Source organism: Emys orbicularis, chromosome 18 (assembly GCF_028017835.1).
Source record: "Emys orbicularis isolate rEmyOrb1 chromosome 18, rEmyOrb1.hap1, whole genome shotgun sequence".
NCBI classification, from domain to species: Eukaryota; Metazoa; Chordata; order Testudines; family Emydidae; genus Emys; species Emys orbicularis.
Window position 1 is genome coordinate 1,702,749 of NC_088700.1, and position 144,179 is coordinate 1,846,927.

The window sequence follows — 144,179 nt, forward strand, 5'->3', positions numbered from 1 at the left end:
GAGAGAGAGAGTGTGTGTGTGTGTGTGTGTGTGTAGGGGGTTTGCAGGGTTATGGTAGGGAGATCGCAGTATTGCCACCCTTACTTCTGTGCTGCTGCCTTCAGAGCTGGGCCCTCAGCCAGCAGCCACCACTCTCCGGTCGCCCAGCTCTGAAGGCAGGAGCACAGAAGGGTGGCAATACTGCGATCTCCCTACAATAACCTTTGCAACCCCCCTGCAGCACCTTTTGAGTCAGGACCCCGAGTTTGAGAAACGCTGATCTCCCCCGTGAAATCTGTATAGTATAGGGTAAAAGCACACAAAAGACCAGATTTCATGGTCTGTGACGTGTTTTTCATGGCCATGAATTTGGTAGGGCCCTATTGATAATGTGCCATGTTGATTTGGTATAGTTCTGGTTTACCAAAATGTTGTGTGGTGTCAATGCCTTACAGAAGTATTTTACATCAACACTACTGCCTTTATCAACCCAACTTGTAATCTCATCCAGAAACGATAAAGGCAACTCCATGGAGCAGTGCCAAGGAATTTACACAGTGGTTCAGTTCAGAAGAAGTGTAAATTCACCTCACTGCTCTCCTTGGTTTCTCTCAACTATTTTCAGAGCATTCAGATCTGGACTCTGATGTGAAGAGCGATGAGACCGATGGGGTGGAGGCGGAGAAGTGGTTTGGCACAACCTGTCCACCTTGATAGTTAGAAGAGGCCAACTGCCAGCCGCTGCAACACTAGGAGCCTCTCACTTTTAGGGCACTGGCCCAAATGCACACAAATCATTTGTGACCTAAAGTCTTTATTATCCGACAGCTTTTTGGAGTTGGAAAGAGGAGCTAAGTTCAGTTCAGATGGCCTAAGATATCCTCATCACCAAAACCAGCACCACCACAGATGGTTCTGTGTCCTACCTCCGCAGCAGGCTGACGACCACTGGATCTTCATGGAGCTTGATGACGCCTTCTCACTCATCCGGCTGGTTCTTCCAGGCCAGAGTCGTGCCACGCACACCTCTGTTCCTAAGGGTGTGTTAAGTTTCTTAAACTTCATATTTTAGAAAAAAAAAATCAGGGAGAGTGAACCAGTTAAAACAAACTTTTATTTAGCAAATTATATTAAGAATACAGACGACGTTATCACACAATGAAACTTCCCTTTGTAAAATACAGGAGGGTGATCTAAAATAAATATAAAAAGTCAGAACATTCATTAGGTTAATACACAGTAAATTCACTTCCAATAGCCCAACAAAAATGCAGCATCTTAAAAACATTTCACAACTGCATAAAAGGTTTTTCTTTTCCATTTCTATGACACAACAGTTAAAACTGTTGCTGTCAGGAATTCGTTTCACAACAAACAACCCAGAAAGATTCAACCAGTTTGGTTTCCCTGTACCAAATGAACAGACGAAATCGAGCAGCACCGCACTACCCCTATTGACAACCGTGTCCAACTTTTATGGCTCAGAATTACCAGTGTTGAAGTGTGTCCTGTTATCCTCTCTCCTCATTGCCACAGAGAGAGCTTTACCTTAAAGTGGTTCTTCAAGGCTCAAAGGCTGAGGTAATAGTTAATGCTATGATATGAACACACCCTCTGCAATGGGAGGAATTCAGCCCTCTGCAGAGGATCCAGAGAAGACTTAGGCACCACTTATGTCCCACTTAAGCTATTTGGAGGACATGTAGGCCTACTGCTGACCCTCGGCACAGGGTCGATTCTTCCCTATATGCATGATGTGAAACTCACAATGGGGACCATAAATCCTGGAGGAGTCAGTGTCAGGGACAAGGCCTGTCTCCTCCCGTGGAAAGCTGGAGTTATTCTGCTCAGCTCCATGGGGTGAGAATCCACCAGCAAAGCTCCTCTCACTCCAAGGCAGTTGCACATTTTTTTTAAAGGGGTAAAGCCTAGTGCAGGAGGCAGCCATCTTATGGAGCTGTTTGCGCTCAGCTCTTGGGAGCTCAGCGAAAGGGGCCACAAATCCAGTTCTATTAGATTCAACAATGGCTTTGAAGTTATAAAAAAACCATTTTAAATACCAAACCTCACTGTTGTTCTTCAGGTGGTTTAACCCCACAATAGAGCAGCTTGGAGCTCAGCTCTAAGCCATCTCTGTCTCCAGCTCCCATCCATTATGTCTCTTTCCAGCAAGATGGTTACCCCGGCCCAAGCTGAGCCCGCCAGTCAGGACCTTGCCGCCAAATGCTGGTGAGAAGCATGCCCCAGCACCGAGGCGAGCAGAGATCTGGGATGGACAAACCAGGCCACAGCATGGGATCAGCAGACCATCCAGTTCCTTAAGCAATTTGTACAGAAATTTAATTCACAAAAAGTGGAGAGTGAAGGTGCAGCCAGGTGAGGCCTGGGAAGAAAGGAAAGGTGAGGGGAGCGTGGGGCAGAGGGGAGGAAGGGCAGAGGAAGACAAAGGTTGCTTGGGGGAGAGTGGCTGAGAAATGGCTTTTGCCAGCCACACCCAATCCTACCTCTCTCAGGCTACACACCCCTTTGGAGATACAGGGGTGGGGGCGGGTCATGGGATCTCCGAGGCTCCGCCAACAAGCCTACAAACTGTGAAGTGCTGTGCCCGAGTCCACTGAGACCAGCTCAGCCTCTTCTGTCTTTGACAGTTTTGGTTTTGAGAAATTAGAAGACTGGTGAAAAACCCAAATAAACTCAGCACCACAGAATACTGATCTCTAACTAGCACAGCGGGGTCACAATGGACTGTCCCTACAAAGCACCTGCTCAGAGCGAACTCCTGGCAAGGGACGCAGCAATGGAAGGAGGGTTAGGAGCAGTCTCATCCCACATGAATATGGCTATGTGATGAGGGAATGTATCAGCTAATTAACCACACTGGCATTTATCACAATGTTCACAGGCTACATCACTCTGGGAATAAATCCTTCCCTCTCTATTACTACTACATGGGATTTCACAATCTAGTTACCTGGCTGGCCCAGGAGCTAGCCGCATACATTACTGCAGTTCTGCCCTTTGCTAGGGGAACATCACCCTGGGAAATCCCAGGGCAGTGCATCACTGTTAATAATTTATCTGACTGCAAGCAAACTCCCACTTTCCCAGCACTGTCTCCTCAGCAGTGTCAGGAGATTTCATGATTACTTGGCAAAGTAATTTCTTCTTCTTCCAAGTGGAAGCTGCACACTCCTTAGCTTGCTCTGGGGATAGACGTGGGCTGACCAAGACACACTCATTACAGGTAGGAGGAACCAGCCCTTCTGTTTTACATCCACTCACCCCCACACCTTCTGTCCAGGAGGCCTGGTCATGACCCCCCTGCAGCCACTCCTATCTCAATCTCAGGGCTCAGTGCAGAGCAGCGGACACAGTCCCTCCTCTGGGACTGCACGGGCCAACGCTGGAGAACTCAAACCTTGTGTGGGGAGTAAGACACGTAATCGGAAATCCACTTGCCAGTGGAGAGCAGTAATCATTAGGAACCAGGGCCAGCCCTGCATGGAGTTATTTTGAATAAGAAAATTACTGTTCAGTAATTAAAACCTGCCTATTGAAATACTGATGTGATGCCTGCAGAGACAGAAGGGGGAAGCGCCCCATAGCTAATGAGTTCCAAAGGAAATCACTTGCACTATTGTCAATCTGCTTATACTGCTTCCTGCATTGCACTCCGAGCCCTCTTGTCTAAGGAAATACTCACAGCCATTCGAGCAGGTCTGAGAGTGCACGAGAGGTTCTGACCAACCATCCAAGGACCTGACCCAACAAACTCCATTTGCCCTACACTCTTGTGCAGGTCTGCAGCTGTGCCGGCCAAGCCTGTGGCACGGAAAATCTCTGACGTGTCACTGGCAAACTGCACAAGCACAAATGTGAAGGTCAAATGTTCATTTTCAGCCTTTCTTTGCAGAGAAACAGCTTTGAAACAGCTCTGCGAGGGCTGGGAGAGGGAGGGGAGGAGGCAGCCTCCATTGAACAAATCCTTGTCCCAGTTAGACACCCTGTCAACACCTGGAGCGATCCAGAGTTTGGCATGTGTCGTGTGTGTATCGTCTCTCAGAAGGCGCTGAGGAAAAATGCACTGTCACTGTTGCTAAGCAGCTTATAGCATCGACTCTAGTTTCTGAGAGCTACTGATGCACTTTAAGCTACTCCCACAAATAGGATGGCAAAGCTCCAGATCGGCTTTAAAAAGCAGTCCCAACATTTCAGTCACCAAAGCTGGTGGTTTCCACAGCTCAGTCTGCTGAACCGAATGCTGCAGCCTCTGACAGAAATTCCTAAGGGTGCCAAGAAAATGCTCTGTGGCCCCAAGTATCGATTGGTGTTTGATAACCACAGATATTGGCTTAGCTCTGATTTAGAGCAGGAGTACCCAAGCTTTGTCCAACCAACGGGGCCATTGGCCTGTTCTCAGCAGCCTATGCTGCCCACTGAAATGTGTCTACAATGGAGCAGCTGGGTCTGGCCTCCCCTGGAATGAGGAGCTGTCCATTGGGTCGACAGCTCCCACAGGAGACACTCCACCTTCATCTGGCAGAACTCTGGACCATGCACTAGCTATTCTGCTGTTAAATCGGAAGCTCCCAATTCTCCAGCTTCAGTGTGTGGGGAGGGGCAGCTCTGTGACACTAACTATCATCCTTACGCTAGGACCGACGTTGCAGAAAACCTTGACCTGCCTGTTACTACATCCACAAAAACAGTGAGGAGTCCGGTGGCACCTTAAAGACTAATAGATTTATTTGAGCATAAGCTTTTGTGGGTAAAAAACCCACTGCATTGCATCTGAAGAAGTGAAGTTTTTTACCCACAAAAGCTTATGCTCAAATAAATCTGTTAGTCTTTAAGGTGCCACCGGACTCCTTGTTTTTGTGGATACAGATTAACACACCTACCCCGATACGTCCACAAAGCTGCCCTCAGCCAAGGAGGGAGCGACAAATTGATCTACAATGAACTACAGGACAAGTTACAGACAGCTGAAAGGTAGGAAACACAAGAGATGGATGGGATGGACAAACGACTGCAGTGTGGAGTGAATTTGAACTTCAAGTGAACCTGAGCAGAATGACCAGGCTGACTGCGCTAGCTTCCGTGATATGTTCATTGGTTGATGTCAGCACCATCAATCTAGCCTCTGTAAAGCTTGGCAGTAAAGGCTGGCTTTGCTTTCCTGCAGCAGAAAATAAGAACTAAAAGCCACTTTGGAACCCTAAAGGAAAGGAGCACCTTCTGGGAGTCACCCAGGCCTACACCAGCTGATGGCAAATATTACAGGCCTTAAATCTTGTGCTCAGACCTGACCCTTTTATAACCATATACGCCCATTCTTCCAACAACAGAGCTGGTCTCTAAGAGGCAGTTAGTAAAAGAGAGACTGGTCTGGAGAGTCAAAGCAGAGAACTGGAATCAGGTTCTACCCAGAATGCTATGGTGTTTTGCACTTATTTCCCCCCAGAAACATGGTACAGTGCTTTGAAACCAGAAATGGATCATTGGACAAGAAATATTTTACATATGTACAAATACGAAATACACAAACCAACAGTACAAAACCTACTATTAGTCAACATTCTGTTAGACTAGAGAATTCAGGAAAGTCAAAAGCAGTGCAAAGCGGGTCCGAATAACCCAAACCCAGAGCTACAATACCAGTATTTGTTACTATGGCAATTGCATTTTAATAAGGTTAGACAACCTGTCTTTTACAATACAAAAAGTTGCACACTTTAACACTTACTTTTAAAAAATGCCATTTCGCTGCTGTAACGTAGTTTTGTTCCACAGCAGACTTGAAAAGCAGCACAGAGCTCAGATGAATGCGTCTAAAGAACTTATTACAGCAACAGACTTCACCAAGACATGCATTTGACTCAGGAGTGAGCCAGGGACACCACTTGTAAGCATGCTGAGGTCAGGGTTTAATGGATCAAACACTTGCCCAGTGGAACTATCTCAGCCTTGTCCGACATGGTCAGGCTTTAGCATTTCCCTCCCCGAGTGCAGCAGTGTGCAGGGACGGGGCGGACAAATCTCTTTCCTTTTAGCAGCCAGCAGGGGCAAATGTTTGAAAACTGCCAAAGTAACTGGCAGGTTCCAAAGCCCACTTTATGGGCAGGTGCCATGGCAAAGCTTTCGGGTGGCTGGGAGAAGTCAGGATGGCATTGCAGAGGTCTGGCTGGCTTGCTCTCCATAGGCCAGAGAGAGCTACGCAACATTTGCCACGATCCTCTACTTCCAGGCAATGGACACGCAGCCTCTTTGTGCCAGGGAGAGGTGCCACTGAGATCCCTGTGCTCTTCGAGCTACTCCACTTTGCCAGCGTCTTGGGAGAGAGCCCTAAGTGGATCTGAGCGAGCGACCGACCCTGGCTATGTGAGCTGAAAGTAACAAAAACCATTAAGGTCTCAGGTGTATCCTGGCCACAAGTGAGCTGTTGGGCAGTCTGGACTTGGAGAAGCAGAGGAAGGGTTTACCATTACTCAGGGTTAGCTTAAATCAAAGGACTTGAAAGGCCCGGACCGCTGACCCTGCACAAACCAGAGAACCCTGCTGTACTGAGTGGGGCAGCTGGGGCAGTTTATCCTGCTGCACCTCAGTTCCCAGTTTAAGCTGGTGCATTTTGTCAGTTGTGGACTAACTGGCTATATCTTTAGCCTCATTTCCCCAAACGCTCTATCCTAGCAGGGCTCATTGCTGGGAATCTCTCCAGAGTCCCGCGAGCTGGGGCTCCTGGCTTGCAGCATTTCACTCCAGATCTGTATTGCAGTGAGCACGCTGCAGCAGGTGCTATAAAGCAGGGAGAACTGAGGAAGCCATCTGTCAAGCTTTAACTAAGGGACTCCTGACCAGGAACTGCCCCAGCAGGGCTAAGGGGTGAGGGCGCCTGGCAGAAAGGGTTAACAAAGTCCAAATCTCAGAAACAACATGTACAAAATGATCGGGGAAAGCGCAGGAAGGAAGGCAAGTCGTTAGAAAAGTGTCCTGTCTGCCGAGAAGGGTTCCAGTAACACTGCTCATCAGGGCTCGCCTCCCATCAGTAGTATCTGTGCGCATGCGCCGCGTCTCCAGGGAGCCGGCCTTCCCTCGCTCCTCAGGACTGTGGCATCTGCTGACATCTAGTGGGGCTGGGGGGCAGTCGGGCAGCAGCACTTTGCTCTGTCCTGAAGCTGTAGTCATACTAGAGAGCAAAACAAAGAGAGAGAGAGACCAACACAGGAGTGACAACGCTGCGAGGGAGCGGGCTAAAGCTGCATCACTAGCACTAGACGTGAAGAGCAGCACGTGAGCTCTCGTCTCAGACCCACCCTTTTCGCCACCCGGTGCAGGGTAAAATGGGACATGCCCTGCTCCCTGGTGTGGCACCCAGAGCCGTTTACACAGAGCGACGCATTGTACCTGGGTGAGCCATGTGCCTCTCGGCTCCAGGCACACCCCCAAGCCCCTCTGCGTTCTTGCACAGAGCTCTCCCCAGCCTGCCCGCAGCCCTGCTCCCACCAGTGCTGCCCAGTGCGCTGGCCAGAGGAGGCCGCTACAGGACGCTGCAAAGCAGCAGGCTAGTCCAGGGTCACACTGGCTGCCTCTTCCACTACAAACCGGCCCTTTCAGTCTGTAGCATTGCTGTCTGCTGCCAGCTCAATACTCTGCACAACATTCATTGAGAGAAAGCAGGGGTGTATCCCAAGCCCTGCTGATTCTTTCGCTTTTCCTCCAACAACTCATTTTTGTTCAAAGTGTAAAATTATAATCCAGACCTGTGCTAAGGAATAAATGGAAAAGCAATTCTCAGTTAGTGGGAACAAATGCTCTTTAGCATTTCCAAGCACTGGTCCATAGCCAAGCTCCCAGAGTGATGCTGGTGTGGCCAGTGGAACCAGCAGGAACACTGGCAGTGGGAATGCAGGGAATTCCTTCCTCCAGATTAAGCAGCTCCTTGTGCTGAGATAAATCGGAACATATTATCTATCACGTAAAGCAGCTGGAGGAATATTTCTCCTCTCAGGGCGTGGGTACACAACCTTGCACCAGTTTAATTGAACTGGTTTAGTTAGATGGTGCAACCCGGTGAATAGACCCTCTTATTTCACCCTGAGTGGGGCTTATTTCAGTTTAGCTTAAACTGGTTCCTAATCGATTTAAAATAAACAAAAATAAACCGGGTTTAAGCTGGAACAAAAGAGTGTCCATGTGGAAAATCAAACCTCAAATGAAGCCAGAGCACCTCTGTGCAGGGGGGCCCTGGAGAGCTTTGCCTTTGGATTTCCTTGAGAACAGGACCGACCCTGGCTGGGCGCGGCAGAACTCAGGCTACCCCGCAAAAAGCCGCTTTCTAACGTCAGCTCCCGAGGCCTTTTCTGGGCAGTGATTCGCTCTGACACCCAGCGTGACTTTCAGCAGGATTCGGCCTGGCCGGCTGGCTCATAACCAGGGCATTTGTCTCCAGAGATGCCCTGCCTGCACAGACCAAAGGACACAGCGCTTCCCTGCCAGAAATCCATCTTCCAACAGCAATAACAGCCACAGCCCAGGGCTTTTCCTGAGGATTTATGGCTGGCTGGGATCCCCCAATGAACCTCTGGCCATCAGCTCCTCCCAGGCAGCATTAATCCCCAGGAAATGCCCTGTGCCTGACCATTAGTGCTTAGAGGTTTTCACTGAGAAGAGCTGTAAGTGCATGGTAACACTGCCATCGTGTGGCAAATCGTGGCTCATACACTTCCAAGACCAATCAACTGAGCACATGCTCTCTCATCGATACTGAAATATTTTGCTCTTCTGTGGCATCTTTCAGCCCAGGATCTCCAGGTAATTACAATTAGTTAAGTGGCATAAGAATGATCACGCCAGTTGGACACATGGGAAAAATGCAGCACACAGCAATTAAGTGACTTATCCTAGTGGCAGTAAGGACTAGAACCTAGGAATCCTGACTCCCCTTCCCCTGGCCCTAGCTCTGGTCACTAGGGTCGTTCATACCCTCTTCTCCAAAGTAACCAAACAAGCAGATGCTGAAGAAGCCATTCCAGACCTCCTAGTCCAGAGCAAACGCCCCCTTTGCCCCAGACACCTAGTTACACAGCTTAAGCAGTCCCTCTACTGCGGTCAAGAAACATATTGAAGGAGGAAATACTGAATCATTTAAACTGACCCGGCACTATCACTGCTCAGTAAAATAACCTCGGCCCTGACTAGTAAGTGTGACTGTCACACGCGAAGCACACAGCTAGTTCTCCAGCATAGCAGCGAAAGCCATTCGCCATGGCTAGTAACAGCCTTGGAGCAGAGCGGAGGGTACTGACACGGGCGAATGGGGTCTGGCAATTAAAGCAGGTTTTCCCCACTCATTAAAGCCTTCTCCCTGCTGTGACACTGGTGGAAAGCACCACAGCCCCCACCCTGCCCCAGGAAGCGCAGGGATAATGGTCACTGAAACCACCAAACTGCAGCTGGGTTCCTCACGCCTGGTTCTGGGCTATGTTTCCGGCTGGATCGTGCCTTTCATGCCCCCAGCTCACAACAACAGCAGGGAGCCTGCATGAACGGCGGCTCCCTGTTCCCTGAGACAGCCCCTCTGAGTGACTCTGGGAGGGCTGCCCCGGCGGCACCCCTCCCGCCCCCCCGGGAAGAGAATGACCTGGTCTATGGGCTGCTGACCTCGCCGGCCCTCCCTCTGGCAAACGCAGACGTGGAACCAATGTGGGACATGCTGCCGTGGTGATGGGGTCTGGAAAACGTGATGGGCACAGCCCTTCAGGTGAATGAACCAGCCCTGTGCACGTGCCTCATGACAGGCAGGATGCGTATCTGAGGGCAAGAGACTCACAGCATGGTCCAACAGAGGGGCTAAATTTGGGAAAGGCCCTAAACCTTCATACCCACAAACACCACTTCTCCCAGGCGTCCGGCTGCCAGCAGCACTCAGCCAGCAACCCACAGCACGTGGGGCGAGCCGAATGATTTAGGCCCTCTTTGTCACACACAGTCAGCCAGTTTATGCTCACATGGGAATTTCCCCTCAGCCCAGGCATTTGCCAGGCACTGTCTGCAGCTAGTTCTTAGTCTGTATCTCACGTGTGCGTGGCTCCTCCCCATGACAGGACAGAGCTCACACTGGGCTACTGTCCCCCAATGGGATTAGCATCCATCTAAAAGCCAGCTTTCCAGTCTGAACCCCCCACAGGGACCGTCTCTTACTATGCGTCTGTACAGCGCCGAGCACAGCTAGGTCCTGGGCATGCAGGTCCTATCATGAGAAAACCCAACCAGTCAGTGTAGGGCTGTTTCCACAGGCACTTGAGCCAATCGACTCCTTCACTGGGACATCCGGAGGAAGCCAGCACCAAAGGGCCAAACTCATATGAAGCAAATTGAAATTTGCGTGGAAGCAGCTCTGCTTGGAAGTTGTGTGGCGATAGCTGCCCAGTTCTAACTACAGCCCTACATCGCTGTGGTGTCTGTGCACTGGAGCCACTCGCATTTACACACCCAAGGAGTCGTTTGTGAACGTGGAGGCGGCAGGACGGCTCCATTCGGAAAAGCACCTAAGCACAGGTTTTGCTCTCGACCGTGCTCGCTGATTCTTCCTGACTGGGATCTGTGTGAAGGAGGGCTCGGTTTGTCTATTCCACGGTCTCAGAGCTCAGCCGTGCTGCTTATCGCTGTGTTGGTGGGGGGTTCCCGGGTTCGTACAGCTGGGCATGCACAGCGCTGGGGGACTGGCCCAGCTCTACTGACCCCTCTGCATCAATCCCCCGGGATGACTCCACGCCCCTTCCTCTTGACCCTCACTCACGGGTCATAAAGGCAGATATGCAGCCTGCTCCTCTCGGCAGAGACCCCATTGACGAGGAGTGCTCAGAACTGGGGCAACAGGCTATAAGTACTCCCCTCTCCAAGCCGCTGGGTGGGGGACCCCTCCGGGAGACCCTGGGGGGCTGCTAAGGGGGCGAAGGGGCAGGGAGGATCCATAGGTACCCAGACTCATTTCTAGCTGTACTTGTTGGAGAGGCAGGTGTTCCTAGCCTGGGGCAAGGGATGGAGCAGGTGGGGCTATGGCTCCTTCCATCCAGAGCTACCAGCAAATTCATAGGGCCTGGTGCTAAAAGGACACTGGTCATGGCCCAAAAGGCAAGGGATACTCAAATCTCCTCCCCTGCTTGTCCGTGGCCTGCCCAATCTAGAGAGGTCTCCTGTGCACCAGTATGGGCCTCGTTAACATCCCCTTGGCAACGATGCCATCACCGGCCCTGCCAATGAGCTAGCAGCTGGGCCAGCTCCTCCAGGCACAGGGAGCCGGGCCAGCCGAGGACCGACATGGCAGGAGAATGCCTGTGCACAGGAGCGCTGAAGCTCCTCGCTGGGCTCTAGGGTTAGGCCAAGCCCAGGGGCCCAGCGGGCTGGAGCCTGGGATGTATGGGCCCACACACTGGGCAGGGACCCCCCCAATCAGTGATTTCTGTTAAAACCTGAGAGCATGCAGCAGAGCTCGGGAGCACCCCGCGGCTCCACTGGCCTAGGACCGGTGCTGGAGGGGTCTGAGCGCAAACAGCCATCCCCATGCTAAACCCACCTCTGAAGGCAGAACAGAATCATAGGACTGGGAGGGACCTTGAGAGGTCGTCTAGTTCAGTCCCCTGCACTCATGGCAGGACTAAGTGTTATCTAGACCATCCCTGACAGGTGTTTGTCCAACCTGTGCTTAAAAATCTCCAATGCTGGAGATTCCACAACCTCCCTAGGGAATTTATTCCAGTGCTTAACCACCCTGACAGGTAGGAAGTTTTTCCTAATGTCCAACCTAAACCTCCCTTGCTGCAATTTAAGCCCATTGCTTCTTGTCCTATCCTCAGAGGTTAAGAACAACAATTTTTCTCTCTCCTCCTTGTAACAACCTTTTGTGTACTTAAAAACTGTTATGTCCCCTCTCAGTCTTCTCTTCTCCAGACTAAACAAACCCAATTTTTTCAATCCTCCCTCATATGACATGTTTTCTAGACCTTTAATAATTTTTGTTGCTCTTCTCTGGACTTTCTCCAATTTGTCCACGTCCTTCCTGAAATGTGATGCCCAGAACTGGACAACTACTCCAGTTGAGGCCTAATCAGCGCGGAGTAGAGCAGAAGAATTACTTCTTGTGTCTTGCTTACGACACTCCTGCTGATAGATCCCAGAATGATGTTTGCTTTTTTTGCAACAGCGTTACACTGTTGACTCATATTTAGCTTGTGATCCACTTTGACCCCCAGATCCCTTTCCGCAGTACTCCTTCCTAGGCAGTCATTTCCCATTTTGTATGTGTGCAACTGATTGATCCTTCCTAAATGGAGTACTTTGCATTTGTCCTTATTGAATTTCATCCTATTTACTTCAAACCATTTCTCCAGTTTGTCCAGATCATTTTGAATTTTAATCCTATCCTTCAAAGCACTTGCAACCCCTCTCAGCTTGGTATCATCCACAAATTTTATAAGTGTACTCTCTATGCCATTATCTAAATCACTGACGACGATATTGAACAGAACTGGACCCAGAACTGATCCCTGTGGGACACCACTCGTTATGCCCTTCCAGTATGACTGTGAACCACTGATAACTACTCTCTGGGAATGGTTTTCCAACCAGTTATACACCCACCTAATTGTGGCTCCAGCTAGGTTGCATTTCCCTAGTTTATTTATGAGAAGGTCATACGGGACAGTATCAGAAGCCTTACTAAAGTCAAGATATATCACATCTACCGCTTCCCCCCACCCACAAGGCTTGTTACCCTGTCAAAGAAAGCTATCAGGTTGGTTTGACACGATTTGTTCTTGACAAATCCATGCTGACTCTTACTTATCACCTTATTATCTTCTACGTGTTTGCAAATTGATTACTTAATTATTTGCTCCATTATCTTTCCAGGTACTGAAGCTGACTGGTCTGTAATTCCCCGCATTGTCCTTATTCCCCTTTTTACAGATGGGCACTATATTAGCCCTTTTCCAGTCCTCTGGAAGCTCTCCCATGACTTTTCATGGAAGGCAGATCCGGCCCCACATTTCCTGGGTCTCCCCAAATAGGGCCGGGACAGATTTACTAATCTGTGTGCTTGCCAGGGGAGAGGCTGGATTCGCCCTGGGACATTGTGGACAGGCCAGTGTTATTCTATACGCTAGAAACCCAATGTCCGGGCCCTGGCCGCTTCTCCTGACACGTCACACGCCCTGGCTGAGTGTCCGAGAGGCCAGTTAAGGGAGAACTCTGCTGATAACATCACGCTGCTTACCTCTGACAAAGGCGCTTCCATCAAGGGATCTCGTAGCACTGAACATATGAGGGCAGTGTCATTATCCCCATTTTACAGACAGAAAACCGGGCACAGAAAGGGGACGTGACTGACCCAAGGCCATTCAGCAGGCCAGGAACAAAGCCAGGACTAGAACCCAGGTCCCTGGACTCCCAGTCCAGTGCTCTGCCCACTAGATCACCCTAAGGCCACACAAATGAAAACACATTTTTGCCACCATCACATCTAGAGGCTGATTCTGTACAGTGAGCTATTTTCATCTGGACTGTAAGCTCTTCTAGGCAGGGGCTCTTCTTCTGGGTAGCAGATAAAGAAATAACAATCATGTAGGTAGGGATGGTCTCTTTTCTACGCTTATATAGGATCCAGCACAAGGGAGCTCCAGTTCCAACAGGAATTTTTGGGTGCCATCATATTATAAATATTTACTACTGATCAGAGAAGTGGCAAGCCAAGTTATTTTCTAGACGCAATAAAATGTTACATCACTAGATGGTGCTACAAGACCACAAATTACTTTGTGACAAAACCTGCTATTCTTTAAAGTTAACCTTTACAAAAGGCAGTTGAAAAAAAGAAAAGTGAGTACATGCGATACAGGGCTAAGGAAATTTGCTGTCTAGGCAACTGAGAAATGGGTATTTAGATGTCAAAAACATAAGGAACTCCTGCCTTATTCACCTTATAAAGAAAGTGATCTATGGCACACAGCTCCCACGTTCAAATGGAATCTGTGCAAGGGAGGATGTGTCAAGAAGTCGTCTTCTCCACGAAAGCTTTTTAATTGGCAAACATGTCTTCATTAATTTTACCTCAATGTCGTGATGTCACAGCCAGCACTATCAGCCCCAAGCTAAATAAGCAATAAGCCTCATTTTTCAACACACAAACACATAAAGATGTCAGCTCAAACTGTTTACTAATTAACACTTAAAAAGACACAAATTAGATATGCGTGGCTAAGAGCAATTATAATCAAGACGAATTTCTCTAGTCATTTGGGAACAGAAAAAAATGCCTAATTGCTGGAACCAATGTTTTAAAAACTGAAATCATGCCAGTTAGCAAATATGTTCATTTAAAGAACATTTCATGTGACTACACTCTGGAGAATTGACTACAAACAGGAGAACAAGGAAAAATATTTCTGTATAAAATTAAGATTTTAAACTCTTGTAGATTTACAACTTCTTCATTAAAATGTTTGCAAAGAGCAGCCTATGAAAACCTGTAGCAATTAAGTGGTTAAATGAACTGCCTTCCTTGTCAATTTGAAGAGAATGATTAATATTAGATGTTCACTTTGCTAATTAGACTCTCACTAGACTTTTAGCTAAACGCCAAGTTAAAACTGAGTGGTGCATTCTGTCGAATGCTTGCGCTGAAAAGAGCTGGGAGGCCAATGGTCATGCTTTATTGTTAACTATGTTACAGCATGGAGGTTTAAGGCAATATTGAGCTGTCTGATAAATTACTCTCGACAGTCTGTGGAGTTCTGGGCATGAATGGGGCTGAGAGCCCTCTTCACTGGCCATATGTGTCACTCTCACCTGTACAGAAGATAGTTTAACTTGTTCTGGGGATTCGTTACCAATGCATTATGACACAGGTCTCGCTATGCAGGGGCACATGCAGTGCATGACAAACAAGCACAAAATCCCTTCCTGGAGCTGAAGGCAGGAACAGCAGAGTCTTTTCTGGATGTATAAATGCCCCCCCGCTCCCCCCAAGAAGTGAACTGTGCTCTAGTGCCTAGGACACTCTCCTGGGTGTCAGGAGATTTGGATCCACTCCTGGCTTTGCCGCTGACCTTGGACAAGTTGCTTCTCCTCTCTTTGCCAGGCGACCCTCCCACCCTTTGGTTTGTCTTCTCTATTTAGAGTGTAAACTCCTTGTGGCAGGGACTGTCTCCACAATGCCCAGCACGGGAGTCTCTAGGTGCTCCCGCAACTACAACATTTCCCCCAAAGAGCGGAAAGCTTGATTTGTTCATGTAAAGGAGAAGGCTGTTCTCACAGCCTGGGGAATGGCTGGTACAGTTGGCATATTCCACTATATAAAATGAATAATCATTCCTGGAATTCTTTGGGAATATTTCTGTGTGGCATGCAGCTCCAGGGAAAATGCTCTTACTGCGGTTGGAAATCCAGCAGGTTTGCTGTAATGGAGCTATTGCTTGCAAGGGAAATAAAGCTACACAGAAATTCACAATATTTATATGCACATCTCTTTGTATGCAGACAAGATGCTTCATCAAGGAATATGGGCTGCATAATTAAACTTTTCATTACTCTGAAACACATGCGGCCTGTGATGGGAGAAGGGGGTGTTGGGATGGATGGCTCCCTTTCATTGCAGCACAAAATGAGTGTGACACTCACGCTCCCTCACATAACCTGGTGGGGGGGGGGGGGGGGGGAGGCACGCTAAAAAGGCTTTTTAATCCATGACTCTTTGGAACAGTGCTTCCATGTCTGGAGGGCTCTCCCCCATCCAAGAACTTGCACATGGTGCTGGGCTTCAAACCTTGACGTTGAAATCTAACATCTTCTTAATCTGCCACTCTAGCAAGATGGACAAAACCTACCAACTAAAACATTGTTGCTGCTGATCTTAGCAACAGATGCTAACAGTTCAGGCCCACATTGGGTGGAGCAGCAGCACCTGGCACTAGTCAGGCTTTGCATGGACCAAGCTGTCCTTCCTTAAGTGGTCTTTGTGATACACAATTAGATGCTGTTCTGCTTTTCACCCAGAGTAAAGTTCATCTCTGTGCACCAGGCCCTGTGCACCAGTAATATCCCATGTATGCCCTCAAACAGGGAAACTACTCTATACCCTCACTCTGCCATTTCTCAGTAAGAAAGGGAAAATAAACGTATTAACCTATTATCTTATATGCTATCTGCATGCAAGTGCCCCAGAGGAGCAGGTGACTGAGATGGTACAGAACAGCAAGGCTCTAGGATTTGAGCTGGCTTGTCACTGATACACATTTCCATAGGGGAGATGACGCATGGGATACTCTGAGATATTCCACAACCAGATCGCCTGGCTCTAAACCCTGCTATGTGTCAGGGCAAGGAATTATTCACAATCTGGATACAATGTTCACACCTTAAACCTGAATAAATTGTTCCTGAAGATTTGTTAGCTTATAAATAGAGTCTTCCTTATTATGGAAATAAACATGAGAATTCCTAACTTCCCATAAAAATACTTGAGTAATAAACCACTGTGTTTTGTTGTAAAGTCACCTATAATCTGCATGTGACACTCCTTCCATTTTTATGACATACTGCAAATCAAAGACAAAAGGAGTAGTCAGCTGTGTTTCTGCGTTGGCTATGACAGGTTCAGAAATTTTGCTGTGCCACATTGATTCACTTTGCCTTCAGTACAGGAACCTGTTAGCTGATAACACAAAAAGGGAATCCCAAAGGAACATGGTTCCACCAGCTCCATCTTTAAGACAAATATTCCTCTCAAAGGGAAGCTGCCTCTGAATATCTGACTGCTTACCATCCTGCGGTACAGCACATGCACATACTAAAACACTGCCTTAGGAAAACAGCAATTACACAAAGCTGGAAGTGGACAATACTCTGGTTTGATCCCCTCTCTCTTTTGGAGGTTTCACATTCTCTAAAATCTCAGCCTATTTGTTCCTGGTGACAAGTTATGTTCACCATCAAACTGAAAAATTATGAAGCAGTTTACCTGGCCCTGCTTAATTGAGTTCAATTGCTTCCTGAAATGGAAGAGGCAACCTCACACAAACAGTGCCCTGTTTGGGGAAACACGTAGTTTGTTAATAAGCGAGAAAGAAAGGTTAAACAAAAGAGACATCTGGAATTAAATGGAGGGTGCAGATTTTGCTGTTAGATTCAACGCTTAAAGCTTTTTCTGGCGCAAATCAAAAAAGGCATTTGTAATTTTGAGCTTACTGTTTGGCTTAACTTAATGTTGACTTTATCCACCAGCAGTGACCTAGCAAAGCAAGCTAAACTCTTTCCATAAGGGAGGGAACCTTACAGCTATGTGAGCACAGATTTGGCTGTGCCTGTGCTCAGAGTCCCACAGGGCCACTTACCTCCTTTTCGATTTCTGCCAGGGATTTGATTGTGATGCCCAAGAGATCAACTTGCTGTATCTAAAAAATAACCCCAAAGACCCCAGAAACATGCTATTTAGTTTTTAGAATAATTCAAAAGATACATTCTCTTTCACTGGAGAGTCAGAGGCACCAGCTATAAAAATGCGTGTAACCCTTTCCCCCAGTACACCACACCGACACAGAGGCAGGCGGACCATGGGCAGTGATTGCAATGCTTGCTTATAACTAACCAGGATTATTTGCCATTCTTGACAGGGTCATTTTAAACTGGTAAATCCTTCGCTGTCTTCCTGACACAGAACAACTGCTATTGTACCACAGTGTGTATCACACCCTGGATTTTAGATGGCAATGGGGCCATAAGCAGGACAGGCATTAGCTGTGAAAAAGCCTGACCACACTGACCATCTGGTGGCAATGGTGTCACAGGAATCTTAAGGAAGGATTAGCATGGCCTAATGGCTCTCTGCATTTCTCCTAGCAGCAGGGGGATTCCAATTCTCTGGGAACGTGAGTGGAAGGGATGAACAACGCACAAACGGTCCTTTTCAGACAGCAATGGCTGCAAAACCATCACATTTTATCTGGAGTTTCTATGATCACAAAACAAAACAAAAAAGATGTAATACCAGACACAGGACGTGAAGAACAAGACACAGAAGACAGTTCCGTGTTTTCAGTAATAGTTTCTTGTACATTGATTTTTAAAGAGACACTGTTTGAGGTAGTGGCTGGATTAGAGGAATGGTAATGGGATATGGAGCTTTTCAGCTCTAGATTACAGTCTTAAATTAGTACCAGGCAAGCAGTACTCCAAAGTCTTTAAATGGCACTTATTTGGGACTCTCTATGAAATCCATTCCTATGGACAGGTGTTCACAAAACACATCACCACATTAGGAACTAACCAGCATCCCCTGCTGACCATCACAGCAGATACACCCTGAGCTGAACAGGACACGAGTCCTCTCCCTTCAGAAACAGACACAGATCTGAGTTTAGAAACCTCCGTGCAGGGTAGCGTGAGAAGCTTACACTGTCACTGCCTGTGCCGAATCAGCAGGGCTGTCAATGCAGACCCTAAATTCATCACCAGCATTGCATTCACTTCAGAATTCAGTTGACAGTATTCTGTACATGGAAACACAATCTCGCTTTGCTGCTGCACTTGATACACTTTGGCATATATAATCTCTCAAACCAGAGGGAAACATGAATACTAAAAACATTTTTCTAGCCACGTTTCTATTGCCTGGACCCCAGTGGAGGTCCAGCTGTTGTATCATTAGGACATGACAACCTCTCTAAACTTTCTAGACTGGAATTGGTAAACAGGACAGCACAGTCTCTCTCCCCAGAAACTGGAATCCTGCCAGCGTCGCCATGGCAACCAAGCTACCTTGGGTCAACTAAAGTTACTTGCACTCCACGTGCAAAATCACGAGCATTTTTCAAGATTAAGCAGCTTCCAGAAAGATGTAAGTGATGCATATTGTGTTTCATTAGAATGGAGGCACCGCCCAGGACTCTCAGCTGTAAGTGCAGTCCCAGAGCACTATTTCGATGGCACGTCAGGTACTGGGAAAGCCGAGCTGCCAGTTCTAACGAAGATGTGGGTGCAGACTGGGAACGATTTTACTTTGGCTCAGCAGCAAGAGGCCAGACCCACAATGGAATGTCCAGGGCTCCCACCAAAAAACTGAAAAACCCTCATTTTTAAACACAAATTACAGTAATGTGCTGGTTCGATCAAGGGCCATGGCAGCCCTGCCATCTTTGCTACTGGGGAGGGCTTGAAGGTGCCTTACCAGCCGTATACTACACTTGGGCAAGGTCTCACCGCAGCTTGGCACCGCTCTCTGCGGAGTTGTGAAGAGCAGGGATGAAAAGAACCCTGCAATATCTCTAACTCTCAGTAAGCGTCTGCAGTAGTCACAGTGTCATTAGCATTGTACTCAACTTCTGGGATCTGAAAGAACAGGGCCACCTCTATGCAGGGAAGGGACAAAAGATTTAACTTAGATTTGGAAAACCAGGTATTTGCTTTTTTTTTTTAAACATATACAGATGCAGCCAGGAATTTACTCATGATCACCTCTATCTTGGCAGTGATCGAGGGTTCAGCTAATAGAGGAATTTACTTTTAGAAATGATCTGGTGAAACAATCTAAACAGCCACCCACACGTCAAACGAAAGTGTTCTCAGGTGCATCTACAGTCACTATGGTGAAATTCACCCTCGTGCAGGTGGCCAGCACCAGGACTATGCATCAATTATGTTCCACAAGCTTAACTGGTGCTTATGCCTTGTGAGTGCCCTCCACATGAGGGTGAGCTTTACCCTAGAGAACGATGACAGTAACTTACCCTTTCAGGAGCGCAGGCAAACTTATCTGAGATCATAAAAGGCACTCCATCCATGGCTGAAAAATACAGATGAAGAGAGTTGAAATCTTACATCGATATTCTGATGTCCAATAACTTACTGCATTTCCAGAAACATACCATGTATGAATCGCATCAACATTTGGCAATAACATACCAATCAGGGCAGAGCAGTCTGTTGACTCTCCCAATTGTACTGCCAGTTCAAAGCACGGGGGGCAGTCAGGTATATCCATGATAACATCCAATCTCATTCTGGCCATTGGCACAATTTCATACACCGTGTTCTATGAATTTGCCCCCAACTTGGTTGGACTGTATACAGAACCAGCCTCTCGAGCGGGGCAGCGTCTGGAGTCCAAAACAAATGCAGATGGCTTAAAAGGACAGACTTCCACTTGCCAATTACTGTGTAATAATCGTTTGCATATAAACTGCTACATAAAAGAAAGAGCCCTCGTGACGTAGCACTTTTTCTTAGTGAGAGAAAAATCAAATGTTTGGTTCAGAGGACAAGATGGTTTTTGCCCCCTAGAACACAAGGCGCTAAGCATCCCACTGGCAGACTTACAGGGGGAGGTTTGGAAAAGAGACTTAGAAACTTGTCTGCAATCCTTTAAAAAAAAATCCTGACACTAGAGATGAAATGGAGTCTCCCAGACCATCAGGAGAAATGACCTTCCCTTGCCAGTCTACTCCAGAAATAACCACATGCAAATACAATACACTAAACACACAGTACACTGGAAGCGGATGCCAATGAAATCAGAGTATCCGAGACCCCTGGAGTGTGGCAGCCTTGAGTCACACTGCCCTGGCTCTCTTGGTTTGCAGTACAACCTTAGGAACAGGGAGTGGTTTTTGCATATGCTTTGGGTCGTCTTCTCTTTTAAACCAGGATAAGGATCTTTGTTGTATTGTCACTGCCTTTGCAGCCCTCAAAGCAAGCTCTGAAAGGCCCCGTAGCCCAGGGGAGCTAGTTCATCTCTCAGCAATTCCCATAAGATTCTGGAAAAGGCACGTTTCCAAGCCAGCACACTGAGTCTCCAACAGGCTTCACAATTTATCCGTGCCGGTTACTTGCTTCAGTCCTTTCAGCCTCTTTCCATTTCAGCTCTGAGAAAAAGACGACGTGACCATGTCCCCAAAACAAGTTCAATGCTCGCAGTGGCCTCTACCTTAACCCCAAACAGGTTTTCTTCCGAAAAGCATCAGAGCCAAGGCAGTGTCTCTTGAGCTCTGATTTGAAATGGCCAGAATTCTTGCAACTCTTTGGTTTGTGTGCCTAACGTCAGCCAACATGGACGAGTTCAGGTGTTGGCTGTAGGAAGATTTTCATACATTTAACATTTGACATGCACTTTATATCATTTTTTTTGACAAACCAACTCAGATGGAGGCAGGGTGCTGCGTGGCAGCAACACACAACCACCGTGTTACAACAAACAAAATATACAGATGAGAAACGGTGCCACAGAGCCAAGCAAGTTCTCAAACCTGGGAGACTAGCAGCACTTCTTACGCTGGCAGAGAGATGCTTTGGTCAGCCAGACAATGGATTTTGTTAAAGAAATTAAAGAAATAACCCAACACTCGTCTGTTTGTTCCTCTAACACAGCAAAACAGCCACAGAAATGCATCACTAGGCTCCCTCAGTCTTTGAGACTGTAGTTAAAAAAACGCTGATACACAGTACAGAGAAACCCAGCAGATGAAAGTAAGGATGTGCCAAAGGCTCAGTAGCGCAATTAGCATTCTCCTAAACAAACGAGCTTCAACAGAGCTGTAATTAAGCAGGCCTGTAATTAAGTATATGCCCTTTATCATAACGATCATGCTTAAAAATGGCATGATGCATGGAAGTATGTTATTAATGCTGTAATCCCCAAGTGAAAGCAGCACACATAGGAATCAGCGTGTCAGGCCCGTCACTAGGCTGTTTGTAAAATACATTAAAGGGAAAAATCAGAAAACAATGAGCTCATTCAGCTGTTCTTTTTATAGGCAAGCACTAGAAGTCGAGGATTTGAAATACTTACTGATTCAGGAGAGTTTAAACAAACAACACACTAAGCTGTCATTGTCTGTCCCTCCACCAGACCTGTACTGGGGGCAGGGAAGGGGGAGAAAGTAAAGTGTTTTTTTCCTACCAGCCCCCTACCTGTGTTTGACACAAGGATCAGCTGTTTGGAGAGTGTGGGGCCAGTCCGCAGAATGCACATTGTTTGGAACAGAACTGGAGCCCAGCTGGAAGCAGGCTGCTCTCCAACCAATCTCTGTGTGGGGATCTCTCCTAACAAAACAAAGGGGTTTCAGCTGGTATCTTTACCCTGACTTCACACCTGAACTATTCTGTTCCCTGACAAAGTAAATGTGCCGATGGACATCACCACTGATCTGAAGAGTCCTGCACCTCTCCTGCACCTGTTGATTTCTGGAGGTTGAACATCAATATACAAAGCACAGGTGGGACCACAACTATTCCAACATGAGACACCATGCGAGAGAGATTTAAAATGCTGGGTTTTTTATAAGTACTTTTTCCAAGTCCAGTTTTGTGAGCGTTTCTAGCAATTTTGGGGGCAAAAGCCCAAATTTCCTTGCAGGGATCTGAATCCAGATGGCTAAAAGCATGTTTGATATTGGGATATTTGATCCCATCACAATATTGAGTCATGTTCAATTAATGCTCATATTTACATTTTGCGGGCAAGCATTTCCCCCAGCACACTCTGGACAATACTGCAGCCTAAATAATCATTAACAACAAAGCAGAAGGGACTGCAGGGAGATGAGGAGGTTGCCGGGATGTGGGCCAGAATGGAGTCACTGAATGCAAGAGTCACCCCCACTTACCGAAGCCTCCTTCCCTTTTCCCCAGATAGTAACCCTCAGCTAGCCCAGCACACCAGCCAGTCTCCTAGAACTTGGCAGCTGGAGTTAGTGGTTTCAGTCTTGTTTCCATCGAACAGGCAATCGAAACGTGGCACACTATCACCCTGAGACCCATTGCCATGTAGGGCCAGACTCTACCCCCATCACGCCTGCTGAATAAGGCCACACTCCGCGAGTAGCTACACGGACGTTCGTGGCACTGCTTTGCACAATTAGATATTAGTGCAAGTGTGGGTGGCAGAATCCAGCCCTCAAGTGTTTTTTTTTCAAATCACCATTAGCACTAAAGTGAAGTTTCTGGTAACTCACAAGGGAGGATGAGGGTTAGAATATCAGGGTTGGAAGAGACCTCAGGAGGTCATCTACTTTAATCAATGCGGATGTTAATTCCATATGAGGATGTCTTTGCTACACGACGAGTGAGCAGAACAAAGACAAAGAAACACAATGACCAGAGCTGCAGCTACTATCTGCTTGGGAGGTGCTGCGTGTCGGTACCTGGCCATGGGTGCGATTCACTCAAAGTGCAGCAGGAGACGATGCTGAACTGCGATTTACTAGCAGCCAGTTCATTTCATAATGAAGTTAAATGAAATCGGAAGGCAGCTTTTAATTCTATGTCCCCTGCTCCAACACTGCGCTGAAAATAATCATAATCCACAACCTTTGATTCTCTTTTCCTGGTGCTTTTCTAGAGCGCTTGGCAGTCTGTGATGGGAACAGTGCCGAGCTAAGAGTCTGTATTCCGATGGCCACTTTCAAAAGTTGTTAGCAACTCCCAGGCCAAGCCCTGCAATGTTTGCTTTCGTTCTGCCAGAGGTTGCTCAAATGTTCCTTATAGACAAACTGTGCTACAATCGACCGTACCCAGCAACACCGTGAACGGAGAAAACATAGTGATGCTGGAGGATGGGCAAGGAAATTCTTTTTCCAAAGCTAAAAGCTAGTGATTCACCATAAAAAGGGGACCCCAGGCTGGATGGTGTAAGCATTACTCACAATGGGAGGGTTCATGATCTAACTCCCAAGTATTTATAGCCTTTATAAGAGTTACAGTTTAAAAACAAAGGAAACACCATGACCCTGCACATTGGCTAACGGCATTTAAATCACTCTAACAGGCAAAGCTTTTCAGAGACCTTGTTGCTCCTACATATTTTTCAGGGCTGCGTTAAGCTGGGAATGGAACAGCTAAAAAGTCAAGTAATTAGAAAAATGAAGGTTCCCACAGCAACAAAATCCCAGCCCCATTGCACGCAGGATGTACAGCAGTTTTGCATATTGCTTCTTCCGTTAAAAGTTTGCTTAATATACAGTACATGCACACGAGTGAAATTCTCCTCTAGGGCAAAAGACAGAGCTTCTGTGAGGCAAAGGCTTTGGGTGAGTCTGAATCTCCCTCAAGGTATCCAAGTTAACAGTTGTCATGGGAACTTGACCTTTGGAATTTCAGTCCTGTTTTGTGTCGCACTGGTGCAGGTTTTAAAAATGTGCACAGGCAGCATTGCTGCAGATGATCCTTCTTATTAGTAAAGTTCTTCAAAATTCTTGTTAAAAATTAATATTTTCCTTTGCTATATTTGTAGTCTTAGAGGGCACTGTCCATTCTGACAGGATTGACCCACGTCTTACATTCCTCCTTGGCTGGCTGTTGTCAATGTTCCCCTAAAAGAATGTCAGATATCAGCTCCGGAGAGTCAGTTACCAGCCAGTCATCTACTGAAGGGTTCATTTTAACTCAAACAATAGAAGGGAAGATCTAAGAAATTATAAGTGGCAGCAAAACCTTAAGAATGAATTAACATCTAGGACTCTTGGATAATTAGAATATTTCCCATACAAGACAGACCTAAAATAGAGCTTATCCTTGTCCATTTCTACTTCTGCTTTCTTCACCCCCAAGACTACCAAGGAAAATCACCACCACCTTGGAGATGGCATTGTACAAAGAAAGTATGGCTCCCTACAGCAGCCATTCTGGGGACAAATAAATAGCAAGTAGACATAGAATCATAGAAGATCAGGGTTGGAAGAGACCTCAGGAGGTCATCTAGTCCAACTCCCTGCTCAAAGCTGGACCAAGCCCCAACTAAATCATCCCAGCCAGGGCTTTGTCAAGCCTGACCTTAAAAACCTCTAAGGATGGAGATTCCACCACCATCCCTAGGTAACCCATTCCAGTGCTTCACCACCCTCCTAGTGAAATAGTTTTTCCTAATATCCAACCTAAACCTCCCCCACTGCAACTTGAGACCATTGCTCCTTGTTCTGTCTTCTGCCACCACTGAGAACAGCCTAGCACCATCCTCTTTGGAATCCCCCTTCAGATAGTTGAAGGCTGCTATCAAATCCCCCCCTCACGCTTCTCTTCTGCAGACTAAATAACACCAGCTCCCTCAGCCTCTCCTCATAAGTCATGTGCTCCAGCCCCCTAATCATTTTTGTTGCCCTCTGCTGGACTTTCTCCAATTTGTCCACATCCTTTCTGTAGTGGGGGGGCCCAAAACTGGATGCAATACTCCAGATGTGGCCTCACCAGTGTTGAATAGAGGGGAATAATCACTTCCCTCGATCTGCTGGCAATGCTCTTACTAATACAGCCCAATATGCCTTTAGCCTTTTTGGCAACAAGGGTACACTGTTGACTCATATCCAGCTTCTCGTCCACTGTAACCCCTAGGTCCTTTTCTGCAGAACGGCCACTTAGCCAGTTGGTCCCCAGCCTGTAGCAGTGCATGGGATTCTTCCGTCCTAAGTGCAGGACTCTGCACTTGTCCTTGTTGAACCTCATCAGATTTCTTTAGCCCAATCCTCCAATTTGTCTAGGTCACTCTGGACCCTATCCCTACCCTCCAGTGTACTTACCTCTTCCCCCAGCTTAGTGTCATTGTGGCAGGGGTGATGACTCACCGGCGCGGTGCCTCCTGCTAGTTGTCTCAGGAATTAGCTCTCCAGCCTCCGGAGCACCCTCTGCAGGCCAGTGTCGCGCCTGCCGCTGGCCCCGTGTCCCTCCCAGACCCCGATGCCCCTCTACGTCAGGGTTCTGCCCCGGCAGTAACCCACAATCTGGGTCTCCCCACCTTGGGGAACCCCCAACCCTCTATCCCCACCTTGCCTCAGTGGCTACTGCCAGTCACCATCTAGCCCTTGCTCCCTGGGGCAGACGGCAGTCTATAAACCACTCATCGTCGGCAAGGGGGCTTTGGACCAGCCGCTTCTGCCTATATCTGGGCTGCCCCTCTGCAGCCCTAGTACCCTTTTGTGGGCCCTTAGCTTGGCCTGCAGCCTGGGGCTTTGCTAGGCTGGAGCTCCCCAGCTCCCTCTGCCCTTCCCCAGCACTGCTCCACCCTAGGTATCCTCCTCGGCTTCCCAGGCAGCCAGGTCCTTCTCTCTCTAAGAGGCTAGAGAGAGAGAGTCTCTTTTGTCTCTGGCCCTCAGCCCTCTTATAGGGCCACCTGTGGCTGCTTGCTCCAATCAGCCTATCATTTCTCCGCCATAGCCCTCTCCAGGGCTGCTTTAACTCCCTCAGGGCAGGAGTGGGGTGACCACCCCCTACAGTCATCCACAACTGATGACAAAGGGGAGTGTGAGACCATCCTATTATCTATGGTAAGTAGAAATAATAAATAAAATAATAATGAAAAAGACTCCTCATCAATAAAGTCTCCGCACTAAAACATACCAAAATATCAATTAAAGTTATTAGCTGAGAGATTAAACATTAAGACCCAGATTCTGTATCTGGGTGGCTGGGAATAGTCCTCAAGGGAAAGAACTAGAGAAAACAGGGTCTCCCTTGGCAGAATAAAACATTTCCCCACTTTTTTCAGGAGGTGCCAGCAGCTCTTTAACAACTGTGGTTCCAGGGCCTGTGCAGCCTGTTAATTCCATACCATTTTCTTTCCCTCGGGCTGGTTGCAGGAGAAACACAGTGGCCTGAACTGTTCCCTCGGGGCATGGAACACATCTGGTGTTTGACACGGCCAAGGAGAAAGATGCTCCCATAGCCTAGGGGACATCTTTGAGAAACCAAGACAAACACTCACCCAGCGTACTCTGTCTTGAAAGACTAAATAATCAGTGACCGATCTATGGGCAGACCGAATAGGAGAAACTACTAAGCCAAAGTTCCCAGAAACCAAAACCAGAAACTTTTATTTCTACAGATGACGCCTGATGGTGTCACCCTTTCACCCTCACACTCCTCTCTTCCTCCTCCCATCACTGGGTGCTAAGTGCCTGTGGAAAGCTCCCAAGGGAAGCTCCCACAGTCGTCCAAGGATCTAGTAAACTCATACTAAGGCAGTGACTGACTTTGCAAACCTTTCAGGTTCAAGCGATTCTCAGCCAACACTTGTTGAGGAATCATGGCTTAGTTATATACCTGTCTCTTTTGGGAGAGTACTACAAAATTTAAATAGGCAAGAAATCAATAGGGATCTGCTGAAAATCAGTTCTAAAGACCTGCAAGATTTAACAGAGAATGGTGTTCTTTCTATTGGTTTTTAAAACTATCCTATAGAAAGCTACACCCATTAAATTCCTCAGGGTGAGGCAGAAGTCCTACAGAAAGATTATCATTCTCTATTAAATTCTGTAGGGCTTTTCCATAAAGGTGTGAAGTTCATAGTAATCACATACATTTGAAATGTATTTTGAGATTGTATCAATTTCAGTATCTAAACAATAACCCTGCACAAACCCACATGTAAAGTAACTGGAATAGTCTCTTTTCATCCTCAAAAGAGCCCAGCATCAGATCCCAGCAGTTAGTATAACACCCCACCTCTGAGTGTGCCAGCACCAAGTTCACTCAGTGTCCCTGGACAATTCTTGCCTTCCTATTTAAGCTGAAATCGTCACCATGCTGGGATGGCTATTTCGCTGATGGCCTGTGGCTCTCCTGCACTGGAGACAGACCAACGCTTTTCATATATGGCAGCCTCCAAACAGTTGTGTAAGAGCAATGGCTTTTGGTTATTACTGACCAGACGTGGATTGGAACCAGTGACCCTGTCACTAGAGGTTTTTAAGAACAGGCTGGACAAATGCCTGTCAGGGGTGGTCTAGGTTTACTTGGTGTTGCCTCAGTGCAGGGGGCTGGACTCGATGACTTCTCAAGGTCTCTTCCAGGCCTACATTCCTATGATTCTATGACCTAGAAGTGACACGTATTCTGTATCCAGACACCATTTCCCTGGGTTGCCTAGTCTTTGCCTAGGTAGATCTGAAAGGCATCAGTACAATATCTCTTCCTATGAGAAATGGACAGGAATAATCTAAGTCTAAGGGTTTTCCTTCTGAAACAAAAGTCACTAGGAACTCTAAAGCCAAGAAACGCAATTCTCTCCTCATAACAGTGCAAATCAGGAGCCACTCCATGTGTGAAACCAGCTTGAGAAAAGAAACAGTCTCATGGTATTGGAAAACAGAGAATTTGAAATGCAGGGAAGGAAAAAAAGGATAGTTGTTTCCTTCCCTCTGTGTAACTATGTCTAAGGCATCTGTATCAGATTAGTGAGGTGCCTGCACCCTTCTCAGATTTACACTGAAAAAGCAAAAAGGAATTTCAGAAAATAAACAACAGTTGACAACATTTTTCTATCTCCCAGATGCAGCTCCTCCCCAAGGGTCACATTCAATTAGCTCATTCACTGGAATTGGATACAGGAGGAACAGGAAGCCGGAAGTGAGAATCCCACTCATACAAAACACAAAATGTGATGGACTGAATTTCCCAGAGAATTCCCCCAAAAGGAAGCAGCAGATGACGGAAGCTAGGGCCAAAATGACAATCTCATTTGATGTAGAACTGCAGAATAGTGAATTCATTTTTAACTGATCTGATATGTCTCCAAGTGCAATTTGTTGTAAATTACTAAGATTTAATATTAACCTTTAAAGGGCATGTCACAAAACTATGTCCTATAAATACAACTTGTTAGTTCACTTAGAAATTCTCTCTTTAATATGAAAAAAAACCCGTCACCCTTCTTTGATTGCTATACGATAGATGCTGCCTTCTTCCTAATGCTGTAGATTCCAACTAAATCTCAGTTGTCAAATTAGTAATTCATCTTCCTAGAATAACTATATTTTTAGCAAAGCTACCAGATTTAAATAATCAGATCTGCCAATGCTACCCTAATTTAACCACGCTGACGAACTTTCATAGCCAGCATCAGCTAACATAATGAGTTTCTAGATGACAAAGAATTTAAACTGTAGTTCACTACACTACTCACTATAATAAGCACTTGTTCTTTTCTACAATGTGCACATACAAGAGGAATCTAAATAATAATTGCTGTGATTATCTTGAAAAATATGTGGCGATTAATAGTGATTATAGAAATCTATATAATTGTTCACTGAAACTTCCAATGATCAGATGCTTTCTTAAAATGGCCATTAAAAAAGAACTTTATAACAAAGAGCATCAAAACTCAAGCCAAGCTTTTGCCCATTTAAAAAATGATGAAAATATGATTTCAAAAATGTTAAGTTTTAATTCTTTTTATGAACCCTCTGTGAAAGGTTCTGAAAAACCCTCAGTATGATACATATGTCATTGTGGTTCACAGCACCAAGTTCAACCTGTTATTTATGCAAATAATTAATTACTCTTGTATCCATCTAGCAGTTTGTCATGACACATTAATGACTTGATAGACTTCTATGAACTAGTGAACACAGAACAGCAGAGCGCTTTTATCGTCATTTAATTTAAAAACGATCCTGTGTGAAATTATCTAGTCGTGAGTGATGGAAGCATAAAGAACAGACTCAGCAAAGCTTCTTTTGGATCATTGCTTTATTAATGGTAACGTCAGGGAAATGAAAAATGCTAACATTGTCATATTTAGCTCCTGGGTATAGATGAATAGCTGCTTTAGTGCTTGGAGGGTTCCTTGTGCACACTGCAGTGAGCACTAATCCTTCACACCACTGTGGAGGGAGACGCAGCCACTGAAGAGTTTACCTACCTAGAGTCCCAAGGAAATAACAGCCACTTCTGCACTGAAATTCTCACCCTAGGATTTGAGAGCTTTGAATTTCTTTTATTGCTTTCTTTTTGCATAAACTTTTATACAGGAAATATCAATGCTGATATTAAAACCCTGCAAAAACATCCCTCCTGATTGCATGAAAATGAACCATTAATTCAATTAAAAAAACACTGAATATATTGCTGCCACTTTTAACATTTAAGTTACCTTAGATTCTAAAACCAGCTTGCTGCAATAGTACAAAATTCTGTAAGCCTCTCTCCAGATCTGAAAGCACAATGCAGTGTTTGTGTTTTACAAAGATGAGCATCTCAGAAAATAGCTTCAGTCTCATGAAAATGGCAAAGCTCACCTGGTTAAAGAAAACGTCATTTTCAGCTGAACAACTACCAGAGGGAAATAATGTCTTCATTGTTTCCCCCGAGAACTTGGGACTATGTGGGAACAAGTTAATGATCGGCACAGGATGCGGGCAACTCTAGAGTTCAAATCTGGTAGCTCCCCACACAAAGGATCACTATCCATTGTGAAATTAAATTAATATCCTAAAAACGACATGATGCTTCATTTGCGGACACCAAGGACAAATGCTAAAAGAGACCGTATCACTAATATGAGATAGTAAATTCAATGTATTGCCCAAGTACTTTGGGGCAAGGACGTAATATGTTTGTGCAGTGCCCAGCACAATGTGGTCCAGATTTTGGCTGGCGCCTCTTGGTGCTACTGTCATATAAATAATCAATCCTATTAATATGGAGACCTGGCCATGAGTTGTCTGAGGCTTGGATTTTCAATAGAAGCTAAGGGCACCATGTACTCAAATCCCACTGCAATTCAAATGTAAGTCAGACACCTAACTCCTTGAGGCTCCTTTGCAAATCTCAACCTTGGTGTCTATTCTATGGGCAACCAACAGCAACAGCGTACGTGGGGTTTGCCCAGGATTTAGGGACAAGTGCCACCTCCTGATAAATCTGCTGTGAGGGTGCAGATGGTTTTCCCTTTAGAAGATATATATGCTCTGTAATTATGATTATTAATTATGGGGTAATGACAATGTGCCCAGTGCTTTACAAGGAGCTCACAGTCTACAGGACAGACCTGCTGGGGACTCAGAGGAGGAGGAGAAGTGTTGTTTCCAGTGTAGAACAGGTCGGCTGCCTATAGACACACGTTAGGATAGAATTGCGTGTGTGAAACCGCAGAAGAGTCTGACAAGCAAGGATATGCCAAAGCCATGCCCGGAGTAACCCCTCCAGCCGATGCCAGTCATGCACTCTCTGCTAGTTTTCATGCACACCCTTCCAGCAGTGGCAATTATTGGCCAAATAATAACCTGTGTTACTAGCTGGAGTTGAAAGTGAAGTTAGCAGTGTGAATGCCAAAGGGGAGTTGGAGAAGGCAGGAGCTCTAAAGGGCCAAGTTCTGCTCTCAGGTGACTGGCACAGACCCACTGTCTGGAAGTGATGTGCCTGGGGTGCTAGTGACCCTTATGAGCAGGCTCGGGGTCACAGGGTGTCACAACACCGCCCATGCTCATGTTGCTAAGGAAGCTGCACTGTATTCAGTGGGTCTTTCATCCTCTGCATTTCTGCTGCTTGATAATTATCCTTGGACACCATTATGTTTCTATAAGGTCTATATGTTTCTGTCCTTCCTCTCCAATGCCCTCTGAATCTTGCAGGGCTATGAGTCCTCTCAACTGCAACTGGACTCCATGGTGCTGGGGTCATTCAGTACCAGGTAGGATTGGGCCAAAGCAATGTTTTAGCAGCCGTAAGAACAACAAGCTGTGCAGGGCAGAAGAAGGGGAGCAGGGGTCACTTACTCCGGCTCTGCCACCCCATAGATTTGGCTGTCACACACAATATTAGAAAATGTTTTGTTTTTTTCTATTAGCACATGAGGTTTTCCAGTTGGTGGGAGGAAGCCCCTCACAGCGTGGATGGGGACACACGTGTACTTTATGCTTTGGCTCGTTCTTACCCACTGCCCTGTAGCTTTTCACCATTTAAAAGGCTGCAGGACTCAGAAATATCGCTCCACTTTGCCAGGTGAGTATTGTCTGTTGAGAAAGGCATGTGACAAGACTGACGGGAACGCTTTCCTTCTGCAGCATTCCTGGAGAATGCAGTAGGGACAAAGCCAATGGGGTTCTACAGAAATTACTTTGGAGAACTATTAGAATTTAATGGAAAAGAATCTTCTCTGGATAATAAGTCCCTTGGGGCAGGGACCATCTCTCTGTTCTGTGTCTGTACAGCACCTATGACCTGCCTCCTATGCACTATGGTAACACAAATACTAAGAGCTTTCTTTTCAAACCATCCTAGAGGAGTCAATAGCAGAAACATGATAATCTATTAAATCCCACAGAATCACTCAAGAACCTAGAAAGAAGTTAGAATTTCCATTGATTTCTATAAGACTTCTCTAGAATCCTTGTCTTTTGGAACAAAGTGTTTTATTGCTGAGTAAGACACTTTATTTAACTTCCAACAGACCCAAAGCTTTGGGTCTCATCCGTACATTTCTACCTCCTGCTCAGAATCCCATTTTTAGCAAAATTTTTCCTTTTTACTAACAGTGCTTTACTAAACACATGGGAGATTCCGCAGCACACCAAGGTAAAAAATGGGCGAAATGCCATGTGATCTCTGTACAGAGGAAAATTATTCATAAATATGGAAAAACACTTTACACTACCCTGCAATGGATCGTGAAGATGACAGGAGTTTTTTGGAATGAGCCACATTCTCCATCCTGTACAGAGAAGCCCTCTACCTTTGAATTTCTGTCCATAGTCGTCTGAACATCAAGCCTGAAAAGTAACACGTGTGTGTTTTTCTGTGCTACAGTGTGCTTCGTCCCAGATGGAATAACACCAACACGCATGTGCGCATCACTAACGAGAGCAAAAGAGTAGCAACCTCCACCAAAAACCTGGCCCAACCCTCTGCCATTAAATTCGCCTGTCATTGCCAGAGGCTGCATTCGCTGATTGATGGGCTGACACCCCCCCCACCCTCCCCGGGCCTTCAGCTTTTTTTTTTTAAACAAAGAAAATCCCCAGATGTTAAGAAACTGACCTGTTTATTGTGGCCTGTCTCCAGCTTCTCTCCCAGCCAACAGAGCAGACATACTGTAAATAATTTCTCAGACCAGGAGACGGGGGAAAGACAAAGTTACTCCCTAACCCAATAGGCTTCCATGACATGACAAATAAGCTGCAGCCTGACAGTGTCTCCAAGACATATTGTAGTTTACTTTGCCGTTCGGGCCAGCCATCTGTGCCATTCCAACAGAGGCTGCCTTTGCAGGCTGCTAGAAGAGGACTAGCGAGAGTCCATCAGTCCCAGAACAGCTCAGTAGACTCCTCCAGTCATTAGTCAAATTGCCTAATGAGAGCAAGTGAAAGCAGCCCCCTACCACAAGAAGCATTTTGGGAGGGGAGGAGCCAGTGACCTGTACTAGGAGAACAAGGACAGCCCTGTGCTTCGCACGGTGAAGAGAGCAGGGGGTTCTGTGTACTGGCGAGCTGTGAAAGAGGGATTGTGGGGTTTTCTCCCAGGACACCTGGGTTCATTTTTGGTCTGGAGGTATGTAAGGCAAGGCTGAGTTACTTATGTCCTGGCCCCAGAGCTGGGCTGCAGAGAGCTGGTTGTTGGTCCTCTGGCCCCAGAGAAGGTAAGAGCAGCAGGGGCAATATCCTGGCACAAGGTTCATAATGGACAGGAAGGATCGGGGGAGTGAAGTGAGCTCCACCAAACCCTCTCCCATCCTGCTTATGTCCCACCTCTGGAGCTCCCCTGACCTGGCCTCCCTCCCTTTACACTGGGGTGGCACAGCCTTCCACGGGCAGAGAGCTTGCCCATGCAATGGGAATTCCCCATGGGCTCTTCCAAGTAGTTGTGCATGGCACAAAGTGGCCTCAGTAGACCAGACAGCCGGGCCCCAGAACGTGAGTGATAGAAAGAAGAGGGTCAAACCCAGACCTTCTGTTCTAACACACAGAGACAAGACGAACATTCAGAAAGGGTTGGATCACTGAAGGTTAAGAACCTCTGCATCAGAGCACCAGCCTGCTCAGCTGAGGGCAAGTTGGCAATCTGAGATGGAGGAGAAGGCATGAAATGAAGCAGGTTGCAGGCCCTCGGGAAGAAGAGGAGTGTTCTCAGAGAGTGTGTGTTGCATGCTCGGATCCACCCTCACTAAAGAAGGTGGCCAGGCCTCTCTTGTTAGAACAACCTGGGCTGTGTACAATGATGGGAAAGACTCCAGTCACCCCAGCCATAGGATAAACACATGCACTTGCTTGTTATTCTCTCCTTTAATCTTACTACTGAATACACTCATAGGCCGCCTGCCCCAGGGCACTGCCGGGTAGGCTGCCCTTGTGCACCAGGCAGAGAGGTCTGAAAGTTTAGCGCCGCGCTACTGAGCTCAGCCTGTTCATTCCCTTACTCCCACTCTCAGCTATTTGATGTCCCTGGCATCACTTTTGCCTACACCATTCCAGATCCTGCTTAATGCACATACAAATTAAAGCTCTGAACCTTTATGCAAACCCCAGGCATGCCATTTCCTCTTTCCAGTTCACCGGATAATTGCCTGCTATGCCACTGTGGCAGAGTGTGGGTCTTGAGTCAGGAGCGCTGCAAACCTGCAGTGGGTTTTCTGGTTTGTAACAGCTCCCCAAATTAAAATGAGCCCCCATCTGACTTTTCCCTCTCTGAGACAATTCTAACAGGGCACTTGCTGCGCCCCAGAAGAGGAACAAGCTTGGACCAAGATTAGTGGCACTTTTAAAGGAATTTCCTTGGACTAACACCTCAGGAGGAGGAAGGGTGACCAGACAGCAAATATGAAAAATCGGGACAGAATGTGGGGGGTAATAGGTGCCCATATAAGAAAAAGCCTCGAATATCGGGACTGTCCCTATAAAATCGAGACATCTGGTCACCCTAGGAGGAGGAAAGAGAATCCTTAGCTGCACATGAGATAAAAAGTGTAATTTCTAATTCCGGAAGCCAGAAACCCATCGGTGTGTGTGTCCTTCACATTAGGAACAACAGAGAATACGAGCAGACAACTCACGCCATGACTATCAAGGGACAGCCACACAAGGGCTGAGGCCTACTTGGCAAGCTTTTGTCCAGTCAGAAGCAGTAAACTGGAGATGCTTCAGATACTAGTGGATGTTGCTAGCTCACCCCACGCCCACACTAGTAACTGTGATGAATGGATGCCTTCACAATTTTGGAAAGAAGGCTCAGTATGGAGATAGCATTGGAAAGTCTCTGTTTTACTTGGAACAACATTAATTAAAAGCAGAAGATGGGTGTTTTGTCCCTAGCTGACTTTAAATTCCTTTTGTTAATTTGAACTCAATCCTTAGAATTTCTCTACATCTCTGCTGGGTTTTGTCACTAACTTGCTGCAACATAGGAAGTTCTGTGCTGAGACATCCAGCAAACAAAACATTTTTTAAAAATACTCCTGGTTTTGATTTTGTTAGAAAATAAAAATGTCAAGTGCAGAATGGGGACAGCTAAGCAGCCCCTCAGAACCGTGGCTGCACCAGCATCCGCAGTAAGCAGAGAGCTTCAAATGTGCCCTTCAAATTGCAAGTGTTTATAAAGATATTGATTTTTTAATAAAACCTTCTTTAGAAGTCTTCCTCACATACTGAACTTCAATGATCTCACCCAGGGAAATGCCACTTCCTGGCAACAACCCTTAATTAATAACACCAGAACAGGTACAAAAGAGGCTAGTGGTACTGGACTCTTGCAGAGTCTGAGGCTAGGTCTACACTACAGCGGGGGGTCGACCTAAGATACGCAACTTCAGCTACGTGAATAGCGTAGCTGAAGTGGCGTATTTTAGGTCGACTTACCTGGCTGTGAGGACGGCGGCAAGTCGACCACTGCCGCGCCGCCGTCGACTCCGCTACCGCCTCTTGCCGCGGTGGATTTCCGGAGTCGACGGCAGAGCCATCGGGGATCGATTTTATCACGTCTTCACTAGACGCGATAAGTCGATCCCCGATAGACCGATTGCTACCCGCCGATCTGGCGGGTAGTGAAGACGTGCCCTGAGAGAGAAACGGTCTCCCAAAGTGGTATGAAGCTGTGCATTTCCCCCCACCTCTGATACATCAGGCTTTGAGCTGAAGAAGAGCATAGGCATTTTTCAATTACCATCAGCTCTAAATTTAATGAGATAGAGACTCCTTGGAACTCATTAAACATGTAAATATCTGTCTGTATCATAGGTACATAGAGCTGCAGGCATGTACAACTTGGTCTGACATCTGAAAAACAATATCAAGCAGTGCCCAGCATAGCAGTAGTGTTTCATGATTTGAGGCGACAAACACCTCTCTTCTGATGAGCCTTTACCTTGATCAGTAACGGCTGCTTCCTTACAGAGCTCCTGGCTTTTGCATTTGAATTGTTTTCAGCCCCTAGGTTAGAACGTGGGCACATTTACGGAACATGCTGCATTGTGTTACAGTATCGTGCCACATGGGCTTGGCTTTTCCTTTGCTCCGACAGATATCATGTAGGGCCTTGCTCAATGTACTTCTTCCAGGGAGATGCTGTATGATCCAAAGCTCATATTGAAGTGCTTGGGACTTGCCTTTGAAGCGTCTCATTAAATAAGGGGATGACTTTGTATGATGAGATGAAACAAGACAAAGTATGTACAATGGCCACTGTTCTGTTCTATAAAGGGTCTTATACCATGCTCATCACCACAGTAGGAGAACCCCTTCTAGCCATGCATTAAGTGAAGTGACTTACGGCCATTACACGTGGTTCATTCTCAGATCCTCTCCCCAGGGGAGAGCTGTGCGTGCAGTGTAGTGTTTTGTTTTGGTAGGGCTTTATTTTGGAGGATTTCATCTTCTAAAGTGTACATGCTGTTTGGTGTTTATGGTATAGCAGGCTGGTGGGAGAAAACTGAGTGGCTGCCGCCTGGAAGTGTCATGCCACAGCGAGCCAGTCAAAATAGAGGTAGGCCTTCCACAGACGTGAACGGGAGGAAAAGCCAAACCTGTTTCTCCCAGAGCAGCACTGCGGATTAAATGATCCCTTGGTGGGAAGCATCCTGCTAACCAGCGAGCTGGTCTGTGACCTGTCCAGAAACATTCCTGGGCTAGCACAACCCTGGAGCGCCATGCAGCCGGGAGACCCAGACCCCCTTCCCAGGAGAACAGGAGTTTTATTTATTTACATGTTGCCATCTGCCCCATCTTCAGCACTAAAGCCGCCTCTGCATGGAGACAGGCAGAAAAGTTAAGGCGAATCAATTAAAAAGCGTGAAGCCAAAACTCAAAGCACGTCAACCCCCTTCCTGTGGATACTCTCATTCAGGAGTAGAGAGCCCTCAGATTGCTTTAACTTTATCCTCCCAAGAAGGATTAAATTACAGCAAACTAAGGACACTTCACTCGTGAACAAGAGCATCCACCCCGGGGCTAATGAGTTTTCACTTACGCACACTGACTTTTCACCATCAGCTGATTTGCCTTCGCTCTCCCGGCTGTATTGCTATGGCGTTCCTCACCTCCCCCTGCCTCACTCATAGCATCCTATCCAAAAATCCCATGGGAAGCCATTCATGGCAGGGCCTTAGTCTTTCTAATTGCTCTGTAAGTGCCCAACACACTTACGGGTGCAGTAAAAATAACAACAAACAGTCACAACAAGAATTGGCACACTCCATCCATTAAACACACAGACTTTACCAGGGCGCAAGAGACATCCAATGAGGCTGACAAAGTGAGATGCCAGAGCAAAAGTCTGTTGGGGTGGCCAGAATGGCGCCATTCCAACCCCTCCCTTATGCCAGGAAAGGAAAAGCCTGGGAGAAGAGAGCACTTATCCTGCAGGTTCTGGGTTCCTGCAAGCCAAGGCAGGAAGCACCAATCAAGGTGCTGGGCCTGGCCCATATGATGGGGTTAGAGCCTGTATAATCTGAATGCAAAGAAATGTCATAAAAGGCCTAGAGGCTAAAAGTGAGACAGGTCAGACTCAGACAACCATGCTCACCTCAGACAGTTTTTTCCAGAACCTGGAAATCCCATGCCCATGAAGCAGCTATGAACTGGCAAAGCACTCCGGATAATAGACTTCAGAAGACCAACCCCACCCACCAAGCAGCTTCATTTATATTCAAATTTCTATAACCATTAAAAACAGTTTACAGCTACGAAGTGTCTCTGTGAATGTCTCCACTCTCAGCATTTGGAAAGAACGACTATAAAAATATTCCCCACAAAAGTCTGCGTGTAAGTCCTGTCCCACCAGAGCCAAAGTTACAGCTGTGTGAATAAACAGCACTGCAAAGGAAATGCAACCAGCATCTTTCACATTGACAGAGCAGGCACGGCCATGAGCACTGGACACCTGCGTCCAGGAGCATGTGCATCAGTCCTGAGGGTAGAATGTACCCACTGGAGGAAAAACTTTGACAAGTGCCCAAAAGAACACAGCCTGCAGCTCAGGAGAGAGAGGAAGTCAGCAGGGTCCTGCCACATCTATAATGTACAAGGGGCTGCTGAGGCTTGCAGAGGCAGAGCGGCGGAGGAGGGGGCTGCGGGGACACATTACTTTGGAGGTAGGTGGTGGATTTTCAAAGATCAGAGAAAATCAATGCTGGGAGCTACCCAGAGTTGGGATGTGAACACAATGGCTTCCTGGGGGTGATGTCATCCTTCTCCGTCATGGGCCCTCTGGCCCCACACACGCACCCATGCCATCCAGTACTAACATTTCCTCGCAGAGGGAGAGTCACCTAAAGTACCAGCAAACTGCAAACCAAAGTTGGAGTTCTGAAAGTATTTTAATTTTTAAGTGTTCTGAGTCATTAGAAGGGCCACATATTTCTATCAGGTAAATTTCATTTGCATATGCAAATTATATCTAAATACTCCGCACTATTAATATGATTACTAATTACATAATAATAGTCACCAGTCTTCACACAGATCAAACTTACAGTTTTGTAGCTATTAGGGAAATTGTGCTTTGTAATTAAGATAATCCTCATTTCCAGATGCTAATTATCTATATAATAATTAGCCCTTTTGCTAATGCAAATTAAGGATTTGCATCCTTATTGGTAAAGGAGTAGCTTATCACTTAAAGGAAAGACACCCAGAAATCCTCCCCGCCTCACTAAAGGTGAAAAGGTAACTTCATTTTTAACAGTCTCATTTGTGAATGCAAATCAACCTTGATTAATCAAGTCAGAGATAAACGCGCCCGTATCATAGCATGGATGGCTGCCTATTGCCTCTTTCCTACCCTCAAAGGAAAAAGAACATTTACAGTCCACAGCCCGCAAAAATATTTCACACAGATGCAGCAATTCATCTCTCTGTTGCAAAAGCAATGCTGATACCTAGTGGTGCTTTGCTAGAACACCTTCCAGAACCCCCTGGCATCAATGGGGAGTCTGAATAGAATTCTGCCTATTTCACTGTCGAAGAATTAAAGAACGAGCTACTGGCTAGATAGGAAGAACAGATTTTGAGAAAATGCTTAAAGAAAACAGGGACACCGCAGTTGCTTGTATTATTAAGTTTTCGGTGCAATAAGCTGGCACCCTCACACGGTGACTAATGAGGTCTACCTGCGTAAGAACAGAAGGGCTGACAGCCAGCAAAGCCTACTTGGCAGGATCCAACCTGGGCTGCGATACATTCATCATCCGCTAAACCAATCCACCAATTCCACACCACCATTTGTCATTAATTATGCTAATCAGCAAACCATTACTCTCTGATGACACCAGAGCACTTATTAGCTAGTTATAGCTTTTCAAATGCACAGCTTATTGTGTATGCAAGGGCTGTGCATACATCAGCCCACAGGGAAGAAATGTCCAATTATGAAAAGAAGAAATTTGCTATTATCTTCTTCTAACAAACCAATTTAGTAATTATAAAAGTCTCTGAACTCCGAAGGGTTTTTTTTAAATAGGAGAGTTTAGCAACTGAAACAAGAGAATTTTGTTTGCAATAACTCTCTGAGAGTTGGAAATAAAGTGACATTACTGAAATGAACAGATTTTGTTCTTTATGCATAATCATAATTTTTGCATCCAAACTTTAAATGACCAAAGGCTTAGAATTTTTTAGAAAATGGTCAGTGTTGGTCTATTTTTTAAAATATCTGATTTAGTTCTATAAATATACTCTTGTTGCTATGAGCTGAGCAAATGTGTGTAATGTTTTACAGTTCGTTTACAGCAAATCTAAGATATTCACAGAGGGAGGTGTGAAAGTGTGGTCCCCTATGTCACATATGATTATATGAGAAACAATCATCTCCGCTAACATGTCTGGGAAATACAACATATGATAAAAGAGGATCTGAATGACCTTGCCGAGGCCCTGTGTAACGTATATTATAGGAATACATGGAAATGTACAGAAGCACCTTTAAAAAAAGTGAGACCACTGCCAGACCCTGAAAGAGTTAAACAGATTCAAGAGAGTATTTGAGGAACCGATTACAAATAACCAACAAAAGCAACATTCTTGGATTGTCCAATCCATTTGCAGATTCTAAGTTGTTTTGTTCACTGTGAGAGTCATACCTCTAGTTTTAGAAGCTTAATATGTGTTAAGAGATCATTAATATCATCAGAGTAAATGGGCCTATTAAAACATCTTTAAGCAATATCTGCACATAAATCTCCCTAAACTATATTTAATGACTGTACTTAAGATACATTATATGCAAGTCTTAATGAGACATTAGATAGCATTTTAAAGATTAAAATTAGAGAATCCACATAAAGTCTGTCCACTCAATGTAGCCTTAAGCTATGCTGATGAAAAGCATTACTATCAAATTATTACTTCATTAGAACAAATATTTTCTAATCATTTCTGATTTATACCATTAATCCGATATATAATAGCTATATACAAAACAATTTTCCAGTTGCAGGAGAGACAAGTGAAATTTTAAGCCTTTTAATAGCTGAGTTAATTACTTGTCTTTTTTTAGTGAGTTAAAAATAAGCACTCTTTTAAAGTCCATTTCCTGTATCCCTGATTCTCTAATTTAATTGGGAAATTAAATTCTATAAACTACATTTTTTAAACATTTGCTGTTTTACTTTTCAAAGATTAGTAAGATTCATTAAATCCAACCATGAATATACCTTCAGCCTTTTTATAAATGTCTAAAAGGTGACAGTTAAGGATTTTATGCCCAAATTTGGCCTGTGTAATAAAAAGCAATGTTATTTTCAGGCCACACAAAAAACCAATGCTGTTTGCTCCCACTGCTGGCCCATACCAGAAGTGAATGAGCAGAGTGACTCAGAGCTGAGAGAACATTGCTTGATGTGGCTGTTTGTTTTGGTAGAAGGCACGATAATTAAAACAACACAAAAACAAAGAAACAACCACCCTAAAATTTGTCAAATGGAGAGAAAAAAACAGCTACCGCCCACCCACGTCAATGCGATTCATATAAAACATGGTGATCAGAGCCACCACAAGAAAAGGTTCATGTCCCGCCTGTGAGAGCGTAGGACAAATAATGAAAAGTAACAAGAAAGTTAAACAGACTCTGGCATTGTTCTCTGACAAACCTACTACAGCAGACGAGTGAGTATGAATGAGAACCGCGTGCTTTGGAACAACTGCTGCGCTACTTGATACTTTAGACAGATGACAGGGTTGTAAAGGTAAACGGCACCTCCCTAGGTGCTGTCCAACTTCCACAGGGAGGGGACAGCCACCTGCATTACCAGCCGGCTGCGTGGGGGAAGCCTGCTGCCCTGCTTCCATCCCCCCTGCTCCTGGAAGAGCCGGCCAAAGGGAAAGGCAGACCTGGGTGCCGAGGCAGCAATCCTGCTGCGTATGCCGGTATCACAGATTCTGAAGGGAAAGCCGTGCCGTGCTCTTCGTGATAATCTGACAGTTTAGTCAACATTCAAAATGAATCACAATAACCTTATTAGCAAGGGGGGTTTGTGTGTGTGGTTTATTCTGTATAAACAGCTTTCAATTAGATAAATGAAACCCAACAACCTTTATAAATGCTTTTCAATTATGAAATTATGCCATTGAGTGATCCGGATTACGTTAATCAGGGAAAACACCACCATTGACACCTCTCAGTAGGGCTCAGAGCATGCCACTCGGATGACTGCTTCTCCTAACAAAACCCCCACACAATTTAACTGCACCAGTCATTAAAAAAAAATCCTTCTTTATTAGGTGAAATCTGTAGCAACAAGGCTATTTTCATTTGTTCTGCCCAGATCTTCTACCCAAAAGAGAGAGAACATCTCCCTGTAATAATTTTGCATTTTTAACTGTGTGAATTATGCATTCTTCATAAACAACAGCCTGGTTCTCTACACTGGAACTCCTTTTTATTAGCAGCACAGTAACGAACAATGAGCAATGTGCTCTATTATTCTTTGTCAAATCACAAAATGCTCCATTAGAGTAACTGTGCTGGTCAATGTAATAGAGTAGATTAAATTCAACTTCTGTGCAAAAACCACTGTAAAACAGCATGATAAGAAGGCTATAAAAAATTTAATTTTACTCCAAACTCTATCACAAAAAAAAAATGGTGTGAAAAGTAATTTTGCATAATCAGTACACGCCATCTGGAACAATTAACTGATTTCTATAGAACTATGAGGATCAGTCATATCTGCTTATTAAAGATCAGAAATTATACAAGTAATAAATCCTTGAAAAAACTAAGCGTACTCCCGCCTGTCAACGCTATTTTAACTTCAAATACTGAAGAACGCCTGATAAGGCTGAAAAGAAGAGATTAATATATGCAAATTACATCCAGCATTTAAAATCCCCAACAACTGTCTCCGGTTTTCTGTCCCTTATTGCTGCCTTTATGTTTTATTCATACACCAACTCACCTGTCACTTCATAAGCTATAATATTATGGGGGTATTATTAAACAGCATAAAGCCGTGCTTTAATTGGAAAGCTTCATTGCATTTTCCAATTATTTGGAGTAAATTAAAAGCAGATGCACATAGTTTAATAAGGAGTCTAATATCAGTTCCGGGAAATCAAAATTCATTGTCATTACTATGCCGTGATAGTTTTGCAAACTGTACTCAATTTCAGAGGTTTTCAAAAGAAAATCTGTCTATGCAATCTGTTAATTGTCATTCGGTTAATAACTGTTTAAATATCCAAACTACACAGCAGCTTCCGATTAAAAAAAATTAAACTATGGTACTCATACAAGTAAAACAAATACACTGCAGCTCCTCTCGAAGGCTTCACTCCTTCAGCAACTCGTACAAGATGCAGCAGCCTGTCTGCATAGCAACATGAGTTGCAGTGAGCACATCACGCTGGTGCGCTGCCTCCCCACTGACTGCAGAGTCCAGGTCAAGGTCTCTGTCCTAACAACCAGAGCCCTCCACGGGCTGGGTCCAAGTTGCCTCCATGGTCATCACCTGTGTCTCATTGTAACTATGATGCACTGGAAAAACTGCCCTGTTGGTCAACGGAGGTAGGCTTATGCGAGTGCAGGAACTGGTGTTCGACTCCAGATACAAGAATGACCAAGGACCTCATCACCTTCGGAACTTAATGCAAAATCCCACCTTTCCAAGTTAGCTTTCCCTCCAACCAAACCTTATAAACCCACAACCTTGGGAGGAACAGGGAGCTTATTATTATTTCCGTGTGTCAGTGCTTATGAGGTGATCAGACACTGCCTAGGATGGTATCGAGATAAATCCCTGGACAAAGAGAGAGAAGCAGGCAATCCCTTGAAGACATTATAAATACTGGAAGAATGGATATGGACATTAGGAGTGTAGTTGTGCACTCACACCAAAGCTGCGGCTTCGTGCATTAGCTGAGACATAGCTCCGGAGAGAAACATACAGGGAGCAGGGCTGTAGCGAAGGCTTTTACAGTTTTGCATAACTAAGCAAAAATGAGCCTCCAAAGTGTAGCTGTTTGACATAAAAAACCCTTCCTTTTTCACTGAATTAACCAGAAAATCTACATGTTTGAAAAATAATATTGTTAATAGCACACCTTGGAGCTCCACCATTCACCAGCTGGTCACTGACCTGATTAGAGTGTTGCTTACTTGTTGTAAAAGGAGGACACAGAACATTACTGCACATCAGCAAGCAGATAGAAAACCATATGCAATAGGAGAACTGATTTTAGAAGGACACACTCTCTCTCTCTCTCTCTCTCGTATTTCCTACTAAATACATATCTATACGTTGTCTAAATAAATACTATTTTATTTTTTGAAATATGCATGTGCAGCCTTTTACACAAGACCTCGGCCTCCCTCCACCAATTGTTGGCAATAAATGGAACCTTTTACACTCTTGAAGATTGTCCAGGACTCTCTCTATCCAAAAGGGTGGAAATTGCAATAGGGCAAAAGCAGAGGCTGACTTTAATCTTGGCCCCAGTGAGGTTTCAATGCAGAGCCCAAGCCATACTGTTAATGTCACAACTAGTCTTATTATTGACCTTCCTGATTAAAATTCAGTGCCACAAATTTAAATTTGGTTCTGCTTCTCTTCTTGGAGAGATGCATTGAGTTCAAAAGCTGGGATGTCAAAATGCAGCACAGGGCCTCACCTCTAGAGAGCAGAGTGCACTCAAACACTTGAACATAAGAGGGTAATGCAAAACAACCAGAAACTATGTTCAAAGATGAAGATAAAAGCAATTCTTGTGCAGTGATCCAAAAAATAGCATCTTTCTTTTTTCAAAATTACCTGTTTTAATACAGCAGACACACTGTGCCAAGTGAACCATTTAATTATCTGCAAAAATGATGAATCAAAACAATAGTTTGCAAAAATAAATGACTAACCTCTGATTAAAACGTCTGTCCTCATTATATGCAGATAAAAGATACAATACCTTAAGCAAATGTATATCGAGGAGCGTGGCAGTACTGTGGCATGGATAACCTGACGTTTTATAAAAGGAAAAAAAGTACAGGGTGCTGAAATGTAATGAAATATTTAATTTTCCTCTCTTTCTAAATCTGGAAAACCAATTAAAAAGAAGTTTTTTTTTAATGTCATGTATGTAGCGAGCTCCCGAATCCTCTGAGCCAATAGCAATTCCAAAGTGGGCACTGACAGAGAGCAAAGCAGTCACTGTTTCTAGGGATTTTATTCTACAAATCGGCCGTTCTGTGGCAATGGGTTGGCAAACCCTTTCAGAGGAGTTTCAGGAAGAAAAGGCAGATGCCACACTCAGAGCAGTGTTACAGAGATGGGCTGTGGGAAGTCAAACTGTTCACAATGGATGAAGGCATGTGGGAGCAGACTAGTGTGAGGAGCAGAATAAAACCCAGCCTCTGGCAGTGACTTTATTGTGCAGGGACTCCAGACCTGTATGCCTCTAGACCGGTATGCTTTATTTCCATTCCAATGCCTCCTGAAGAGAAAGGGGGCCAGCTCTCAATCCATCCATCCAAGCTTTTAAAAAGCTGCCCATCACCGGGGTATCTGAGCAGTTTCACTCAAAGATCACTGGATTTAAAAAGTTTTGAACACTTGGAGCCAGACTGATTCCTGTGGTAATGCCAAGGTTGTTCTTTCCTTCAGCGCATACGTTCCACCGATGCCTGAAGTGTTCCCAGAACCCGATAAACAGCAGCACACCTGGCAGAGGGAATTCATAGCTACCCATTGCCAGGATCTCCATTATCCAGCCAGGAAAGGAACTTGGCATTTATTTCAGGAATCCATTTGCTTCGATGGTTCCCCAGATCATAAATACGATGAGTTTCCAATGTCTTTGCTGTCTCCGGCACTCGCAGTTGTAGAGCTGTGTTGGGATTATCACTTATACCTAAATCTGATTGTATTCTCTTCCCTCCACAGCACTGAATCGAAGCTTCCAAACTTCTTCCTACTGCAAACACCCGGACGACACTGCCCAGATAACTGCAGCTCTTGCTCCGGAATCTGACTCTGGTTAGTGAGTGGGGTGTGGGCGTCTTCGTGGTGCCAAAGCGAGACCATCCGCCTGCCCCAGCTAAGGACAGCCTGAGAGAGAGACGGAGGCTGGAAGAGCTGGGTTAGCTCTTCACTGGCTACCCTCTATCCTCAGCAGAGCTGGGGGGGCAATTCACAGCAAACAACTGGGCAAAGTTAGCCCCTTGGTCTGTTTCCAAATGAGCTATGAGCAGACTAAGGACCTGGTTCTCCTCTACATCTGAGTGCAGAGCCGGGGCAGCTGAAGGGAGCAAGCTGCAGCTCCCTGATTCAGGCCTGCTCAGCCTTGGTGTACGCTAGGGCAGCAGGTGCCTCCTCTAACTCACAGTGCTGGTGCAAAGTCCCTTATTCCAGCAGACAATCAGGCATAGCAGAGCTCAGCTCCCCCCTGCCCCTGCTGTGCCCTCTCCTGCCCCGACCCCAGCGGCAAGGGTCTATGCTAACTCTACCAGTTCTCCAGCAGCTCAGATTCCCCTTGTAATGAGGACTTTTCCCGTGTGGAATCTCTGGCTGCTTTAAGGCCGCCATGTGCTGTGCAAACAGGTCTTAGTAGACTGGAGACTCCAGCCCTACGAATTTCAATGCATTTGGCATTTGAAGTGACTTGGCGAATGCTTTATGTGAACATGTGTCACCCCATGAGCTGCTGGCCCGCGGTCTGCTGAGATGGTTGTTTTGACAATTTGCTATCAGTAAGTTGCTAATTGTGCAAGGTGAGCAGTCACCTGAGTGACACAGAGAGTTGTTTCTGCTACGCGAATGTACGGCTTATCGGTCCACAATCATTCCCAGAGAGGGCCCACATGGAATTATGAGGATGTTTTTGCAAACAAAAATGTCACTCACGACTATCATGGAATGAGGAGGATGCTGGAGAGTGCAGGGAACTCCAGGCCCTTTTTGGAACTAAGTTTTATGGACATTTTTTGCAGAATTTGCTCTGCTCTCCTTCTCAGCCATGTATGATGTCTCAAGAATTCAGATGGTGCAGTAACCAAAGGCATCCCAGCACCAAAAGGACCAAAGCTAGCCATAAGGGGAGTGCCAATATCCCACCTCCTAGAGCTGCTGGGACAAGCTCCCTTTTCCTGGATTTGTCAGGATTTTAGTGACCATCACTCGGTCTTGCCAGTTGAATCTGGTGCTAGTGAGTGTTTACTGTCCTCTCACATGTTGTATTTCAGTCAGAGAAACTAGACACCCCACAAGTGATTGTGTGAGCACTACAGACACCAGGCATAGCATAGACTGTAAACACCCACCATGGCTCTATTACTTGGCTCCTTCCAAATGGGTCACCTACAGGTGATGCACAGGGCAAAAAATGGCAAGAGCAGCTGCTTCCTTCCAATTGTGAATGTTGCGTTACCGGGAGCTCGCTAGATCTCGGAGGCTATAAAACAAGTCAGGCATGCAGAAAACAGTTCTCTGCCTAACCAAGGATTTCAGCTCTGCTAGAGCTTGTGTCATTCATTTTCTTATAGACAATTGTAAAACAAATCTATAGAATAACGAGCCTCTTTTCAGGGAAGTGACAGATCTATTCCATCTCTACTCTGATCTACAGGACCGCATGTCCTTTACATTAAGCTGGTTGAGACCTTCATCTTCAGTTAACCGCCCTCCCCAGGCACTCCAAAAAATCCCCAAACAAAGAAAACAAAAAACCTCTAAGTATTCAAGAACAGAAATGGGCATTTTTAGAAAACTGCAATTAGCTCCAGGATTACAGCCGGAATGAAAGAAAAAGTGGGGTTCAGAAAAAAATAAGGAAATACTGTATATTTGACTGGTACTTCGTTGCAACCCACTTTACATGCAGGTATTACGCTCCAGCTGCATAAAACATTCTGAAGTGTACGTTTTGGTCTAGGCAACAAATAACTGGTATCAAGATTTGTTGTGAACTCCCAGCATGTCAGAACTCTGAAGGATCTAGTTATAAATCTTACCAAATACTTTTAATGCTGGCTCCATGGAGGTGGATTTCTAGGGGATCTGTAACTAAATCAAACCCTTCTGCAAATGTAGAATTTAGCAATGGTGTCCATTTCTTATCCCTATTTTTTTTTTAAAAAAGGTTTATTTAGTAATTTCTTCCCTTACTGCTACTGATGGTAGGTGCAATTTGTGCAGCAGGATGCCATCACACTTCTGGATTCTGTGTGATGGACTAACACCATCACAGACACCCTCCACGTGGCTGCCACAATGACATCAACTTAATCTGTTTTAAAGGACACGCACCGAAATATATAAATTGTTTAGGGATGACAGCTGGCAAGTGCTCTTTAGAAATTATCTGACCAACAATGTATCAAAGTGCTCTTTGCCTTTTTCTGCTGCCTTTCCACAACCAGCAGTTCTCATATTTTATCCTTCAAGAGCATCAAACTCAGCTGTGTCCAAGGTGAATCATCATCAACATGGTACCTGAAGATTTCTTCTAAACAAAAGATCTACAAGAGCAGGATTTCACTCACTGAAACCAGAGTTTTGGCTGAGGTAAAATCAGCTGCAGTGATCTCTATAAGTTTGTGTGAATTTGAGAAGGACATAAAGGGACTTTGGCTACATGATATGCACATTCTGATGGCTCCTGTGCAGAGTGTCCACCACATTTTGCATAATACTGTCTTTATACGGACACCATGATAGCAGGTGTTCAAACCCCAAAAGCTACAAGCATTGCTTAATGAAGATCCATCTGGTGTGTGGCACAGGGTGATGTACAAATATATCTAATATATAAATACATATATAAATAAATTTCCATCTGGGTGCATGACACAGTGTTATGTACAAACTGAGCTTGTGTGAAATGTGATTCAGAAGTTGCCTATAGAGGAATTTCACATAAAATATAAATGATGATCCTATGCAGTCATTTTCACCAGAGGTGACTTTGCCATGGCTGGATTAGCTGAGAGATCACTAGCTATGATTACGTGTCCTGTTGAACTGCCCAAATATACAGCAAATTATTTCTCAGAAATCACAAATAATTGACAGAATGTGGCTTTGCCAGGTCAGCCATTGGCTAGTGGCACAATACACTGCCATTCTCCCATGCCAACCTCTGCTCCTCAGGGACTGAATGGTAGGAGTTTTTAAAAGCTGGTGCAATTTGTGCAGCAGGATGCCAAGCTCCTAAAACAGATAGCACTGTGTGTCCTATGCAGGGCTGACTCTAACCTGCCCCACCACAGGCCTCTCTTTGAGCAGGCAGATGTCGTCCGTCTCTAATCAGAATTTGAAGAGGGCTTTCTGGGGTGTATCTTGTAATTCAAAAGGTTTATGTTTCAGTGGCACTTACACAGCAGAAAACTTATTGGAGGCAAGATCCCCAAGGGGCATCAGCATATTGGCCTGAAACACACTGTTTATTAACTTCACGGAGATCGCTCCAGTGGTATTAAAGCACATCCAATTAGCGAAGACTGCAGGAATATTTGCACTCTTAAATCTCTTACTTTCTGAAAGGGTTAAAGCTTATTATTAGCATATAATTTACAGGTCCTTTCTCCCAGGAAAGAAATAATGCACAGTAAATGCCACATTCATTTTAATAATACATGTTACAGTCTGTGCCCAACATCTGCACAAAGGTAAAGCAGACAGATTTTTGTGACATGTCCCACTCTGCCATCCAAACACAGGCTCTTTGTTTCTTAAGTGACGGAAGGTTTAATCAAGAAAGCAGGCAATTCATCAATCGAAACAAGGCTGCTTGCATGGCCCTGACAGCACACACATGGTTTTATACAGAGAAAACCTGGCCACCTGTCAGCAGCACCTTTTACATCAGGATATACAAATACACCGGGCGATCAATCCTCCAGCCCTGCCCATTCATTTCTTAGTTTTCTTATTATATTTTTCTTTATGCTAGATGCTGTTCTCATTCTTCGCAGGGATAGATGGTGAGACAAGGCAAGCTATGGCTGTTTGTACACTATCATACAAATTTATATACCCTTAAAATGACTTATTTCCCCTCTATTTGAGCACCATTATTATAAATAATTTTTCACCTCATTCAGGAATTTTCCCTGTATGCTATTATCTGTGGCTGCATGAGAGGGCTCTCTCTCTCTGTCCTTGTGGCTTTGATAAGCCAAAGCAATATGCTCAGGGATGCTGAGGTCTGAAATGAAGGCAATATGTAGTCACAACAACATCTTAATTAAATTGAAGGCCATGAAAAAGGACTATGTTGTAAAATACTGAGCAGCATTTGTCGATGGGTCTGTCTGGAATGAGGCATTCCCTGTCCTAATGGGTGGCCATTTGAACACGTATAATAAAACTCGATCCGCTGTTTGGTGCCATGCTCTCAACAGCACGAGACCCTTTGCAGATCCAGTCATAAATAATCCTGGCTATAAAAACAGGTGCTCCAGTCCTGGGATGTGACATGGCGGGGAAAAAACATCTTCTGTGTGAAGAAGAACAAAGTGATTCCAGACAGAGGCCCTGATCCTGCACCAGAGCTATGTACAAGGAACCCCCCGAGCAGCATTACAGATTTGGCGCCATATTTTTCTACATACAGCAAATCTTAAAGATTAACTTATTTATTGCTCTAACTTGCAATCAAGAATCTTTTTTTATGTTTTTCTGCCACCCAGCATTTAATTGCTGAGAGTGAAAATGTCCAAAGATCAACCAACAACTTTCAGCTCTATTTTCACCTTAATTACAGATCTGGAGTCATTTAATTATTACAGACACAATGGCCAGATCCAATGTTGTCATGCCAACTTACACCATCTGAGGGCAGGGCCTGGCTAGATACCTTCAGAACATGCACCACATGTGCTCTTTTTTATCCTCGTTGGTGAAACAGACACAGATTCCTTTCCACCCTCCTTTAAAAAAAAATCTATACCAATTGGCTGAAATTATCAATAGGGGTGACGGAGATAATTATACAGATTATGAAATTGATTAACTGCCCACCTGCTTGCTATTTAAATGAGGACTAAATTAAAATTGCAATGGGAGGGAAGCAGATATTTAAAAATCATTAATTATTTGGAATTGCTTTTGCTTTCCTAGGATGATGTCAGAATTGTGTGACAAGAACAACTCCCATTTCAGTGAGAGCCAGACAGCGAGCCAGCACCGCTCCGTCAGCAGCATAAACAGGAGCTTGCAGAAATCAGCAGTATCCCATGTAAGCTGGCCTCTGCAGGGGGCTGGAAAACGAAAGTACAGCCCAACCCGCCGGCTCCATCCTCCTGGAGGATTTCTCTCTAGGCAATCTAACTTTCCCACAGCAGTTCCTAGCCAACGTTCTGGAGGCGCTGCTAACGCCACACGAACTGGAACTACCAAAGGCAGCAAAGGCCCACTGTACCACACTGCGGTTCTAGGCTTTCACCTGAGTAACTGGTCGTTACGAAAGATGCAGTAAGCAAGCTTTCAGAGGTGCAAATGTCAAATTATTGGATAGGAACACAGGGACTGCAGACTGGATCAGTCCCAAGGGCCATCTGGCCCAGTACATGGTCTCCCACAGTGGCCAGCACTAGACGCTGCAAAGGGAGCCCTAGTGGTTAGAGACTAGCTTAACCTGCGAAAGGACATTGCATCTCCCTTCCACCACTCTGCTAGCTTTCGTTATATATTTTAGGTAACAATCATGATGCAGCAGGCAAAGCCACACTTGGGAGGTGCTTAGTAAATCCCTAACCCTTTATAAACTAGGCACTTTTAAATAACTGACTGCCTGGTAATGACAAATCATCAACACAATGTGTCACTCAGGGCTGCAAGAGAGAGAATGGGACAGAAAGGTAAAATCAGTCTGGGATTATGCTAAAGGAAAACCATGACACTATGACAGAAAGCAATCCGACTTTCCTGGCTTTTAGTTGTGGTGTCTTTGCTCATTACAATTTTCTTGCAAGTGTTTTTTTTTTTTTTAATACTTTATTTACTGATAATCATCCTGAATGAAGTTTTAGGTCTGGGAATATCACAAGCCAATGCCAGAACCCTGCACTGGGAGAATATGGAACATGGCTAATTCAGAATTTCCTTGGCTTTGTGGTTCAGGGGAAAGCCCTGTTATTGTCCCTTTCACAAGGCATTTTTGAGCTAACAGGTAGGCAGAGAGGCAGCAGATTTCACCGATGCCTATCTGCCACTGTCCCATTGACTGTTTAGCAAAGCAATATTTGGACCCACTAAATTGTCCAGATACTGTAGCTACATTTCTGATAGTCCCAAGAGTCTTGAAGGAACAATGCAGCTACCTGTAAACAGTTACAGAATTACCTTTAACCAACTGAAAAGAAACAGGGAGTCGGGCTCACGTGTGTGCAGGTCGGGAACGCTACGAAGTTAGCGACTGGTGAGGACTCAGACTGCCAGTGAAAGGTGTTGGACCGTCTCAAACACTGCAGCACACTGCTCTGCTCCTCAATAGCACGGGGATCCAGGGAGAGCCTGGCACACAGCAGCTACCAGCATGTGGAAACAGCACCAAAGCGGGAGGCTGCATTTGCACAACCCCAATAAGCAGCTGGGGGGACAGTATTTCCTTCTAATCGAACGCTGACCTGGCCCAGTAAAACATCCAGGCTCCGTAAGCTCCCTCCCAGGCCAGCCTTGATTTTCAGTCCATTTTGATTCCCACTCAACAGTTCCAGCCATTCCCCTTTGAAGGACTCTGCTTCGTTGCCAGTATCTACTGCGGTCTCTCCTTAGCCACGAGCTCTTACACTGCAAGGAGCGAGAGCAAGACCTGCAGCAGGGCACAATCAGTATCCTACCTGTGCAAATCTAGACCCCAGCAGAGGAATTAGGTGTGTACATTCGTAAGTTTCCTGTTACCATAGACCTGAGCAAGACACTAACGCTGCACTGTAGATAAAACCGACTGACTGCAAATTACATAGAACAGGAAATTTTTGAATGGCTACCACTGTGTCGTGATGCTAAACGTACCTTTATAATGTAAAGCACAGGGAGGGAATTGTCACAGACAGCACCTAATCAAGGCTGCTGAAAAGGCAGCAATGGTCAGCAGGCAAACAAAGATTCCTGCCAATGCACAGGATGTTTCACATTACTAGACCTTTTCTATGGAAATGTTTCACAGCTGCAATAGCCATTACAACAGATGGAAGCACTGCAGCTTGTATTACAATATGCCTGGAGGAGGACTGGCAGTCAGAAAAAAAAGTTACATACTTTGATTGAAACTTGTGCAAACATTGAGGCCTATTGCTTTGCCTGGTTTTATAGGCTTGTTTTGCACTTTGCCTGTAAACATCTGGTGAAATATTCAGGATCTGTATAAAATAGGTCATCTTTCCAAGCTCGTTCTGCTGCCGGAAGCAGCAGTCCCTAGGAATTCCTACTACCAAGGGGTCTCTCCAGCAGCTTTCAGGCAGAAATATTGCTTCTCTGCCTGCGTGCGCCTGTTGGGCTCATGAGGTGTCAGCAAGTGAGAACTCATGACCTTCCCTTTCTCCCCCTAGAACTATGTGATATGAGCACAAGAACATGCTTTCCCTTACATAGCCAAATCTATCAGGGCAGAAGAGTAATGAGAAAAACCAGTCCTGACATGAATTATGCCATTGTTATATTCCACATATTCAGGAATCTGAAGCTGCAGTTTTAGTGAGAGATTACCTTTTAAATAACCATTTGATTATGGTACATGAATTAATGCCATGTTCCTATGTTAGAAGTGTCACTCACCATTAACAGAAAGATCCTGTGGATGGCACAGGTTTGCCACTTTTTCCTCCCTTAGGATGCGCAAGCACTACCTACTCTATCTTACACCCACTGACTTCATGGCTGGTTTTCCTGGGGTCCCAATCAGACCTGTAAATCCACCATAATCTAGTGAGGCAGCCAATTTCCTGGCCAGATTTTGGCACAATAAATTTTAAAGCCAGATATTTTCCTCCTTTTGTGAAAGTGACACAACTAAGGGAACGCTAAGGGTAATTAGCTTTTCACCAAGGCTACCACAACAGTTTTAAAGGCCTGAAATTAGTCTAGGGAAAAGCACTTTGAGAAAATCATTTAAGTCTGATATTATTCTGAACTGTAGCTGTTAGTGCAGGATATGATTTTATGTGTGTGTTTACACACACACACAAACACACACACATGCACACACCCACCCCTGTATGTAGATAGTTAACATAAAGAATGCCATCTTGGCACATAATACATAACATTATTCAGTAGTTTGTAGGACCACTACATTTATTATTGCTGTGGACTGCAAATGGCTTCCAGACTACACTGCTCTTGGCTGCACAGTGACTGGCTCTGTGAGATTTTATATTTATAAAAACTCCCCTCACAATCTCCTAGCTGCAGCCATGCAATTCCAGCCTGGTATCTGAGAGTCAAGCTGGGTTGCCAGGGAATGATGTGAAGGGCAAAAGTATAACTGGGCTCAAAAACCAATTAGATAATTTCATGGAGGATAGGCCCATCAATGGCTATTAGCCAAGATGGTCAGAGATGCAACCCCATGCTCTAGGTGTCTCTAAACCTCCAACTGCCAGAAGCTGGGACTGGATGACGGGGGCTGGATCACTCGATGACTGCCTGTTCTGTTCGTTCCCTCTGAAGCATCTGGCACTGGCCACTGTCAGAAGACAGGATGCTGGGCTGGATGGACCAATGGTCTGACCCAGTATGGCCGTTTTTGTGTTCTTTTTGGCTCAAACAAACCACAGAAATAAAGAATCTGTAGACAAAAGTCCTCCTGAAATGGGTTTGCATAGGTGTCAGCACGGGCCGAGCTTTAGGCCCAGTACCGACACGGATTGTGTGCAGGAACCAAGATATGCTGTGCTGGCTGGTTATTTTCATTTATACACATCCATGGTCTCGTTCCTGCTCATGGTACTTACATATGTATTTTAATTGTTCTTTCATTAACATGCACACTAAAGCTAGTGTAAGGAAAAAAAATCAGGAAAAATATTCATTGACTTTTTTTCCACATTGAAATTTGGAGACTTTTGACTAGCTCTAGTATGTGTAGGGCTGCCCCAGATGGCAAATAGTGCCATTTTCTGAATAAAGAGTCAACATGTGCTCAGCATTACATGTAGGGTTGGTGCATGGGATTCTGGTGTGTCTCTCTCCTCCAATATCCAAGAAATCTGGGGAAAGATCGTGAAAGGCCTCAATGCTCCTGAAGAGAGTGAGATTAAGGCCACTCTGGAGTTTGCAGATAATGGAGGGAAATAAAGTAGGCAAAAAATAATAATAATAATGCTAGAGAGGTTCTAAAAGTAACAAAACCCTTAAAACCAAACAATGTCTAGTTTTTGGTTTATCCCAGAGGCGGTAAGGAAATTCTGTGCCATGCCCGCACACAACACAGTCTCTGCAGGAGTTCGGTTATTTTATTTTTACTTCGTATGTGGTGGGTTTGTTTGTTTTTTGGGTGGGGGTGGGAAGAAACAGGAGCAGTATCTATGCGGAAACCAGACTTATCACACTGATAGAAGTGTCCTGTAAGTATGGAAAGAAGAGATGGGTTTTAGGAGGTAAATAAGGAGAGGTGAGGTAAGGTAAGGATCAGGGCAAAGGGGACAGGAAGAAAGATAAGCAGAGGTGTTAGACTGACAAAAACTACCTAGAAATCCCACTTCTGGCACCCATACTCCCACCTGGCTCCATTGTTTCCAGTGAACAATGACACTCACTGTTAGTAACAGTTGTGCCTGAACATCCTCTGGAACTATTTCGCATCCCACATGTTTCTGATGCTTGAGTGACAGAAATCTTAGAAGTCCAGTGCATGGATCCCACACCTCTTTCCTTTTTCTGCAGTCAGGACTGCTCTATTTGGTTAGACTTTCTGATTAAACTGACAGAGCACAGTATAAAAGAGTCATTACTGCATGCACTAGCTTACCTGATATGGCATATAAATTTGAGTGCTGGTGTTCAAAGTCGAGTCGGGAGTTGTTACTTTTGCCTCGAAAGCTCGCGGGAAGCGTCAGAGATATGTGCCTAGTGAAGAGAGGGGAGAATGGAGATGACATTATTACAGAGCAGGAGAAGATGCTGCTATCACCCCATTCCTTAAACTGATGATAATTCCTGTGAGCTCAAGTGGTAAACAGCAACTGCAATGCTGCCTGCAAAAGGCAGAGTGGACCCAAATCACAGGAAAGTGACAGAACTGGTGACTCGGTCATTATTACCCAACTTGTTCAGCAGCTAAAGTGAAATGTGTTGGCATCTCAGTCCAGCTCCCAGTGGGCGAGGAGCCCAGCGCTGGCACCTTCACGGGCAGCTGCAGCAAAGAGAGCAAGGTGCGACTCTGCTACGGAGACCCAGCCACCCACTCACCCCCGAGAGCAGCGTGGCAGGGGCATGGGGCAGCTGTCAGTTTTTCATGAGCATCACCTTGACCTTACAGAAGTGTCCCCATGATACAGTACTAACAGTCTACAGGCAGGCACTGAAGGAGTTAAATGTGTATCTTTCAAGCAGTCAGTGGATGTCTATTATAACTGTGGGTCTGGATTTATCTGTAAGGTAAAGCACTGCGACCTTGCTGCATTCACAAACACACTCCCTGGGCAGATGTTTTTTAAACTTGACAGCCCACTGCATCCTCCCCTCAGCAGCTCAGGCTTGATTGCTCCAAACAGAACCCAAATGTACGAGGTGGTTTCCTCCAGCCCCACACTCAGAGAGGGGCAGCAGCATTTTCCACCTCACCCTTTCCATACTGCCCTTGAGAGAGCAACTAAACCCTGCCCAGGAAAATGCTCCGCAGAGCTGCACATGGCTGTAGGGGCAGCAACGCCAGGCTCTTTCCCTCCCCCCATATTTTAAAAACTTTAGTTAAGCCTTAACTTCAGCACATGCTGTAAATAAAACAAGCCTGCAGAAATGAAGCCGGGACCATTTCAATAGCTCAGCATTTATGAACTATTAAAAGAAAACCGCACATGCTGTAGGGAATGGCATAGAGAGTGGGCTAGAGAATGCAGGCAAGCTTCCCAGAACCCCCGTCTGCCACAGGCCAGGAGCTGGAAGTGATGCTCAGGGAGCCCCAGTACCAGTAGGTACCAAGGCCAGAAACGCAAGCTCTGTCTTGTGGTCATTTGCAAGCAGTTGATTTTCAAAATCTGGAGTCTGGGGGTGTGATTATTCACACCAGCTGTTCGGCAACAGGGAAAAAACCTCAACCTCAACCTGACAGCCACTAACTCACGAGGGTAAGTTTCTAGGTTCCATGCTCCTTGTGGCTCCTTGCACTCCCTGTTCAAGAAACCAGGCAGGGAATCATGGCCCCATGACATCTGCTTCATAATCCTGTGCTGGATCGTACTACCATCCAGGCCTCCTCTATTAATGGCAAACTGACCAACTCTCCAATTTACTATCCTTGGGTGGAATACGAAAAGGTCAGTTTCACAATTTCTCCTGCCACCTGATACGTCTAAGTGAATGCAGAAGAAAATTTTATTTTGTCCCCTAAACCAGTCTTTGTACTTGATTCAATTAATGTGGTCACTAAACTAAACTGGAGAGACAGCTTCATCCAAAGCCCTTCAATTACGGAATACATTTTATTAGGAGATGATATTTGCTAGCTATAGATTTATATACTTTGATGGGAGATTCAAGCTTTTCCTTTTTAATTTAAATCTATATTTTCTACTGCTGATTCTAGGTCTGTGTGAATTTTTATTAAATGTTATCATTAATCTTCTGGACCCAGTTGCCACATGTAATGAAGATGCTTCTCTCTTCACAGCAAAGACTTAGTCTAGCATGAAGGGAAGAGGCAGCAGCTGTCCATTTCATACATTTAAAAGCTACATAAACAAGGGAAGATACTTTGCGGTGCCCATTTGCCAGAAAACAAGTTAGTGCTTTCCCCATCACAAATGCAATATTTAGAAAGAAAAAAGAAAAAAAAAAGCATCACGTACTTTCCAGCAGAGAATGTCTGGCTTGTTTTCCAGGCCAAGGAATTTTTATTTATTAAATATTTGTTGGAAAACAGCTACCTTTAAAAACAGGACACACTCCTACAAACCAGAGAAACAGCTTTTAAAACAACGATAATGGTTGCGAACCTTGGGGATAACATTGCTTTGAATCAGTGTGTACTTCCAAACCTATTTCCAAGTAAACATTAAAACAAATAACCAAAAAGGCCATGTGAAAACGTTTTCAAATTTAGCCAACAGTTTTCTATTGAAAACTCTGCCCAGGTGGGGCTTTTTGCCAGCCCCAGCCCCAGCCCAGTTACACCACTTCCATGCGTTATGTACTTTTCCTTCCGTTTTTAATGAAATTATCCAGGAATTTACTGATGAGTCATCCAGACAATTAACAGTGAGGGATGCCTGAATGTCTCTTGTTTATGTTGGGGTCTGTTCTCTTCTTCCACATGCATAAACAGTAATCCCAATGGGAGATTCACAAGGAGAAAATAAGTTAGACCTCCAAAGGGCACGTCTCTGAGCAACATAATTTAAAGGCTTACTGTAGCCTGATGAAATCAGGAGTACAGAGCGCATGGAAGTCACCAGAGATTAACATCGTCTGTCGACAGAAATGCTGGATCTTCCCCATGGGGAGAGTACTCTTCAGCAAAGGACCTCAAAAGAAGACAGAGCCAGCCCACACTCCAGAGGCAGGACATGCATCTCTTAGGGCTGGTCTACACTGGGGGGGGGATCGATCCAAGATACGCAACTTCAGCTATTCGCGTAGCTGAAGTCGAAGTATCTTGGATCGAATTACCTGGGGTCCACACGGCACGGGATCGACGGCCGCGGCTCCCCCGTCGACTGCGCTACCGCTGCTCGCTCTGGTGGAGTTCCGGAGTCGACGGTGAGCGCGTTCGGGGATCGATATATCGCGTCTTAACGAGACGCGATATATCGATCCCGGATAAATCGATTGCTACCCGCCGATACGGCGGGTAGTGAAGACATACCCTTAGCAACCAACCGGGCTAAAAACAATGGGTCTACCAGAGTAATTCATAGTGTACATTGTGTAAGCAAATTATAAGTTGTTGAGATCGTGAACTTCCACATGCCCAAGAGCTTTCAAATAAACATTTCATTCAATCCTTGGGTTGGGACATACCCAATGAACAAAGTACCCGACTATCACCACAATTTCCTGGCAATTCACACCAAGCACCAGGTTTCATAAGTGCCATATGCTAAGATGGTGTGTACCTTCCACCAACGTAATTAAAATGAATTGCTCTGACTCAAACAGACTCAGCTCACGTACACTTGACTGTGGCGGTAGAGAAGCACATATCCAGCTCTTGGCTTATATTTCAGCACCATCTCCAGTTTATTCTTAATCTTAAATACACCAAAGTTAAACTCTGAACCTAGAGCACTCAGCCACACCTATGATGAATAAATTATGAATATTAAAACTGAACCTACAATTTGAAACTTGCTTTTGGTCAGCATTCAAGCCCATAACTTTCTTTTCACATGTCCATGTGCAGTGATGGCACCTCAAATGTTAGTGGGGTATTAATTTAATAATACTGAATCATGGGCACTGTCTAATAGGAGGAGGTTTTCAAATACATACAAATGTTTTTGGATTCTCTCTCCCTTGTTCACTCAGCTCTATTGTGAACATCCATTCTTTCTGATAGCCAAATGGGATTTCGTCATTTAGAATAAAACTTGGTGCAGGGACTGGAGTATTTAAGGGCCTCTCCAAGGAGGAAATGGAGTTTCAAGACCACAGGATGGGAGATAGTGCCATTTCTAGTGCAAGATCAGAACTTTAAATTCTAATTTAAAAAAATGTGACACGAGGGGGGGCAGGAGGGAAACACAGTCTAATTTATTTTAAATTAATGCAAACATTTGGCCAGGATCAATATAACTCATACCTACTAACTTGATTGCATAATGAATTTTCCTTATGGGTTGTGAAAGCCAAATCATTTTGCATTGTAGAAGGAAAAAAAATAGGCTGCCATTGAAAAAAGCAAGAAAATCCCAATTACAAACTCCCCAAGTTCCTAAACACATATCGTGAAAGCACGTGCAGCTCTGTAGCATATGGCAAATCAATTACTAGTTTAAATTTTAAAACAAAAACATGGCAAATGTGTTGCAGAAATAATCAAGAACAACGGTTTGGTTTAGATTACAGTGGCCACTAGAGTTTTGAATACAATTAATCATCATTCCAGGCAATGGGAAGCCATATTGACACTTATTCCTCATTTGAATATTTAATTAGGGTGAAGTTCTTCATCAAATTATCACAGAACTGGGAGGAAAGCCTAGAAGATTTAAACAATTAGACTTTAACCCATTAGTGGCTGCTCACCTGTGAGCTGAAGAACTTGCACCGCACTCCCAGGAAGGAAGAGCATGTTCAGACAGCAGAACAGGAATTAGGTATAATCCCTTTATTAGAAATACAGGCGGAAAGCTCTGCGGGCACTTAACATACTGTGGGTCCTATTCGGAGACGCCAGACTGAAGGAGGTTTCTTGAACTCCATTCATGTTAATCTAGAGGGCTCGGACTTTTATTGAGATGTCGAGAGTTTCCTTCATGCAGAGCCTGACTATGGACATGGGCTCCCTTGTAGTGCACAACTGGGGTCTGTGTTGCTGTGATTGTTAAATGCCCTTCGGCAAAGGGAGTGGGGAGCCCACTCTTGGCAGATAGGTCCTAGCAGATCAATGGGTAAATGCTCAGTTTAGCACAGGAGTTTCTTGCAGCAGTTGCCACCAGGGATGAGTCAGAGAGACTCCCCCTCCCCGGCTTCACACTCCCTTGAAGCCTGGAGTGCAGATGTCCTGGCAGGGGATGTGGGGTGGGTGGGAGACAGGCTGTGCAGACATTTCTCTGCCCATCTCCTCTAGTGTTTGCCCCTTTCTGTCAGCAACCCCTTCCGCAGTCAGCTGGGGCCAGCTACGTGCCATCCGGCTGCTGATCTCTTGCAGGCAGACTCTGCTCTGAGAGAGGCCGGGGACATTAAGCTGGGTATCCTCAGCACACTGGTGGCATTGGAGTCTGTGGCTCTTGTGACCCCTGCCAGGGGTTTCGTGCAGATTTTAAGAAGAGGAGGGGACAGACTGGCCCCTCCGGAATGTCCCAGGGGTGAGGTGCTGGTGCCAGTTTGGAGCTGCCTCACCCGTTCTTGCTAAATCTCGTACACAACACATGGGAGCAATGTGCGATCTGCCCTGTCAAAGGCAGAGAGCGGCTCGCGGAGAAGAGACGCTGAAGTCTGTGCTCAGTCTATGGCTTCTGCATGTGCTACAAGAGACATCAAGTAAAGGGGCGGCTCAGGTCCGGCACTGCATTCTCTATCCATCTCCCAGACACTCCTCCTTCTTAGCGCATGCACAATGTGTCTCGGGCACATGCCCGGCACTTACACGGCCCCGTTACCACAGTATCTCAGCACCTAACAGTCTTTTAACGTGTTCATCTGCCTAGCACCTCGGTGAGGCTAGAAGGTGCGGTTACCCCCAGACAGGGGAGGAGACAGATGGGAAACTGAGGCCCAGAGATACTATGGCCCAGCTCCTCAAAGGTTTTTAGGCTTCTAACTTTCTTTGATTTGCCCAAGGTCACTCACAAAGCCTGTGTTGGGCCAGGGAACTGAACCCTGGTCTCCCGAGTCCTAGGGCAGCACCTGACCCTTTCAGCCTTCCTCTCAGTAGTTGTGCCTCGCAAAGGGAGGTTGGAGACGGGGCAGTGCAGTTCACCAGCTGCTAATATCCAGTGTAGATTTCCTGAGCCCTGGCTGCACTGCTGCGTGTGTCAGAGAGGGAGGCAGTAATGCTGGTGGTCAGCAGTGGTGCTGGCAGTTCTGCACTGTCTGGAGAACACAGCCACAGGCTTGCCAATGGAGCCAGCGCTGCGACTCACCCTCAGGGCAAGAATGCAGACTCAGCTGAACATTCACGCGACAGGAGCTCCTGTCGGAGCATTGCTCTAGGACACGGGGGGTGGAGGGGGGTGGGGACAGCCACTGTCAGCACCAGCTGCTGCTGTGTAGCAAGCTCTACACTGAAGTGTCAAACTATGTCTGCTCTTGGCTCATAAGAGACGTCTACACTGCAGCTGGGAGGCGCGAGGCCCAATGTGGGGAGACAAACTCGTGCTAGCTCCGCTCGAGCTAGTGCACTAACAGCAGCAGTGTGGATGTTGTGGCACAGGCAGCGGCTTGGGCTAGCCACCTGAGCTTGGAGCTAGGGGGTCAGGTGGGCTTGGACTTGGGTGGCTAGCCCATGCCACTGACCTTGCCACAACCTGGCATTGTTAGCACGCTAGCTCGAATGGAGCTAGTGAGAATTTGTGCTGGGAGCAGACACCCTAGGGCAGGGGTCGGAAACCTTTGAGAAATGGTGTGCCAAGTCTTCAGTAATTTAAGGTTTCGCGTGCCAGTAATAAATTTTGCATTTACAGGGGCCTTGACAGAACCCCAGACTGGCAGCAGGCTGAGCGGGGCCGGCGGCAGGGACTTGGCTGGCAGGGGCTGGCGGACGGAACCGCAGACCGGTAGCGCGCTGAGCCGCTCAGCCCACTGCCGGTCTGGGGTTCCGGCCGCTGGCTCCTGCCAGCCGGGGTCCTGGCTGTCAGCCCCGCTCAGCCTGCTGCCGGCCTAGGATTCCGTTCACCCAGGCAGGCAGCGGGCTGAGCGGGGCCAGCAGCCGGGACCCCGGCTGGCAGCAGTGTGCCAGTAAAAATCAGCTCGCGTGCCACTTTTGGCACGCGTGCCGTAGGTTGCCGACCCCTGCCCTAGGGGCTCAGCAGGGTGCAAATCATGCTTAGCCAGCAGAACTAGTGTCCCGAGGGAAGGACCTGGGATTCCTGAGTTAGGGACCCTTCACTGCCCCTGTTCCGTCTCTCTCCTCCCTATGTGGGGAGAGAGATCTCAGAGGCTCTCAAACCTGCGCTTTGCACCAGTCTCAGGGCTCCTCAAGCTAAGGCGGCAGTGCACGGCGCGCAGTCAGGGCTGCAGAGCCTGTACAACCTACGGCCTCCCTCTTTGCAGAAGCCAGCTCCTCTCTGGAATTCTGAAACTTTCCTTTGCATGTTACATTAATCCATATAAGAAAATCTCTTTTAATGAGGAGTGATATAGTTACTAACTCTCTAGAGCCACAATTAGAGCAAACTAATTGAACTTGTGTTTTGACACACTTTCCAAATTCACGGGTGCTGCATGACATATTCACAACAGTGTTGCCGCACAGCCATGGCGACAGCAAAATCATTAGGCTAATAACGCTTATTTGCATTCTTATCATGCCAGCAGCATGCCATTAAATACTGTTTCAACCATTGCTCGTTTACTCTGAAAGTTTCCACTGAAAGATATTAACAGTAATTATTAGTACTTTAGTGGAAACTCTTATATTAAGGAACGGCAACTCACACTAACATACATGAATGCCAATTATTTTTCTTCAGCATCTGTACACACACGCACCAAAAAAAATCGCCCCCCACCTCCATATTACTAAAGTGACAAGATGGACTTTGGAGAGTGAGGAATGCATACTTCATTGAGACTGGGAATCAGGCTTTCAAAACCATTCTCTTGAACGTTGGCACGTGAAACCAGCTCGATTTAACATGGGCACTAAGATGCACAGATTCTGGAAAAACATTTTCTCAAACAATTAAATATTGACAATTCCAGAACAATCCATGGTGGTATCAAACAACAACAACAATTCAGAGCAGGTTTGATTTAACCACTCTCTACTTCAGCTGCTCTTTTACTCATTAAACTCTTGGAACGATTCAACAAACAGCAGCAACAAAAATGGCACGTGATAGGCAAAGTCGCCAGAGCCCATCAAGAGAGAGAGGTGTGTGTGTGTGTGTGTGTGTGTGTGTGTGTGTGTGTGTGTGTGTGTGTGTGTGTGTGTGTGTGTGTGTAATGCACATATTATGGCCAGTTTTCAGATACGTATTTTAGAGGCACTCCCACAAACAGACCAGGGGATGCCCAACACTTCCAAACAACAATTATTAATGACAGTCTGCAAGAAGGTGAGGAATTGCTTCTGAAGTTAGGGAGCAAATACTTATAAAAAGTAACAAAGGTTTGTAAGGGGAAATGCCAGAGAGCAAAGGAAGCTTCAGAATTCAATCCAAAATATCACAATGGTGACTTTAGCTTCCAATCAGATCAGGTGCAACATGGTATAGAAGTCAGTCAAGATACAGAACACTGACTCATGCTATTTAGTAAACTAAAACTGTGTTGTGTAACACTAACTAGGAGCAGTGCTGCGCTTTGGGGTGCCGTGTGCACTTCCATCATTTATTTTATATGCACATAAGAATTGTGATGCAAAATTTGTAGAGCCACACAGAAATACTGCCAAATAAAACTGCATCATCTTCCGCGTTCAATGACTGTTACCAAAAGTTCTCACCTCATTCCCAATGCAGGACACTGCCATTGTACACTAGGCTACAAAAGCTAAAAATCCCCCCACAAGAGAATAGTTTCAAGCCCAGCATATGGACTGGGAAAGAGTGCGCCCTTAAAAATACGTGTGCATGCCGCATGGCTAGAAGTCAAAGGAGTCCTTAAGCAAGTGCTTGCGTCTCAGGATACATGTCTCAAGTTACAGTTTACAGAAAACACGAAAGCAGATTTCCACAGTATCCAAAAATCACATCTACGATATTTATTCACAGCCCTTAACTTTTCTTGCACGTGAGCACTGCAATGCTACAACACCTACCTCACAGGCGAAAGAGCTGCAGTGAGAAACAAAGACTGGAAGGCTGAGAATTACCTAGGGAACGGCCTTCATTCCAGACAATCTAGTCTAATCATATAAACCCAAATATTTAAATACTTTCTAAAACCTCACTGACCTTTTGCCTAAAACAAGCAACATATGGGCCTGGTAAGTATTTCATCTCATTCCAAACTGCTAAAATATCCTATTTCTCAAAAAAATCACTGAGCGTTGGGGGTGTATGAGAGAGCGGAGAAGGGAGTGAGTGATTCTTTCCACTCAATTGTAGATTTACCCGCCACTCTCTCACAGCTGGGCAAGGGGGAGAGGCACACGCCCACAGTGCTGGCACAATGCATCTTTATTCAGCATGACCTCGCTTCTGCTCACACCTGCACGCTGAGTACACGGGACACTAGAGTCACGATTATTTTCCTCAAACTAAAATAATCACTTCTAAACAGGAGTAAATGGAACAAAAATAGAGAGTCACAACAGGGAGTGCCTGGTCTAGTGTACGAAAGCCCCAATCCAAACTACAGGGCTCACTGCAGAGTGTAGCTCTTACCGCTTGCTCTATCTGGAGGATTTGTTTAGTAACAAGCAGAATATAACAGCTGCCAAACAGGGAGAAGAAAAAACAAATCCCACCAACTCTCTGAGTTTAATTTACCCAACTTGAAAGTCTGAGCTGGAGCCCAGTCAAGTCTTGTAAGTTGAGGACTGCATGAAAGTGCTTAGACCTCAGCCTGTAAATATGAAGGGTTTATGAAGTTGTTGTGTTAGATGAACAGTCTGGTGTCTCTGGAGGCTGCAATGGGAAGTGTGCACAGCTTTCCACATCCTTCATCTCTAGAATTAGTAGTTTTCAATTCTACGGAAAATGAAACTGGGTTCGGGGGGGGAGCAGGAAGGAGCAAACCGCAGAAATACTCAAAAGATCAAATTATGCACCGTAAGCTTCCATAGTGAAGATTTTAAATGCTATCAAATCAGTCTTAAAATAACAAAGCCCAAATTCACAAGCCTCTCTCAGAACGAAACACTTCTGTGTGCAAAATACACCATGAGTCTGTTTGAAGAGGAGAATATGGGGCCTGATCCAAAGCCATTGAAGTCAATGCAAAGACTTCCATTGCTTCAATGGGCACTGTAGGATCAGGCCCCAAATCACTAGAAACAGCAGTCTCATTCCCACCAAGCCTTTTAAACAAATGCTCGACGTTTACAAGGCCATTTCCCCAAGAAATCATACACAGGCACCTCCAGGAAGAGCACCGCCAGGCCTTTAAATAGTAACTAATGAGAGTCTAAAACCAATAAACTCTAGAAATGTTTTGGAGAAAAGTAAAAATGGTGAAAGTGATTGATGGAAACAGCTACTCCCTGAACATACCCTCACATACTTCAGGGTGAAAGCACAATTGGATCCACAGTGGCAGAGATTATATTAACTAGCAGACACCACCGCATTTCTAGAAACAAACTCCCAATTCCCCAAAAGGGCTTATTTAACAACTAAGCACACAGCTCCTTTGCATGAATACCACAAGCTGTATTCAATGATCCCAAATGACGCCACAGTGCCTTTAGGAAGAACGTTCTCTAAAGAAAAACAATACTGAGAAGACTGAAGCGTCTTCAGTCTGCGTACTCCCTAATATTTCTCCCTCCACCCTCAAAACGAGCTGATTAAATCAAACTTCTCTTAACTGTAGTTAATGTTTCTCTTTCTCAGCTGCTTTGGGGATTCTCGGGCTAGGAACTGTTCAGACTGTTTCAACATTTCTTCCTAATCACCATCTACCACTAACACACACTGGACTTTAACCCATTTTTTGCACTTCATGTGGCAGAGCCGGATGCAAGTCATGCAGGGTTAGTGCAAGTTTCATAACAAGCCTTTAACGGGAAACAATCCCTAAATGGCCGTATGTCAACCTGCCTTCCCATCCTCTGCTCATGCAAACTGTTCTCAACATATTTCTTATGCAATGGGGGGTACACCGATCACAGATGCACTTCTTTACAATGCACTTCCTACTGTGCCACCGAGTGGGGCTATGGAAAATGCTTCCTCCTGGAAGTGTTCAGTCTCTCGCGTTCTCATCTCATCAACCCCGCAGGTCTTCGTCTTCCAACAAATCCCAACTGAGCACACCTGCTCTCTTACTCTTGGCCCCACCCTCAACTTGACATGTTTTTAGAATAAGTTGGTTAATAAAAGACTGAGTATATTCCCCCGTATTGTCACAATAAATGTGATTTGAACCTTTGGCTCAAAGAATATATGAGCTCATGTTTGATAAGCTAGATAAGCTCAGAAAATGGGTTTGAAGTGCATGAAAGAGAATCAGATATTGTTACCTCTAAATAATGTGTGTTGATACTTAAAAAAAAAAAAGATTAGGAACAGTTAAAGTCTTTCCTCTTCCATTCAATTCATCTTTGCGCGGGAGAGACTGGCTCAGTATTACACTGAGTTTAGTTCTCCGATGTACCACATCCACTGGTAGCATATTATTGACTCCCATCCCTGTATATTATAATTTCCCTACAGAAAGCCAAATGTTAATCACCTTTCAAGCTACATGCCACAGTTCAAATGCCATCAATAAAACAAATCAATTAAAAATCAACAGACCCCTCTGCCGGAAATCCTTGTCACAAACTCAGTTATGTGCAGGGGAATATGAACAAAACATGTACTTTTGCTATGAGAAAGCAACTCAACTATTCAAAATATAATCAGTAGCATGGGAGGAAAAGTCACACATGCTGCTCCTATTCCAAGAATTTACATTAAATACTTGCCACTCTTTTACCAAAACCAGACCGAGCTCTCCTGGTAGAACACCCACACCAGCTCTGTATTTCATTACAACGTGAAGCATTCAGTGGCACAGACTGTGTCTGTATTCCAAGCAAAGAGGAAAAGGCATGCAGGCTGGAGGAGGCTGCAAACCCACTGCTAGGAAGTTACAACGTTCATTTCCTCGGCATTGCTACAGGTCTCTGATTAATTAGCTGTAACGATAGCTTGCGTTCTGGCATTCCAGCCTACTCACCCCCTACAACACCATCAGGTATTAAACCTGCAGGATTTTCCCAGTGAACTTGCATACTCACCATTCACTGGTGAGAGCAGCCCCATGGACTGAAGTCCTTTATTGGCAGAACAGGAACTGCAGGTTAGCAGCAGGGCATGCTCCCCCTCCCCTATCCCCGTTGCCCTTCCACTGTGCTGCACACCCCACCCCAAGAAGAAAATTCAGCCTTCACAACCCAGTTGATCCGTGGCCTCTCGGCTGAAGCTGCCTACACAGGGGACCTCTGCTGGTGGTTTCTGTAATCGTCCACCAGGGACCAGACTGAGGCCCCCTGCTAACAAACTTCTGCCAAGCAGTGACTGGGCTAAATTTGCACCAGGGACCTAGAAGCGAAAGGCTCCACGTCTCCACACCAGTCCCTCTCTCGTTTTTAATTCAAGAGGAGACGAAACAAGTGTTCCAGTTATCCCAGGCCAAACTGCCTGGGAGGTGGAGCGGCAAGCTCTGAAGGTGGATGGGAGGGGTCGGAGCCTTTTTGGCCTGAATGCTCTGTGAGCCCAGCCGTGGTGAAGCATGATCTGAATACAAGATGATTGCAGCACGATTCTTCTTTCCCCTAGTAAGCCATTAACCTTTCAGATGACAGCCCTGCAATCGGAATGACTGAACGATTCTCAGGGTCAGCGCGGAGCTACGTTCTCAAAACCTGACAGCAACATGCAAAAGTTGTGACTGAATCGCGGTCTCGCTGAGAGTAAGATTAAACGCGTGTGACACATCTTTTGCAATCAAAGTGTTCCATTTCCCAAAGTATCTGCCACAGATTGATAACATCCACGCAAAAAGTTAAGTGCAATTATGTCTGTCATTGTAAAACACACTTCAGCAGCACTGAGTGACATCTTGCTGGAAGCTGACAAATTGTTAGAAGATTGTTTGAATGACTGTGGTGGAGGCTCCTCCACCAGCACCTTGGGAAGGAACTCGGAAGGCACTTGCTAACCAAGAAACCACACACATGCAGGGAACGTAACGGCTGTGACAACAGCCGATACACCGGCCTCAGCAAGCGAGATGGCTTTAGGGGAGCTCTGCCTCTGCTGGCAGGAAATCAGAGCTCTCCCCAGAAAAGCTGAGGTTAGATTTATGGAGAGCACAAGAGCAAGGCAGAAAGCTGAACTCATACACAATTGCTAGGCAGAACTGCAGGCTGGGGCAAACTTGTAATGAAGCTTTCGCTAGTGCGTATTCCCTAAACACCAAACATGTGACCCTGATACTCTCCGGCACACATGGGCAGTGATCCCCATGCCGTTCACACACAGCAAGGCTGAAATATTTATCATTAGCACCTGCTTTTGGGAAACCCCCTCCCCCAAGCGCCCTAAGGTGCAGCGATCACTGTGCTGTGTTAGCACCAACTTATACAAGAGACGTTACTCACACCGACCCTCCCAACAGAGCCGCATTTAATTACTGAGTGCCCAGCAATGCCCAGCAAACACACCTAGGAAAGCAGTGTAAAGCTCCATGTCCAACATTCCTGCTACAGGCGACTCAAGTCAGTGGAATGGATCTTTTAACACTCGCCTCTGGGATGAGAAACAGCAGGTGTATTTCTCCACGCTGCCCACAGCACAAAATACAGGGAGAAAAACCCTGGGGTGACTTGACACCGTGTCATCCTACACTGCACAATGGCAGCTCATCAGGTCGCACTCCACAGCGCAACGTCTCAGCCTCATTGGCATACGTGGGCCTGGTCCAGTAGCCCAAAAGCCCAGACGCTTGTAACGGGGAATACCAAGGACAAGAGAGCCAAAGCGACATGAACATCCCCGCAAGAGGAAACAAGCAATCCTTCCCCCTCCGTGCTGGCAGGAGGAATTGTGCTCAGCTCTTTGCCTCTTTCTGCTCCGCAGTTCTGAACAGATGCTCCATTGAAATCAATGGTGTATTACCCCATAGTCGGAAGAGAGGTGTATCCTGCATGTAGCAAGCATGCTAGCAAACAGGGATGTCCTTAAAGAAGAGCACATAGGTTCATTTCCACTGCAGGCATCACTTTTTGAGAAACCCAGGATGCTGCCAGCCAGGCATTAAATACAAGCGCATGAGAAGACAGAGATCCCTGAACGGTCTTTCATGAGACTGAGACTAATGTATTTTGGTACAGATTTCTTCTCTCTCTCTCTCAAAAGGGCAGGCACAAGCATAGTGTGAAGCCCACATACCCGAGTCACTGGCCAACTCTATCTGAGGACATTCGAGGGCAGACGATTTAGCAAAAGCTTTTGTTCATTCGATATTGGTACAGAACTGGCGACGGAGTTCCAAGTTCCCAACAAACCCTAGTGCAAGAGTCCAGGGACTCCTCACCCCTCTCCCACTTTACCAGGAGGGGACAGGGAAGTGCCGATGCTGGGACTAAGCAGAGCCCGGAGTGCGAATGGCCTGAACAGAACCTCAGCTGGACGAAGCAGCAATGCTGACGCACAGTGAGGTGCTGAGTCGAGTCTCTCACAGAGCAGCAAAGCATGTGTGATGGAACCCTGACGCGCCAGCATCACGAGAATCAATAATCAAGTGTCTGCTGAACCTGCCCGACACAGAAATGAAAACCGATGGATTAAGAAGCTCTGCAGTAACACGCCGGGGTTCTGTTGTCTATCTGTATGTAGTAGTGTTAGCAAGCATTCCGAAGCACTGAAGATACACTGCATATTGTCCTGATTTAAAAGGTATTTTATAAAAACGAGTCAGAAACTGAAGAGAATCCCTTCAAATATCTGACCAACCTAACAGCTAAATAGCACTAGTTGTGTATTGTGCTGTTCAGTGATTCTGTCTTGGAATAAAATGGCAAACTGGCTGCAAGTGTGTTCTCTTATCTCTATGGTCATGTTAAAATAAAAAGTTACTTGTGACTACAATCTTCCATGGACATTAAGCTTGAATAAATTACTACCCTGTTGATAAAAGTGTTAAAACAGCTTTTCAAGTAACATATGTTTCCTCTAATAAGAAATGTTTGCAAGGAGCATCTTTATATACATTTCTATTTCTAAAAAATATATTGGATAATAAATAATCAATGTAAAAAAACCCAGACATGAATAAATGCCTTGAATGACTGGGCTGTTTTTATTCCGGTGTAAAAGTTACCTGTAAATCATACATGGTGCATGAGGGTAGAGCCAGCTACAGACAGGTGGTTTTTACTAGGAGGCATTAATGTAACATTCAATTATTCCACTGCATACTGGCTGTTTTAACTCAGCCAAATTAGAATACATTTTATATTGACTATTTTGACATTTGTTTTATTTGGCGAGTAAAACAAAACTGATCCAATTTCCTTGCAGCCATTGTAAACCATAAACTGTACAACAAGAGGTTATAAAATATATAAGCCTTGTAAACACTTCTTTTCAGACTGTTGCTGATGCTCTGAGCTCCAATTCTGGCCCTGTTCCCAACGGCTCTGGAGCCATTCTGAACCCTCCCTTCTCAGTCCTACAGTGACCCTTCCACACTTCGTGATTAAGGACAGCCACTGACATTCTCTTGCTAAGATAATTTTTCTCTTTACCATGGAAATTTGCCTGCACGTTTCTCCTGGACAGAAAATGAAGACATCTACTGTAAAGACAAGACGTCTCGCTTTGATCTCGCAGGGTCTTTGTTATTTATGCAGCTTGTGCCTAGTGCAATTCTGAAACAATCGAATGGCTCCAGATAAAACAATCTGAGAACTCCAGCAGGACTCCTGTTTCTTATCTCATTTCTAATATCCCCGCTATGAGGCTCTAACGGCTCTGAATGGTGCAAGCTGGGATCTGCAGCAAGGACCCCTCCCAGACAGCACAAGAGACGAGATCTAGCACAACTTTCAGTGAAGTGACTTGTCAAAAATAAACCACAGAAGATGGTTGAGAAGTCACCACAATACACTAGGTTATAAGTACATTTAAGGGCATGGGCGCATGCCTGTACCCAGATACCGGCCTTCACCAGGATAAAGTTACCACATAGCCCAGTTAAAAGCCTTTTTCAGGCACTTTTAAGACTGCCACTCTTTAAAATGCACAGAAAAGCAAAATAACCAAGGATATGGGTAGCATCTTCTAACCAGACAATACACTGAACTTTGGACAATTTACAGTCCCCATGAAATTCCCACCTGCCAATCTCCTTAGAAATATAAATCCCAAGCATTTCCTTTAATATGCTAGATGTATTTGCAATACACTGAATGTGCTAACAAAACATTGACACTCCAAAATATGTAAAAACCCACCGAGAACACGTTTCCCAATTGGGGTTGCCCGGGCTATGAGTTCAGAGCAACTCTCTCACCATTGCATGCAGTGCTGCATTTTCATATCAAATGCCAATAATATATAAATCATTCAATTCATTCTCTGTGTGCGGGGTTGTTTAAAAACACCCCCACCACTGGGCTTTGTGCAGGAAAATGTGGTAAATAATTGTAAGCTATAATTATACTCCTGTTCCTCTGACATATAAAAGACACACACACACTTGACACACAGTACACTGCAAGAGCAAACCCATGACGTTCGCAGCGGCTCTACGGCCCTGCTGTTGCAGTTCCTTGTGTGATAGTGGGCGGCTGGGTCTGCGCGCACAATGAACGGCAGCAGCGGGGCCTAAAATCACAGGTTCGGACACGACAAAGAAAAGCAAACCTCAGGCTTCAGTTCTGGGGATTAGGAAAAAAGTTGTTCCCCACTCTTATATAACAAGCCTGCACAATCCACCAAGGGCCTGAATGCTCCCCTCTACCCTTGCCCCACTTTCCCTGGGGGCTGGGGATGGTGAGGATAGCAGTCTAGCTAGACCACTGGCATGCCCCAGAAAGGAGACTCCTAGGCACTCACCTGAGACCAAAGATGCTTTATATTCAGTTAAAAACAAAGATACGGGGCACCTGTGAGCAGCTCTAGGATACGGTTATGGCTTGCTGGGCGCTGACAGGGTGCTCTTTGGTATAAAGGACACAAAAGACAGGCAGTTTCATGCTTGGAATTGTTTACACTCTGACCCAGGCCGGCAGGCTAAACAGGACCACTGGGCAGCCCTCAGTGAATGCATTTTTGTTGTTGTTCTGTCAGCTTTGCTACCTTCTCATCCCCATTCCATCCATGTGCCATCTATGCATGACATCCGCACAGCTTTCTGGGGACTAGCATGTATTCCCCCATTATAGCAGGGTGGACCGTGTAATAATTTATACTGGGACAGTGCCCACTGGTCACAGTCCCACTGGCTTGAGTGTTCAGCTAAAATACGCAGCATAGCATGCCCAAGCAGAAGAGAACCATAGAAAACACTGACAAGTGGCAGAACCTACCTCGGCAGGTTAGGAGCTGGTGTTGAAGCTGGTACTTGGGAAGAAGGTGTCCCGGGTTGCGAGGAGTCATGGTTTCGTGGAACCCTGCCCATTCGGTACCAAATACCCATATTGTTAAGTTCCCTTTGTAAGTAACAGAGAAGTCATTAATGCTATTAGCAAATGCAGCATGCACACATGATATCAAACATCGGCAAGTTTCACCAAGAAACATCTTGTGTAATAAGAACCAGGCTAATTGCCACAGAGGATCAATTAATTCTCACACCAAGCAGAATAATACTTTGCACTTGTATAGTACATTCCCTTCAGTGATCTCAGAGCTTTTTCACAAACATTAACACTTGCAAACTCCCACTTAATTCCTGTAGGAAATTACAGTGCGTGGGTTTGGTACATGCTGCGGTATGGGAACGTCCTCTGGATGAAGGGCTGCTTACCCTATGAATGTGTACTGTGGAGGGGCCTGCTTAGATCTGCCCAGGATTCGGATATCACAAATAGCAGCCTCCGTAGAATCTCGAGGGATGAATTTGATGCAGAGCCTCTTCTTTCTGAAAGCTATTTCTTCTGTGAAAGGAAACCAGGATTAGAGGCTGGTTTTTATGCATGACCAGGGTATAAAAGTTATTTATTGCATCTTCAGATCTTATGCAGATAGTTATGGCAGGAATAGGAGGTGGACAGCAAATAAGTGTGCAAAGCCATGCACTGACTGAATTTTCTAACACTAGTCCTTTTGTGTGGCATGCAAGATTTGTTATTCAGCAGTACTTCTCTCCACACTATCATCTACAGAGAAGATTAGATACTACATACCACAAAGAATTACAGCCTCTGTAATAGAATTTGTCAGGCTGTTGTTTCCACGTCCTATATCTCTGATATCATTTACTTCACTTCTCTCATGGTAGCATTCACCACACCAGCCTGGAGAGCAATCACTGTGTTTGGTAACACATACGAAAGTCACCAGCATCATTGGTCAACCCAGGATCAAGATTTTCTTCACATGGCCATTCGTGCATGGCAGCATATTAAATTCTAGTAAGTGCCCCCTACAGCCAGGCTCAAATTGGGAGCATTCAGCAAAATGCTGCCACTTGGTGAGACTAGGGAGGTGGAGATGGAAGAGAGACTGGACCCCAGAAGGTGGCACAGAAGAGGTGCATGCACTCAGATTCAGATCTCCTCAGGAACACCTCACCCAAACGCATCCGAGACCCTGTCTACGCTGGGCTCTTTGCACCAGTGTAGTTCTTGTAATGGTGCAACCCCCCAATGTAGATATGCTGCAATAGTACAATTTACCCCAGGAAGTTACCAGGGTAAATTGTCCTGGCATAAACCCCATTTTGCATTCATGCAGTGTATCTGTAATGGAAATTTGCCTGGTGCGGCTACACCAGTGTATATTTCCCTAGTCTAGACAAGCTCTAAGGTCTAATTGTACCAGAAGCTTCAGTCTTAAAGAATTGAGTTTATGGAAATGCATGCTCACTCTCCCAGCTGTGGTTCATTTTGCTACCATATGCTGGCCCCACTAATCTCTGGAGGTCCCTGTACATTTCTCTGCCCTTGCTGTTGTTTGTAACTCCTTCCACTTTAGTATAATCTCTGAATCTCATTAGCCGCTTTAGCCCTATTCTAGCCTAGCAAAATATTTAATAAAACAGGATTTCACAGGCCTGCTGCACTCCTAGCCAAACCCATTTCAAGCCACTTCCTTCCTAGTGTTTGGCCATTGGAAGCACCATACTAATCTGCGTCCCAGAGCTGTACAGCCAATGCAGGGTGTGACCCTGGAGGGTATAAGGCACACCATTCAATACACCACAGCCAGCATCTTTAAAGAAGCTTAGCCTGATTTAAGTGGCCACAGCTCCCAGTCAAGTCCGATGGATTTGTGGGTCCTCAGCTACTCTGAAAATCAGGCCCCTTTCAGTTAGGTGCCTAAAGGTGGATTTTAGAAGCCTGGCTTTTGACTCCCACATTTCTACACTTTGCTGAGATGGCTAGGGAGCAGTACGTTTAGTGCGTTGTGTTATTAGCCCAGGAGACTACACATGGAAACACGTAGCCACAAATTTTACTTTGAACAAAATGAGAGGCCCCTGTTACTTCACATGCAGAATATCACAAAGCTCATTTTATTGGCTTGTCTGCCAGGCTCTTTCACACTTTGCTAAATTCTTCCATCTGTGGCAAACTCAGCGACGGAGCTAGAACCGCTAATTACACGTGCTCATGGAGGCAGGGAAAATGCACCACTTTATTTATACAAACAGCGCATGGAGGGCAGCAGAATACACTGTAAATGAATCACGCAGTCCTCTCCCCCTCAGCCACATGTTACGTGACTGTGATTTCGTTTAAAGTTATTCTCCATCCTCAACCCCGGGGTGTTTCCTTGATAAGCGATTGGCTCTACCCTTGCTCCACATGTGCTCCGGAGCTCTCGGGGGCGGTGGCACTGGGAAGTCAGTCATGGGTTACAGAACCTTTTCCTTCTTGGTCACTCATACAAATCAACCCCAGGCTGGCAGTGACTGAACAACCATCCCCATGTGCTGCAGATCCAGGTGAATTATTCACTGTGAAGAAGATTCAGTGAGCCCCTCCCTTTCAATTTACAAACTGGTCTGGATTTCATTACTGGCAAAAAGGACCTGCAAGTATGTGCACTGGCAGAGTGACTGCAGCCCCTTCCCACAAGCCCAGCCACTGGCCTGAGGGGGGTTTGCAGAGCTGGTGCACAGACCCCTTCTGTAGCATGCAGGGGGTGCAGCAGTCGGGCTTACTTGGTGCAGAGGGCTTGGGGCTGAGTGGAGTTTTCTCCCCCAGATTAGGTAGTTATCTGGAAAGCTGTTTTTCCCTTGCAGGAATGAAGGGGAGGATTTTCTGGGCATTCTCCTTCCAATTCATCTTGGCAATGAGGAGAGAGGCTCATGTGGATCCCAGCTCCCCAGTGCATGGGCACCAATTTGCTCATATCTGAGCGCTATAAAGTCATATGTGTATAAGCACCACGCACAGAGCTCAATACCAGACTTCTCAGCGGAAAAAGGTTAACTGCTCCCAGAGAACCCTCCCCTTCAAAGCACCAGGGGGAACGAGGGGCTGATAAGAGAGGTGGGGCAGTGGCCCACTAGCCATTTGGATACTTGGTGTCATCCCTTGTGTATCTAGGAGATCTAACACATTAGGAATAGTTAATGAAAGCGAGTGAGATAAGGACTATTACACAGCTGCATGCCCCAGGACACATGCCGGGGAATAATTCAAGGAGCCCTTTTTAAGTGACTAATCCAGCTTTTGATGTTTAAGTTTGACTCATCACAAAAGGTTCCTTTACAACACTACTCAGAAGAGACTCACCTTTTCCCAGCAGCTGAGCTTGTTTAACAGGTAACCAAAAGAGAGGTTCTGCCAGGTCTTTAAAGGCAGCTCTCTTGCCAGAGTGCCCGTGGGTCATCTGACCCGATCGCATTGACCTGCCAGGGAAGTCTGCAGCAGGGTCTGGTGCTTTGCCCCAGGCGAAATCCTCTATTCCAGCTTCACTGGGGTCACCAGATGGAGACGTGGGGCAGGGAGGCTGGGAGCCTGCTGAGCACCCAGCTCATGACCAACATTACCACACTGCCTTTGGCCAGACACAAGATGCCTTTGGGGCCTCACCTGCCCATGCAAAGGGAAGGAGCAAGATCCACCCCCGCTGGAAGGTGCAACGCTCCTGTGGGCAGTCAAGGCAGCTGCACTGAAAAGCCTACAGCACATTTCTGCACAGCACAGCACGGGCCCAGGCTCAATCTCACACGGGAACAAAACGCCTGGCACCATCCAGAAACATGCGCACGCAACAATGCTGCCTGCTCTTGCCCCCTCAGCCGCTGCTGGAGCTGTGCATGGGGCGTGCATGAGCGAGCATGGAGCCCGCTGCTCACAAAACCCAGCATTGTGAAAACACACACTTACGTGTATCGACTGTCTCCTGGATGGGGATGAAGCCCACAGGAAGCGTGTCCTTGATATCAATTAGTTTCATGTCAACCAGGACGTTGCCTAAATGGCTCTTTAGAGAGAGGAGAAAAACAGGTGAGTGCGACTCTTAATAATTCAGGTTGTTCTTGTCTTGCTGATTTGACTTGAAGCTCCCTGTTAAGCAGAGTAGTTTAGCAGAGAGGGCGACTGAGGAATGAGTGGCAGGTACCAGGCTAACAACTCAGACCGAAGGCTACGGTTTTGTCAGAGAGGTGATAGAAATCGTGAATTTGAATCTTGGAAATGGCTGTCAAACCACACGTGATTCGGCACCCAAACTGAGTCGTGGTGCCACCTAGTGCACGGGGTCACAGCACACTCAGGTTTGGCCCAATCACCAGGCTCTATTGACAGAGGTGAGTGGTGCTGTAACTCCAGGCACCATGTCACAGTGCCTAGAGTGGGGAGCCGGGCTCAGCCCTGCAGGACAGGAGCCGCCCACTGCACGGTGAGTGGGCTTGCTCTCCAACTCCGCCCTCCCGTTCTGTGATTTACCTGTTGTGAAATTTACAAAAAAATGTCTGTGCCAAAATTGTAGCTTTACTCCTGATTGCCTACCTACAGCATGTACAAAGCCCACAAAGGGTCATCAGCTAAGAGATTACAGGGTTTTCTGTCACACCCATCACTGTAATCCCTTAGCACCTTGGAAACAGAGACCACACTAGTCTCCTGGAAAATCCCTGGTCCCTACCCAGTGAGCTAAAGGAGAATCACCATCGTCCAGTGAACTGTAAGCCTACAAGCCCTATGCATGGTCCAGCTGCGAAAGCCACATGATGTTTATATGGTCACAGTGGTGGGAAATGCTAAGGAAAGACTCTAATGTAGACACAGCCAAAGTTATTACATGCTTCTGCTAATTAATATTGAATACATATGGTGCTAGCTCCGAAAGCTCACGCCATTTGGAATGATAAATTTCATTTGGAATCCATATGAATTCTGAACCAGTGCCTTGTCCTATTAATCAAGGTTTGAAGAGCTAAAAAACAATTTAGTAAGACAGCCTCCACAATTGTTTAGAGACTTCATTTCCTTTGCAGTTCCCATTAAAGCCAATATTCTGCCAATATTCTGGATTCACACGTGGAAGAAAAACAAACCCTCTTTCGTTGTCACGTGGCTTTTATGAACAGAAATGCAAAAAGCAATTAAAATGTCATTCTAAGCTATGAGACCCCGTCAGTGTGTTTTATCATTACTTCCTGCAAACTGCCAGGCACAGTTTTTATCTGCGCAAGCAAAATATTTCAGACAAACCACTGCTTTCTGATTACTGTGCGTATATGAATTGGGAGGCTTTGAAATAAGAGCAGGTTGATTAGGGGCTTCATACCTTCTGAACAGTTTTTTTTTTTTAACTTTACAATTCCATTGCAATACAGTGCAATCTAAATACTACACAGTGGTGATGCTGAAAGTGAGCAGTGCTGATTTTCTAAAATCTGAACGTGTCAGTTAACATTTTGTTTAGGCACAGTGACTGGTAGATAAAACGGTCTTTGCTAATGCATCTTTCATGTTGTATTATTCCTACTGTCTGTCTGTTTTACACTAACATTCAACGTCAGTTAAACTGATGATTCCTCTGCCACATCAATACCAGATAGGCAGAAGAAAAAAAACCACACTAAGTTTATCAACTATTGAAATGGCTGGAGTCAGTGCTGATCCAATGGAGTGTATATATGAGAGTGCAGCAAACAATGTACTCAGGTAAAAGTGTTAAAGAACCCACTGTCCCCAACACTTAAACACCAACACATGGAAAAGGTCAACATGTTGGGAAATTAGAAATTCTCTCAAAGATTCTTTACACAGTTGAGAATGATGCTCCCAATAAAGGACATCACAAATTAGCCCTACAGTGAAACTCAAAGACTTAACTAGGTTCGTTCTGATAACTAAACCCGTGACAAGGTGGGTGAGGTAATATCTTCTATTAGACCAACTTACGCTGGTGAGAGAGGCAAGCTTTCGAGCTCGAAAGTTTGTTTCTCTCCCCAACCAAAGTTGGTCCAACAAAAGATATTACCTCACTCACCTTGTGCCTCTAATATCCTGGGACCGACATGGCTACAACACTGCACCCAACTAAACCAGTGTCATTCGTGTCAAAATAACGTGGCTACGGTTACACTAGAGAGCTTACAGCGAGGCCGGGGGCTGGAGGTTGGTGGATCCTTTGGTTTTCAAGTCAAGATCCATGATCAGCCTCCTATTATTAATTATTATTATTATTTATTTGTTTGATAGCACCTCGGAGTCTAAGTTATGGACCAGGATCCCACTGTGCTACTGGGGGCTGCCTTTCTCTATCTCTGTTATCAGCAAAACCACTGAAAACTGAATCAATATTGACATTCAAAACACGGAGAGCAGCAGAAGTACCGCCTATATAGAGTGCTCTCACTGCACTTGGAAAGCAGAATCAAATATTTTTCTCCAGAAAATATAAAGTTTGTAGATTATACTCATCTGACAAATACAAACAGCCAGTAAAGGCATCAGATTATGGGCTTTCCTAGCCTAACAGCTCCTTACCCAAGTGACAGCGTAGACCACGAACAACCAAGACTGGCTGGATTTAGTCCATTGGAGAGGCACACCAGACAGCTGCTGCCTGCACACTGTGAACAAAGTCTGACTATCCGTGTTGGAAGATGTGACTCCAGGGCAGACACACACACAGCTACTGAAAACCCTGGGTGAGTGCTAAAGAACTGGAGTCGGACAGAGAAGGGTGAGGAAGTGAGTCCCCCAGGGAAAATGGGGATGATGCTCTGGACCAGGAGAGCGCTCAGGCTTGTGGGATTCAATTCTTACACTTGCTTTCCTTACGTTGTCAGTGTAGGAAAGTCACCTGCATTGCTAGCACGGGCTGCCCCGTTGCGGGTGTGCTAGATGCTAGTGCAAGAGCAGGGATGAAACAAACATTCCTGGGATTTTTTTTCCATTTTGTTGATTGCAAATCTTTCAGAGAGCTGCTTTCCCCACAACAAACAGCTGAGTAAGAGAACAAACACACAGCAAAGATCCCATCAGTGTAGCTTGGCTACAGACTCACCTGGACTTGCTGAAAAACCTGCTTGAATTATCCTGGCTCCCCAAACTGAATCAGTTTAGGAACAAGAACGCGCCAAGCAAATTGTTCAGTCATTCGGCAAATGGACTTACATTTTCTTTCGAAAACGATCTTGTGAAGCACAGGTATCTTGTGACCTTGGATTTAAATAAGCCATCTTTCCAGAGGTCAGCATCCAAGCCATCTGCTGTTTGTGCAACCTGGAAAGATGAGACAGAGGGAGAGACGGGACATCTGAGCCAAGATACAGTTAATGTATGTGCAGTACATCTTCCTCGTACCTATTCTCATTAATGCTGGCCCGAATTCTCTCAGCATCTCATTAGTTCATTTCACAAGGTAAAGTGGAGGGATAAAAAAAAGCCCCAACTTCTAAGAATATTGTCTCGAGGGAGTCAGTTGATTAAAGAATCCCTGACAAAAACTATTCTAATAAGGAAACGGCAGCTTTGGAAAGTCAGCACAATACGACACTCGGTACCATTCCATCACCAGGGGCACAGCATCTGCAAAAATGGAAAGAGGGCTACATTTCAGGGATGCAGGAAATTGCCCTCCAAGAGGTGCCCCAGCTCCAGTAGTTGGGCAGGAGCCTGCCTGAATGGTACGCTCACATGCTCAGCAAGTGGGGCCGGGTGGAACCAGTGAACAGTTGTGCAAATGTTTTTCACCAAGTTCAAAAAGCACCTTATGCCCAGAACATCAGTTCCAAGGAGCACTGCAAGTTGTGATAGTTCACAAAGGTCACAGTCACCTTTCTCCAACAGAAAGACTCACTGCAATAGTACCAGAATCGCTGCACTTGGTTCACACACTCAGAAGAGTTAACCAGAGACTCAGCTGTGCCTGTTTGAGAGGGAAATTCCCCCTTTCCCTTCAAAGTCCCTTCGCTCCAGTTGCAGAGATGGCTGTGTATGCGGAGGTAGCACCAGTGTCTCTGGAGCTAATGTACTGGGTATGTCTCCTGTCTCCTCTGAGGCCAGCGGCTCAGAGGAATTCTCAGCCCCCACTAATCCAGGGCCTACTCCATGTTCCCAGGCCTCTTAGGACAGGACTGTTGTCACGCAGCAGGCCAGACTTCACTGACTCAACACAGAACCCAGGGTGTAAATCAGCGCAGGATTCAACCTGTCCTAGCCAATCTCAATGCATCTGAACGCAGAATCTCTGAAAAAATTAGTTTCCAACAGTGAAAGACACAAACATCTTCACAATTTAATTTCTGTTCACAGCAGAAGCCCCACCTCTTACTACATAAGAGAGAGCCCAGGCTTTCTCTGCAACCAGGCACAGAGAGCCGCCTCTTCAGAGAACATGTTTATGGACCATCCTTAGGAGTGGTTCAGGAGAAAAGACAGAGAAGCAATCATTCAGACCCTGATGGGACTATCAGTGACAGGCCTGGTAACAGGAAGAGGTGCCATTGGAACAGCCCTGATCTTTACTGGAGAGCACTGTATCAAAGCCACTGTATTGAACTTGGGTGTCCCTAATCATCTGATTGCCACAAGCTGGGACTGGACAACAGGGGATGGAGCATTTGACAAACTACCCTGTTCTGTTCATTCCCTCTGACGCATGTGGCATTGGCCACTATCAGAGACAGGATACTGGGCTAGATGGACCATTGGCCTGACTCAGTCTGGCTGTTCTTATGAACTTCAGATGGATACGGCCAGTTGTGTCCTGCACGCAGACCCGGGATCAGGCCACATAAACAGCTCATTCTAATGTGCGAGGCGTTTGCTAAGCATAACAATAGAGCTTGGGGATATTGATGCAGGTGAGCAACACAACAGGCTGAATGCACCGAGGGGCTTTAAGACAAATGGAAAAGTTGCCACTTCCTAGAATGCAGAATTCCTGTGATGCTATGCCTGAGGCAGCGTCTGACTGACAGTCATTCTATACTTCAGATCAACCCTTTCTAAGCCACTGAGTATCACATCGGGTTTTTTTTATTCTTAAAAAATCCACACAATACAATATACCAACCCTGCCATCTGCAGGTCATTTCGCTGTGATGTTGCTGGTCAGAGCTAAGACTCACTTGTGTCTGGATAAAGCAGTGACCATTCAGCAGGGTCAGGACAGCAGCCAAATAAGCAGCTATTGCAGAATAATTCTGGAAGTTGTATTTCACAGAACCTTTGATGAAAGTTAACCACACAACTGATATGACATTGGAACCTAAGCACTGCTTACTGGCTCAGCGTGAACTGCACTACGAATTCAGGGCCAGCTTTCCCCGGCCTCCTCTCTATGGGAAGGCATAAACTCACTGGAATATTATTATTTATTCCAGGCGACAGGTATGCGGTCATCTCCTGAGGATCCCACAGAAACAGGGTACCTCCCAAGGTTCACCTGGCCGCGACTTTGAGGCTGCTGGGTGTGGCCTGTTGCACTCCAGATCTGCTCCCTGCATAACGAACATGTCTCTCTGAAAAACGCTGCAGGGCCTTCGCAGCAGCCCTGAGAGGACATGGGAGGTGTGTGGTCTGAGCAGCCCAATGGTTTGGTAGTACGAGCTCACACGGAGATGGAAGGGGTCAATTCCTAGCATTGTGGTCCAGTGGGCTCCTGACAAGCTAAGTTTGTGCCTTTTGACCTACTGCCGCATGCCTCTCTCCAGGCAACTGGTGTATCTTGTGTCTTTCTTTAAGACCAGGCTATCAGCTGCAGAACTTGCTTAGCTCCTGTGCACACACTCTTTCCTGGAGGCCCCAATGCATATTCATTGTCACTTTCTCTATGCAAGCAGCAGCACCCCAGGATCACAGCGGCACTAAGGCCTGATCTACACACCCCTGACCGATGTAGCAAGCCGACATAACCACCAGCGCAGACACAGCTACGTCCCTGGAAGAGGGATTCCACTGACACAGCTTTGTTCAGTGAGCAGGTATCCCTTCACCAGCCGACAAACGTTGTCAATGTAGACACATCTATGCTATGGGGCTATGCTGACGTTGCTATGCCGGCATAGTCTCCAGGGTGCAGACATCCCCTAACTGAACTCGGCTGCAGCTGCCAGAGCCCGTCGTGCCACAGATTTCAGGAGATCTTGGCCACCGGTCATGGTGTGTCTCAGACTGAGGCACCTACCAATCTGCCCACCACTTGGGGCAGGAGAAGGGAGAGCAGGAGACCAGAAAAGAAGTGGAGCAGAGAGCGAGAGGCAGAGGCCATTATGGTGGCCTGATTCTGCAGAAGCTGTCGAGACAGGAGATGTGGAAGGTTTGAAAGGGAGCAGGAGAGAAGGCAGGATTTCCCTCCTGCGGTCTTGGGAAGCAATGAGAGCAGGACAGAACAAAACGAAAAAGAAAAGACAAAGGAATGAATGCAAAGACAAAGAAAATGTAAGACGGCCTCCCATTCCCCCATGGAAAATGCCCTCCAGAGTCAAACCCCAAAGCCTCCTCTTAAATCACGGATGGTCCCAGCAATAATTTGCTTCATCCAACAACCATCCCTGAGGTAAAACTCTGCACTTGGAGAGAGAATTTTTAGTCTCTTTTGCTATTTTGAATTCACAAGAATTAAAGCGAAGTCATTTTCCTGAGCTGTCAGACTCTGCAGTTGTAGGAGGACTCAAGACAAGCAGGTGGCTAGAGTTTCCTTCCACAGACCCACAGGGAAAAGGGAACCCCTGGGGGAATCATGTCCTTTTAAAATGCATGAGACTGAAATAGAGAGCGTGCCTGAGGGAAATCCCAACGACAGAGCCAGAATCAACAGCTGCACATTTCTCTGTCCAGGCGGGAGGAGCTCCCAGTGAGGACAGCTGGGCAGGGGCCATCGCATGTGCAACCACCATGGAGTGATTTCAGAGCAAAGGACAGACAGGGGAATCATTTGCTGCCTGTTCTATGTCACCTATTTAGCACAAGTCTAGACAACGCCTCTATTTTGAGTAGTTCTCATTTTGGAGGAGGAAGAGGAATTTGTTGTGGTTGATTTTAATTGAATTTTTAGGCATAACATTTAGCTTGCTTTGGGGCCTTCTTTCCCAGGCCTTTAAAAATTACCTATGAGCTGCATAGATAATGTTAAAATCTGAAAACACCTGGGTCCCTGGGGGGCAGCAAATACACCAAGGATCTTTGGTGCAGGCCGATTTTAACAGCTTTTAAGTATCCCTCAACAGTAGATCCAAAGAGGGGAAATTAGTTTGTTTCTTCCTCTCAGCTGTCTAAAGGAGTTTAGAGAGTTAATGTTGCTGTAAGTCTATAACATGAAGGAATGTCTGTAACATGTTCACGTCTTACGCAGATAAGGAATGTAATCAAAAGGGGTCAGGAAACTAAATTCCAAGGAAAATAATCTGTCAGAGTCAATGGTAGAAAGGAATGTACTGCAGTCGCTGGCTGTGCACTGCTCAGCTTGAGATACATGCGATAGCCGAGACGGAAAATGGCCTGTCGGGGGTCTGCATTCAGGAACAAACTTGGGAGCTGAAGTTTATGAAGTTGCCCGGTCTGGCCATGTCTCTCTGAGACCCCCATCATCTGAGCGGGAGCAGCTCAAGTGAAAGGCAGTTCTCAAAACACACACATTAAATCTCCCAGCATCTTCCCAGGAAATCCCATTTATTCTTCCCCCCCTGCAATCACTCGCTGGCCCCGCACACAGCACCCCTCCCTGCATGCCCCAGCCCATGCTGAGCCACGAGGGAGCATCCCACATGTCTGGTGAAAAAGGGGGGAAGCACTAAAAGGAGAGGACCCCAGCGCTGTTTTTTCTGGTCAATGTGCGCCACATCCTGCCCTGAGTCACACTCACACGACAGACACTCCCTCCTGGGGGGTCCCAGAGCCGGGGCTTCAGCCCAAGCCCTGGTGTCTACGCCCATTTTCAGCCCCACGGCCCGAGCCTCGCAAGCCGAGTTAGCTGAGCTGGGCCAGCCGGGTGTTTAATTGCACTGTAGACCTACCCGAACACGTCTCTCTGCCGCACATGGCAACGCCCGGCGTGCACGTGAGAAACGCAGGGCGTCCTAGTGCCCAGCACAGCACCCGCAGCAGGGCAAGGAGAGTGATCTGCTGTAGGCGACGGATGGAGATTTTGTGCATTTGGGAGCAGCTCACTTCTGACAGGGTGTTAATGCTTGAAACCAGCTGCAGGCCAAGACCCAGGGTATGTGCCAGGAGAGTCTCGTTCACTCCTGTCCAAGGGGACCGCCTGAGCTCCCAGATCACTGCCTCAGCTCCCTCGCACAAGCCCGGCCTGGTCACCCCGCCACCCTCACCTTCCCCCCTCTCTCCACTCTCCCTTCGCACCCACAAACCCTCTCACCAACACTGGGAAGCTCATTCCAAAGCAGAGCGGGACAGGCCCCTTCCTAGCAATCCCTTCCCCCAGCGCATGTGTTCGCTAGTGGGGTGGCCGTGTCGTCTCCTGGCGAGAGGAGGGGGCAGACTCCTGTGGGATCTATTCCTGGCTCGGCCACTTACCAGGAGCCTGATCCAAGGCCCACTGAAGTCAATGGAAAAGCTCCCACAGGTTTCCTGGAGCGTTGTGTGGCCTTGAGCAGAGACTTCACTGATCCGGGCCACGATCGGTCTCATGCTCACCGCAGTCACAGGGCGTGTGGGAAGCTTAATTAGGGCTGGGCTAGACAATTAGGTCAGTGAGAAATCCACCCCCCTGAGCGGATAGTTAAGCCAACCTAAGTCCCCACGTAGACAGTGCTAGTGCCGGCGACAGGAGAATTCTGCCGTCCACCTAGCTACCGCCTCTCGGGGAGGTGGGTTACCAGCAGAGAGCCCTTCCCCTCGCCGTAGGCAGCATCTACACTGGCATGCTGCAGCGTTTTACGTGTGGACAAGCCCTTAGTTAGTCCGATTTGCAGATCCCCAGATCAAGGCGCTGTGCACAGTGAGAGGCAGCTGGGGTTAACATGCCATTGACTGAAATGCTGAGCGGAAACGCCCAGGCACTATCACCAGCAATTAATCTCTAATGCCGCAGCACCAGATTAGCCTTTAAGAGCCGCTTTCAAGCCCGAAGAATGTGAGCCTGCATTCACTTGTCAGGAAACCCGTGGCGGAAAGAAACAGACTAATGTAAACAGGAAACTTCATACATCATCTGCAGGGCTCCCTCCTCATGGACCTTCCAGCACTGCACTGGGATCAGAGAGAGCCCGCGCCAACGCTGCCTTGCAATGGGAACTGCCTCTCGCCACGAGAGCACCAAGTGGATGTTCGCCCTGACGAAGGGCAGAGGGAGGAGCCGGCTCCCTGCAGGAAGGACACTGAGCCGTAGTCTCCAAGCACAAACTCAAACAAGTTACAAGGAAAAGCGTACGATGGAAGAGACTATTTGGCCCCACTCCAGCCCCTCCACCTCCCCACGGCTATCCTTGCTCCAGGTGATCTTTATCCTGGGAGCTCCGGACGGTGGTGCAGATAAACTCACTCACCTCCCAGCGGGATGGGCACACAAGGGCTCCTGCTGGGCGGGCTGAAAGGGTATTTGCCTCAGGTTCAGAAAGGGGATGCTGTGATGCTGTCACAGAGCGGGAGCATGATACATTATGCACCAAGCAGCAGAAGTTGCGAAGCCCTGCCTAGCCCACCCATCGGATCAGCCAGATACTGAGGGAGATGCCACTCAAAGCCATGGTGAGGGGCTGCAAGCAAACAAATACAGACCAAATATTCCCCAAGACCTCCCGGCCCCCTCTGCTGCAGAGGCACTCTGTCTCCTTGCATTTTACCATTTAGCTGGTTCATCAGTTACATCTGCTGCTTCAAGTCAGTGAACCTGTCAGCTGCAGTAAGTGTGCTGTGAGGCTCATTGGTACCCAGTTATTGTACTTTGGTGTAAATTACATTGGAACAGGAGGAGAAACTCACCCGGCTGCCTTAGATGAGGATTCACTTGGCTCTGGGAAAACAACTTTGCCCTGAGCCCTTTCCTTCCCTTTTACATTTTATTCGCCCCAACCCAGTGCTTTAAAAGGAGTGGGGCCAGGAAGTTAACTGGCCACCGCTGGGGGCTGATGATCGGTCTGTGTGCTGCACTGTGGAAAGAGCAGGAGGAGGGGAACAGATGGACGATTGGTCTGCCCTGCGTTTGCAATTTACAGCTATACAAGTTTAATGTTAGAATCTTTCACTGGTTTGGGTCACTGGCCGTAGGAAAAATTCTTGTTCTGGTTCCAAAGCAATTTGACCAATCGACCTACGGGCTAAGCAGCTGCTAAGCACTCACATCTGTCTATCGATGCAGATACTTCTATGGCCTCAACACTACAGTATCCGAGTACCTCTCCCAGCTGCCCAGCTTCCTACCAGAGTCCAGTTTGCAGAGTGGCATTCTGCTGGCTAAGTTCTCCCTGCAGTTTCAGCTGGATGTAGAATTCTTTGCTTTCCAGCCTGAAGCGCCGTGCTGAGGTGGGATGTTAAATAGCTGATACGGGATTCATTTATACGTAGATATAATCTGTGCCGTGCTTTGGAACCCTTCAAGATGGGTGTTACTAGGATTATTACATTTGCGTGCCATATTGGCCAGCTATTTCTGGAAAGCCTCCTCCAGGTAATTACAGAAGTCTTGTGCTTTGCATGGCATGCCAGTGGCGGGGAGGAGATGCACGAACATGACTGCACACGGAAAGTATTGCTAAAATACTTCCAAAGCCAAGACCTGGAGGAGGGTGGCTGGTAAAAAACCGAACCCCAGAACACGTTCTTCAAGGTGAGCACACAAACAGCCGGCCCGTTCTCGGGAGGAGACACTGCTCTCTGCAAAGCAAAGGACAAACTAACAATATTGCCAAGGTATTATCAGCTCTACTTACTACGTCGTAACCTGTAGGTGCCCGGTTCCGAGATGCAACCACCCCAACGCCTGTGATAGGATCCATTGGCACGTCTGGCAAGGCATCTGAAAGGTCTCGGACTTCAGGCATTATGGACTCTGCCTGAAACAGGGAGTCAGAGTTAGAGGGCTACACTGCAGACAGCTCCTTAGACAGAAAACCTAGCACGCGCATCCGCAGAGCACCGCGTGTGCTGGAGCAGCTCACCGCTATGGCCACACACACCGTCCGCATCTTAAAGCGCTCAAGCTTTCAAGCATTTTTAAAGAGGCATTTGCTTTTGATAAGAACTTACATTTGCACCCTCTCTGATAGGTCAGGAATTCAGGCCAACAGCCTCTTCTGAGATTAACTTGATTGTTTCCAGAATGTTTAGCCTGGGCTGGTCCCCATCGAGTGCCCGTAAGAAAACCTGAGCCCATCACCCAATGAAAGGGCAAACTGACCCCTGTGATTCAACCAGGCCCAGGCGGTCCTGCCGTTCCTGGAGGGAAGAAGGCTACTTTGAATGGCTCTGTTCTAAGGTTCCCCCTTGCAGCTCAGTATCAGACAAGCTGAGGATTGCACTGTGAGCCTGCCTCCCTTCCGGACGTAGCGAGACCTGGTTTACATGGCACTTGGTTCACCACGTACCTGGCACTGTACAGCAGCTGGGACAGCGAATGACATGCCTGTCCCACACAGCTGAGACAGCAGGAAGGCGCAAACAGGCCCAGGCCCGGCCTGGAGACTTTCGCACGCACAGCGTAGCTGGGGTTGGAGTGACTTTGCGGAAGGGGGTGGGGTGTGCCAAGCGTCGCGGGGGAGTGGACCCGAGAGCCTCAGGGAGCAGTCAGGGGAGACGCGTGCGCCGGACAGGTCCCAGGAGTAGGTGGGAGGGCTGTGACAGAATTCTAGCCAGGGTGGAGGAGAGGGAGAGGGGGCAGAGTCCAGGCAAGGCTGGGGGAACGGTGCCATTGCCTGAGCATGTGGCGTCCTGCCAAGAAAGCCAATTAAGGCAAGTCCTCTCTTGCTTCCAGGTAGGAATGCGCCAGGAAACCACCCAGACGCCAAGAGATGAAAAGGCAGCACTGTGTGTAAAAGAGCATCGTTGCTGGGAAGCCAGACAAGCTGTGCAAAAAGCTACCTCATTCAGTGGCTTTTTCACAGCAATTAAACCCCAGCCTCTTCAGGGCTGGTTACTTATTGCTTCTAAAACAGGCAGAGGTGAGTGCTGGTGTGTATACATCGTACTGCCGAGTTGAGCAAACATCATGTTCAGGCAATAAAAGGTGACTCTGGTGTCCTACATAACAGTGCTACACGTAGAGTCAGCATATCTGTAGCACCCCCACCCGCCAAAACCCCAAGAGTCAGCATCCGTCTATGATGTCAATGAAGCAATTGCCACCAACTTGGTGTCAGGAAGAGTTCTGCTTCATGCGGGCAGGGGACTGGACTCGATGACCTCTCGAGGTCCCTTCCAGTCCTAGAATCTATGAATCTATTCATCGCCTGGACCAATTTCTTGAAAATGCAAAGAAACGAAGATGCAGCTCCCTTCATTTTCTAGACAACTCAAGCTTCTAGGAATCTGGAGATAGGAATCTGCATTTTGAATCCTGGCGTTTTCCCCTTCTATTTCGTATACAGACTCCTCAGCTTCACGCAGTCAGCTCAAGACAATGAAGGCAGCCCTTAGAATAGAGAGACTGCAGCCCACCCACAGCCAGCAACTCCCAGCAAACATGGTTCTCATGTTTAGTTATATACAACAACCAACCCAAAACCCAATGCTGTTGCTTGCAGTTCAAAACACTGCAACCTACCAACTTCCCAAAATGCTTTGCAATTAACAATTCATAACAGAAGGCATAAACTGTGCAGTGCTGACACCGCATAATGTGAATTAAAATACAGAATATGTAATCTGCATAGAGATGTGTAGATATGTTTACTGATAAACACATTTCCAGGTTTCTCGCAATAGCTTAGTGACCTATTGATGCCCATCAATTTCTTTTGATATGTAACAAATATTGATGTTAACGGCTCTTAGGCAGGGCGGGTGCAAGGATGTTTCGCGTCCTAGGCAAAACTTCCACCTTGCACCCCCCTCCCCCGAGCCCTGTGGCAGCTCTCCCCCCCCCCCGCTCTAAGGCGCCCCCCCCCCCCCCGCGGCAGCTCCCCCCAGCCCGGGGAGCCGTGCAGCAGCTCCCCGCCCCAGCTCACCTCTGCTCCGCCTCCTCCCCGAGCACGCCGTCGCTGCTCCACTTCTCCCACCTCCCAGGCTTGCGGCGCCAATCAGCTGTTTGGCGCCGCAAGCCTGGGAGGGAGAGAAGCAGAGCGGGGCGGCGTGCTCAGGGGAGGAGGCGGAGCAGAGGTGAGCTGGGGCGGGGAGTTCCCCTGCGTGCCGCCCCCCCTTACTTGCTGCAGGCGGCCCTCCCCGCGCCCCCCTGCCCCAGCTCCCTCTGCCTAAATGCCGACGATGACCGGGGCGGCTGAAGATCCGGCCGCCGCGGTCGCCACCGAAGGACCCAAAATGCCACCCCACAAATGCTAGTGCCCTAGGCGACCGCCTAGGTCGCCTAATGGGTTGCACCGGCCCTGCTCTTAATTGAATCCACACTGTCCTTAAAAGAAATAATGATATTCCCCAGTTCACGACAGGACAAGATACCCTCAGAATGGTGGCTGCTATCTAAGCAAAGGGGAAGGGTGTCTATTCCACACAAGTGTTTCCATATCACCAGCTATTGCTGCATCCAAATGCAACAACAAAGGCAGGTCCTGAAGTGGCAGCGCTGACTGGCAGTAGGCGAACAGAGGCTTAGCCCTCAGGTCTGGTGCCAGGCCTTGACATGCTAGAATGCTGGGATGAAAACGTCTTTGCTTCCTTCCACTTGTGGCAAACACCATCCCAACTCCCTCCTAAGCAGCTACCCCGTATGGGATCGGACATCACTACAGGCGCTCCTCTCCTGGAAGGCTCAGAATGGAGCTGACAATACCTTTCCTTTGAAAACACCCACAACCAGCAAGGCCACAATTTTCATAAGTGACTGGTGATTTGGGGAGGCCTCATTTCCAGCGAGCGCTGAGCAATCACCCTTTGAAAATGGGCACCCATCCCTTTGGGGCAACTCACACTGGATGTCCAAAAATCACTAGCCAGCTTTTGAAAAATTTGCCCCAAGCCATTTCCTCTAGGCAGCTAACAACCAGCTGCCTGTTTGTGCATGTGATTTGCCTGAAGCAGCTGCTCCTCCTCAGCCTCTCAGCCTCTCTAACGCGCCAACCCAGGAGTCACTCTGCTGCAAACTATGCCACAGTCCCATCCCGCCTCCTAAGACCAGCTGGCCCCGAGGAGGGGAACTGGCATGTAATACTGCGCTACAGAGCTGGGGAAAGCCTGCCCGGTCACACTGCACAGGGATAGCACGAGCGATTTAAGCACAGATGGACTTTCCCAAAATGGACAGTTTTGCATAAAAACTTCATTTCTTTTGAAACTTTCTTGCTTTTCAATGAAAAACCAGAACATTTCTGTGAACCCTTCTGAAAACGTTTGCCAGTCTCCAGCCAGCGCTACCCCAGAACGAAAGAGTTCAGCCACATCACCATTGCATCCCCTCGCCTCCCCGCAAGCTGGCACAACGTTTAGCTTGAGATTTTAAATGCACAGAAGTCAGGAGATGCAGAATACAGTTTGTCATCAGAACCCTCCACACTGATGAGTTACGCTGGCTCATTTCACTCAGCCCGTCTCAGTGCCCCTTTTAGAGCAGGGCAGGGAAGGGTCACCACTTCCCCCCATCCCAGACAGCTCTCTTTCTTTCTTTCTATGTCTAGCGGAGTTCCTCAGCATTGTCTAACTGGCTCACGCCGCCTGCAGCACTTTAACCTCAAGAATTACAGGGAGATGCTGGCCCCGGACGTGTTTATCCCTGCACTGCAGTTTTGGGTTCCCACGGAACTAAGGGCTTAGTGAGAAGCAGCTGCACGGATGGAAGACTGCTGTAGTCTATGAGAGTTAGTGAAAATCATTAACAGAATTTGTTTTAAATTGAAAATAAGCCCCTCATGAGCTGTGAGCATCTAAGGAGAAGCAAACTTCCCATGCAATTCCAGAATTACCGGGGCTCCTTGTAACCATGGTTTCTGGTGGAGCTGAACTTTTCTGGTGTGCCTCATGAACAATTTGTGTAATCTCCTGTAGCAGGGTGGACACCCGCTCCTGCCCTGCGGGGTTGGAAAAGCCCTGCAGAGGGCTGGGGCTGGGCAAGGGAAAACCCTGGCTGATTGGGGGAAGTGGCTGCAGCTGGGCCACACCCTAATCTGAGCCCAGATGGCCGGTATAAAGAGGCTGGGAGCCAGGAGCTCAATAGTCTCTCTCTGCCTTCAGAGAGAGAAGGGCCTGGCTGCAGGGAGCTAGACAAAGAGTACCTGAGTGGAGCAGGGCTGGGGAAAGGCTGAGGAGCTGGGGAGCTCCAGCCTGGAAAGCCCCAGGCTGCGGCCTAGTATTAGGCCAAGGGGTACTGGGGGTTGCAGAGGGCAGCCCAGGGCTAGTCCAAGGCAGCAGGTCCAAACCCCCCTTGCCAGTGATGAGTGGCCTATACTGCAGTCTGCCCCAGGGAGCAGGGGCTAGTTGGTGACTGGCAGTGGCCTAGTGCTGAGGCAAGGTGGGGATAGTGGGTGGGGGTTCCCCAGGGAGGGGAGACCCAGATCTGTGAGGTACTGCCAGGGGGCAGCATCCCAGCAATAGGGGCACCGGGTCCTGGGAGGGACACGGGCGCCAGAAGAGGGCAGGCGGATCACCAGCCTGCAGAGGGCGCTCCAGACGCTGGACGAGCTGATTCCCCGGAGTAACCAGCAGGAGGCGCCGCAGGGCTGAGTCCGGACCCTTTACATCTCCCTACTCTTCACTCTCAGCCACTGGCTGAAAATACTTGCTGCTTTATTGCACCCAGGATCAAAAATACACTTCTGCTTATTGGTAGCCCTCAAGTCTCCCCACATTGAGTTATTTTGCTATGGACATTGCCAGCAGCTGCCGGACCCTGAGGAGATCACGGTTTCAGAGAAAACAATGAAGTTCCAGCTTCCTGCGCATGTAAAGGAGGGACCACTTCCTCAAAGGCACATGTAACGCTGCTGTGTGGTTTCGGTATTGGAGGATGCTTGCCAAGCACGAGGCTTAGCAGTGGGAGCAGGGTAAAGGAGGGTACAGAGAGCTCAGTATGAAGGCAAATGGCTGCAGTCCCACAGCCCAAACCTGACTAGCCAAAGCTATTAGGCCCCTGCGCTGTGTAGCTGGTCTCGGAATCCAACGAAAGCCCAACTCACCCAAATGGGATTGGATGTCATGGGAGCCAGGCACCAACTCTCCCGATGTCATTCTGCTGAGAACCTGGCCTGCGGCTCCACGCCTCATTGGGAAGGGACAGTTCTAAGCATCTGCCTTTGCTGGCTGGCCACAGGAGCCAGGTCCCCAGCAGAGGAAAAAACATTGCGGCAGCTGAGGAGCAGAGAACAGGACTTTGAGCTCACTCACTCTTGGGACAGCACAAGCTGGGTGCTCTGTGGAGACAAGATGCTCGGCATCAAGGAGGAGCCTCCTTGATAGCCCCAGGAATGGCCTTCATGAGCTTCGTGAAAGTCCCATCCAGCGCCCTCTGCCTGGGAGCACGCTGGCTCAATGGCAAGGTTGCTGCCTATCTGACTGGCCCCATCAGAGAATCCAAGTGTCTCCCAAGAGAAAAATAACAACAGCATCAAAGGTCCCTGTCCCTCCTCTACCACCAGAGCACAGGGGAACGGTGCACGGCTCAGAGGATCTGCAGGGGAAATCATTCTGGGGAACCATCCAGATGCCTGTGGGGACTTTGCATAGGGGGAAAGATGCCCAGGGACGCTAAACACCAGTATTTCTCTGGCCTTGTCTCCACTGGGACGTTGGCAGTGCTGCGGCCGCACTGGTACGGACCATGCTGCACTGAACAGAGTCTTGCCAGAGCATCCGTGAGTTGGGTTTTCCTTCAAGACCTGTCACCCTAGAAGTTAGCAGCCCGTTGTCTGACTCAAGTGCCAGCCCAGAGGGCTGTCTGCAACCCTTAGAACAAGTCACAGATCCTGGAGGGAGCCACAGACACAAGCAGGAGCTTCTGGACGTACCCTGGGGCGTAGCTCAATAAAAATGCACTTCTCATTCCATTAAGGCTGACACGAATCTGCCCTCAATCTAGGGGGGAAAGGTGCTTTTGTCAATGAGGTGCCATGTAGCAAAAGCACAAAGCTGTTTTGTGGGTGTCTGACTCGCAGCATGGTGGGCGGGGGGCAGGAAACAGCATCAATCCTTACTTTGTCACCGCTCAGACAAAGCCCTTTTGTCCTGGTAACAGCAGAGGTTAAGAGCTAAAGAAACAGGCCTTTCTCCTTTGAGATGGCAGGAGCTGGAAGCGGCCGGCCGGGCTGAGTCACACATGTGACGCTGTCTCCGGGGGCGAGGGAGATGTGCGCACACACTCAAAGGAAGGCCAGAGCTTGACTCTTATTCCTGGCTGAGCAGCACAGCGTGGCCAGCACGACACATTCCCTTCTAGCCCGGTTCCCCCACGACACCGCCAGTGAGGACATGGCACTGTAACCTGGCAAACAGGCTCCAACAGTTATTGGGGGGGAAGCATACCCAGACTGGGCTAGAACAGTGCATAACAATACAGGCCGGATGGAGCAGGACTGCACAGACTCGGGCCCTGGCTCCTCGAGCCAACAGGGACTAGATGTGCATTTGGCCGCAAACGGGGCTCCATTGTGCAAGGTGCTGTACAACCAGAGGGATGTGTTGGCTTCACATGAGGCTGAGGGGATCACCTCGGGGAAGGCAGTGATCTCAGAGCTTCCCCTGCCTTTGTGCGGTCTTTGACAGCACCCATAGGCCCACCATGGGCTGCCAATCAGTGTGCGCTATACTCCCAGCATTCCCTCCATCCCAAGCCTCCTGAAGCTCCAGCTGCTCTGGGAAGCATTCCAACTCTGCAGCCCTCACCCCATCGTGGGCTTGGGCTGCGCCCTCAGACGGCTAGTGCTCTGGGGCAGGGTTCGGCTATGACACACTGCGCCATGGACATACGTATGACGCCTAGTGCTGCTCCTACAGCTTTGCTGCGAAACCCCGGCTCACACGGAGCAGGAGCCTTTCCCTTGCCCAGGGGCCCAGCACGTGCGCTCTGATCAGCCCTGCACTTTGCTACCAGGGCCGCATCGCTACGGCGCCACGTCACAGCACTAGGATTATTCAGCCAGCTCTGCTGGGCTGCAGGTTGCCTATTTAGGGCAATTTCTCATCTTGGGGATGGTCCTGGGATGCGCCTGGAATGGGTATGGAGCGGGAGGATGTCCACTGGAAATGCAGATAAATATTTTTGTGAACTTTACACAGGTCACAGAGGAGACCCTGGCTGGGCAAACACGATTGGTTACACTTCATTCCTCCCTGGGGGACATGAATGAAGTTTGCTTGCTTTACCGTCATGTGTCTGAACTCATTGATTTTTTCCTTAACAATAAAAGAAGGGATTAAATGAAGATGGAGGATTACGCAAACATTTCTTAGACGGCTTGTTATTACAGCGAGCTTCTCTTTAAACAATGCAGGGCTGACCTGTAGTCCTGGCTAGACACACTGCAGCTGAGAACTCAAACCAGCTGATCAGGAGGCTGCATTTTATAATCCCATTTGATACCCTCAGTGTTTGTACAATTCTGTATGGAAAGGCCCTCCACCCCCGCTCCATCCTGAGCAGGGTCGCTTTGGGAACAGATCAAATCAATTCAGAGATCGTTTTCCCATTAGCGGGAAGCATTCTCTCTTTAGCTCAGTCCAAATGCCCTGTGCACATCCAGTCCGTGTTGGCCGAGAGACCGAAGATGCCGAGCTCTGGGAGGACAGATTCAAATCACTGCTGTGTGGGGACTGCTCGTTAGGGGAGAGGGAATTTGCCCGCCAAAGAGCTCACTCACCATCTCTTGCACTCCAGTGGCACCCGCACTCTAGGCTGCCCACATGCACAGGAGGACTGGTTCCTGCCTGGAAAGCTCAAAATCTATGTCGACAAGCAACAGGCCAAGGCTGGGAGAATACGCTTTAGATAGACATTGTTCATAGTGCTGATTTTATCTTTAAATAAGCCCAGAATGACCATCCCCGACTGGCCTTCAAGCTGGCTATTATTTGCGGGCCAGTCTCTTGTCGGCATCACAGCAGAGAGGGGTCTGGAGGAGGGATTTGGAGGAGGAGAGGATATTCCACATGCAAAGGAGAGCGTGGAGGGAGGCACGTAGATGGTTGGGGAGAAGTAGACAAGCTCTTCCCTGGGATCTCCACATCACTATTTGCATCAGCAGCTCACCCTGAGCAGGGTCACACATCGTTATAATTAAGCCAACTCTTCATTTTCCTTGTGGTAATCGCGGCAGAGAGGAGTCAGGCTGCCACGCTGCGGAGCAGACGCAGCACGGGTGAGCGCCTGCAGTCACCTAGGAAATGCAAGCCCTGCCGTCCTGATCCATCACTGTAATAAGGAGCCCGGCTGCTTCTTGCTGGCTGGTTAGTGGAAGCTCTCTCCTCACAGAGTTCAACTCAGAGTCAGCCTGACCATCCCTTCACTGGAAACATGCTCCTACCACTGCCTTGTGGAGAGTTCTCCAGTAATCCTAAGGGGCAGCTGATGGCGAGAACGTGACCGCAGTGACTCAAACAGTACACCACGTTCTGAGAGCTCCTCAAAGATGCAGGGGGGTGGAAGAGGAAGAACCTGATCCTTTAGGAGAGACTCGCAATAACCTCTGAAAACCTGATCGTTCCCCCCACGCTACCCCTTGTCACTGCTAGAGGACTCTAATCAGCGTTTCAACTCCATCCTACTGCAGATAGCTCGCCTGGCAGTGCTCTATAGGGGCCATGCAGCAGAGATCAACCTTGGGACTTCCATACCGCAAACCCGCAAAGGGTCAAGATGTCTGAGACTTTACCTGTGGACAAGACATTAATCAGCTGGGCCGGACTTCCTGCCGCACCGGGCTCTGAGACAATAGACTGCTGGCCTTTTAAAAGTAAATGGACACAGCGGCCCACTGGTATATCCCATTCTAGAGATATCTTCAGCCTTAAGAGTGGTCAACACAACAGTGAAGAGAGGGAGGCAGGGGGCCAATAGCAGAAGGTTTATCAGGACAGAATATTTCAAAAGGATGAATATCAAACAAGCATTCAGTGGCAATGGTCACCCAAACTGAAACAGGATCCCCAGTGGGAGGATCTTTTGACCCCTTTCTACAAACACACACAATAGTTAGGGGTTTTTAGCTCTGGAGAGAACCTTGCTGATCACCTGGGCTGAGGAGCGCACAATTAGGGAGACACTGATTCTATTCATGGGACCTGTGGACTTTCACTGAGGCTAGGTCTACACTACCCGCCTGAATCGGCGGGTAGAAATCGATCTCTTGGGGATCGACTTATCGCGTCTCGTCAGGACGCGACAATCGATCCCCGAATCGACGCGCTTACTCCACCAGCGGAGGTGGGAGTAAGCGCCGTCGACTGGGAGCCGCGGCACTCGATTTTGCCGCCGTCCTCACAACAGGGTAAGTCGGATCTGATACGTCGAATTCAGCTATGCTATTCGCGTAGCTGAATCTGCGTATCTTAAATCGACCCCCCCCTGTAGTGAGGATGTAGCCTGAGAGCCTTTATCTGCCTACAAAAATATTCCTCAATTGGAAGAACCAGAGTGCTCTCAGGTAACAAGCTCTAGTAGCTTAGATCCCTTCAAAAGAGTCTTCTGAGTTTCTGGAAAAACCCAGGATCCTTGAGGGGGTTGCTAACAGTGCTCATTACTGAAACAAGTTACATTGTCCAACTAGGTCAAAGCTGAGTCTAGTTCTTTTTATCCTAGCTTCTCCCATAAGACTTCATTTCACAGCCTTTGCTAACTTCCCTTAGGTCACAGATCAACGGATATACCGAGCTCCCCTTCTGACTGGTATCTTAATCCTTTGTGTTTATATCTTTATAAACACACTCTTCCCCTTTCTCCTTCCCTACCTTTCTCTCCCACCTTATTTTCATAGTATGTCATCTTCATTTGTATTGGTTTACTCTACACGTGTATTTATAATAGCTTTATTGTCCTTTTCAAGTATTTCATTAATATGCCCTGACCACAGGCACAGGAACACTAGAGCATGGGACAAACATACTTGCATACTCTAATGGGGAATTTTTGTTAGTTTAAAAAATGGAACACTAAGGTAAACTAGAAAACAAAAATAACAGGAGTACTTGTGGCACCTTAGAGACTAACAAATTTATTAGAGCATAAGCTTTCGTGGGCTACAACCCACTTTTTCGGATGCATAAAAAAGTGGGTTGTAGCCCACGAAAGCTTATGCTCTAATAAATTTGTTAGTCTCTAAGGTGCCACAAGTACTCCTGTTATTTTTGCGGATACAGACTAACACGGCTGCTACTCTGAAACCTGTCATTATAGAAAACAAAGTTTTACAAATTCAAAAACAAATAACTTAAAGAACAAATTGTGTGAGAGTGGAGCAGATATGATAATCTACTTGGTAGATACACAGCACGTCACGAGAAACCAGCACAGCTCTAAAGCTGAATGGCAGGGAGAAAAATTTTCTTATCATTTCCTCTTTCAACCACATGTGCCGCACTTTTGACACTAACTTGTTACCACAAAGGCAGAATGACATTCAGCAAAGATTAAACTGAAAAATTAAAACCTCTTACTAACTTCCTGTACCAAAGGAGAAATAAAGCTACAAAGTCTATGGAGAGAGGCATTACTGCAGCCTTAATTCAAATACCATTGGAAGATTGTTTGCAAGTTCATTCTAAAAAGCTGTAGCTATTGATAGCACTCTTACATTTACATAGCAACTCTCAGCACAAAGTGGATTGCAAGCACTACAAACTGATACACATACATGATCCCTTCACCCACCACCAAAATGCAGCCATATCTGGGGTGTGATGTAGCAGCTGCTTAATAGCACACCGCCAGTTTTACGACAGGGGAGAATTTTAGGCAGTTAGATTTTGGCCAGGATACTGGGTTCCAACGCCATGGAAGCTTTGATGGTCACAGATAGTCACATCTTCGGTTTCAAACGTCATCCATGAAGCAAGCTATTGTTTTGCATTAGGTCCTCTCTACACTTGAGCTAAGGAAGTAGATGGGTAAGGCCCAGTCTTGGCTAGGATTTAAAGATGCATCGTTAGATGATGTTAGCTCACTCAGTCTAACACACACCAACATTCCAGTCAAGACAAGGCCAAACTTTAGCACAGTGGCTCTCAACCTCTCCAGACGACTGTACCCCTTTCAGGGCTCTGGTTTGTCTTGCATACCCCCCAAGTTTCACCTCACTTAAAAACTACCTGCTTACAAAATCAGACATTAAAATACAAAAGAGTCACTGCACACTTACACATTTTTACCATATAATTATAAATCAATTTGAATATTGTACTTACATGTCACTGTACAGTATATAGAGCAGTATGAACAAGTCATTGTATGAAATTTTAGCTTGTACTGACTTCGCTAGTGCTTTTTATGTAGCCTGTTGTAAGACTAGGCAAATATCTAGATGAGTTGATGTATTGCCTTGAAGACCTCTGTGTACCAGGCACGCACACCCCTGGTTAAGAACCACTGCTTTAGCACATGCTAACTTGGTTGAGTTGAAACCTAGTGGGGAATCTAAGCTTTACCTTGACTACTTTGGCACCTGCTGACGTACAATTTGCCTTGTCTTGACAAGAGTGTTAGGCCTTGTCTACATTCAGAGGGTTTTGCGGGTATTGTTAAGCCCGTACAGCTAAACAGGCAAAGCTGCCCCATGGTAGACATGGTCATACTGGTGTAACTGTGCTTATACTGGTTCAGGGAATTGGCATTAGCTATACGGGTGTGAGAACAGTTATACACAGTTATACTGGCATAACTACATCCATGCTAAGGCTTATACAAGCATAGCTGTGTTAATAAAAAGAAATCACACCCCTGATCGACAGAGCTTTACAGTTTTAACTGAAGGATAGACCTGGCCTTTTAGAAAGTGTAAATTAGATCATGTTCGCTGGCCTGACCTAACACCACATCTTTAACCCTAGTCTAGACAGAGTCTAACACATGATAAGGTTGAGTGGAGCTGAGTAAACCTTCCCAAACACCAGAGCAGAAATACACAAGTCCCAGTGATATAAGTTGGAGGTGAATAAATAAAGCTGCAGGTCACCAATGCCATTGCCCGGCCAGTGCTCCAGGAGGAGGAAATGCACGTTATCACCTCGGCTGGGGAGAGACCCCTGAGAATGGGGGGGAGGAGAGGGGAATCAGAAATCAAGAAATACAAACGTGTAAGCACCTGCAGCAAAACACTTCACACTTCTCAGCACAGCTTGCACCTCACATGCTGCTCTCTCACCAAAAAGTCCAGTAACTTCCAATGGACTAATCAGCAGGCCAAGGTCGCTAGGACTCTATATCATCTTGCAGATTACTGGAGCGACTATTGCAACTGACCCAGTAGATCAAATAACTTAGTTTATCTACATATGTGGTTGGGTGCTGCACTGCGAAGGTCTCCTCCAGAACACAATGCTCACAAACACCCAGTGACAATGAATCCTGTTGCCAGCACCACAGAGCACCCAGTCCAAACTGAGAAATTCACCGTGACTTTGGCGAGCCCAGTGAACTCACTGTTTGGTCTCCCTCGATGCACGTGGTCCCTCAGAAGGCCAGAATAAGACCATGGGACAACTCACGTATCTAATTAAGCATGTGCATAAGCGTTTGCAGAATCCAGGATTGTACCACAAGGCTTCATGGACTGCAACTTCCTGACTTCGGTCACCAACAGCTTGCAAGTGAGCAATGAGAGGGGTTGATGGGCTTCTTCCCAATCCTCAGCCGGAAAAATCGTGGCCAGGACAGGGGCAAACTGGGAAATCATTAAGAACAACGAGGAGTCCTTGTGGCACCTTAGAGACTAACACATTTATTTAGGCATAAGCTTTCGTCGGCTAGAACCCAGTTCATCAGATGCATGAAGTGAAAAATACAGGAGCAGGTATAAATACATGAAAGGATGGGGTTGCTTTACCAAGTGTGAGGTCAGTCTAACAAGATAAATCAATTAACAGCAGGATACCAAGGGAGGAAAAATAACTTTGAAGTGGTAAGAGAGTGGCCCATTACAGACAGTTGACAAGAATGTGTGAGTAACAGTTGGGAGAAATTAGTATTGGGGAAATTAAGTTTAGGTTTTGTAATGATCCAACCACTCCATCTTTATTCAGGCCTAATCTGATGGTATCCAGTTTGCAAATTAATTCCAGTCCTGCAGCTTCACATTTGAGTCTGTTTTTGAAGTTTTTTTGTTGAAGAATTGCCACTTTTAGGTCTGTTATTGAGTGACCAGAGAGACTGAAGTGTTCTCCTACTGGTTTTTGAATGTTATGATTTCTGTCAGATTTGTGTCCATTTATTCTTTTGCGTAGAGACTGTCCGGTTTGGCCAATGTACATGGCAGAGGGGCATTGCTGGCACATGATGGCATATATCACATTGGTAGATGTGCAGGTGAACAAGCCCCGGATGGTGTGGCTGATGTGATTAGGTCCGATGATGGTGTCCCTTGAATAGATATGTGGACAGAGTTGGCACCGGGGTTTGTAGCAGCGTTTGGTTCCTGGGTTGGTGTTTTTGTCGTGTGGTGTGTAGTTGCTGGTGAGTATTTGCTTCAGGTTGGAGGGCTGTCTGTAGGCGAGGACTGGCCTGTCTCCCAAGGTCTGTGAGAGTGAGGGATCATCCTTCAGGATAGGTTGTAGATCCATGATGACGCGCTGGAGAGGTTTTAGTTGGGAGCTGTAGGTGACGGCTAGTGGTGTTCTGTTACTTTCTTTGTTGGGCCTGTCTTGTAATAGGTGACTTCTCAGTACCCTTCTGGCTCTGTCAATCTGTTTCTTCACTTCAGCAGGTGGGTATTGCAGTTTTAAGAACGCTTGATAGAGATCTTGTAGGTGTTTGTCTCTGTCTGAGGGATTGGAGCAAATGCGGTTGTGTCTTAGGGCTTGGCTGTAGACAATGGATCGTGTGATGTGGTCTGGATGAAAGCTGGAGGCATGTAGGTAAGTATAGCAGTCAGTAGGTTTCCGGTATAGGGTGGTATTTATCGGTTATTAGCACTGTAGTATCTAGGAAGTGGATCTCTTGTGTGGACTGGTCCAGGCTGAGGTTGATGGTGGGATGGAAATTGTTGAAATCTTGGTGGAATTCCTCAAGGGCCTCCTTGCCATGGGTCCAGATGATGAAGATGTCATCAATGTAGCGCAAGTGCAGTAGGGGCGTAAGGGGACGAGAGCTGAGGAAGCGTTTTTCTAAGTCAGCCATAAAAATGTTGGCATACTGAGGGGCCATGCGGGTACCCATAGCAGTCCCGCTGACTTGAAGGTATAAATTGTCCCCAAATCTGAAATAGTTGTGGGTGAGGACAAAGTCAGAAAGTTCAGCCACCAGGTTTGCCGTGATGGAAAGTAACAGAACGCCACTAGCCGTCACCTTTATTTTTCCTCCCTTGGTATCCTGCTGTTAATTGATTTATCTCGTAAGACTGACCTCACACTTGGTAAAGCAACCCCCATCCTTTCATGTATTTATACCTGTTCCTGTATTTTTCACTTCATGCATCTGATGAAGTGGGTTCTAGCCCACGAAAGCTTATGCCTAAATAAATGTGTTAGTCTCTAAGGTGCCACAAGGACTCCTCATTGTTTTTGCTGATACAGACTAACACGGCTACCACTGAAACCTGGGAAATCATTGTCGCTCTTTGGGGTGCAGGCAGAAAGGCACAGTCAAGCTGGCAACCTCCCCCTGCCCAATGCCATTTGTGGCTGTGTCTGAGTGTACACAAAGACTGAGATGAACACAAAAGCTGGAAAGTATTTGTTGCTAATTAACCCTGTAAGGCTTCTGGCAGCATTTCTTCACTCCATTGTTTTCCAGAGCAGATGACTTGGTGTTACAGCTTTGGATGGAGGGGGTGTGTTTTGGTTGAAGGGAGAGGACAAAGCCAGGCTGCTCCCAGCCTCCCCAGGACCTCAGACTCCCGTTAGCTCAGCAGTGCCCAGCCTGGGAGAGGACACGGGGGTCCTGGCACAGAGACTGCCCCACTGGGGAAGGCCGGGGGCGGGCGGCCCCCGGGAACCTGCCTTTGGGGGGGCCCCCCAGACAAAGCAGCCCCGTGCGATGGCGATGGGCTGGCACCGGCTGACCCTGCCCGAGCAGACGCCCCAACCCGCCCGCACCCTCCCTGTGCCCCTCCGGCTCCGCGCCCCGGGACCCCGCGGCGGCAGCGCCCCCCGGCCGGGCGAAGCAGGCGGAGAAGCGGGGCGGGGACGCGGGGCCCGGGCCGGGGACACTTAACTGTTGCCCGAGCGGCTGGCGGCGGCTGGTCCCGTCTGCCCCGTCTCAGGCAGAAGCAGCTTCTCATCGCCCGGCCCGGCCCGGCGGGAGCAGCGGCGCGGCGCGGCGGGGAGCGGCAGGAGCAGCGGCGGGAGCAGCGGCCTGCGGGGCCCAGCGGCGCGGAGCGAAGCGGGGAGGAGGCGGCCGGGCCGGAGCCCAGCGGCGGTGCCTTACCCGGGGGAGCGCGGCTCTCCGGCCCCTGCCCGGACCCGACCGAGGAGCTGCGGCCGGCGGGCGGCCACGGGCTCTGGGCGGCAGGAGCCGGCGCGGCTGACACAGGCTCCGGCGCCGCCGCGCTGCACAGAGCCCCCCCTGCCTCCCGGAGCCCGCACTGCGCCCGGCCCCTCGCCAGGGGCACCCGGGGCCGCCCAGCCTCGCCGGCCTCGCCCCCTGCCCCTCGCCAGGGCACCCGGGGGCCGCTCAGCCCAGCCCCGCCGGCCTCGCCCCCGGCCCCCGCCAGGGCACCCGGGGGCCGCCCAGCCCCGCCGGCTCTCCCGGCAGCGAGTGGCGCCCGGATCTCGGCCCGCAGCGAAGCAGCTGGTTCAGACTCAGCATTTAGAGTTTGTTCCAAACCTCCACGTCCCCGGTCCCGCTCCCTGTCCTGGGGGTTTCTGTCCCCCTTCTTCTGCTGGGATTGCCAGGACCACACACTGAAACTTACAGAGACGAGGGTGAAACTGACTGATCTGTTTGCACCATCAAAAGTGCATCACATGCAAAGAGCATGAAGGATGAGAAGGGAATAGGCTCCGGCAATCAGCCCTGTTTTAATAGCGTGGCGGTGCTGGAACCAGAGCAGTATTTTTAAATGACATATAAAACCAATATCCTTTAAATAACAGTTAAGTGCAAGAAAGGTAAAGCTCCCTTCTCTGAAGCATGGTTTGTTTACTGCTAGTCGAAGCAGGAGAGTAGACTTGAAGGATGCTGTATAGCAAATCCAAAGTGCAGCATCTTCTCAGGCCAACATGCTGCAAAGATTTCAGCACATACCCAACTGTACAGATGTGTGCAGTCTGGCTGACCCCACCTTAATGGAAATGGACCCCACTTCTGTTCCACTACTGTACTTGGTACTGTGGCTACAGAAAGCTATAGGTCCATCCAGGCAGACTTGGCCTCAGTCAATTTTAGGAGGAAGATGCCCTGCCCTCACTGGGAAGCCACCATCCAGTTCTGTCCATACTCTCTCCCCTTACAAGGCCAAGAGACACTGGCTGTCTGGGCGAGTATATCATTACATTGTGGTGCTTCCCTATTGTTACAGGCTGGTCCCCTGTATCTGATAGTCTAGTCTTAATTACATTGCTAATTATCAAATCATCCTGATTCCCCCCTCTGATTTATTTTGCTCATAATGTGTCTGCTCCAACTCACCCTGGCAGGTGGCCCTTTGTATTCTGATCTTTTCTCACCTCGATAGCTAGTTCCGTTTTTTAAAATCCTTTTTAGTTACTCCTCTTCATTACAGCCCTGTGACCTCTCTCTCTCTGTCTAACCTGCCTTGTGAGCAGCCAAATAACTCTCTCCCTTTTGCTGATAGGTTTCTGTGGCCGCACTATTGCATCTGATTGGTTCCTGTTACAGATAGGCATACAGCTCAGCCAATCCACTGCTCCTGATAGCCCAAAATGTAGTTTAGGGTTGTTGACGTTAACAACTGACCTGCTCCAAATGTGCAGCAGTCTGTTGCTGAGAGCTGGGAGTCAGGAGAGATCCTGGGTTCTGTTCCCACTTCTGTGAGTGCTGTATGATCATGTCTAAGTCAGTTCTCTATCTTTAACACAGCTATGATAATATCGCCTTGCAGAAGTCCTGGGAGGTTTAATTCATTAGTGTGTGTAAAGTATTTGAGATCCTTGGATGAAAGCTGCTATAGAAATGACAATTGTGATTGTTATGTTCCTGTGAACAGTATAAACACAATATACTACAAGAGCAACTAATGGTCATGGTCTTCTTATTACCACACGGCTCAGCTCTGTTGAATTGGGACCAGTCCTTTGTGCTACCAGTGTTATTACCTTTCTGGTTGTTAACCAGTGACAAAGCACAATAGACCGGCAGTGACTGAACAATGGTAATAACAAGGTATTTTTTAAAATTTTTGTATGGGGCACAGGATCTGGTCCAAGAGGTGATTATAGTGGAACCTCTGGGTAATAGTGACCATAATATAATGAAATTTAACAGCCCTGTGGAGGGAAGGGGCAGAAACACCACAGCAGCCCACCATGTAGCATTTAATTTGAGAAAGGGGAACTACAAAAAAATGAGGAAGTTAGTTAAACAGAAATTAAAAGGTACAGCACCAAAAGACACCATAATAGAGGCTCAACTTAAATATATACCCCCAAATTAAAAACATAGTAAGAAAACCAAAAAAGTGCCACGGTGGCTAAACTACAAAGTAAAAGACACAGTGAGAGTCAAAAAGGCATCCTTTAAAAAGTGAACCTTAAATCTTATCGAGGAAAATAGAAAGGGGCATAAACTCTGGCAAGTGAAGTGTAAAAATTTACTTAGGAAGGCCAAAAAAGAATTTGAAGAACAGCTAGCCAAAGAGTCAAAAAGTATTAGCAATTTTTTTAAGTACATCAGAAGCAGTAAGCATGCTAAAAAACCAGTGGGGTTATTGGACGATCGAGATGCAAAAGGAGCACTCAAGGACGACAAGGCCATTGCAGAGAAGCTAAAGGAATCCTTTGTATCGTTCTTCATGGCTGAGGATGTGAGGGAGATTCCCACACCTGAGCCATTCTTTTTAGGTGACAAATCTGAGGAACTGTCCCAGATTGAGGTGTCATTAGAAGAGGTTTTGGAACAAATTGATAAACTAAACAGTAATAAGTCACCAGGACCAGATGGTATTCACCAAAGAGTTCTGAAGGAACTCAAATGTGAAATTGCAGAATTACTAACTGTAGTCTGCAACCTATCATTTAAATCAGCTTCTGTACCAGATGACTGGAGGATAGCTAATGTGATGCCAATTTTTAAAAAAGGCTCCAGAGGTGATCCCAGCAATTACAGGCCAGTAAGCCTGACTTCAGTACCAGGCAAACTGGTTGAAACTATAGAAAAGAACAGAATTATCAGACACATAGATGAACATGATTTGTTGGGTAAGAGTCAACCTGGTTTTTGTAAAGGGAGATCATGCCTCACCAATCTCCTAGAATTGTTTGTGGGGATCAACAAGCATGTGGACAAGAGTAATCCAGTTGATATGGTGTACTTAGATTTTCAGAAAGCCTTTGACAAGGTCCCTCACCAAAGGCTCTTAAGCAATGTAAGCTGTCATGGGTAAGGGGGAAGGTCCTCTCATGGATCAGTAACTGGTTAAAAAAATAGGAAACAAAGGGTAGGAATAAATGGTCAGTTTTCAGAATGAAGAGAGGTAAATAGTGGTGTCCCCCAAGGAGCTGTACTGGGATTAGTTCTACTCAGCATATTCATAAATGATCTGGAAAAAGGGGTAAACAGTGAGGTTACAAAATTAGCAGATACAAAACTACTCAAGATAGTTACGTCCCAGGCAGACTGCGAAGAGCTACAAAGGGATCTCACAAAACTGGAAAAGAAAATGGTAGATGAATTCAATGTTGATAGATACAAAGTAATGCACACTGGAAAACATAATCCCAACTATACATATAAAATGCTGGGGTCTAAATTAGCTGTTACCACTCAAGAAAGAGATCTTGGAGTCATTGTGGATAGTTCTCTGAAAACATCCACTCAATGTGCAGTGGCAGGCAAAAAAGCGAACAGAATGTTGGGAATCATTAAGAAAGGGATAGATAATAAGACAGAAAGTATCATATTGCTTCTATATAAATCCATGGTACACCCACATCTTGAATACTGTGTGCAGATGTGGTCACCCCATCTCATAAAAGATATATTGGAATTGGAAAAGGTACAGAAAATTGCAACAAAAATGATTAGGGGTATGGAACAGCTGCCATATGAGGAGAGATTAATAAGACTGGGACTTTTCAGCTTGGAAAAGAGATGACTAAGGGGGGATATAATAGAGGTCTATAAAATCATGATGTGGAGAAAGTAAATAAGGAAGTGTTATTTACTCCTTCTCATAACACAAGAACTAGGGGTCATCAAATTAAATTAACAGGCAGCAGGTTTAAAAACAAAAGGAAGTATTTCTTCACACAATGCACAGTCAATCTGTGGAACTCTTTGCCAGAGGAAGTTGTGAAGGCCAAAACTATAACAGGGTTCCAAAAAGAACTAGATAAATTCATGGAAGATAGGTCCATCAATGGCTATTATCCAGGATGGGCAGGGATGGTGTCCCTAGCCTCTGTTTGCCAGAAGCTGGGAATGGGCGACGGGCTGGATCACTTGATGATTACCTGTTCTGTTCATTCCCTCTGGGGCACCTGGCATTGGCCACTGTCAGAAGACAGGATACTGGGCTAAATGGACCTTTTGTCTGACCCAGTATGGCTGTTCTTATGTTCTTTCCCTAGTTCTCTCTCTTCAAATACTGCATCTTCTCTTCTCTGATATTATTCCAAACAGATACAGCAACAATCTTCCTTGTATGCATTTCAGCCACAGCACACTCCCCTCTCAACAAGACTCTTAAATCTTACTGGTTTTATACATTTCTAATTGTTATTGGTATTTGATGTGGTGAAGGCTTAGGCTCTATATTTACTCAGTATGTTAGTAGCACCTTTTCTTATCTATGACTCAAACAACTTTGTTACTACAATAGGCTCACTATATACTTTTGTACAAGTGCCAGAAACGTGACTTAAATGAGAGCAGCCATTAAGTAAATCCACTGTCAGAAGACAGGATACTGGGCTAAATGGACCTTTGGTCTGACCCAATATGGCCATTCTTATGTTCTTATATTCTCTTTGTCCAACCAATGCCTTTTTTGTTTCCTCTGAGTGCATCACTGATGGCTGGTACTGGCTGCTGTATCTAAAGATTAAAGAAGATTATTTTGAGTGGTGAGGAGTAGAATGCATTTTTTGGTTTGGAGAGTAATTTAGAGAGAGAGAGATGATGCCTGGTGGAAATGAGAAATATATGCTCCATACATAATATATGCCCCAAATGCCCTATTACAAATACAGAAAGATTTCCTGAACTGGAGAAGTTCGTACACATTACAGTGTGTTAATGCTTCCCAAAGGAGTTGCTGATACTGAGAAAGTCTTTAGTGTAATAATATTAAAAAACTCAGCGTTTCAATAAGACCTACCCTAGCAGTGTGAAATCAACTGATTCCAAAGGAAGACTCTAATTGCTGCTTAGTATCCAGAAAATCTTCCAAGATGTATTCGGGTGTATGTTTCTACATGACCTGCAATAACACTTTTCCAAGGGGACTAGGTGGTGGTCATGAGCCTGTAGTGGAACACAAGAACAACTTAGTTCCTTGCCCTCTGGCATTATATTCATGGAAACAGTAAGCTCTGTAGAGTAGCCATTGCCTGAAGAGAATATGGCAAGTCCAAGAAAAGCAACTGTTTCTGCTGTGGCATATGGAGCCCTGAGCCGGTGGTGACAATGAGCGCCCAAGAACACCCGCAGGGCTGGAGACCTTTAATCTGTTGTAGATTATTAGGGTTATGGAGAAGGCGCTACAGTGCCCTTTCATACAGCATGGTCCCTGGCCCTAACTCTGCAAACACTTGCACATCTGAGAAATTTTAGGCACAAAATGAGACTACTTGTGTGTAAAGTTACTTGTGCATAAGTGTATGCAGGTATCATACGTATTACGTTTCCATTGTACATTTTACATAATCCCTTTTCTAAGTACATTTACTTATTTCTTTTTACTCAAACCACATTTGTGCAACACACCAGTGCTGCAATCAACTGGATTTTATCAAACTTGTGTGTAGGTTACCAGTGTCTTATCTTCAGGGAATTTTTCACAAAAACACGTTGGCTTGGAGAATTTCTGTTCCTTTTTGGCTGTGATGCTGGGATTTGTGGCTGAGTGAGACTGGTTTCCTCTTCACCTGAGTTGAAGGGCACCTAGATTTTAAACTTTCAGAAGAATTCTCCAAAGCAATGAATGTACTAATTGTGTGTCCAGGCTGCTGTTTATGAGAAAGGGGCATGCCAGTCACCGGTCCTACAGCTCCCACTCCTTAGACTGTGCAGCACATTCTGCAGTATCGTGTGTGATATTTTCATCATTTGAACTAGTAAAACATGTCCAGACATACAAAGGCAGCAGCTGTGCTTCAGGACGAGGTGAGCATCTCAGGGCACGGCAGAACAAGGCAGGTGACAAATAAAATGACCCGCAGGATGGCTCTTTGAGGAGAGGAGGCTGTGCCAATCGGAGTCTGCAGCCGGGGCAGGCCACCCACAGACATGCTGTGCAAATACAATAGGGTTTGGTTACTGACAAAGGGTGAAACATTCTAAAATAAATAAATAGTTTCAACCTGTGACAATGAATCCAGCAGAATCCCCTCTTTGATCGCACTCAAAGAGGAGGGTGATCTTGTCTCTGTAGGGGCTATCCAGCCTGCCGCCTGCTGGGCAAAGGGAGGGTTTTATGTTAAAATCATGGTCCTGGGTTTTCCCTGAGGAGACATGCAGGAAAGAACAGGTTACACCTGGGCCCTTACAGCTGGGGTCAGTGCTGCTAGTGAGACCCCTCTGAACAGGGAGGAAGGAAGGTCAGTCTCTGGAGACTGTTCTTGTAGCCATTGCTGGGTAGGAAATGGGGGGTGGGGAGCATGGAGAATCCACACAGATGTGGCTACAGATGACATGGGGCCCTGTGCTGTGGTTGTGTTTGACATGTGGCTGCCCTGTGCGCAAATGCACGTGCTTGAGAATCCACTGGAAGGTGGAGTGCATAGCATAGGTCCCCATACAGCTCCAGAGAGGCTCTCCTGGTCCTCCCAGGGCAGGGCCAGGGCTGTGGGCTGTATATGTGTCCTTCCCCTGATCTTGCCATGGCAGCTCCATGCCCCAGCCTCCGGCTCTCCTTGGAGGTTACTCCTGTTTCTTGCAGGAAGCGTGGATGTGCCAAAGGCCATTGCATGCAGAATAGGAGTTCACAGTAGCATGGCTCTGATAGCACATGCAGCGTGTGCCTCCGCCTGGGGAGCAGCTCCACAAAGGGGCCAAATAGCTGGCAGGGTGGAGTAACATCCAGGACAGGAAACACGCCCCTGGTGACAATGAGCCTCCATGGTTACATTTCAGGCAGTTTCTAAAAATGAAACGTTGGTCTGTTCGTTCTCAGGAAACACCTGGGAGAGCCCCCAGAGCAAGAGCTGTGAAAATTGCGGGTTCCTAGAGTTTCAGCCGAGAATGGATGAAATACGATGAGTCTATTTATTATAAATAAGAGCTGTGCTGAACCTCAATGCGTGACTCACTACACTGAGGCTGCCACTGCGCGGGATGAGGTCATTTGTAGCTCTGGCCCATTAGATAAATACCAGGGTCGGTAGATACCGTACTGGCCAGTGGGAGGGGCAGTTTGCCGACAGCTGCTCCAGGTACACTGAGTTTCTGTGACTCCTAGTGATACGCAGCACCCATCTGGCCACAGCAGGTGAAAATCCTGAGATTCAGCTTCACCAATGATCCCAGGTTGTGGGGGAAATACTGTAACAAGCTGTAACAGAAGAAATAAGGAGTAATGCATTCTCTCCGAGTTGTAATGCCAGGACACTGTTTGCGTTACTCTTTTCTGGTGTGCAGGAACTCATCTGCCTCCCAAGCCAATTTCATTTGAGTGATGAGACGCTGCATCATTTCTCATTTTTCCAAGTCTGCCTTTATGTTTGGTACCAAAAAATAAATAAATATCAAATTAGTGTCTGGTTTCAAGCGGGAACTGCTTCAGGTGCTGTCCTGTGTTTAAACTGTCTTCAGCACATGCTTAACCTGCTATTATTTAGCTTTGCATAGAAGAATGTCTCCTTTCAAGCTGCCATTTTCCTTATATGTTTCTACTTTCAATTGTGCTTCTGAAAGACAGATGAAATGGTCCCTTTGCATCCGCTGCACAAACTCTGACTTTAGGCACTGCTAACAGTGAAAATGGCATTGCTTTTAATGACATATACACACATATCCCTCAGTTATTCCTTATGGGAAGACAGAAGCCAATGGGTAGAGGCAAGTGGCATCTTGGCATCCTGGGTTTCAGTCATTTTAATGTTGTTTCTTACTGTGTGGTCTAGTGGTTAGAATACATGGCTGATAGCTTGGGCTCCTGTGTTTCACTCTCAGCACAGCCATCAAGTACTGTAATTGCAAATCTCTTCCACACCCCAAACCTCAGTTTCCCCATTGGTAACATAGGTATGACAACATCTACTCAGAGGGAAGCCATGAAGTTTCATTAATGTGGTAATTGGGCTATGTCTACACTACAGTTTATTGCAGGTGGATTAATTAAATCCATGGGAGAGCTCTCTCCCCTGGGCGTAGAGTGGCTCCACTAGGGAGCTTAGAGCGGTGCAGCTGCGCCTCTTAGGCAGGCTCATGTAGCCATGGCTGTAGCCCGTGTGCTGTGAGCTCCTTGGCTGGGATGAGAGAAGTGCAGAGTGTCACTGCTATTGCACTACTTGGGGGTTTGCAAGGCACAGGCCTTCACTTAAAACACGAAGACAGAGTGGCAGCACATGGCCCACTATTTATATATTATGGATCATAATATTTAAGTGGCCTGGCTATAACCTGTAACTAGTTTTCCCTGACAGATACTGCTCAGCACATCCTAACAGCTGTCTGTAAAACACATTTATGAATTGTTCATAAATTTCCTGACAGTTGCAAACAGTGCGCTCGGGGCCCCAGTGATTGCTTCCCTGAAATCTTCATACTCCTTGGGACCTCTTTTGGAGGCTTCCCCCCTTGTTACAGGAGGTGATGCTAACGAGGCTCCCTGAGGGGGTGAAGTCAGGCTGGCTCTAAAGAGATCCAGACACTTGCAAGATTACTGCAAGAGGTACATTAAATCAGGATTAAGTGTCATGATAGTGATTTGAGTTGACACAGTTTTCACCCTGTCCATTTACTGGAGAATATATAACTGGAGTAGACTGGGCTTGTCATATTTCACCTTAAAAATATGGAACTTCCTGTAGCGGTGTGGAATGGTGTTAGGGGTCATGTGTCAGGCCTCAAAAGGGCCTTCGCCAGGCAGCAGAGGATGGGAGTAAATAAGGTGAGGTGTGTGTAAACATGCCACTTATTCTAGCTGATAATTGCTTTCAACCATGAGCAATATGTTAACTTTTTTTTTTTAGAGCAGAATATACCGAACTGTGAACAAACTGAAGACTAGGTCTGGGGAAAGCACAAGGACAAAAATGGAAGCATTATATCATAATCTTTATGTATTATGGATCACAATACCGCAGTGGCCTGGCTGTAACTAGTTTTCCCTGACAGAATCAGTACTGCTCAGTACATGCTAACAGCTGTCTGTAAAACACATTTATGAACTGTTCATATATCTCCTGACAGTTGCAAATGCTGTGCTTGCAGTGAGGTGTCCCTTCTCAAGGACTGGTACATGTTAAAAGAGGGTCTTTGAGACATCTGGCCTAATCTAAGGGCCACCACCATTAGGGGATCCCTGCAAGATGCAGCATTGTGTACAGAGAAATGTTTTGGCCTCGGAACCTAATCCAGACAGAGAAAAGCAGCAATAACATTTTGTTTGTCATGCAAGTGTGGGACAGGGTGGGGAGATGGCTCGAGGGATGGAGCGCAAAGAGTGAATAGTTCCATTCGCGGAAATAATTTGCCTGTTTCTTGGATTTATTTTCTGTGCAGTTTCCCGCCCTGTCAGGTAAGGAAGATGCCCCATGAACTAGATGCATCACCCAGAGTAGTTGTCATGTCTCTCTGCCTCCTGTGCTCAGTGTGTGGTACCTGCCCACAGTGCCAGGTGAACCTGGGGACACCTACAGCAGCTGCCACAGAAGCCTTGAGAACAAAACAGTTTATGATGCTTACTAGAAACGATTCCCCTTTATCCCATGGGGTGGATATCAGAGTGTTGTTCATTGTCTTGAGGCAGGCAGCTTGTCTTTTTAACAAGAGAAGATGGTCCAATAAAAGATATTACCTCACCCACCTTGTCTATCTGATATCCTGGGACCAACAGGGCTACAACAACACTGCAAATAGTTAATAAATAATAATACTTGCTATTGCAGTATTATTATTTATTATCAAACTCACTGTACAATAACAAAGCAAATGTAGGAACTTGGCTACACTTGGAAACTTACCAGAATAGCTATAGAGCAGGAGCCTGCATCAAAAATAAATTCAGGAAATAGTGCCAGAACAACAGATGCAAAACCTGCAGACAGAGCTCCACTGCTACAATGATGATCATCCCTTTCTAGGTCCAGGGGTCTTACACATGCCTATCACAACATGTGATATACCTCATCCAGTGCACTAAATGCCTCAATAAAAACTATGTGGGTGAACCCAGACTAGCTCTGTGCTCTTGAATGAACTCACACAGGAAAATTATAAAAGACAAAACTCCTATATCACCTGTGGGTGAACACTTTTCACAGAGTGATCACTCTATATCTGACCTCTCAGTTCTCATCCTCAAAGGAAACTGCACAACTCCTTTAAAAGATGAGCCTCGCAATTTAAATTCATAACTTTGCTAGACACTAAAAATTATGATCTTAATAAAGACACTGGATTTATGGCTTATTACAACAATATGTAACCCACCAATCCCCATTTTTTTGTCCTATGACAGCAGAAGTTTTAACAGGCTGTCGCAGGGCTGGTACATCCCATAACCCTTTGGGGCCAGGGGTGAGGCATTATAGCCCTGTGGCTCAGTTCAAATAACTGGCCTTAGCCTCAGGGCTGTGTGCCCACTGCCAGAGTCAATATGGCTGCCCTCTCCCTCAGGGCTGTGTGGCTTAGTGGCCAGACAGGGATGGACCACCACTCAGGGGTTGGTGGCAGCTGGGGTAGAGAGACCCAGACCCTCCCTGCTCCACCTGATCCCAGCCAGGGCCCTGTTAGTGGGGATCCAATCAAAACATGCTGATGTCACTCAGAACAATGGCTAGTCCCCCATGGGCTACTTCCTACCAGATCTCTCGAAGCTGTGATCTGGGTGTCTCCAGGCTCCTCGGCGTATGTGGCTCCCGGTGACTCCGACCTCCCTCGGGTGTCCACAGGAGCCTGAGTATCCACCTGGGTCTTGGCACCTCGAGCTTCCACAGTCAGGAGCTTCAGCAGCTCTGATGATGGACCCTGCAACACACATCCTCCCTCCTCGGCAATCAGCCCAGACTGAGCTGTCCTGCTCCCTTTTATACTGGTGCTCCAGTTGGGGCATGCTCATCAGGGCCAGGGGGCGTGGCTTCCTCAGACCAGAGTATGGGGTTAACTCCTCCTGGTCCAGTGTAGGGCTGGTACACCCCATCACACAGGCCACTTCACCTTGAATGGTATCTTACAGTATGCTTATATTAAACAATCTGTCCCACCTGGTATTTAGCGGTGACACTCGGAGTACCTTTCCCAGACCTGAAGAAGAGCTCTGTGTACCTCAAAAGCTGCTCTCTTTCACCAGCTGAAGCTGGTCCAATAAAAGATATTGCCTCACCCACCTGGTCTCTCTATTTATTAATTGCAATTTGTGGTAGTACATAGTGGCTCTAACCATTGTGTTTGGTGCGGTACTTACACAGTAAGATGCAATTCCTGTCCCCGAGAACTTACAGCCTAAATAGACCAGCCAGCCAAAGGGAGTTTTATCCTTCCCATTGTGCGGCTGGGCAGCTGGGGCCCGGAGAGAGGTGACTTGCCCAGGGTCACACATGGAATCAGCAGTAGTTTTACCAGCATGGAAGTGGACCCAGATCTCCTGTGTCCTAGCTCAGGGCCTTAAGCACCAGACCATCCTTCCTCTTTCTGCAGGCATCCACATTAGAAATAGATTATCAGTGTTATACTCATCCAGTTAGGGAACAGAAACAATGCCATGTGATTTAGATGACCAATCACAGCAGCATGGACAGCTTTTCAGATTTCAAATCACAAGCCCCAGTATGAAGGAAACCTTTGCTTGTGACTGATGACTACGCTGGGGAGAACTGTGTTCTGCTCATGGACAGTCTTGGATGAAATTCCTCAGCTCTGTAATTTGTTATAAGCTCTTTGCCTGGCTCTACTGCCATAGTGGATCTTGTCAGTCGTTTTCTTGAAATAAGGAGAAATTCTCTATGCCAGGCTAGACTTTCCAGGGAAATCCACTAGGAAGCCTCCATGGTGGTTTCTTTCTCCTTGCTGCTCCCTAGATAGTGACCAGCAGTAACTTGGGCCTTCAGTCTAGCCGACAGTGCTCACTGCACCAGGGAGAATGGATGAGCTGCTTTGTTCTAGGTTCTATGCAACTCAGGTCAAGTGAGCAGGACCATAGCGTCCTCCCCAAAGCGTCTGCTGACTGCTAAGATTCACAGCCCTACAGCGAGTCCCACGCTGCCTGAGTTTGCTCTGGGATGTCAACAGATAGGAATTAGAGTTCACAAATCGGGGACTCTTTCCCTTGGCTGCTCTGATAAATCTGGCCCCATGCAAGACACTGTGGGATTCTAACCTGGCCCCATGGTTTCCACTGTAGACAGGAAGGATGGTGGCCTGGCACAGATGAACTGGTGCTAACATGCTGAAACTGATCCCTGCAGCGGAAACGAGGCATGTCCTCCAGGCTCCCATAGTCACTACCACGCACAGGCATTTCCACTCTGGGGGTTCATGGTTTCCAAGGGCCCCTCACATAAGAACATAAGAACATAAGAAAGGCCGTACTGGGTCAGACCAAAGGTCCATCTAGCCCAGTATCTGTCTACCGACAGTGGCCAATGCCAGGTGCCCCAGAGGGAGTGAACCTAACAGGCAATGATCAAGTGATCTCTCTCCTGCCATCCATCTCCATCCTCTGACGAACAGAGGCTAGGGACACCATTCTTACCCATCCTGGCTAATAGCCATTTATCGACTTAGCCACCATGAATTTATCCAGTCCCCTTTTAAACATTGTTATAGTCCTAGCCTTCACAACCTCCTCAGGTAAGGAGTTCCACAAGTTGACTGTGCGCTGCGTGAAGAAGAACTTCCTTTTATTTGTTTTAAACCTGCTGCCTATTAATTTCATTTGGTGACCCCTAGTTCTTGTATTATGGGAATAAGTAAATAACTTTTCCTTATCCACTTTCTCAACATCACTCATGATTTTATATACCTCTATCATGTCCCCCCTTAGTCTTCTCTTTTCCAAACTGAAGAGTCCTAGCCTCTTTAATCTTTCCTCATATGGGACCCTCTCTAAACCCTTAATCATTTTAGTTGCTCTTTTCTGAACCTTTTCTAGTGCTAGGATATCTTTTTTGAGGTGAGGAGACCACATCTGTACACAGTATTCGAGATGTGGGCGTACCATGGATTTATATAAGGGCAATAATATATTCTCAGTCTTATTCTCTATCCCCTTTTTAATGATTCCTAACATCCTGTTTGCTTTTTTGACCGCCTCTGCACACTGCGTGGACATCTTTAGAGAACTATCCACGATGACGCCAAGATCTTTTTCCTGACTCGTTGTAGCTAAATTAGCCCCCATCATGTTGTATGTATAGTTGGGGTTATTTTTTCCAATGTGCATTACTTTACATTTATCCACATTAAATTTCATTTGCCATTTTGCTGCCCAATCACTTAGTTTTGTGAGATCTTTTTGAAGTTCTTCACAATCTGCTTTGGTCTTAACTATCTTGAGTAGTTTAGTATCATCTGCAAACTTTGCCACCTCACTGTTTACCCCTTTCTCCAGATCATTTATGAATAAATTGAATAGGATTGGTCCTAGGACTGACCCTTGGGGAACACCACTAGTTACCCCTCTCCATTCTGAGAATTTACCATTAATTCCTACCCTTTGTTCCCTGTCCTTTAACCAGTTCTCAATCCATGAAAGGACCTTCCCTTTTATCCCATGACAGCTTAATTTACGTAAGAGCCTTTGGTGAGGGACCTTGTCAAAGGCTTTCTGGAAATCTAAGTACACTATGTCCACCGGATCCCCCTTGTCCACATGTTTGTTGACCCCTTCAAAGAACTCTAATAGATTAGTAAGACACGATTTCCCTTTACAGAAACCATGTTGACTATTGCTCAAGAGTTTATGTTTTTCTATGTGTCTGACAATTTTGTTCTTTACTGTTGTTTCAACTAATTTGCCCGGTACCAACGTTAGACTTACCGGTCTGTAATTGCCGGGATCACCCCTAGAGCCCTTTTTAAATATTGGCGTTACATTAGCTAACTTCCAGTCATTGGGTACCGAAGCCGATTTAAAGGACAGGTTACAAACCTTAGTTAATAGTTCCGCAACTTCACATTTGAGTTCTTTCAGAACTCTTGGGTGAATGCCATCTGGTCCCGGTGACTTGTTAATGTTGAGTTTATCAATTAATTCCAAAACCTCCTCTAGTGATACTTCAATCTGTGACAGTTCCTCAGATTTGTCACCTACAAAAGCCAGCTCAGGTTTGGGAATCTCCCTAACATCCTCAGCCGTGAAGACTGAAGCAAAGAATCCATTTAGTTTCTCCTGGTTCACGATAGACAAGTCCAGCCAGCTGCACTCCCCTCATTCCATCACACACTCTGCAGAGTCATCTGGTCTGATCCTGTTTTAGGGGAGACCGACACTTCACGGAATAGACACTGTTATCTCCCCTGGAAGATCTCACTAGAGCTTGATTTATAAATGAGCTGAAATGATAACAAGCTGTAGCTGGGTACAAATAAATGCCTGCACAAGTCCTCTCATTTAGCGAAAGGCCATAATACATTTATCTGAGCATAAATTGGTTTCTCCTTTTAAATATTAGCAACTTGCTGCAGCAGTTACTCATCGCTAATGGCCCCATTAGTAATCGATTAGAGACTGGACTGGCCGCCACCCTCTGGCAGCAGCACTGCAGTGAGGTGCAACATGCAGCCTCCTCTGCAACTAGTAACTCCCCAATTCCGTTCACCCAGGCTCCAGCAACCGAGACATACATGTGTCGTCATCTGCACGTGGCTGCTAGCCTGTGCAAGCTCTACAAATACAGCCCCGTGTGCGAGACCTTCTCACACCCAGAACCAGTGGGATGAACAACTCAGTCATCTGTGCTGCTCTGCTTCAGCTCCAGCTGGAAGAGCAAGTCTCCAAGGCAGTTTCATCGCTCGGAGAACAGGGCTGGGCCAGATCCTAAAGCACACACAGCCACCTTCCTGCCGCACACTGCTCTCTGCTGGAGACTGCCAGGCCCCTGTCTCTCCCTGCTCCAGGGAGACCTGTGTTTGTTTGATATTCCACAGTGAATGCGTCAGCTGGACTAACGTTGCACATTTTTGACTGCTTGGAGGGTTTTACTGGCTCTCCCTTTGCGTCTGTGAAAGTCCACACAGGCACTAGCCACATCAGCATCATGAACAGAGCCATAGACACAAATACCTTTGTCTGGCACAGGCGTCTCTGCAGTAAATGCTGTTTAGCAAGGTGAAACACCAGAGAGTTCACATCCAGGGATACCAACCAGCGGAGCACCCTGACAGGAAGCCAGTAACTAGGAACAGCTGTGGGACAGGTAGGGTGGACAGTAGGAAAGGGACCAAGACAAATAATTTTGAAGGGAATGGGCTCAGATGCGGCCCTAAGGCCAAGGGGCCCTGTAGGAAGGAGGATCCAGGGGAGCAGATTTTGCAAGGTATCCAAGCATAAACCTGCTGTAAAATCCTCGATTGATTCAGTTAATCCCGTGATGCTGGTGGACTGGACGATCTTGGAGCACACCCTTCCCTGCCCCCCCCAGACCCCCAGTCAGCACCTTGCATGCTCCTTTGTGCTAATAAAATCCTCAACAGCTTGTTTAAAACAGCACGCCAGAGACTTTATGCCCCAAGTTCCAGCTCCAAACCATTGCCTCCGCCTCCCGGCTGCGACGCACACATGCAGGGCTGCCGAGAGCGGGTTTGGACCCCGGTGAAAAATTTTTTCGGGCCCCCCAGGATGGGCAGACCAGCTAAACAGGGCTGACGAGAGGGGGGAAAGCTGGGGAAGCCGGGCCCCCTTCCGGACCGCCGGGCCCCGGTAATTTGTACCGGCTTCCCCCGCCATCTCGTCATCCCTGCACACATGCACTGTAATGCTAGGTCACACAGAAGGCCCCTCCTTTAAGAAATCCATCGCCCACATAGCTCTAATTCCCAGGCCAGCTGGCAGCATTAGAAGCTGCAGCTTATGCCCATTAGCACCCCAGTGAGCTTGTCAGTCTTCGGACAGGACTCAGTGCAGATAAGGATGCCAGAGTCGGTAATAACTGGACAATCTAAAATAGCTCTGGGAGATCAGAAAATTGGAATCCAAATGTCTTTGATGGTGGGCCAGCACTGGGAGTGAGATGCTCCTGTGTTTATGAGTGCTTAGAATAACAGGGACCTGATTCTGAGCTGGGCTTCTGGCCTCTACTGTAATAGAAATATAACGGATACTATGAACATCTAAAGTGCAACGGCTAACAAGCGAGAGCAGCTGCACACTCAGCACGTGCTTTCATGCCCTTCCAGCTTTACCAACCCTTAGAACCTGACAGACACACAGTTCTTTCAGGAAAACACACTCACCAATCCTTACAAGAAAGGAGATAAAACCAAAATGAAATGTAGCAGCCAGTTCTCTTGGAACAATTTCTACGTCCGGGGAAGTACAAGAAAGTGGGTTTCTTGTGATGGGAGAACTTACAGATCATCCAGCCTCACGAAAGAGAAACCATTCTTTGAGCACATAATCTGACATTCCATTTCATTTGCTTTCCGGCTTTGAGTTCAGTGCTCCGTGTTTTAACTTCTTTGTTCCATAAATGCAATCATGAGCATCCCTCAAAGGATACCCTGGCAGAGCAGACACAGCTGAGGCAGGACCATTCTCCTGCTGCTGAAATCACCTGCTCTGCTAACCAAACAGAGGTTCGACACATTGCAAAAGCACATCTTCCTTTCAGTGTTTAGAGTACACCTCAACAATGCAGTAATGAGCTGACATTCAAGAGGAAATCGCACGTATAGCCCCTTTCTAGCTGTGAGGATGCCTAGCCCAACTGCAGCTTTTGTATGGAAAGCGGTGTGTTTTTTATGTAAATATTTTATAAGAGCACAAGCATTTCACAAGAGGCCTATCAAGCTTACCCCTATTTTAACCAGAAAGGGTCTGCTCATTGAATCCCTCCTTTTTTCTTTTACAGAGCCAACAGCAGAATGCTCCCTGCCCACCCACCCCGTTAATCGCTGGGTTTATTATTATAATTAGACATAACAGTACCTGCTTGTGTGTTGCCCTTTCTCTTTTTGACCACGGGATCCTCTCTCTGTCTTTGGGTGAAATTCACCCCTGGTAGGGGCCAGCAGAAGGTCTATGTGCCATTCCCCTGAGGACCGAAATGCGACTGAACTAGCATATAGGTCTGTTGCTAGCCCTGGGTCTGATCCAAAGCCCTTAAAGTAAATTGATGTCTTTCCACTGATCTCAGTCGGCATTGGATCAGGCTCCCTCTTCACAGGGGTGAGTTTCACCCTCTCCAGTCAATGGAGGCAAAGGCAGTGATAGCAGGGGGTGAGCTGAGCTAGGGGGTGGAGGTTGTTGATTTTGTTTAGATGGTCTTGCTGCCGTGCTGACACTGCTGTTTCCTCTGGAAGTGTCATCACTGGTGACAGAGAAAGAACTGTCACTCTAGGGTTTTTTTCTTTTGGGGAGAAAAAGCATAAAACTGGGGCGCTGGGGGTTACAGGCCTCGAAGGGAGGGGCCAGTGCAAGTCTGGAAGAAGAGATTCCTTTCATCACACACATGCCATGGCGTCAGGGCCCTGGGGTTAAACTCAAGTAAGCCAAAAACCTCCACAGTTCCAAATTTCAGGGGAAGCGTTTGGTGAAACTTTAACTACAAAGCAGCAGAAAAAAATGTTGGCTAAATGTTCAGGTTTTTGACCAGTTCTGTACCTAGAGCCGGGGGCGGAGGTGGGAACAGACTTCTCTAAGTGGAACAGTCTTCTGTTCAGCTTCTCCTTTCAAAAAGTTTGGCTTGTGGAGCAAACCTCAGCAATGAAAAGGGTCCCAAAGTCTATGCTAAATCGTCATTGTAACAAGGCTGGTGCCAGGACAGCCTGTGTTCTGAGCCTTCTGCGGCCTTGGGCAAATTGCCAGTCATGGTGCTGAGATCTCAGAGAATGGCAAACTTCAGAGCGAGCACACAAGAGACTTCAGGAGAAATTGCTCAAGGCAAAGGTGGGGCTGGGAGGGTCTGGAAAATCTGGATTCCAGTTGGAGGTTATTACGGAAGCAGCAGTTGTGGTGCCACAGTTAAAGCTGAGTTGAGTTTTGCACTCAAAGCAGAGATTCAACAGCTTCATTTTGTATGAAATGTCCTCCCCAAATTCACAGCACTTACTCTGAATACAGAGTGACATTTCTGAGAATTTATAGGAGAATTGGTTAATTAGTTTATAAGTAAAAAGTCATTTTAAAGAGGGTCATTTAAGAAATTTAGCACTGGCTCTCTGGCGATTTTTTTGTCCCAAGTAATCTTAGTACCAGGATAATGTAGTTTAAACTCTCTGACATCTCATGCACTGGGTACATTTGAAGAATTCTTCTAGGATTAAAGGCAATGTTTGTAGTTTTTTTTCATATCTGAACATTTCTCCTTCGTCAGGGCTGACAAATAATGTTATCAAACCGAGAATTCCATGAAGAACTGACTGCTTTCAAAATGGCTGCTATCGCTCAAGCTTGTTCTCAATGGGACTGAAAGCATGGGGGCTTTTTTGGATTTAAAAAAAGGACATTTCCAGATAAAAACTATGTTAAGAAAACGTGAACTTCACCTGGTAGTGTCATGATGTCATGATGAGGCGGGGGAGGGATGAAAAAAATCTAAATGTGTCTTTAAAAATCAGTTTAATCTAATCTGGGTCTACAACCTCCATTATACATTAATCATAACTGTATAGTTATTGCATGGCGTAATTGTGGGGTGGAGCTGGGTGCATTAGCCAGGCGTTTCCAGACTTGATCATGTTTGTTTGGAACACTTCTTTTGGGGATAACAGTAACATCCCTGTGATGTCTCCAGCCTCATGCTGCTGCTATGTGCACTCACCTGAGCTTCATCTTGAGGTAGTTTTTATCTAAGAATAGGTCTGGTCATTAGCCACAAAGTTCAAAGCCGGAGTCACATTTTCCGATTCTGGGTACGTTCAGACAGTCTAAGTCCTACCCCTGACACCAGCTCGATGGATGCTGAGACAATGATTTACCTGCATGTTATTTACTTCAACAAGCTGACCACTCCTGCGGAGGGAAGTGTGTACTTAGATAGCGTGTGGGAGAGTGACGTTTGGGCCATTGTGAGCATTAATGGCACCCCTGCACTGTTATGGTCTAGTGCATGAATACGCCCTTTCCAGAGGAGTCGATAAGAAATGTAAGCAGTGGCCCCTTTAAACAGTAAATAGCACAACTTGACTAGATGTCCTGGCATTGCTTGCAAAGCTGTGAGATCCACTTTAGGATGCAAAAGGCACTTGGGCAGCAAATAAGAGAGAAATGCCTTATCCTGTTCCCATGTATTTCTTTTCTTCATTTTCGGAGTGACAGCCCAACAGCATTCATGCTACGGTGACATTAGCAGAATCACAGCTGCAGGGATGCCGCCTGCTTTGTGCTTTTCAGGCAGAGGCTGCCAGCAAGAGATCAAAACCTGGTTTTCTGTTGCCTCAGAACTGTGTCAGCTCAATGAGCCACCCAACCCTGCAGTGCCTGAGTGCATGCGTCTAATGCGGTTCAGCACTTGGAGCATTAAATTATTGACAGGATGCTGCTGGTGAACCTGCAGCCCTTCTGACCTAGATACTCAGCGTCACTAAACCTGAAAGACAGGAGCCTCCGACATGTCAAATTTGCTGAAATATTCATCTCGTAAATACAGGCAGCATGGAATCGTCAGCGAGGTCACAGCCCTGCGTATTTACCAGTGTCAGCTCCACCACAGAGCGGGTATTAGTCACAGCCACTTTATTCAATCCACACTCAATAGCAGGAGAAGGACACACAGGGCGGAACTCTCTTCAGGTTACCCAGGCAGCTTGCACACGTTACTGCTCTGAAGTGCAAATACTTGTATCTGTCCCGACAGACTGAAACTTAACACGGGCCTACCCCGCGCTCAGCTCCCATCCACTTGACAAGGACTCATCTCTGGGTTTGTACAGTGCCTGGCACAAAGGGGTCTTGGGCCATGTGTCTACACTTCAGAGCCAATGTGGGCCTGGCCCCCCAGTGCCGACGCAGCGTATGCCGACAGAGGGAGTGTTTCTGCCCGCACAGTACCACCACCTCCCCGAACGACGTTAGCTACGCCTGGCGCAGCTCTGTCTGCACTGGGGGGTTGCTGGCCTAGCTCTGTTGGCTGAGGTGTGCGATTTTGTCACTCCTACCAACAGAGCTATGCCACCATAACTGTGCAGTGTAGACCAGGCCTACGGCTCCTAGGCGCTATGGTAATACAGATTAGATTCATACTAATCCAGAAACAGACCCAGGCTGCAGCGTTACATAACAGAAGGCTGTACAAGTAAATAAGCATTAATCCTGAATAGTGCACGAAACCATCACACAGACATCAACATCCTGGAGCAGAGTCCCAGGGGAGGGGCTCCTGGGTGACCTGCCCATATGTGCCTGGAACGGTGCCTGGTTGCATTCACCTTTGGAAAGGTCCCTGGCAAATGCAAGGTTCCTGAAGAACAAGGCAGAGCTTTCTTCCTATAGCAATAAAACCACAGATCTGTTTAGGAGCATCGAGGAGAAGATACTTATGTGGGGAACTCGTCAGTCAGGGGCTACCTCATGCAGGGACAGCAGGATCTGCTCTCCAGAACATCCAAGCTGCCAAAGAGATCATGGAGTGAGACAAGTCAGCCCCTGGTTACTGAAAGCACTAAAAGAACTGTCAATTGTCATGCAATCCTCGGGCACATCCTTCACTCTGAAAGATATCAGGAGAAGCAAGTACGTCAGGAACATGAGTCCCATCCTTCCCCAGGAATCACCGACTCTGATGTGACCATGGCTTTCACTGAATCCCATAATCTGCTGCCTGCCAACTAACTGGATGAGCAACTCTCAATCTGTCTGATCTAGCTACCACCTTCTGGTTCCCCTTTGCTGTTCACTGAGTCCTTATGACGAAAGCCTCAGCCCCTGGAAACACATAACTAAAGTCAGGTCTGTTGCAGCAGTATAAATCTGAAGCAATTCCACTAAGAACAATGGGTTTACTCTGGATCGACACCGGTGGTGCTGGAATTAGAATTTGGTCTGTGACAGTTTTGGTGATATCTGACTGCTTGCTACAGTTCCCACCAACATTCTGCACATCAGGCACCAAGAGAAACAACTCCAACGATACTCGCCCTATGATAGCCACGAAAACCTGCAGCTTCCATACTGTGACGCCACCTTAATGCTCTAACCTCTTTTCATTGAGGCCCTCAGAGAGCAGGAGAAACAAGACCTAGTGGAAGGCCCTTCCAGCTTGCAGCAGAACTCCAGTGGTCTATGAGTACCGCACCCGTTTTAGTGTCACTTCCTGTGCCAGCAAGCCCTTTATAGGGTAAGAGCTCGTCTCAAGAAATGCGAGACCCCCATACTTGAATCCTGGCTGATGCTGATAAAGGTCTGTCTGCACTTAGTCCTCTGCCAGTGCAATGCCGAATTCATGAATGGCTACTTGGAAGCACTGTGACAATTTTGGCTATGTAGGGTTTGTTGCTGGAACATGAAAACAAAATTAATAATGAGTCATAGAAGATTAAAGCCACCTCAATGTGTCTAGGGAACTACCCTGCCGGAGCAACCCAGGAGACCCATTTGGAGCTGGCCCCTTGGTACCGGCAGCAGACAGCACCATCGTCAGAGGAACCCTAGGGGTGGGGGGAGACGACAGGTACCAGAGGGAGGTCACCTGCTTAGGAATCCGGTCCCCACTGTGGTAGGCAAGAGACACTGGCTAGGCCAGAGACAGAGCCTGAGTTACTTATCACATCAATGGGTGGGGGAGGGGGAGGTATGGTCTGTGACAGCTGTTGGTATAAATCAGAGATGGGCCCAAATCAAAAGGCTGTCTCTGAACTCTGGGAGGGCTGCGAGTCAGGAGATCTGGGTTCTGTCCCTGGCTCAGCCACGGGAGGTCAGTTAACCTCCTTGTGCCTCAGTTTCCTGAAGTGGGGCCATTGCCTGGGATCCTGTGGGGCTGCCTGATGTATTGTGTGGCAAGTGATAGGAGGCTCTGTAGGGGCCACCTGCTGTTTGTTAGTAATGCTGAGTCCAGGCTCAGACCCACAAACAGAATAGTTAACACTGAAAGGGAAAGGCCGCTTCTTCCATGGGAAAAGAGCCGGTGTGTTCCAGGCCTCCTGAGAGAGGCGATCTGCGGCAGTGACTCAACGCGCTTCTCCCATGCTCCAGTGCTGCGCGCACCCCCACCCCCACCCCCCTCGAGGGTTCATTCCGCTTCAGAAATCTGCCCAAGGCTTCCGAAGGGAAATGTTAGCGCTTCCTACACCACGGTGCCTCTGGCAAGAACACTTACGAAAGAAGGCAGCAGAAACTGCAAAACGAAACAAACTCCAGCAATCGTTGGAAGGGAGAATTCGGTAGCAGTTACCTATCAACTCCTGGCAATTAAGGGATGGCAGAGCAACAGCTACAGAACAATGTCTCCAGTTTTAGCACATATGTAGAGTATATGCAGACTAGTGCAGAAGAGGAGATAGTTAGCAAATTCCGAGAGCTAAAGAGAGCAGGAGTGATTGCATCTGCACTAGGGATGGGGTCTGGATTATTAAGACTCACAGTTTTAGGCTGATGGTTGCTTGCTTTGACCAGGAACGCGAGGGGCACTGGCAGACACAGTCTTGGGCATTGTGTTCCTGACATGCAAACGCTGCAGGTACTGAGAAGTCATGCCCCCCCCCACCAGGGGAAAGGGCCAGAGGGGGGCGGGTTTATGGCCGAGTCCCAGCCTACTGCAGCAGACAGTGGAGCTAGACTGGAGAGGCCCTTGCCAAGCAGTCCTGCTCCCACAGAAATGACTGGAAGTTGATGTGGCCCATCACTACTGATCTGGGCCATCTATCCCATCAGCCCTTCCCAGGGCCCCTGTCTGGCAGGGCCCCAGAGTCGCAGCACATGGGCTGTTCCAGTTCCAGACTGCTAAGGGGCGATATCTCAAACAGAGGCTCCATGCGTCACTCCTGTGCCACTGTGGCCACCAAAGCATCCAACGTCCCAGGGTCACAATGGCCAAAATGACGGGCCAAGAGCCCTGAAGATGCAGGCTAGTGTCCTTGCTCTGGAACCCCGGCCTTCTGCTCCGCACACAGGCTGTCATGCCAAAGAGGCCTGTTGGAGGACCCTGACCTCTGCCCGCAGAAGGCTGCTGAGGCCGGGTGCTCGTTGAAACAGCCCACAAACTTGAATGAACTTTGCCAGAAACTGCTGCTGCTGCAACTTCTTCCTCCTGCTTCATCACAGCCGTCCTGCCACAGCAAACGGGGCAGGGAGGGACGGGAAGGCAGTGTTCTGTTGTCCCCATGGTGAAGGAAAAAGATGGAGTCAGAAGGCCACGACCTCTGAGGTCCTGCGTGCCCAGAGGCTCGCAAGTGCAACGTGACTCTTTTGCAAAAGGGAGCTAGCACCCTCCCTTTGCAAAGCCCGGGGCCCGTTCTCCCCTCGCAGGCTACAAGCTGATAGCATTGGAGCCAAAGGGACCTGATGGTCTGCTGCAGGGGAGAACGTGGCCCCAGGACATCTCTGGAGTTATACATGGAACCTCCTGCACGCCTGCTCTTATTCATATTGCTCTACAAAGTAGAAGCCTGAGTGCACATGTACAGGGAGAGGCATGCGCAGGGAAGCCATGGGTAGTGCTGCAGGAGGCTGTGGGTAATCAGCCAGGCAGTGCTGTTCAGAGGAGGAGGGTGGGTTTGGAGACAAGAAGCATGGACGTGAAGAAGCCCAGCGCCCCCATTGCGTTCCTCAGGGACAATTCACTATTCGCTACTCATCATTCTCCTGTCCAAACAGCTTCCTTCGTCCGCCCAGGGAGCAGATACAGAACCTTGGGACGCAGGTGGCCAACCACACACAATAAATCATGAATAGCAAACAACGACCCTGAGCAGTTTGCAAACAGCCCCCATCTGGGCATTAGTCACCCAACTTACCAATCAGAAACCCCGAGTGGGTTGCAAATAGGGCACTGACCAAACATGGGGCTACATGCAAATTGGGAATGATTCCTAACGGACAGATCGCTCAACTCCGGTGCTTGGAGGGAGTGTGTGTGCAAATGTAGGAGTGTTTAGGGTTATATGCATGCGTATGTGCACACATGTACAGCATGTTCTTTAGGGTGTGTATGTGCTTGTGTTTGGGGAGTGTGCAGCAAATAGGGTGTGTCTGTATTTAGGGGGTGTCTTTAGTGGCACGTGCGAATGGGGTTGTGTACTTGTTTGTATGTCTGGGTGGGTGTGTTATGGAGTGTGGGTGTGTTTGGTTGTATGTCTGGGTGGGTGTGTTATGGAGTGTGGGTGTGTTTGGTTGTATGTCTGGGTGGGTGTGTTATGGAGTGTGGGTGTGTTTGGTTGTATGTCTGGGTGGGTGTGTTATGGAGTGTGGGTGTGTTTGGTTGTATGTCTGGGTGGGTGTGTTATGGAGTGTGGGTGTGTTTGGTTGTATGTCTGGGTGGGTGTGTTATGGAGTGTGGGTGTGTTTGGTTGTATGTCTGGGTGGGTGTGTTATGGAGTGTCGGTGTGTTTGGTTGTATGTCTGGGTGGGTGTGTTATGGAGTGTGGGTGTGTTTTGTGTGAGCGTGGGGGTGTGGGCTAATACGAGAATGTAAGGAGGAAGCCATAATTCACTAGTGATGACTTGTTCTTCCCCCATGTGATCGGTGGTGTGAAACCTTTTCTCCTTTCCAAGTGGATGGTAGAAAATGAAGCACTCCAGCTGCCAGTGCCTTGCTGCCCTTGTGCAGTTGTCTGCCAGTTGTGCGTGCCGATTGCTATGAATGCCACCATCTGGTGTGCCACGTGGACATCATAATCTTTTCTTAATTACATTAGCAGTGCAATCAGTTACTGCATTACAAGGCCGGCGATGAGCTTTTAAATCTTGGTGGAAATCATAAATAATTGCACTAAGTACCAGGCGCCAGATGTGAGTGCCAACTTCAGTTGCTCTAGATAAATAGTAACCTTACAACAGTGTTAGATAACAGTCCAGCCACTGCTTTTCATGGCTTAACAGTGACTGCACTCACATTTTTTTCCAGACAGTCTGTATCCCCTGCGGGGGATAAAAAAAACACAAACAGGATTTTTCAAAATGTTAAAAAAACCCAGCAACACAGAAGAAAAATATGTTCCCAGTTTGGTGCCTTTGAGCGCAGCTCTGCCAGGTTCCCAGGCAGCCTGCATTCCACCTGCCTCCCGCTTGGGGACTGGCACGCTCTCATTGCTGTCTGGGGGGCAGCCGCCAGGGACCAGCCGAAGCCCAGAGAGACGCTCAGCGACTTGCAGCCATTTGCAACAATGGCAAGTTGGTAATTAGGCCCTAATTGAAATCTAAGCATGGGTTTATAAAAGATAGAGAGGTCACTGCTAGCTCCCTGGCGGCTGGGGGCTGAGCACGGGTTCCACTTGACCACTCCTCGCCACCCCACTGCCACTCCAGGAAGTGAGTTTCTTAGGTCAGATTGAAAATATGGACTCCCTACACTTGGCCTTACACTAACACACCACAGCCTTAGCACAAGGCAGGCTGCAGCGAGCGGAGGCTCCAGAGAACCAGGCTGGATCTAAGCCCCTGTTGGAACCTGCCATCATGGTGACATCTGGCCATGGTGACCACAGGGCCCCTGGCCCATGGAGTCAGCATCCTGGCTAGGGCAGTGCAGGGGGGTTCCCTTCCCACCTCTGAATGCCAGCTCCAGGGGGCACTGGAAGGTTGACTTTCCTCAGGCCAGCCACGTCCCCACCACCAGAAGGAGGCAGAAGCTCCGTCATTTTGGAATTAAGTGGCATCAGCTCATTGTCAGTTATTGCAGGATGTATAAGCTGTGAGTGTAGATAATTTATTGGATGCCATTCAGAAAACATCAGATGGCTGGTAAATCTCTCCAGGGAGTTGGCTCTCTCTCCGTGTGTGTGTGTTCATACTAGCGTGGCTTTCCGCCGGTGTGGCATAGAATGAAACACGCATGGCGTAATCCAAGGGGAGATAGTAACAACCGGTGCCCAAAGAGGGGGAGAGGCTGTGAGGCTGTGATGTTCAGCAGGGCTGGGACTGGCCGAGCGCTGGCCCTGGGATAGGGAGCTGCAATCAGTTCCTTCCTGCCCCCCACCAGCCTCAGTGGGGGCTGCTGAGGATCTAACCCATGATATTGCAGAGAGAGCGTGTACAGTCTCTATAGAGTGGGACAGGAAACCCTACACAAATGTTGTCATTTCCTGTTGCATTCTGCAGGACTTGCCCTGGGGCAGGTGGGGAGCTGTAGCATTTCTGCCACTGGGCTCCATCCTGCAGCCTTGGGGCCACCACTCCTGCTGTCTGCCAACCTCCCTCCACCGAGGCTGCTGAGGATCCCGGGTCAAGGTGATTCTTCTGGGTCCATGCAGGTCATGTGTCGGAGGGAGAATACTCAGGTGCAGCTATTCAGTAGGAGACAGACCCAGAGAGCAGCAGTGCTGACAGAGCTGGGGGGCTGGAAACAGCACACTAGACACGAGTTTGCAATGCAATAGCTGCAAAAGAGGCTGAGGTGATTTTTGTTCTGGAAATGGACGTTACAAAGCGGGGAAGTAATAGACCCTCACAACTCGACCTGGGGAGGCAAACTCGGGCATCCTGCATTCGGTGCTGGGCTCCACACTCCCCAGACTCGGGGACTCGGAGACGAGCAACAAATGGAGTGGGATGGAGAGAGAGTTCTGAGGAGAGCCTGGAAGAGCTGCATGTCGGTCTCAGCCACGCCAGCACGAAGGGGGCAATGCTGCAGGGGTCCTGGCGGCAGAGGGAGAGGGTGGTGCAAAGGGGACCACTGGGAGCAAAGGGATGAAACTGAGAAAAGTAAAGGGAGGCTAACAAGCTCCATGACAGCGAGACATTCGGTCAGGCTGGGGCACTGCCAGGGCTTGGGGCAACTCCATTGCTTGGGACGTTAAAACTAGACAGGCCAAAGCTGCAGCCTATGCTGTGTAGGAATCACTTCACTCACTCAGGCCCAGGGGGCTGCTGGGGGAGGACCTTTACGGAGGACATGGCATCTGAAGAGTATTCATCTCCTGAGGATCCAAGGCAAGGCAGAGCTCTCGCCCTGCTGAGGTCCCCAGAGTGGGAGCAGTGGCATTGGGGATGCATCTCTGGAGCAGCAGGGGATGGAGGTACCTGAAAAGGGGGTAGCAGTTTGGGTGGAAAAGGGGAGCCCCTCCATCAGCTGATCCCCACTTTGAACCCTGAGGAGTTGGCATGAATTTCGGTAGTGTGAGTAAGATCTTCTGTTAGCTCCAGCTGTGCGTTTCTTGCAGCAAAATGCAGCGAGGTAGCAGCCAAGTCATATGGGATGGGATGACAAGTGAAGATAATGGCGCTGGCACCAATAGGATTGCTGGGCTTGGGCTCCCACGAGGGGCAGGGTGGGAAAGCCTCAGAGACACAAGAAGCTCTTTTGGGAAAGCAGCTACTTTCTACACTGCCTTGACCCTTTGTCCCGTGCAGCACCTGCCTGGCAGGCTCTTTTCAGAGGTGACCCTGCAGCTCACTGTAGCCGGGTTCTAGAAACAGACAAAGGCCACTCAGAACTTCCAAGTGCAGGAAACGTCCCAGCTGGGCAGAAGAGGCTGACGAGAGACTAGCCCAGGTTGTCCAGTGACAGGAATGGCTGGTTGCCATGTGTGGAAGGAACTTGAAGCCGAATGGGAACCAAGAACCTGGCAGGGTTTAAATAAGCAAAGTTTCTGAGCAAAGCAGAGGTTAATGTACTTTATTGTTCAATGTCATGTTTATAGTGGATGTTGGAGGAAAAAAATGTGATTAATTGCCCAGAAACCCACGGATCTACAATTATTTGGTTGTTGTGAACAAATAAAGGACTACAGTATTCATCATATTCAAATGAGGCAGTAAAATAAATGATGGCATGCCGTTTATGAACAAAACCTAGCCGTGTTCCCTCACACTCTGAAAATGTACTCGAAAAATTGTAAATGAGATACAGCCATTGTCGAGGGCTCACTGGTGATTTGTCTTTGTGGAATGTTTTGCAGTGCTGACCCATCAGTTGCCTGTTTTAATTTATGTCACAATATGCACCTTCATTATGCACTTTATGAAAACGAAGTGCCAATTTGTAATAAAGACTTGTTTTCAATGAAATCTCCTCTTTTTGGTAGGTGTTCTGCTTTTCATTAGCACCCATTTCACCAGGCCTAGTTAAAGAGCACAGGTACAGACTAAATGTGTCCGATCATTCATCATAATTTTGCTTTCCACTTTGTCACAGCTTGGGTATTTAAGGAAGATCGATGATACAAGATGTTGTCTCCTTTTCAGACTCTTTATGCTCTGGTAAGTGTGTCCGATGCAGAATTATTTTGCCACTTTATTATTTTCTAGTGAGTGTTTGTCAAAGCCCGCTTTGCCTCTTGCTATGGAGCTGGTTGTTTGCTGTCACTCATGTATGTCTCAGACTGCAGCAGGAGCCAGGCGCAGCCTTGCATAGTAGCTCTACCAAGAGCTCACCATAGAGTGTAGCAAGCGCTCTGTGTTAACTCTTGGATCCACCTTGAAGTTTCCCGGCTCCCACAGCTCAAAGCCAAGTAGCGTATTTCTCAGGCACCTTGTTCTTCTTTACCCGCGTGCAGAGATCCGTATGCAAACGTACATGTCAAAGTGACACTGCCAGGCTCTCTGTCCACACCTGGACCAGCACCACGATGGTTAGCTAAGTGCTCACATGAGGCACTGGGGACAGAGCTCTTCACTTTTACCTCCCAAGACACAGGCCTCATCCCTCGAGTAAAGGACTATTGCCCCACTGTGACGGGTTGGATCACAAAACCCCTCTTGGGAGCTGCCAGCCGATGTGCCAAGACTACCTCTGCCCCTGCTTTCCCTGCCAGCTCGGGGCCCCAGCACCTGTCTTGCTGAGCCAGACACACCCGTCTGCTCCAACAGAGACCCAGGGTCTGAATTACTTACCCCAAAGCTGCAGGTTTACCTGAAAGCAGCTAACAGAAATGTTCCTGTCTTTAACACTCAGATGCCCAACTCCCAGTGGGGTCTAAACCCAAATAAATCCGTTTTACTCTGTATAAAGCTGTGCACGCCCTGAGCAGGGGGAGCCATCGGCCTGAGCGTAGCCACCACAGTGTGCAGCCCTCCTCCCAACGCACGGAGAACATGTTCCCCCCCGTCCCACTGAGCACAGCAGCAGAGCAGGGGAGACAGCCCTGGTGTGTGTTAGTGAAGCTGTGGAGGGGGAGGCATGAGGGAAATGGCCGGCTGTGCTGGGTACAAGGGCAGCGCTACACTCAAGAGCTTCCCACAAGCACCTCCTTCATCAAGTGAGGTCATCCTCCTGGTGGGCCCAAACCACCAAACCCAACATTCACAGTCAGCTCACTCACTCCAGAGAGCTCAGCCCAGACGCCGGCTCCATCTCCCCCTGCTGCAGCACAGTCGGGGCTCCATCCGCAGCGGGAGCAAGGATCTCAGGTCTCTGTGGTGGCACTAAATGGACAGGAGCTAGCACTATGTTTCAGGGATTGCTGGCTTCTCCTAACCCACCTCACCTCTCAGAGAGCAGCTTGTCCCCGTGGAAACCTGAATGTAAACCCCAGAAAGGAGCATACACTCTGGCAAGTCAAGTGTAAAAGTACAATTTGGCAGGCCAAAAAGGAATGTGAAGAGCAACTAGATGCAAAGACACAAAAACTAAAAGCAAACAAAAATTAAGTACATCACAAGCAGGAAGCCGGCCAAACAATCAGTGGGCTCACTGGGCTATTGAGGTGCTAAAGGAGCACTCACGGGAGACAAAGCCATTGCGGAGAAGCTAAACGAATTCTTTGCATCAGTCTTCACTGCGGAGGATGTGCAGGAGATCCCCACACCTGAGCTATTATTTTTAGTGACAAATTGGAGGAACTGTCCCAGATTGAGGTGTCAATAGAGGAGGTTTTGGACTAAATCAATAAAAAGTCACCAGGACCAGATGGGATTCGCCCAAGAGTTCTGAAGGAACTCAGATATGAAGTTTCAGAACTACTAACTGTGGTATGTAACCTATCGTTTAAATCAGCCTCTGTATCAGATGACTGGAGGGTAGCTAACATAACACTGATTTTTTAAAAGGCTCCAGAGGCGATCCTGGCAATTACAGGCTGGTAAGCCTAATTTCAGTACTAGGCAAATTGGTTGAAACTATAGTAAAGAACAGAATTATCAGACACATAGATGAACACAATATGTTGGGGAAGAGTCAACATGGCTTTTGTAAAGGAAATCGTCTCACCAATCTATTAGAATTCTTTGAGGGGGTCAACAAGCAGGTGGACAAGGGCAATCCAGTTGACATAGTGTACTCAGACTTTCAGAAAGCTTTTGACGAGGTCCCACACTAAAGGCTCTTAAAGCAAAGTAAACAATGATGGGATAATAGGCAAGTTTCTTTCATGGACCAGTAACTGGTTAAAAGATCAGAAACAAAGGGTAGGAATAAACGGTCAGTTTTTCACAATGGAAAAAGTTAAATAGCAATGTCCCCCAGAGAGCTGAACTGGGACCAGTGCTATTCAACATATTCATAACTTATCTGGAAAAGGGGGTAAATAGCGAGGTGGCAAAATTTGCAGAAGATACAAAATTAATGACTCAAGATGGTTAAGTCCAAAGCTGACTGCAAGAGTTACAAAGGGATCTCGCAAAACTGCGTGACTAGGGAACAAAATGTCAGAGGAAATTCATGTTGATAAGTGCAAAGTAATGCACCTTGAAAAAAAGAAGACTAACTATACATATAAAATGATGGGGTCTAAATTAGCTGTTACCAGTCAAGAAAGAAATCTTGGAGTCACTGTGGATAGTTCTCTGAAAACATCCACTCGATGTGCAGCGGCAGTCAAATAAGCTAACAGAATATTAGGAGCCATTAGGAAAGGGATAGATAATAATACAGAAAATATCACAGTGCCACTGTATAAATCCATGGTACACCCACACCTTGAATACTGCGGGCAGTTCTGGTTGCCCCATCTCAAAAAAGATATATTAGAATTGGAAAAAGTACAGAGACGGGAAACAAAAATGATTAAGGGTATGGAACAGCTTCCATATGAGGAGAGATTTAAAAGGCTGTGGCTGTTCATCTTAAAAAAAAGACAACTAAGTGGGGGACATGATAGAGGTCCATAACATCATGAATGCTGTGGAGAAAGTGAATAGGGAAGTGTTGTTCACTCCTTCACATAACAAAAGCATTCGAGGTCACCTGATGAAATTAATAGGCAGCAGGTTTAAAAACAACCATAAGGAAATGCTTCCTCACACAAAACAGTCAAACTGTGGAACTCGTTGCCAGGGGATGTTGTGAAGGCCAAAAGTATAATGGGGTTCAAAAAAGAACGAGATACGTTCGTGGAGGACAGGTCCTCCAATGGCTACTAGCCAAGATGGCCAGGGACACGCCCCCATGCTCCGGGTGTCCCTAAACCTCCAACTGCCAGAAGCTGGGACTGGATGACGGGGGCTGGATCACTCGATAAATTGCCCTGCTCTGTTCATTCCCTCTGAAGCAGCTGGCACAGGCCACTGTCAGAAGACAGGCTACTGGGCTAGATGGACCATTGGTCTGACCGAGTGTGGCCGCTCTTACCAACAGTGTCCAAGAAATGAGGGCTCAGCTCCTGCTTCGCAGAGCTCACCTTCAACATAGGCAGGGCCAAGCCGTGTGACCTTCACCGAGCAAAGCTCCCAGGTGCGCCATGTGGCGTCAGGGGAGCCTGCTGGATGGAGGCCAGCAGGATTTGGCCTCCTCGTGAGCACACGGAGGCTGGAAGCCCCCAGGGCAGCCCTCCCTGCCGTGGGGACCCCTGGCCTGACTCTGGTTTAGGGAGGGATTCAGCATAGTACACGGGCGACCAGCCCAGCCACTCTGCTGCTGACCTCACTGTGCTGGTGCCAATGCGGGACTCTCTGCTCCCTCCCACAGGCCCCCTCACGCCCTGCCCGGAGTCGAATACGTGGCCCTGGGGCCTGCCCTGAGGGAGAGCACTGCAGGAAACCAGCCTTGCATCCTGTGGTTGCCCCTCCCCAGCAGGTCTCGGGGTTCCCAGAGAGAGACATCCGCAGCTAGGAGAGCCCCCGAGATGAGTGGGCACCCTGCGGTTCTTGCTAACCAGCAGAGCGTCAGAGCCAGAGCCCTGCCGACCCCACCCCCACCCCAGGAAAAGGCCGGCCCAGGTGGTGCAAGTTCTCTGCCAGCCTCGTTAGACCCGGGAGCTCTCTCGGTCCCAGCTGTTGAAGAGTTGATTGTGCAGGAGAAAGGGGCACAGCTGGGCTCTGGCAGTTGTTCAGTGGCATTGCTGGCTTCTCCTCAGATTGGCACCCAGCAGCCGAGTGGCCCAGATGTGCAAGTGTAGGTAGGACCGGAGAGGAGAGGTGCCAGGGTGCGCCCTTGGCATGCCATGGCTCATTGTTTCATGGCAAGGACAGCCTGGGCTGCATCCCTGATAATCAGCTGCAGCCCACTCAGGGCATCGGGCATTTGCTCTCACTGGGTGCACGTGAGCCCAGCAGCTGCCCACTTCCCTTTGGTGTTTTATTTGCTCATACTCAGATCCCAGACCTAATCCTTCCCAGCTCCTCCTCCAAGCGCCTGGCTGTGAAATGCCGCTGGGGTTCCTGGTGCGACACCCACTCAGACTCCCTACGGGCTGCTCCCACCTGTGTTCTAAGTTCCAGCCTTCCAGCAGCTGGTCCTGCGCAGGACTGGGTGCCCGGAGGGGTTCCTCTCGTGGCTGGAGCTTGCCCTGATGCTGTGCTAGTATGCAGGAGACACCTTGCTGGTTACTGGGGCATTAGCTACAGTAGACAGAGCCCGGTGTTTAACCACATTGCTGGAAAGGTGCTGGACACGCTTTGTCTTTGTTTACACTTGCATCCCATTTGCATGAAGCTCTGGTCCAAGTGCACCCACTGCTGACATCTAGTTCTGGCCACAGGCCGTTTTTGTGGTCGTGCAGCCCAGGCCATGAAATGTCCCAGACAAAGGGGTGCCCGAGGCATGAAGGGGGCGGCCAGGACGGTTCTGTTATTCTGGGCAGGGTTGGATGAGGACAGAAGTGCCAGGAAAGGGAAGATGGGTTAATGAAACACCCCCTCCCCCCCCAGAGGAGGGACACAAACTGCTGTGCAATGGTTTGTTCCACTTCTAAAAGGGTTTGCAAAAAACCCACCCACCACAGCTTCCCGCTCTGCACTTTAAGTATCATATAATTTAGATTAACAGATATTTTGCAGGTGCCATCATCCTTGACAAGATGTAATTATTTTTAACAAGAAAAAGTTGTTTTTTTATGACTGCTCTTTGAATACAGAGCTGTTCCCGAGCAGTAATCGGGGAGCCCGTCATGCTGAAGAGAACGCTTGCAACACGGCTTTAGAGGCTCCTGTTCTAGGTTGTGTATAATATTTGTGGGAATATTTGTGACTTTTGAAGACATCCTTGAACAGACTCTGCAAATCATTTCGGGTGGGGGGAGGGGTGGGAATCGTGCAGTGCTTCAGACCGCTATTCTGCGGCCCCCTGCTGCTGTGAGATTTCCACAGGGAGCTCCTGGCACCAGCCCCTACCGAACACGGGGAATGGCGCCTTCGTATTCACAGGGACAAACGCCCCATGAACTTAGCTCAACTGTTGGAAGTATTCAAACCTGGAGTCCTCTCGTTTTCTGCTGCAAAACAACAAAGAGAAAAGCTGCCTGAAGTAAAACTTGGCTCAGTCGCTCCAGGAGCCTGGCGCACATCAGGCAGAAAGTTCTCGGGGGTACATGTGGCCCATGTGGAACAAAATGCAGTGGCCTCACTTCTCAGCAGGCAAGTGACTAATGGTTTGAGGTGCCTCTGTTTTGGGCGGCTCCAACTTTCAGGGTCACTGAACAGCTCACGATTTTATCCCAAGTCTGGGGATATTTAGTGTTTGGTTTAGTGACCCTGGGCTCCTGGGTCAATTGGTTGAGAGAATCGCAGCTCTGATAAAAAAACAAAACCCCAAGCAAACTATGTCCAGGCCCCTGGCTGGACCACGTGAGACCAGGGCCCAGAGACAGCCTAGAGACCAGAAAGCAAGGAGGAAGTACCCAACAGTTCTCCGCTTTTAACGATCTCGAGATTTCTAAGCTAGATTTCATGATTCTTGGGCCTGGCTTGGGATCTTTGAGCCCCTTGGCTGGCGACAGAGTGTGAGACGCCAGGGAGGGCTGCGTTCAGAGAGAGGAGGGGCACGCAGCAATGTCTGAGAATCAGGCCCCTGTAAAGGTGTCTGAAGCTGGGGCCCCCAGTCCCTTGTCACTTTGGACACCTTGGCCATTCTCCACAGTGGAAGGGGAGACGATCTGCTGTGGTTGTGTCAAAGAGGGTCACGATGGTGGATTGCCACAAGTGCTGCCGCTGTCAGAAAGCGCCACCAGGTACTTCACAATGTCAAGGTTTGGGTCCGGGCATCTTCACTGATAAGCACAGAGGGGCCGACGCAGAACTCTTAACAAGGGCAAAACTTCCCCGACCTCAGTGAGATCACACAGCTGCAGCCAGCCCTGTATCTAGCCAGGCCATTGCAGTCTCTTGAGCAGGAAGTGGTCAGCGGATGGTGGATAACATCACAATAACCCCGGTACCTTTTCCCTTCTGAGCACAAGGCTTCCTGTTGCACAGGCTGTGGGGTAGCTTTGAAACTCAGATCGTGTGTTCACCACATGGTGGTGCTCTCGAAGCCAGCTAAGGCCCATGCAGAGGCTAGCAGGCTCAGTGCTGTTCAGTAACAATGCGAACAAACCCTGCCTGCAACAGTCACATTTCCCCCAATTTGTTTCTCTTCCCACCCATCCCTGAGGCTCCAGGCCAAGGCCAGCACTGCGTGTGCCAGCCGTCCCCTGCCCGGCTCTCACACATCTAGTCACCAGCATGCTCTCCCTACAGCTTTACAAACCCAGCCAAGCCACCCCCCAGCCGGGCACTGCGATCCCTGGTTTGCTGACGGGCAAACTCTGAGCCAGCAAAGGGACTCGTCCCAGGCCACGCACTGAGCCAGCGCCAGGATTCCCCAGCCCCGTGTTTCTCGCAGTGCCGGCTCTGGACTAGTCATTCGCTGCAGCTCTGCAGAGGGGCCTGATGTCTCTGGGTAAAGCCCCCCGGTGCGAGGCCCTGGGACTGGCTGGGTCTGTGGTTCAAGGGAGAGAGAAGGTGCCTTGTCTGTCATCGGAGGGGACACGGGTTCCAGATTTTATTTTTCCTGCACAGCTGGAGACATCCTTGGCACCTGGAGCTGAGCAGAGGGCCGTGCTCCTGAGACCGCTGGGGTGGTGGGTCCTGACTCAGCAAGGCTCTTCGGCACGGGGCAGTGCCACCCAAATCAAGGGCACTACGCCGGGCCGAATGAGCTGAACCGGGGCTCCCCCATCACTGGGGAGACATGCAGGACCCTGAGCTACGCTCATGGGAGCCACAAGGCAGCGAGGAGTCCCAAAGGTTATCTGTGATACTGTGAGTCTCCCTCTCTGCCTGTAGGTGGCGAGCTGGGCAGTAGTGGGCTAGGCAGCACATCCGGGGGGTCATTCAAGTGACACATTTTGCTGATGTTTTCTAGTGGAGTATTGGATTAATCTGGCTTTTGCTGTTTGCTCAGCTCTAGCCTCAGTCTTGCCTGGGCCAACACCACGCAGAAAACCCCCGTCACCCCCGTGCTCGGAGAGAGGGAGCGGATTCTACCCTCCTCCAAACCAGCCCTCGCTCGGTCTAGGCCCTGCGATATCATCTGACTCTGTCTCTTTTACCGAATGTGCACACAAGGCCAAACACCGGGCCGGGGGCTGGCGACACTGAGATGCTGACCCTGGCCTGGGGAAGTGACAAGGCTCTAGGTCTCAGAAAATCAGAGACACCTCCCCTCTCACGGGGCCATTCTCCTCTTGACTCACCCATGGTAATGGGAGTTATGCTGAGAGGAATCATCCACAGAACCCAGAAACCCCTAATCTCTTAATGGACACGTGCGTTAAGTAACCCTGGCAGGCCCGGGCACTCGGAGAGTTGGGCAGAATTTTTTAGACAAATAGTTTGTTCACCAGAAACGCAGTTTCAGCTTGACTTAGACTATTTATGGATTTGGGTTGAATTTGGCAAATAGTTTTAGCTGAAAATGTTTGTTTTTAAATAAATATGGTTTATTTGGACTTTTCAAAAGGAAACATTTTGACTTTTAATTTGGAAATGATGTTTCATTCTGAAATTTACCTAGATCTATTTAAACAAGCGAAGGAACACACACGGTATGAAAACACCCCAGAATGTCACTGAATGAAACAAACAGACCGTGCTGGGTCAGCCAGAAACAATTTGTTTTTCAGTTGAACTCTGGCACTAAAACCCCATTATTCACTCAGCCTCAGTAGTTTGCTTTTTCTCTCGGCTGCTTCACTAGATGCTGATTCTTCAGCAACGGCCACTGGTTTTGGATACTTGGGTTCGGAGTGTTTTTTAGGCAAGAATCTCTAACTTTCCACCTGTTCCCAGCTGACGAAGATCTCACACTCACATCCTTACATTGGTGAGCTATTAAACAGCTGCCAACGTCAGTAAGAAAAGCGAGGGACTGAAATGTAAATGGTGCCATTTGTAGAGGGCTGGCGTCTCACAAAATGGAAGCTGAGTTGCAGAGCGATGAATGGACTGAGGATGGTTTCTTCTCTCCAATAAGGCCAATCATACAATTGCTGTTAATTGTCACTTCATACAGTAGTCAGCAGGATGGGTGTAGTGAGGTCAGCTGCCTCCCGGTGCCCCCTTGTGGCCCAATGTCACTTTGCAGGCAGTCGGCCTCACTTTCCCCATCAAAATGCTTCTTAAATGCCACACGGGCTTTTCCTGTCCATTCCCCACCCCTTCTCAGGAACCCCTGTTCATTCACAGAAACAAAGCTCCATAATAAAACTCAAAGTCCCAAACCCCAGTCCCTGGGTTTTACCCTTTTCTCGGGACACCCCCGGGCTTTCCCTGGCCATAGTCTCAGCAGGGAAATCCCACATCCCGGCTCTTTCTGCTGGAGCCTGCTCACTGCCGGCAGTCTCCAGTTCACCCTTTCCTGCTTTGAGGCCCTACCTGGTTTCTGGCTCTGGCTTCCAAGCCCCTGGCAGTAGGATTTTTCCTGCAGAAGCAAGTAAGCCCCCCAGCCATTCTTGCTCCAAGCCAGCTGTGCCTGATCAGGGTTGGCTAGCCCAGGCCTTGCAGCCCTCCAGAGGCATGCCATGCTGTTCCCTGGCCTTAGGGGCTCAGACCAGGAGGAACTCACGGTCAAAAGCAAGTGTTCCTTCCTCCCGGGGCCCCGAAGGGGGAAGGTTTCTCCCCCAATCGTCAGGCTCCAGCAGTGGCATCAGCTCCCCCAGGGACTCCGAAAGGCCTGTGCATACTTTGAAGGGAAAATAGAGACACTTGTAATACATGTGCTCACTGTGTCTTATGCTGACTGCATGGGACGTTGGCTGCAGCAGGATCAGGCCCGTGTTGTGACTGTGCATTTGTAAAACATTATTTCCAACTGAGGCCAGTTTAACCCGGCTCATTCGGGGTGTGGGGGAGACTCCTGGCTCAGTGCGGCTCCTGCCGGCTCGGCCAGAGAGGACTGCGCGTGGGCTCGCAGGGCAGAGCTCGGGAGCCGCGTGGGGCAGCACAGGCGATGCGTGTGCGGTGACATCAGCCCCTGGCTGAGGGAGGCGGCTCAGCCACGGCCATGCAGGATGCACAGCTCAGATGCCAGCGGGGGCGGACGCGGTGAGCTGCAGCTCACTGGGACTATGCTGTGTGCCCGATGGCAAGCGGGCCTCGCACTGCACGGTCCGGGGCGAACGCCCAGGCTTACAGCCTGGATTAGTCCTCTGCCTGTCAGGGGCTGGCTGGGCCAGCCCACGCAGGACTCATGGCCACGTAGAGTCTCTTTCAAGGCAGTTTTTATTTACCCCCAATAGGCAAACACACAAACAGTTCCTCAGCCCCCCTGGCCTGCAGCTCCCCAGGACTTTCCCTGGGCCCCTCATGGTCCTTCCTGCTTCAGGGCCTCCTGCAGCGTTCTCTGTGCTCTTTGAACTGCGCATCAGCAGCACCCAGGGCCGTCTCATCCCTTTCCCAGCATGTTCCCACTGCTTCCTTCCCAGGGAACCAGACCCAGCTCCAGCTCCTGTTTCCTCACTGAGGGCTTGGCTCTTTATAGCCCCAGGTGCTCCCCCCTGAGCTGGCCAGACTGCGAGCACCTGTTCTAATACAGGGCATTGCAGCGGCTTCACTTAAAGGGGGTGGCCACCCTTGACACTGCCCCTTATTGCAGGATACATCACACACTTCAGGACCAAGTTTATCTGTTCTGCACAAACCTGAGAGTTGTCTCCTGGTTTATTGCTGGAGATGAGGGCCATCAGAACTGGTGACTCTGGAAAGGGAGGTTACAGAAGACTTTACCCCTGTCCAAGAAAAGGTCCCGCATCAGCCTCCACTCCCCACGGACGGCCTGCATCAGCTGGGTCCCTCCTTGGGGCTTTGTGCAGGGCAGGTGGGAAGAGAAGGCCCAGGAGGCACAATTTGGGTTGGAGAAGGAGTCACAGGGAGGAGGTTCCAGGGGAGTTTCTGTACTCGGAGGCTTTCGGGAAAGAACGAGGAACCAGATCCACTTTGGAGTTGAACTGGGAGCAGCGACACTGATCCCAAGTCTAGTGGCCTGGTGAGTGGCAGGGCTCCTGACACTGAATTCCCCCTTGGAGGAGGATTGTCTCCTTTGCTCCAGTGACTAGTCAGGTCTAATTTCTATTGGCTTTTGCATTTCACAGTGTCAGGCCAATGTCCCAGTGGCAGTTTGGGTAGCTCCGCCTGCGCCCGTGTCATGCCCCAGAGATAACAAGGTTGGGTGGCACCAGGGAGCTGCTTCAGGAAACCCTTAATTCAGCATGTGAATTTGACCACAGGACACATGGCAATCACAATGGGACTGGAGCAGATCCACTGGGTGCTGCTGTCCTAGCCCTTACCCCAGGCCTCTGGGCACCATAGCGTGGTGGCACTGGCTGAAGGATGGAATTGCCTGGAATACTCTGGTCTGGATTCTGCCCTGACACTTCCAGAGCACTGCGGTGTTCTTGGGCTACAGCAATAGGCCAGGTCAGACCCAGGGATTTCACAAAACTCTTGTGTCTTTCACCAGGACTTGGTCATTTCACGTTTTTATCAGTGCCCAGAGCTGCTTTTCTGCTCCCATCTCCTGGCTTTGCAAAGGGGACCTAGGTGGGCTGGGGGAGAATCTGAGCTAGTCAGAAAGGAAAACGTATGGTGGAAAACGCCCATTTCACACTCAGTTTTGCTGCATTTTTGTGTGAAAATTTTAAAATATTTTTTAATCAAAATGGTTGTTTTTATCATTTTTTATTTCTCATTTTCTGCTTTCGAAATAAAAATGTTCTTGTAATGAATCGTTTTATCAGCTTAGTCCCAGAGCAGGATTAAAAAAAACATTTTAACATTTTAAAAAAAAATCTGATTTGAAAAATTGAAAACAAAAAATGAGGAGTGAAAATGGCCAATAGAACATTCCATTCAAATAGCTCTAAAGATGTAGCTAAAAAGTGAAAAAAATCAAGAAAAAGTTTGCTTGAGAAATAAAGACCATTTCTGAACAAACTAAATTGTAATTCAGACAATTTGGATCAGCTGTAGGGAGACCCCGGCCCTGCTGCCCCAGGACAATTGCAAAGAAACCAGATGACTGCTCTTTGTACAGCATCTGGCCCGCTGGGATCCTGAGCCAGGACTTGGGCCCCTGGTGCTACGGTGGTGATCGATAATAATTAAACATTAGGTCACGTTCATTAGTCCCGTGAAAACATTATGTCCTGGTAGGTTTTTTGAAGGGATGGAGATTTTCCGTACAGGCACCACCGGAGAGGCTACAGAAGTAGCATGTGATGCAAAATGTCGGTTCTCCCTCCTGCCAAGGTGGGAACACGCACGTTTCCACCAGAGCTAACAACTCCTCACGTTCCAAGCTAATCTGCTTTATTGATTAAAAGTACTTTGCATTTAAACCTTTCTAAATAATAAACTGGGTGAGTGCCTGAGAGGATGCTGGCAGGAACAAGCACGGCAGGCCTTCGAATGGAGAGAGAGAAAGCAATCCTTGCAGAGGGTGATATCTGGGAGTCAAAATCCATCCAGGCCCTAACCCAGGGGCAGTGCAACCAGGGGCAAATAGCAACACTGGGGCAGGAGTGCAGATTTCAGTGGCTCAGACCTGCCCAGCTGAACAGTTCTGTGTCACCCGTGGCCGAGCTGCATCCCAACCGATAACGATTCCGAA

General features: G+C 47.4%; 1 protein-coding gene across 2 annotated transcripts; it reads right to left on the minus strand.

Moving 5' to 3' along the window:
• Positions 1–7,078: 7,078 nt before the first annotated feature.
• MVB12B (multivesicular body subunit 12B) lies at positions 7,079–103,402 on the minus strand. 2 transcript variants are annotated; one of them, XM_065418885.1, is made up of 10 exons: positions 103,337–103,402; positions 87,815–87,937; positions 80,097–80,204; positions 76,851–76,947; positions 73,316–73,445; positions 72,876–72,998; positions 55,614–55,711; positions 19,758–19,813; positions 17,367–17,426; positions 7,079–7,165 (listed from the first exon to the last, which is right to left on the minus strand). In XM_065418885.1, the coding sequence occupies exons 1-10, from the start codon at positions 103,400–103,402 to the stop codon at positions 7,079–7,081; spliced, it is 948 nt and encodes a 315-aa protein (XP_065274957.1). The 2 variants fall into 2 exon arrangements, with proteins under 2 accessions (XP_065274957.1, XP_065274956.1); XM_065418884.1 differs by lacking the exon at positions 103,337–103,402 and adding an exon at positions 88,469–88,792.
• Between the last annotated feature and the right edge of the window lie 40,777 nt (positions 103,403–144,179).

Coding starts and splice junctions, on each gene's coding strand:
- MVB12B (XM_065418884.1), bottom strand. CDS start 88,792: ATGGCACCGTTCCCCCAGCCTTGCCTGGACTCTGCCCCCTCTCCCTCT. Junction 87,938..88,468: donor CAGCTGCTGTACAGTGCCAG/GTACGTGGTGAA, acceptor TCCCTGTTTCAG/GCAGAGTCCATAATGCCTGA. Junction 19,814..55,613: donor AAATTTATATGCCATATCAG/GTAAGCTAGTGC, acceptor TGTATTTTTCAG/CCATGGATGGAGTGCCTTTT.